This window comes from Bos grunniens, chromosome 1 (genome assembly GCF_055505025.1).
Source record: "Bos grunniens cultivar Pamir isolate PY7600 chromosome 1, Bosgru_T2T1.0, whole genome shotgun sequence".
Lineage (NCBI taxonomy): Eukaryota > Metazoa > Chordata > Mammalia > Artiodactyla > Bovidae > Bos > Bos grunniens.
Window position 1 is genome coordinate 150,184,698 of NC_141165.1, and position 121,896 is coordinate 150,306,593.

Below are 121,896 nucleotides of genomic sequence, written 5' to 3' on the forward strand. Positions count from 1 at the left end.
ATTCATCTGATTACATGTTCTGTTGTCATCCAGATACATTTGTGTTAGTGAATCCAGAAGTTTTAGATTTTTTCTAATGGCTTCGATTGAATGATTTCATCCAGGCATGCTGCCTCTTCTTTTTATTTTATTTTTTTTTCCAGTTAATTTTTTTTAATTTAATTTTATTTTTAAACTTTACATAATTGTATTAGTTTTGCCAAATATCAAAATGAATCCATCACAGGTATACATGTGCTCCTCTTCTTTTTAATTCTAAGGCTTTACTGTGAGTATTCTGATACCAGGGGAAAAAAATATGTTTTTTTAATCTTACCCTAAAAATTACTTAAAGTTAAGATTTTCATAGTAACAGTGTCTTAGTAGTTATAGACCACCTTTCCTTTCTTGGAAATAAAGCAACAAAACACATGTAAAGAGCATGTTCACCCACTGCAGAAAGCACCACCTTTCTCCCTGCAAAAATGCCACCGTTAAGCTGCCAAGAGTATTCCCCACAATCCCTTTGGCTTTTCCTCCAGATCTTCTTTCAAACTCTTACCACAGTTGAACTTGACATTATGGAGATCAGGCTCTAGGAGGATGTGACTATAAAAAATGGAGATATTAATTTTAAAAAATATTAAATGTATATAGATAAAACTGCTAACTTTTCTTGACTGCATTTGCATATTCATTACTCACTAGTATATTAACTGGCATGTAAATAATCTATATTTTGTTAATTGCATCATTAATAGCATTATCTATTTAGAGCAGCACTATCCAATACGAACATAATGTGACCTACTGACATCTGTAAGTTAAATGTTTTCATTTCACATTCAAAAAGTGAAAATAAATAGAAATTTAATACTATTTTGTTTTACCCAGTATGTCCAAAACAGTAACATTTCAACATGTGATCAATATTTTAAAATTATTAATGAGATATTTTATGGTCTTCTTTACAATTCACAGTATATTTTACACTTGCGGCATATCTCATTTCATAGATACTGAATTTTCAGGCCTCAGGAGCCCCAGGTGGGTGGATGGTGCAGGTCTAAAGGATGCTGGATTTTAAAAGAGCTGCACAAGCCCTGTATGCCCACTACCAGCTCCCTCAGCTTTCCACTGGGGGCCAGTACAAGTTAGCACTTCAAATTAGCCCACCTTTTACATCCACCATGCTGTGCCTTTAAGAGATTTGAAATTAGCATCCAAAGTTTAAATCGCTTTTCATTGGTATTAGTTGTACCACGTTAAGAAAATAAACTCAGTGATGATTAATGTATTATTCCCCTATTGCTACTTTAACAAATTACCACAAACTTAGTGGCTTAAAACAACATAAATCTACTCTCTTACAATTCAGGAGATCAGAATTCTAAAATGGGTTGGCAGGGCTGCATTCCTTCTGGAATCTCCAGGGGAGAATCCATTTGCATTTCCAGCTTCTAGGGCTCACCTGTGTTCCTTGACTTGTTGACATCCTCCATTTAAATTTTATTTATTTATTTTTTTTTGCCCCACTGCTGGGCATGTAGAATCTTAGTTCCCCAACCAAGGATTGAACCTGCCCTTCCTGCATTGGAAGCATGGAGTCTTAACCACTGGGCTACCAGGGAAGTCCCTGTCCTCCATTTTCAAAACCAGCATCTTCAAATCTTTCTCTCAATCTACTGCATCCATCACGACATTTCCTTTGCCTACTCTGACTCTGACCCCTCCCTCTTATAAAGAACTTTTTGACTATTTTGAACGCACTTGGATAATGTAAGATAATCTCCTAGTAGGAAAAACACTAATTTAATCACCTATGTAAAGAATTGATGCTTTTGAACTGTGGTGTTGAAGAAGATTCCTGAGAGTCCCTTGGAATGCAAGGAGATCCAACCTGTCCATCCTAAAGGAAATCAGTCCTAAATATTCATTGGAAGGACTGATGCCGAAGCTGAATCTCCAATACTTTGGCCACCTGATGCAAAGAACTGACTCATTGGAAAAGACCCTGATGCTGGGAAAGATTGAAGGCAGGAAGAGATGGTTGGATGGCATCACAGACACAATGGACATGAGTTTGAGTAGGCTCCGGAAGTTGGTGAGGGACCAGGAAGCCCGGCATTTTGCAGTCCATGGGGTCACAAAGAGTCAGACATGACTGCATTGAACTGAAAGTCCCCTTTTGCCAGGTAAGTCCCCTTTTTCACAGATTCTGGAAAGTAGAATGTGAAAGGGCTTCCCTTGTAGCTCAGTTGGTAAAGAATCTGCCTGTAATGCAGGAATCTGCCTTCAATGCACAAGACCCGGGTTTGATTTGTGGGTTGGGAGGATCCCCTGGAGCAGGAAATGGCAACCCACTCCAGTATTCTTGCCTGGAAAATCCCATGGGCAGAGGAGCCTGGCGGGCTACAGTCCAAGAGGTTGTAAGAGTCAGACATGACTTAGAGACTAAATCACCAACCACAGAATGTGGACATCTTTGGGGAACCGTTATCCTGTCCACCATGATTAAATATGTGCAACTTAGGTCTACAGGTAAAATTCTATCACAACACATTTAGTTATGACATCCATCTACATGGGCTTCCTGGGTGGCTCAGCAGTAAAGAATCTTCATGGAATGCAAGAGATACAGGAAACAAGGGTTCAGTCCCTGGGTCAGGAAGATCCCCTGGAGGAGGAAAAAGCAACCCACTCGAGTATTCTTGCCTGGAGAATCCCATGGACTGAGGAGCCTTGTGGTGAGCCCACCACATATAGTCCGCAGAGTCTCAAAGATTTGGGCATGACAGAAGCGACTCATAGATCTATATGCGACAAAAACTAGGTCCTAGATGAATCCTTACTGTTTCAAGCAATATTTCAAAAGCATAAATACATAGTACAATAAATGTTAGACATGAGCTCAGCATTTGTTTTTAATAAGGATTTGGCAGTCTAGAAGTAATATAAGCTGGAAGCTTGTACTTTTTGATCACCTTCACCCAATTTAAAAGGTACAAAAGGTCAAAAGGTGCAAACTTCCACTTTAAATTACCTCTAAAACCTGCCAAATCCTACTTATTAAAAACATTATACAGAGTGAAGTAAGTCAGAAAGAGAAAGATACGTATGGTATATGAACACATATACATGGAATCTAGAAAGATGGTACCAATGCGTTTATTTGCAGGGCAGCAGTGGAGAAACAGACATAGAGAACAGACATGGACATGGGGAGAGGGGAGGAGAGGGTGAGATGCATGCAGAGAGTAACATGGAAACTTACATTACCGTATGTAAAATAGATAGCCAGGGGAATTTGCTGTGTGATTCAAGGAATAGGGGCTCTGTTACAACCTAGAGGAATTGGGTGGGGAGGGAGATGGGAGGGAGGTTCAAAAGGGAGGGGCTATCTGTATACTTATGGCTGACTCATGTTGAGGTTTGACAGAAAACAACAAAATTCTGTAAAGCAATTATCCTTCAATTAAAAAATAAATTAATAGCAACCCACGCCAGTATTCTTGCCTAAGCAATCCCATGGACAGAGGAGCCTGCTGCGCTACAGTCTATGGGATCGCAAAGAGTCTGACACGACCAAGCAACTAACACTTTGACTTTTGAATGATTTTCACAAAACAGCGGGGTCCCAGATCCTTCTAGTGACAACAAGGTAGTCACGTCCAAAAAACATTTTCTCTCTTTCTTTTGTTTTTTTTTTTTTTTTTGGCTGCACCATGCAGCTTTTGGAGTCTTAGTTTCCTGACCAGGTACTGAACCCAGACCCTAGGCAATGAAAGCACAGAATCCCAGCCACTGGACCGCCACAGAATTCCTCCAGTGAGCATTTTCATGGTGTGGATTCAATTATATGGACACTCAGCAAAAAAAAGAACGTTAACAATTTTAATAGTGCATACCATCTTGCTTTCTGTTTTTCAGTTGTTTAGGCATACGTTCTGTGTGTATTAGGTAAGTGGTACAGGAAAGTTTGTGTTTCTGCATCCTCTTTTCAGTTCCCGTGTGCCCATCATGGTGTGCGCATCTCATCTTCCTGCATGTGATTCTAGTGTCTGAAGATAAGTGTTATCCATACAAGTGGCCCTTTCAAAGCCAGTCACAGAATTCATCTGGTGTTTAACTGGAAAAAAACAAACCAACCCTCCAGTCTCTTTCACTGCTTCTGGAAAAACTGCCTCTGTTAGACTTACTGACAGATGATGTCTGGGTCTCGGTCACAACCCATGGCTGATGGAATCTGAAAGGTAATTTTAACATTGGGCTAGTCCATCAATTGGGAAAGCAAACCACTCTAGATATTTCAGAGGATTTAAAATGGGGATTTAGGTTATGAAATTGTTCATAGGATGAAGGGGCAAATGGGAGAGGCTGAACTGCCCAGCGATGGGGAACTGAGGGGAAGCATTACAGCCCCCCGCAGTGGCTCAGATGCACACGCCCTGGTGCTGACTTGGCAGACTCTGGGCTGTCTGCTCCTGCAGGAGCCTGTGCACATGTGTCTGCTTAGAACACAACAGCTTCCACCTCGCTCCTACTGCCTTGCCTCCCACAAGTGCCTCTCATGGGTGGCCCCTTAGCAGAACCCTGCTGGCAAGGAAAATCAAGTCCCCAGGCTTCTAGCCTCTTCTGTACAGGGGGGAGCATAGAAAAGGAGGTGTGGGTGAACAACATTCCATGCCGTGATGTCCCCCTCTGGGCCGAGATGCAACACCCCCTCTCCTGAGTATTCTCTGATGTTGTTCATGTACCACCATGATGTGCGATGTTGGTTAATTCATCCACAAAGCTAGACATCCTCCCAAACTTGCCATCATGGGAGAAGGAAGAATACAGAGAACGAGTTTTAGGAGTCCTTGGTCACCAGTATATCCCCAGACCTATCACAGTGTTGTGCACATAATAGACACTCAATAAATATTCAGGAGACAAATGAGGATTTTCTTTTCAACAAGTGTTTTGCCCTAGTCACCTCCTTCTGTCTATCAGACATACCAATCTTCATGCTGATGGGAATATGAATTACATGTTCCTTCTGGGAGACAAGGGCTTCCCTTGTGGCGCATCTGGTAAAGAATCCACCTGCAATGTGGGAAACCTGGGTTCAATCCCTGGGTTGGGAAGATCCCCTGGAGAAGGGAAAGGCTACCAACTCAAGTATTCTGGCCTAGAGAATTCCATGGATTGTATGGTCCATGGGGTTGCAGAGTCGGACACACTGAGAGACTTTCACTTCTGGAGGACAACCTGATAGAATACATCAGAGCCTTCAGAATGTATATATTCTGAGTGTCTAAATAGGTCCTCTGGGGGCAGGATGCCTTCAAGGAGACCAAGAAAAGCCAGGCCGGATGTCCACTGTGCAGCAGACAAAGAATGTGAACTAATTGGAGGGCCAAGGCAAGTTCTGCTGTGTCCTCCAGAAACTGCAACGCCAGGTCATGGTGGGGCTGGAACCTTATAGACCAAAGAAGGACAAGGAGGCACCTCTCTGACTCCTTCCTGGTGCAGGCGTCTGAAGCAACCCAGGAAGTCACAGAGGGTCAGAGGAAGAGAAAGGATGAAGGAAGCAGAGTCAGAATGGAGGAACACCAGAAGGTCAGGGGCTGCAGTTGTCTTTGAAGATGAAGAGGCCACCAGCCAAGAAATACAGGAGGCCTTTAGGAACCAGGAAAGGTGAGGAAGTGAATTCTTCCCCAGAATGCCAAGGAGGAACACAGCCTTGATGACACCTTGATTTTAGAGACCCATGTCAGACTGCCGACCTGCAGAACTGTAGCATAATAATTTGTGCCTTTTAAAGCCACTAAGCTCGCAGCAATCTGTGATGGCATCAACAGGAAACTCCTGCCCTGCCAGCTCTCTCCCCTGTCCCGGAAACCCCAGTGGACTCAGAGGCACAGGCTCTCCATGCCAGGCTTCAAGACCACCAGTGCTCCCTGTGCTGACCCTGCCCCTCTGTGGGTAATTGGGAAGAGGTTCCAGTCAGCCCATGGGGAGTTCAGAGTTCTACCCCGGGCCCCAGGGGGGAACAGGCCTGCCAGCTGCTGGGTGTGGAAAAGAGCACTTGTGCTTTGGAGTCTGAAGGGCCTGAATCCAAATCCTGAATTTTCCCTTTACTAAGTGCGTGACTGTGGACAAGACACATAACCTCTTGGTGCCTCAGTTTCCTTCTGTGTAAACTGGGGAGAGTGGTACACGCCTTAGAAGACTGTTCAATTAAACAAGTTCACACAGGTAAAGTGCTTAGAAGAGTGCCTGGCAAAATATGCCCAAAAATGTGAAAAAATAAAATAATTAAAAATAAAGAGATAAAAATAAATGCCAGGCATTTAGGTTCTGGATGTAATGTACAACACAATGACTATAGACAATCACACCATAGTGAATATTTGAAAGTCACTAAGAGAGTAGATCTTAAAATTTCTCAATACAAGAAAAAAAGTGTGTAGAGACTGTGAAGTGATCGACGTTAACTAGACTGTTGGTGGTGATCATTTCCCAATACACACATATATCAAATCATTAAGTCATTCATCTTAAACTTATACAATGTTATATGGCAATTATGTCTCAACAAAACTGGGAAAAAAGAAATAACTTGTATTTATGCTCCTGTAACACAAGGAGAAAGCAATGACACCCCACTCCAGTACTCTTGCCTGGAAAATCCCATGGACAGAGGAGCCTGGTAGGCTGCAGTCCATGGGTTCGCTAAAAGTCAGACATGACTGAGTGACTTCACTTTCACTTTTCACTTTCATGCATTGGAGAAAGAAATGGCAACCCACTCCAGTGTTATTGCCTGGAGAATCCCAGGGACGGGGGAGCCTGGTGGGCTGCCGTCTATGGGGTTGCACAGAGTCAGACACGACTGAAGCGATGCAGCACCAGCAGTAGCAGCAGCAACACAAGGAAAGTCAAGATAATAGGTACCTGAATCAAGGCTAGAGAGAAAAATCCTGCACATCTGTATTACCTATTTTTAAGCTGCTTTTCCAAATTTGCCAGGGCAAATCTTCACTCACACTCTCAATTAATTAGTGCCACTTCTAGCATAAGTGAGCCATAAAAGTATATTTGCTCACAAGAATGTAATAAAGTTTCTGATTGGCATCCTGTTCTTTGATAAATTTATGCCACAAAGGAGAAAAAACATTTAAAATCAAATCAACAAATAGTTGAGAATAATATGAGGAAGGCATAGAGTCCAGCTGAGAATACTTCATAACTTAAACTATAATTTCAACTTTCTTAAGAATAACAGCTACTTGAAGAATTTCATTAGCAATTATACAGGCAAATGATTTTACTTACAAACTGTTCATTGATCCTGCTGGAATGCAGTTCTTTGAAGGCTGCCTTTTCAGCTTAACCATCTTCTGAGATTCTATTAATACACTAAAAGAGGCAGTAATTGAAATTGTAAAACATGTGCTCCTGAATGGCCTGGAACACCATCTGAACAATCTAGTCCTTGGGGGATATATTGGTAAGCTAAGGCTACCGTAACAAAATACCAGTGACTGAATGGCTTAAACATTTATTTCTCATAGTTCCAGAGAATGAAAGCCTGAGATCAGGGTGCCAGCCTGGTTAAGTTCTGGTGAGAGCTTTCTTCCTGACTTATGGATGGCTGGCTTCTCAGGAGGCTTCCAGGTGGCACTAGTGATAAACAACCTTCCTGCCAATGCAGGAGATGGCAAGAGATGTGGCTCAGTCCCCAGATTGGGAAGATCCCCTGGAGGAGGGCATGGCAACCCACTCCAGTATTCTTGCCTGGAGGATCCCACGGACAGAGGAGCCTGGCAGGGCTACAGTCCATAGGGTTGCACAGAGTCGGACACGACTGAAGTGACTTAGCACGCATAACTAAAAACAAATCAAAATAGGGCTATTTCGAAACTATGACTTTACAGCTTGCTTATGCTCCCCTTTCTGGAGGAGGGCATGGCAATCCACTCCAGTGTTCTTGCCTGGAGAATTCCATGGACGTAAGAGCTTGGTGGGCTATGGTCCATAGGGTCGCAAAGAGTTGGACATGACAGAAGTGACTTGGCATGCACACACATCTTCTCAGGATATACTCACATGACAGGGGGAGAGTGGAAGACAGCAAACTCTCTGATGTCTCTTCTTGTTGTGTTTAGTTGCTAAGTTGTGTCTGACTCTTTTATGACCCCATGGACTTCAGCCCACCAGGCTCCTCTGTCCATGGGATTTTCCAGGCAAGAATACTGGAGTGGGTTGCCATTTCCTTTTCCAGGGAATCTTCCTTACCCAGGGATCGAACCCACGTCTCTTATGTCACCTGCATTGGCAGGCGGGTTCTTTACCACTGAACCACCTAGGAAGCTGATGTCTCTTCTTATAAGGACGTTAATCCTATCATGAAGGCCTGCCCTCTCTAGACCTCCTCTGAACCTGATTACCTCCCAAAGGCCTCACTTCCAAATACCATCACATCGAGGGTTATGGTTTCTTCGTGAGAACTGTGGGGAGGTGAGGACGCCACACTTTGGTCCACAGGCGGGCATACACAAGATGCAGGCAAAGAAGAGTATTGGAGTGGCAGTGTATGTTTCGGCAACACCAAAGTCAGCCCTTTAGTCGTCCTCGACGTCTTCCAGACCGGGATGAAGTAAAAGTGATTACTGCTGAAAGCTCGTATGTCTAGATCTCTAAACATGGTTTCAATGTGCTACCTCCAAAGGGTGTTTTCTACCCAAAAGGGCAGCTTTGTAGTTAAACAATTACATCTTGAAATGATGTAACAGAGAAGAACAAACCTGACTCCATATTACGTCTATTCCTTTAGCTCCAATCTTTGTGCTCTGTTGCCCGTGCTTAGTCCTGCTGGTTCTGCACCTTTAGCAAAAAGAAAAAAAAAAAGGTTGCCTATAGCCTGAAATGTGCTGCCCAGCTGGTGCTAGTGGTTAAGAACCTGCCTGTCAATGCAGGACACTTAAGAGATGCAGGTTTGATCCCTGGGTCAGGAAAATCCCCTGCAGGAGGAAAAGGCAACCCACTCCAGTATTCTTGCCTGGAGAAGTCCATGGACAGAGGAGCCTGGTGGGGTACAGTCCATAGAGTTGCAAAAAGTCAGTCACAAATGAAGCAACTTAGCATACAGGCTCCCATATCCTGAATTATACAGAACAGTCCATTCTCAAGGCTCTGACCTTTAAAGGTGTAACACTTTCCCATTCACATAGAGATAAAATGCTGCAGAACAGAAAATAACATTTGTCTTGTTTATAGGAACATTGTGACCAGACCTTCCTGTGGACAGCTGCAAAAGCAAAGAATTCTAGCACCTAAGAGTTTGCAACTTTATAAAAGAGGCCTGAATTCTAATTCAGATAAGATGGTTCTTGGGTTCTAGTCCACCACCTTCTCAGATGGATGGCTTTCTGAGGAAAGTTGCTATTCCTTGAACTTGTCTTTAGATTTTTTTGGCTTGTTTTGCAGGAAGTGAAGGAGATGGGAATACCAGACCACCTGACATGCTTCTTGAGAAATCTGAATGCAGGTCAGGAAGCAACAGTTAGAACTAGACATGGAACAACAGACTAGTTCCAAATAGGAAAAGAAGTATGTCAAGACTGTATATTGTCACCCTGCTTATTTAACTTATATGCAGAGTACATCATGAGAAATGCTGGGCTGGAGGAAGCACAAGCTGGAAGCAAGATTGCCGGGAGAAATATAAACAACCTCAGATACACAGATGACACCAGAAGAAAGTGAAGAAGTGGCAGAAAGTGAAGAAGAACTAAAGAGCCTCTTGATGAAAGAGAAAGAGAAGGGTGAAAGAGTTGGCTTAAAGCTCAACATTCAGAAAACTAAGATCATGGCATCCGGTCCCATCACTTCATGGCAAATAGATGGGGAAACAGTGGAAACAGTGGCTGACTTTATTTTGGGGGGCTCTAAAATCACTGCAAATGGTGATTGCAGCCATGAAATTAAAAGACGCTTACTCCTTGGAAGGAACGTTATGACCAACCCAGACAGCATATTAAAAAGCAGAGACATTACTTTGCCAACAAAGGTCCATCTAGTCAAGCCTATGGTTTTTCCAGTAGTCATATATGAATGTGAAAGTTGGACTATAAAGAAAGCTGAGTGCCAAAGAATTGATGCTTTTGAACTGTGGTGTTGGAGAAGACTCTTGAGAGTCCCTTGGACTGCAAGGAGATCCAACCAGTCCATCCTAAAGGAGATCAGTCCTGGGTGTTCATTGGAAGGACTGATGCTGAAGCTGAAACTCCAATACTTTGGCCACCTGATGCAAAGAGCTGACTCATTTGAAAAGACCCTGATGCTGGGAAAGATTGAGGGCAGGAGGAGAAGGGGATGAGAGAGGATGAGATGGTTGGATGGCATCACTGACTCAATAGACATGGATTTGGGTAAACTCTGGGAGTTGGTGATGGACAGGGAGGCTTGGTGTGCTGCGGTTCATGGGATCACAAAGAGTCGGACACGACTGAGAGACTGAATTGAACTGATACAAGCTTGCTGTGTGCTAAACTGTCCATAGGATTCTCCAGGCAAGAATACTGGAGTGTATTGCCATACCCTCTTCCAGGGGATCTTCCCGATCCAGGGATAGAACCCTTGTCTATTAGGTCTCCTGCACTGGCAGGTGGGTTCTTTACCACTAGAGCCACCTGGGAAGCCCTGTGTGAGCTTGGGACTTGGTTGAAAATGTCTGTAGAGATTGAGCTTTCTTGAATTGATATCTGTACAGAGAAGCCAAAAGCTAGGTAGGAATATGACTTTCTTACCAAACCTCACTTTTTAAAATATTCTTATTTTTCTTGAAATGGAAAAGGATAGGATAAAGTTTCATAAGCCAGGAAAAGGATGCAGTTTATGATACCTGAACTAAAATATCACTGTGCAGAAAAGAAAAAGTCAATGATGAATATCCACGATGATCATTTTTATGAAAACTTAGTTTCAAGAAGATACTGAATTTTATTCAGGATTAGTCTTTAAAAAAAAAAAAGGTAGTTATTAACCACAGAGATTAACTGGAAAGGTTTATTTCTGTGCTTTATTCTGCATAAACACAATGTGATTACGCTTTCTGTTGTGAATTTCAGTAAAACATGATTTAAGACTACAGCAAGGGTGCCATTAAAATGTGAATATTAACTTTCCAATAATTTCTAGAAATTGAAATGGAATCTGTTTGGCACTAACATGACATTTTGACACCAATGAAAATATTTTATGTAGTTATGTAAGCGATAAAAATAAATGTTTTATAAAAACTTATCCAGAAGGACTTACAACTAGGAAAAACAATCATAATTAACAAGATTTCATAAAGTACGCAGCAGCCAAAGATAACTTTTAGACCAGCTGAAGGTGATGAGGTCATTGCTTGTCCTAAGTTCATAAGATCTGAGCACCTGTAGAGATTCTTTTTAAAAGCACTTAAAAGAATTAATTTTCCAACCATGGACAGGCTGATGGTCTCCCTCTTTTATGTGACTCTGTATTGTGCCAAAGTAATGGAACTAAATGCATGCTTCAACTTTGCTAGCAGCCGTTCCTATGGTACAGAAGTAAACGTGTAAACCCTACCCGAAGCAGCTGGAAAAAAAGACATGAATCTACTATTTTTGAATTTATTATGGAGCCTAGATTTTGTTTCCAGGATAGAATGTGTCCAAAGCAACCAAATTTAAGAAGAGAGTTGTGAAATCATCCAGTAGATGAGTAACCATCTTGACAATTCAACTGGCTAACGCAAACAGAACTGTATTGGCAGGTAACCCACTGCTTACTGCGCTGGCTGTGCAGTATTGAATTTTTTTTTAAACATTTTTAACCAAGATTATTATAGCATGAGAATATTAACAACAGCAATGTCAGAAGGACAAAAACCAGTTTTGTCAAGCATACACATGCTCAGTCATGTCTGAGTCTTTGTGACCCCATGGACTGTAGCTCACCAGGCTCCTTTGTCCATGGGATTTTCCAGGCAAGAATACTGGAGTGGGTTGCCAATTCCTAAATTTACAAGGTATACTGAGGATTATTAAATCAATAATAATTATGATAATAGTAATATAACAGAAAGCATTTCATTAACATGCTTATCTTCTGATTCTACATTTAACTGTCATTTTCATAAAAATATTTAAAATTACACTTTTAAACCAAATACATACACACACACACACACTATATATATATATATAGTTTCACATTTTGCTTTTTTTTAAAAAGCGGTTTTAGATTCAGAGAAAATTGAATAGAAAGTACACAGTTTAAATATATGTAATGTATGAAACTGAAACTGAAGCTCCAATACTTTGGCCACCTGATGCCAAGAACTGACTTGTTGGAAAAGACCCTGATGCTGGGAAAGACTGAAGGCAAGAGGAGAAGGGGATGACAGAGGATGAGATAGTTGGATGGCATCACCAACTCAACGGACATGAGTTTGAGCAAGCTCTGGGAGATGGTGAAGGACAGGGGAGCCTGGCATCCTGCAGTCAGTGGGGTCCCAAAGAGTTGGACACGACTGAGCTACTGAACAAAAACCAAATGTATGTGTATACATTACAACCCTGCTGATCCAGTCTGGGTTGAATCCCAGGAACTTTCTGTAAAAGATCAGAAAAAGCTATGTGTAAGAAAATTAATTACAGTGGTGTTCATAATAGTGAAAACCTGGAGAAAACTAAATGTTTACCAATTGATATTTATCCATTCCAAATAGAAATTGTTTTATATTTTCAAAGAATAAAAAAAAACTATATTGCAATTAAGAGGAATAAACTAAATTTATATATCTAAATTAAAATCTTAGTTAATGTTGAGTGAGAAAGAAATTTGAAGAAAAATATGTTCAACCTGTTACCAGTTATACAAATACAAAAAAACATAAACTAGATGTTGTCTATGAATGCATGAATAAAAGCTTAAAAAACGGGTTAGATGAATACTGAATCCATGAAAAGAAGTTACTTTGGGTTGAGGATTACAAAATGGAACTGAAGATACAGAAAGAACACCCAATTCACTTGTAATATTTTAATTGTCATATTTTAAAACTATTTTAAGGAAACATGCGCAAATACTATTATTTGTCAATTCTGGGTGGTGGATATTCAAGGTTTTTTAAAAACATTATCCAGGTACTTCGTATTTTTATTTCTCAAATTTAAAACATTAGATGTCAATGTTTTATTGAGAAAGAAATTTCCAAAAGTTGACTCAAAAAGACTGCAAATACCTGAATAGTTTAAAATCTATAGAAGATTCCCCCAAAACACCAGAGAATACCCACTGAAAAAGGCACCAAGCCCAACTGGTCCTATGCTGCTGCTGCATCACTTCAGTCGTGTCCAACTCTGTGTGACCCCAGAGACAGCAGCCCACCAGGCTTCCCCGTCCCTGAGATTCTCCAGGCAAGAACACTGGAGTGGGTTGCCATTTCCTTCTCCAAACACATATGCTACTTCTACCCATTTTTGTTATTCCTTACAGAACCAGTCTAATTGTAGAACAGTATTATACTTAAGAGACCCTCCAACTGGCCACCGTTCGCTGTCTTCCAATGGATACCATGGCCATGCAGTATCACATAGGAAGACCAGGTGTGTCTTCTTTAAGCCGTGGGGATCAAATCTATCCCAGTTTTTCAGGATACAGTTCAAAGGAGTGAGGCTGGAATTGTTAGCTCCCATCTGTAAGAGAGAAAAAAAGCCACCAAGACCATTTTTCTACCAGAGGCGTCCCTCCCTGCTCTAGATGGGGGTGTAGACAGACGTTACACCAAAAGCTTTTCCTTCCTGGTCAGACTTAGTCTGTCCCTTACCAACACAGGTGCAGTCCACGTCCCTCCCAGTTCTACCACCGAGATGGGGTGAGGATGTACCAGGGGTAGACCTGATAGCATCCCTACTTGACGTTCAGCTCTTCACCTTTAACCTTGCTTGCCTCTGATGTCACCCGGGGTGAACAGAGTAACCTTCCGGAATGCCTCCCAAGCTAAGACTACTGGGGGAAACATTCGTCACCTGAGTGCCTGTGCACGACCCTGAGTATTTCCTGACTACAATAAGACTGACACGAACATAAAACTGAGGTGTTCTTTCCAAGCATCACCACACCAGTATAACAGCCTCCTCTGATCTACTAAGAGCTGGCGTTACCAAAGAAAAACATCCATTGCAGTCCCAATCTGAGTACCCTTTAACCTCAGTCCTATAGGTAAGTTTTATATACTTCAGAAATAATGTCCTATGGAAACCTAACCCTGATACAAAACAGAACTAGTTCATTAGCACTCCAATTCAGCTGTGCATTTTAAAAATACTTTTATTTATTTATTTGCTTCTGACTGCACTAGGTCTTCATTGCAGTGTCTTCGCTTTCTGTGTAGTTGCAAGCAGTGGCTAATTTCTAGCTGTGGTGCAAGGGGCTTCTCATTTCCCTGGCTTCTCTTGTTGCAGATCAACCACTCTAGAGCTCAGGCTCAGCAATTGTGGTGCTTGGTAGGGAGGGTGGGTTGTAGTCGTCACACACGTGGAATTGTCCCAGAGCAGGGATTCAATACAAGGAAGTCTCAGCAGTGTATTAAATGAAAGAAAAATGCAAGGGGCGGTCCTAAGATGGCGGAGGAATAGGACTCCAGCACAAATTCATCAAAAGAACATTTAAACGCTGAGTAAATTTCACAAAACAACCTCTGAATGCTGGCAGAGGACATCAGGCACCCAGAAAAGCAGCCCATTGTCTTCAAAAGGAGGGCACTTCATTGCACTCCAGAGAGAAGAAATCCAGCTCCACCCACCAGAACACCAACACAAGCTTCCCTAACCAAGAAACCTTGACAAGTCACCCATACAACCCCACCCACAGTGAGAAAACTCCACAATAAAGAGAACTCCACAAACTGCCAGAATACAGAAAGGCCACCCCAAACTCAGCAACATAAACAAGATGAATAGACAGAGGAATATCCAGCAGATAAAGGAACAGGATGAATGCCCACCAAACCAAACAAAAGAGGAAGAGATAGGGAATCTACCTGATAAAGAATTCCAAATAATGACAATGAAAATTATCCAAAATCTTGAAATCAACATGGAATCACAGATAAATAACCTGGAGACAAGGACTGAGAAGATGCAAGAAAGGTTTAACAAGGACCTAGAAGAAATAGAAAAGAGTTAATATATAATGAATAATGCAATGAATGAGATAAAAAACAGTCTGAGGCAACAAATAGTAGACTAATGGAGGCAGAAGATAGGATTAGTGAAGTAGAAGGTAGAATGGTAGAAATAAATGAATAAGAGAGGAAAAAAGAAAAACGAATTAAAATAAACGAGGACAATCTCAGAGACCTCCAGGACAATATTAAATGCTCCAACATTCAAATCATAGGAGTCTCAGAAAAAGACAAAAAGAAAGACCATGAGAAAATACTTGAGGAGATAATAGTTGAAAACTTACCTAAAATGGGGAAGGAAATAATCACCCAAGTCCAAGAAACCCAGAGAGTCCCAAACAGGATAAACCCAAGGTGAAACATCCCAAGACACATATTAATCAAATTAACAAAGATCAAACACAAAGAATAAATATTAAAAGCAGCAAGGGAAAAAGAACAAATACACACAAGGGGATTCCCATAGAACCTTCTACCGAATAGATCACATCCTGGGCCATAAATCTAGCCTTGGTAAATGCAAAAAAATTTGAAATCATTCCAAGCATCTTTTCTGACCACAATGCAGCAAGATTAGATCTCAATTACAGGAGAAAAACTATTAAAAATTCCAACATATGGAGGCTGAACAACACGCTGCTGAATAACCAACAAATCACAGAAGAAATAAAAAAAGAAATCAAAATATGCATAGAAATGAATGAAAAAGAAAACACAACAACCTAAAACCTGTGGGACACTGTAAAAGCAGTGCTACGGGGAAAGTTCATAGCAATACAGGCATACCTCAAGAAACAAGAAAAAAGTCAAATGAATAACCTAACTCTACACCTAAAGCAACTAGAAAAGGAAGAAATGAAGAACCCCAGGGTTAGTAGAAGGAAAGAAATCTTAAAAATTAGGGCAGAAATAAATGCAAAAGAAACAAAAGAGACCATAGCAAAAATCAACAAAGCCAAAAGCTGGTTCTTTGAAAGGATAAATAAAATTGACAAACCATTAGCCAGACTCATCAAGAAACAAAGAGAGAAAAATCAAATCAATAAAATTAGAAATGAAAATGGAGAGATCACAACAGACAACACAGAAATACAAAGGATCATAAGAGACTACTATCAACAATTATATGCCAATAAAATGGACAACGTGGAAGAAATGGACAAATTCTTAGAAAAGTACAACTTTCCAAAACTGGACCAGGAAGAAATAGAAAATCTTAACAGACCAATCACAAGCACGGAAATTGAAACTGTAATCAGAAATGTTCCAGCAAACAAAAGCCCAGGTCCAGACGACTTCGCAGCTGAATTCTACCACAAATTTAGAGAAGAGCTAACACCTATCCTACTCAAACTCTTCCAGAAAATTGCAGAGGAAGGTAAACTTCCAAACTCATTCTATGAGGTCACCATCACCCTAATACCAAAACCTGACAAAGATGCCACACACACAAAAAAGAAAACTACAGGCCAATATCACTGATGAACACAGATGCAAAAACTCTTAACAAAATTCTAGCAATCACAATCCAATAACACATTAAAAAGATCATACACTATGACCAAGTGGGCTTTATCCCAGGGCTGCAAGGATTCGTCAATATCTGCAAATCAATCAATTTGATACACCACATTAACAAATTGAAAAATAAAAGCCATATGATTATTTCAATAGATGCCGAGAAAGCCGTTGACAAAATTCAACATCCATTTATGATAAAAACTCTCCAGAAAGCAGGAATAGAAGGAACATATCTCAACATAATAAAGGCTATATATGACAAACCCACAGCAAACATTATCCTCAATGGTTAAAAATTGAAAGCATTTCCCCTAAAGTCAGGAACAAGACAAGGGTGCTCACTTTCACCACTACTATTCAACACAGTTTTGGAAGTTTTGGCCACAGCAATCAGAGCACAAAAAGAAATAAAATGAATCCAAACTGGAAAAGAAGAAGTAAAACTCTCACTGTTTGCAGATGACATGATCCTCTACATAGAAAACCCTAAAGACTCCACCAGAAAATTGCTAGAGCTAATCAATGAATATAGTAAAGTTGCAGGATATAAACTCAACAGACAGAAATCCCTTGCATTCCTATACACTAATAATGAGAAAATAGAAAGAGAAATTAAGGAAACAATTACATTCACCATTGCAACGAAAAGAATAAAATACTTAGGAATATATCTACCTAAAGAAACTAAAGATCTATATATAGAAAACTATAAAACACTGGTTAAAGAAATCAAAGAGGACACTAATAGATGGAGAAATATACCATGTTCATGGATTGGAAGAATCAATATAGTGAAAATGAGTATACTACCCAAAGCAATCTATAGATTCATTGCAATCCATATCAAGCTACCAACGGTATTTTTCACAACTTTCACAATGTATATGGAAATACAAAAAAACCTTGAATAGCCAAAGCAATCTTGAGAAAGAAGAATGGAACTGGAGGAATCAACCTGCCTGACTTCAGGCTCTACTACAACGCCACAGTCATCAAGACAGTATGGTACTGGCACAAAGACAGAAATATAGATCAATGGAACAAAATAGGAAACCCAGAGATATATCCACGCACCTATGGACACTTTATCTTTGACAAAGGAGGCAAGAATATACAATGGATTAAAGACAATCTCTTTAACAAGTGGTGCTGGGAAAACTGGTCAACCACCTGTAAAAGAATGAAACTAGAACACTTTCTAACACCACACACAAAAATAAACTCAAAATGGATTAAAGGTCTAAAGGTAAGACCAGAAACTATAAAACTGCTAGAGGAGAACATAGGCAAAACACTCTCCGACATACATCACAGCAGGATCCTCTATGACTCACCTCCCAGAATACTGGAAATAAAATCAAAAATAAACAAATGGGACCTAATTAAAATTAAAAGCTTCTGCACATCAAAGGAAACTATAAGCAAGGTGAAAAGACAGCCTTCAGAATGGGAGAAAATAATAGCAAATGCAGCAACTGAAAAACAACTAATCTCAAAAATATACAAGCAACTCTTGCAGCTCAATTCCAGAAAAATAAACGACCCAATCAAAAAATGGGCCAAAGAACTAAATAGATATTTCTCCAAAGAAGACATACAGATGGCTAACAAACACATTAAAAGATGCTCAACATCATTCATTATCAGATCAGATCAGATCAGTCGCTCAGTCGTGTCCGACTCTTTGCAACCCCAATGAACTGCAGCACGCCAGGCCTCCCTGTCCATCACCAACTCCCGGAGTTCACTCAGACTCACGTCCATCGAGTCAGTGATGCCATCCAGCCATCTCATCCTCTGTCGTCCCCTTCTCCTCCTGCCCCCAATCCCTCCCAGCATCAGAGTCTTTTCCAATAAGTCAACTCTTCACATGAGCTGGCCAAAGTACTGGAGTTTCAGCTTTAGCATCATTCCTTCCAAAGAACTCCCAGGGCTGATCTCCTTGCAGTCCAAGGGACTCTCAAGAGTCTTCTCCATCACCACAGTTCAAAAGCATCAATTCTTTGGCTCTCAGCCTTCTTCACAGTCCAACTCTCACATCCATACATGACCACAGGAAAAACCATAGCCTTGACTAGACAGACCTTTGTTGGCAAAGTAATGTCTCTGCTTTTGAATATGCTATCTAGGTTGGTCATAACTTTCCTTCCAAGGAGTAAGCGTCTTTTAATTTCATGGCTGCAGTCACCATCTGCAGTGATTTTGGAGCCCAGAAAAATAAAGTCTGACACTGTTTCCACTGTTTCCCCATCTATTTCCCATGAAGTGGTGGGACTGGATGCCATGATCTTCGTTTTCTGAATGTTGAGCTTTAAGCCAACTTTTTCACTCTCCACTTTCACTTTCATCAAGAGGCTTTTGAGTTCCTCTTCACTTTCTGCCATAAGGGTGGTGTCATCTGCATATCTGAGGTTATTGATATTTCTCCCGGCTATCTCGATTCCAGTTTGTGTTTCTTCCAGTCCAGCGTTTCTCATGATGTACTCTGCATATAAGTTAAATAAGCTGGGTGACAATATACAGCCTTGAAGAACTCCTTTTCCTATTTGGAACCAGTCTGTTGTTCCATGTCCAGTTCTAACTGTTACTTCCTGACCTGCATACAAATTTCTCAAGAGGCAGATCAGGTGGTCTGGTATTCCCATCCCTTTCAGAATTTTCCACAGTTTATTGTGATCCACACTGTCAAAGGCTTTGGCATAGTCAATAAAGCAGAAATAGATGTTTTTCTGGAACTCTCGTGCTTTTTCCATGATCCAGTGGATGTTGGCAATTTGATCTCTGGTTCCTCTGCCTTTTCTAAAACCACCTTGAACATCAGGAAGTTCACGGTTCACATATTGCTGAAGCCTGGCTTGGAGAATTTTGAGAATTGCTTTACTAGCGTGTGAGATGAGTGCAACTGTGCGGTAGTTTGAGCATTCTTTGGCATTGCCTTTCTTTGGATTGGAATGAAAACTGACCTTTTTCAGTTCTGTGGCCACTGCTGAGTTTTCCAAATTTGCTGGCATATTGAGTGCAACACTTTCACAGCATCATCTTTCAGGATTTGGAATAGCTCAACTGGAATTCCATCACCTCCACTAGCTTTGTTCGTAGTGATGCTTTCTAAGGCCCACTTGACTTCACATTCCAGGATGTCTGGCTCTAGGTCAGTGATCACACCATCGTGATTATCTGGGTCGTGAAGATCTTTTTTGTACAGTTCTTCTGTGTATTCTTGCCATCTCTTCTTAATATCTTCTGCTTCTGTTAGGTCCATACCATTTCTGTCCTTTATCGAGCTCATTTTTGCATGAAATGTTCCTTTGGTATCTCTGATTTTCTTGAAGAGATCCCTAGTCTTTCCCATTCTGTTGTTTTCCTCTGTTTCTTTGCATTGATCGCTGAAGAAGGCTTTCTTATCTCTCCTTGCTATTCTTTGGAACTCTGCATTCAGATGTTTATGTTGTTCCTTTTCTCCTTTGCTTTTCACTTCTCTTCTTTTCACAGCTATTTGTAAGGCCTCCCCAGACAGCCATTTTGCTTTTTTGCATTTCTTTTCCATGGGGATGATCTTAATCCCTGTCTCCTGTACTATGTCACGGACCTCATTCCATAGTTCATCAGGCACTCTATCTATCAGATCTAGGCCCTTAAATCTATTTCTCACTTCCACTGTATAATCATAAGGGATTTGATTTAGGTCATACCTGAATGGTCTAGTGGTTTCCCTACTTTCTTCAATTTAAGTCTGAATTTGGCAATAAGGAGTTCATGGTCTGAGCCACAGTCAGCTCCTGGTCTTGTTTTTGCTGACTATATAGACCGTCTCCATCTTTGGCTGCAAAGAATATAATCAGTCTGATTTCAGTGTTGACCATCTGATGATGTCCATGTATAGAGTCTTCTCTTGTGTTGTTGGAAGAGGGTGTTTGTTATGACCAGTGCATTTTCTTGGCAAAACTCTATTAGTCTTTGCCCTGCTTCATTCCGTATTCCAAGGCCAAATATGCCTGTTACTCCAGGTGTTCTTTGACTTCCTACTTTTGCATTCCAGTCCCCTATAATGAAAAGGACATCTTCTTTGGGTGTTAGTTCTAAAAGGTCTTGTAGGTCTTCATAGAACCGTTCAACCTCAGCTTCTTCAATGTTACTGGTTGGGGCATAGACTTGGATTACTGCGATATTGAATGGTTTGCCTTGGAAACGAACAGAGATCATTCTGTCGTTTTTGAGATTGCATCCAAGTGCTGCATTTTGGACTCTTTTGTTGACCATGATGGCCACTCCATTTCTTCTGAGGGATTCCTGCCCACAGTAGTAGATATAATGGTCATCTGAGTTAAATTCACCCATTCCAGTCCATTTTAGTTGGCTGATTCCTAGAATGTTGACATTCACTCTTGCCATCTCTTGTTTGATCACTTCCAATTTGCCTTGATTCATGGACCTGACATTCTAGGTTCCTATGCAATATTGCTCTTTACAGCATCGGACCTTGCTTCTATCACCAGTCACATCCACAGCTGGGTATTGTTTTTGCTTTGGCTCCATCCCTTCATTCTTTCTGGAGTTATTATCAGAGAAATGCAAATCAAAACAACAAGGTACCATTTCACGCCAGTCAGAATGGCTGCGATCCAAAAGTCTACAATCAATAAATGCTGGAGAGGGTTTGGAGAAAAGGGAACCCTCTTACACTGTTGGTAGGAATGCAAACTAGTACAGCCACTATGGAGAACAGTGTGGAGATTCCTTTAAAAACTGGAAACAGAACTGCCTTATGATCCAGCAATCCCACTGCTGGGCATACACACCGAGGAAACCAGAATTGAAAGAGACATGTGTACCCCAATGTTCATCGCAGCACTGTTTATTATAATAGCCAGGACATGGAAGCAACCTAGATGTCCATCAGCAGATGAATGGATAAGAAAGCTGTGATACATATACACAATGGAGTATTACTCAGTCATTAAAAAGAATACATTTGAATCAGTTCTAATGAAGTGGATGAAACTGGAGCCTATTATACAGAGTGAAGTAAGCCAGAAGGAAAAACACCAATACAGTATACTAACGCATATATATGGAATTTAGAAAGACGGTAACAATAACCCTGTATGCGAGAGAGCAAAAGAGACACAGATGCATAGGACAGTCTTTTGGACTCTGTGGGAGAGGGAGAGGGTGGGATGATTTGGGAGAATGGCATTGAAACATGTATAATATCATATAAGAAAGTAATCACCAGCCCAGGTTCGATGCGTGATACAGGATGCTTGGGGCTGGTGCACTGGGATGACCCAGAGGGATGGTATGGGGAGGGAGGTGGGAAGGGGGGTTCAGGATGGGGAACACGTGTACACCGGGGCCAGATTCATGTTGATGTATGGCAAAACCAATACAATGCTGCTGCTGCTAAGTCGCTTGTCGTGTCTGACTCTGCGCGACCCCATAGACAGCAGCCCACCAGGCCCCACCGTCCCTGGGATTCTCCAGGCAAGAACACTGGAGTGGGTTGCCATTTCCTCCTCCAATGCATGAAAGTGAAAAGTGAAAGTGAAGTCGCTCAATCATGTCTGACTCTTAGCAATCCCATGGACTACAGCCTACCACGCTCCTCCGTCATGGGATTTTCCAGGCATGAGTACTGGAGTGGGTTGCCATTGCCTTCTCCGAAACCAATACAATATTGTAAAGTAATTAGCCTCCAATTAAAATAAATAAATTTAGATTAAAAAAAAATAATAGCAAAAAAAAAGAAAAATATGCATCCTCTTGCATGAGGTTTATAAAAAGAGAGCATTCATGATATAGCATTAAGAAGGCAATTTTTGTAATATTACTAAAAAACTAAATAAGGGGAAAAAATCTTAATCTAAAGCCTCAAGCCTGAACGTTCAACTGATGGAAAGAAAAAAAAATCATTAAATTTGGTAACCATTCTATTATGGATTTTTTCGAATCCTTGCAAACTAGAAATAGAAGAAAACTTCTAAATATAAAAAGAGAAAACATTCTCCTTAGTCAAAAACAACAAAGGCTGCCTCTACCCAGCGCTAGTCCATAAACTAAAATAAAATTTAATATTCGAAAGAAGGAAACAAACGTGAGTAGTTGCAGATTATACAGCTGTCCAATTAGCAATGGAAAGACACCCGCAGACCAGCCCTAGGCCCCACCCCGACGGCCAAGCCCGCGCCCTTGCACGTACGCATGCGCAACTTTGGCGCACGCGCGCCAGCCCGAGGAGGGAAAAGATGGCGGCGCCCAGCTTCCCAACGCCGCTGCATGGGCATGTGGGCCGCGGAGACTTCAGCGATGTGTACGAGCCCGCAGAGGACACTTTTCTGCTGCTGGACGCACTCGAAGCGGCGGCGGCCGAACTCACGGGGTGCGAGGAGGGCGAGGGTTCCCGCGGGAGAGGGTTCGGGAGTCCTGGAGAGGCGGCGGCGCAGGACCAAGGCAAGGACTGTCGCCGCCCTCCCCGCGAGGAGGCAGTGTCGGCCCGCTTGGGAACAGCTGACACCAGAACACTGTAACTGAAGGTTTTCCCGTGGATGCACACAATCCTTGCGGCAGGGAGCTGTCCGCTTTCTTCCCAAGGTGGTGTTTTGGTTTCAGGGGCTCCGTGCTTCCTCACCACTTCAGGATGTATCGTTTCCTATCAGCTGTTAATCTGAAGAGCCTAAAGAGTAGCGATATTATAACACGTTCAAAAAACAAAACGTCCTGAGAACGCTGCCTCTCAATATTACCGTTTTTAGTAAATATCAGTGCCCCATAGCATTATTGAATCTACGCAGTACATAAAAGCATCCTCCAGCAATGGAAGGGCACCAAAAAGAAATGAGGTTGTAAAATATTGGAGTAGGGCAGTGTGTTTAAACCCACTGGATAGCATACTCAGCTACCCAGCAAAAACCTGACCACGTGTGGTTACTGAGCACTTGAAATGTGACTAGCACTGAATTTTTAATTTATTGTAAAAAATTTAAAGTTACATGCAGCTAGCTGCCTACAGAATATACCCTAGCTTATAATAAGTTTTAAAATTGATCTGTTGAAGCGCTTGTATAGATTTTAATTCAATATTATAAAAAGCGAATACTTACAGTGTCATTTTTTAGATGAAAGCAATTTGGGTAGTTAGATTTAATTAATTTGGGCTTCCCGGGTAGCTCAGCTGGTAAAGAATCCGCCTGCAGTGCAAGATACCCCCTGCCTCAATTCCTGGGTTGGGAAGTTCCCCTGGAGAAGGGATTGGTTACCCACTGCAGTATTCTTGGGCTTCCCTGGTGGTTCAGATGGTAAAGAATCCCCCTGCAAAGCTTGCCTGGAGGATTGCCATGGGGCTACAGTCCATGGGGTCCCAAAAAGTCCACGCGACTAAGCACACAACACACACAGATTTAGTTAAAGATCAAAAGTTGAAATGGGGTTTTTCAGGGTGAAACAAACAGCTGTCAGGCTTAGAAGGTCCAAATTGTATTTGTTTCTCTCTCTTGGTCAGATTTTTCTGTGTATAAATTGCTCCAACTCTTAATAAACCAATTTTTCATTGTAAGTATTGAAACTTTTGGATCTACTGGAATACAGAATACAACGGTACTGTTTTATAACATATCTTTTATTATCAAGATATCCCAGAAAGATTTTAAAGCACAAATTGCCTTGCTGTAAAAGGAACTGTTTTTATTTTAAAGTCTTGGGTATTTCTGGTCATGGAATTCTAATTATTTATGAGGCCACGATAGTTATTTTCAAATAGAAGCCTCCTGTTAAGATTCAACAGACCTTCCTACAGCACAGTAAAAGCTTGTCAGATGTACAGAGTGGTTCCAGAAGTTAGAAACCCCTAGAGTCTGTTGTTTTTGAATAGTTCATTTGGGAAGTTAGGTGCTAGTGAAGTTGCTCAGTTGTGTCCAACTTTTTGCTACCCCGTGGAGTATAGCCCACCAGGCTCCTCTATCTGTGGGATTTTCCAGGCAAGAATACTGGAGTGGATTGCCATTTTCTTCTCTAGGGGATCTTCCCAACCCAGGGATCAAACCCTCATCTCCTTAGGTGCTAGAGTGCCCCTTAAATACCATCAAACCTGTTTCTGGAATGGGGATGATTTGCACTTTTACCGTATATACAAGATTATGTTGTTGTTGTTTAGTCACCAAGTCATGTCCAACTCTTTGCAATCCCCCTGGACTGTAGCCCGCCAGACTCCTCCGTCCATGGGATTTCCCAGGCAAGAATACTGGCGTGGATTGCCATTTTCTTCTCTAGGGGATCTTCCCAACCCAGGGATCAAACCCTTATCTCCTGCATTGGCAGGTGGATTCTTTACCACTGGGTCACCAGGGACGCCCATATACCAGATTATAGGGAAGGATAAGTATGGTAGAATCAAGAATTTGTGTATTTAATTGCATTCTTAAGAGTATTATTAATATTCTAAGGTCAGATTACTTGGCTGTTTTCCCAATTCAGTGTAGAGATGTATAAATACAGGATTTCTCTGCTGCTCTAAATCTATTATTAGTAGAAGTGGGGGTTGGTTCTTGTCTTCCCCTGGGATATGCTGATGAATTCATGAGTTACTTCAAAATGAGAGAAAACATCTTTTATTTTTTATTTTTTTAATATAAATTTATCTATTTTAATTGGAGGCTAATTGCTTTACAATATTGTATTGGTTTTGCCATACATCAACATGAATCTGCCACGGTTGTACACGTGTTCCCCATCCTGAACCCCCCTCCCACCTCTCTCCCCATACCATCCCTCTACGTCATCCCAGTGCACCAGCCCCAAGCATCCTGTATCATGCATCAAACCTGAGCTGGCAATTTGTTTCATATATGATATTATACAAAAAACATCTTTTATAAATAAATGTTGTAATAATACCTTTTCATTTTTAGGAAACACCAAACTAGGAGCTCCTTCTGGGAAAAGCTGATGTCTTCCATATTAATATTTCTAACTCTAAATTAACATTCCATTGTTTATGTAATGTTCTGTGAAAATCAAAAACTATTATTTTGCAGACTTCAATCACACACCCAAAATTTCAACAGTTTTGAACAGTAAATGAGCACTAAGTGATTGTTGGGAATTAGCTTATTTATCGGAGAAGGCAATGGCACCCCACTCCAGTACTCTTGCCTGGAAAATCCCATGGATGGAGGAGCTTGGTAGGCTGCACTCCATGGGGTCTCAAAGAGTCTGGTCAGGACTGAGCAACTTCACTTTCACTTTTCACTTTCATGCATTGGAGAAGGAAATGGCAACCCACTCCAGTGTTCTTTCCTGGAGAATCCCAGGGACGGGGGAGCCTGGTGGGCTGCCGTCTATGGGGTCGCACAGAGTCGGACACGACTGAAGCAGCTTAGCAGCAGCAGCAGCAGCAGCTTATTTATAAATTTCTTTTATATTTCCATGTATTTTCAGGTGAGGGATGATTCTGGGAAATAGACATTAGAGTAGCATGAGTTATATTCAATGATGTGTACTTTAATACCACTATGCTAATATTTATTTTATTTTGTTTTTTTAGAGTGGAAATATGCCTCGAGGTTGGCTCAGGGTCTGGAGTGGTATCTGCATTCCTAGCCTCTGTGATTGGTCCTCAGGCTTTGTATATGTAAGTATAAGTGTACACATTCATCCACACCTTGGTCTAAGAGATTCATGGTGACTATGACTGCTTGAATGAAACATTTTTGTTAGTGGATAATATGTATCTGATAGTGTCTATTTTAAGTGTGCTTAGGACTCTGATTACAAATTATGCCTCCTTAAAAGTGACAAATGCGTGTTCAAAATTGTCCCATTATACTACGTAATTATAGAAGCCACATAATAATTTTAAGTCATCTCTAAATTTGAATCATTTTTAGATAAATAATTTATCAGAAAAAATTGGAACATAATAAAATTTCTTTATAGAAGATTTGAGAATATATAAAATATAAACAAGAAAATAATATCACCCATAAATTTTACCACACGTGGCCCAATTGTTTTCCTCTATTTCTTTTTTCACTTCCTGTGTTTTTCATTTAATACTGTATCATGAGCATTTTCCTTTTATATTTCATTTTTGGTAGCTGCATAGTATTTCTCCATTGGATTCATAATTTAATAAATTCCTTCAGATATGTTTGCATGTAGCTATATTCTACTCTTGGTCTTTACATCAATATAACAATTTTTTTCATCAGTATGACAAATCTGAATTGCTTTTTTATTCACCATTATTAAAGTATTTCAATTTTTTTCTAAATCTACTTTATATAAAAGGAGTGGAACATTCTTTGCATTTTTATCCATAGACATAGGATATAGTTTTTTCTTTTCTGTTTATAGGTGCACCGATGTCAACCCTGAGGCAGCAGCGTGTACCCTGGAGACTGCACGCTGTAACAAAGTCCACATTCAACCAATAATTACAGATTTGGTAAGCTGTTACTCTCTGCTCAGTAGTGTAATAATTAATTTTCTTTTCAGTTAAGTTAAGGTCAAGATGATTTACATCAAAGAAACTTGAGTGATTAATTAAGTAACTTTTAACCCAGTACAGTACAGTGCAGTTCATTCAGTCGTGTCCGACTCTTTTAACCCACTAGACAAAGTAAATTCTTTTTTTTTTAATTTATTTATTTTAATTAGAGTCTAATTACTTTACAATATTGTATTGGTTTTGCCATTCTTCTTAACTGATCAGTTCAGTTCAGTTCTGTTGCTCAGTCATGTTTGACTCTGCGATCATGAACTGCAGCACGGCGGGCTTCCCTGTCCGTCACCAACTCCCGGAGTTTACTCAAACTCATGTCCATTGAGTCGGTGATGCCATCCAACCATCTCATTCTCTGTTGTCCCCTTCTCCTCCTGCCTTCAATCTTTCCCAGCATCAGTGTCTTTTCCAGTGAGTCAGCTCTTCGCATCAGGTGGCCAAAGTATTGGAGTTTCCGCTTCAACATCAGTCCTTCCAATGAATATTCAGGACTGATTCCCCTTAGGATGGACTGGTTGGATCTCCTTGCAGTCCAAGGGACTCTCAAGCATCTTCTCCAACAACACAGTTCAAAAGCATCAATTCTTCGGCACTCAGCTTTCTTTATAGTCCAACTCTCACATCCATACGTGACTACTGGAAAAACCATAGCCTTAACTAGACAGACTGGTCATAACTTTTCTTCCAAGGAGTAAGCGTCTTTTTATTTTATGGCTGCAGTCACCATCTGCAGTGATTTTGGGCTCTTAAGCTAATACAATCCACCTTTCCCACAATCCAAAGGAAACTTCTGTTGGCTTGTACAGATCAGGTATCTTTTGGTCAGAAGTGAAGAGAATCCATCAAACCGGCTTAAATAAAAAGAGTGGATGGCTTCAGGCACAGCTGGCTTCAGGAACTCAAATGATGTTACAGGCATCTTTTTCTTAGCTCTAAACTTCTTTCTAGTAGCTCTGTTCCTCTGCAGTCTTTGGCTGCGTGGTAGCAAGATGCTTGCATGTCCATATCTTATTTCTCAGCAACCCCACAGGGAAAGAAACACTTTCTATTTTCAGTTACTCTAGCAGAAACCCCAGACTGAGTACCATTTGTATCAACTTTGGTCATATGCCCATCTCTCAGTCTGTTACTGTGATCCAGGGGAATTGGATATGCACAGGATTGACTTGAGCCTGAGTGGTAGTCCCACTCCCGCAGCTGGGTTGAAATAAACCCTACCCATACCACTCCTATTGAGAAGGAGCGGAGGTAGAGTTTCTTCAATGAAAGTCAAGGACACATCATCAGAAGAAAGGCAGAACGGGTCCAAGGCAGGTAAAAAGAACAGATGACAACTCTAGAACCATTATTTTAAGTTACAATCATACATTTCTCAATTCCAGTTTTCAGAATATTTTCGATTATACGAGTAAGATTTGGATAATTTTGAACCTTTTTTTACTTATAAATGTTAATGACTTTTTATAAGCAAAAATCATGATAGTATGTACAAGGTGGGCCTAAGACATACAATATGCTTTCATGCTGTTTGGCCTATATTACTCTTATACTGATAAGGTTTTGAGGTTTTTCTTCTTTTTTAAACTCACAAATGATTTAAGGAATCAAGCCAAAGATCTAAGAAATTTTGTATCACTAGAAGTTGTTAGTGCTATTATTAAAAATTAGACTATCAAGAAAGGTACTCAGTTGATCTACATGAAATCAGTATGGTGATTTTGCTCTTGAAATTTTTTAATATGTCCATAATTAGTATTAAATATATGTTTTCTTGGTATAATAATAAAACTTTAGAGATAGAAGAAATTTGGAATATCTATTTTTGTTAACAGGTAAGGGATATTTTTGAAAGTCATTAAATTAATACAGTGATAAATCCAGAGTTTATGCCCAGATTTTCTGAATCAGAATCTAGAGGTCTCACAGCTTTTTAAAGGTGGAAGTCAGTTCTAAAGCTGTCAGAATCCATTTTGTCAATAGTGAAAGTTGACCATGATACTCAGTGCTGACTTGTGGCAAAGAAAATAGAAAGATGTAGGTATGAAGTGAAGTGAAAGTTGCTGTCATGTCCGACTCTTTGTGACCCCATGGACTATACAGTCCATGGAATTCTATAGGCCAGAATACTGGAGTGGGCCAGAATACTGGAGTGGGTAGCCATTCTCTTCTCCAGGGGATCTTCCCAACCCAGGGATCGAACCCAGGTCTCCCGCTTTGTAGGCGGATTCTTTACCAGCTGAGTCACAAGGGAAGCCCACTTTGCAAAACTTTACGTTTGCTTGTATTCAGAACACTAGACATAGATTATCAGAACTATCAAAAACTATTGTTTTGGATAATTGAGTTTGTTTACAAAGTTTGTATTTCGTTTTTAGTTTTAGAAGGAAGTCTTCTTCAAATGTGTCTTGTGTACTTCCTTACATTCTTAAACTGAACATAATTTTACCTTTTAGTGATTCAAGGTCATTAATATGAATATCAGTCATCATTCTGTACTGTATGTGATGATGACAAGGCTTATTAGAGTCTAAGTTTTTATTTTCTGCAGTGATTCTGACGTTTTATTTTCTCTCCTCTTTGTCTTTCACTTGCTTTATGTTGTTATATTTTACTGCTCCCCATAGATAGCACTTCCTCTCTCTTTTCATATGCTTTGTGCTAGAAATGCATGGATGTGTGCTAAGTCAGTTCAGTCATGTCCAACCCTGCGACCCTGTGGACTGTAGCCTGCCAGGCTCTGCTCTCCATGGGATTCTCCAGACAAGAATACTGGATTGGGTTGCCATGCCCTCCTCCAGGGGATCTTCCTGACCCAAGGCTTGAACCCATGTCTCCTACGTTGCAGGTGGATTCTTTTACTGCTGAGCCACCAGGGAAGCCCTTGTGCTAGAATATCAAGCAATTAATTTAGTTCAAATTGTATTTAAACTAAGAGTTTAACAGTTCTGAATAATTCTATAGAAAGTTATATCAGTTCAAAGATTTATAAGATGCCAAACAACTTATGTTTTTAGTGTCTCTTCCCACTATTCTTAGTTCTTTTTTTCTTTGATATATAATTGTTTCAGCCAGTCCATTTACAAGTTACTAAAGAAGTACAAAGAAAAGTACAGCCCTATCATCTGGTATTTTTGTCATTAATATATGTTTTCTGTCATCTTATAAAACATTTCCCTTAGTTGTAGAAAATAAGTATTTAAGTTAGCAGCTATAAATTTAAAGTTGTGTATAAATCTATGTAGAATATATGAGAGCTTGCCTTCTTATTTTATCTTCTAAAAGTGAGCCCAGAGCGTAGCTGTTGAAGCTATTGAAGAGCAGAGTGTTCATTCTGATAAATAGCTTATTTTCCTTGTTTATAGGTGGAAACATGTTTTTTTTTAATCTGAATCAAAATACAAAAATATTTATCTCCATTTCTGTCTTAAATATGGCCTCTAACACACTTTTGTCTAAAAACGTGGGAGAATATATTTAAAAATTGATTGATTGATCCATCTATTCAACCATCTACTTATTTATTTATTTCTGGGTCCAGCTTAAAATTCTGACTCTCTTGAACATTTTTTAGGTCAAAGGCTTGCTACCAAGATTGAAGGAAAGTGTTGATCTTCTTGTGTTTAATCCTCCTTATGTTGTGACTCCACCTGAAGAGGTAAGACGTACAGCAAAATTTAATTACTAATATTTTCAGCTGTTTTCTGTCTCAGATCAAATGTACTTCATCATATGACATCAGTCAGCTGCTAATAACAGACTGCTATGATTTTACTCGTGTGGAAGTGAAAGTCGCTCAGTTGTGTCTGACTCTTTGTGACTACATAGACTATACAGTCTGTGGAATTCTCTAGGCCAGAATACTGGAGTGGGTAGCCTTTCCCTTCTCCAGGGGATCTTCCCAACCCAGGGATCAAACCCAGGTCTCCCACACTGCAGGCAGATTCTTTACCAGCTGAGCCACAAGGGAAGCCTAAGAATACTGGAGTGGGTAGCCTGTCCCTTCTCCAGCAGATCTTCCCAACCCAGGAATTGAACCAGGATCTCCTGCATTGCATGCAGATTCTTTACCAACTGAGCTATCAGGGAAGCCTGATTTTACTCATAATTGTCAATTATTGAATACTATTGGTAGACATAGGAAAGGAGCCTGAAATTAATGGAAATTCAAACTGTGATCCATATCTAGTCTTTAAAATCCCATCCATATCAGGCCATGGTATTTAAATCGTATGTGTGTGTGTACCTTTGTCATGAATAACAAATCTGCAAAACAAAATATTTTAATCAGCCTTAAATTCACATAGGAATTATCTCTGAAAGGCTCAGGTTTCCTCCTTTCACAAGTATTTGGAAGTGGGGGAGGAGGAGAACCAATTCTCACTTCAGATAGGAAAAGGTATAACCTTGAAATACATAATTATAAAGTTTTCAGTCATGAAGAGGTAAACCATATTAGAAGTGTTAGAAAGAAAAAGAAAAAAAAAAAGAAGTGTTAGGCACTCAGTCATGTCTGACTCTTTGTGACCCCACGGACTGTAGCCTGCCAGGCTCCTCTGTCCATGGAATTTCCCAGGCAAGAATACTGGAGTGGGTTGCCATTTTCTTCTCCAGGGGATCTTCCTGATCCAGGGATCAAACCCCCGTCTCCTGTGCTTCCTGGATTCTTTACCCTCTGTGCCACCAAGGAAACCAACCATGTTAACCACTTCCCAATTTAAAGAAGTAATGGACAAAGCAGACAGAAGTGTAATAGTGGACTAAGGCTTGCTTTCCTTTGAATTATTATACCTATTTTAGTCTTTGATTATCAGCAAGGCTGATAAATATTGCATTCATCTCCACCAAGAAGGGAGAGGTCTGCATTGCTGCTGCCGCTCCTGCTGAGAAGTTGTTGCTCCCCTGACATATGAAATCATTTGAGAAGGAAAGTCATTGTTATAAGGTGAGCAGCAGTTGAGGGAAATGCAGCTAAATAAAATACATGCAGCTCAGGAAAGCACTATGGAAATAAATATCAAGAGTAACAAAAATGGTTTAGTCCAGTAATCTCAGTCTTTTGGATGTAATTTAGGAAAATCATTAACAACAGAATAAAAGTTGTAATTTACAAAAATATGTTTATTGCAGCTTTATATATGATGGCAAATAATATGAACCTAAGTATGTAACAGAAAGAAACAAGTAAATCATGGTTTATCAGGCCCACAAACTACTGGCAAGCCTAGTGAATGAAGAGGAGATTCTGGGAACATGCTAATACAATTGGGCTTCCTTTCTGCCACATTCCTACTGCTAAGCTATGCGTGTAATTGTACAGATAATTGAGTGTGGGCAATGTCTTGGGCTTTGTCACTGTTCCAACAGAGAAAGCTAGTGTCTTCCGTTAGCAGAGCAGTTAGCAGGGTTAAAAGGCAGCATAACAAAGATTTCCTGGAGCTTAAAAACATGTTTTACAATGTAAAACATTAGGAAACAAATTGAAAGACTGTAGTCTCTGTCATGACCTGAATCAGTGGTCTGGAAACCAAATAAAATATTTTGGCTTATGAAGATAAAAAGAATGAAATCATGAAGGTAAAAGTAAGGAAACTTAGAGGTTAGATCCAGGAGATGTAACATACAAATACCAGGAGTTTGCGCATATAAAAAGTTGTGTCTATACTTACTATTCCATCTAAAAACGTGAGGTTAGATATTGTGGTTTGAACCTGTGACCTGTCAAGGATTAGGAGCAGGCAGTCAGCAGGCCACCAAAGGTGACCCTCCTTCCGAAGATGACCCCTCTGTGGCCTGTGAGATTGTGGTTGGTGCCAGGCCATCCTCCTGAAGGGCCGTCTCCAGTGCAAGCAGACAGAGCTGGCCGAGCATCCCCAGAAGGCAAGTAGAGAGGGTTCAGCACCGAGGGCTCCTAGTCCATGCTAAACAGGGCCATCACCATGCACGCTTTCCACAGAGCACTGTACCCTGTGAAACATTCAGAGAGTGGGCTCCTCCGAAACAAGGGAGGAAGCCAAGGAGGAGGAAGACATGAGCCCCAGAAAAAGGGAGTGCTGGGAATGCTAGGAAAGGAAGTCTCCAGGAGGAAAGTCTTGATTAAAACAGAGGAACTGATAAAGGCCCTTCTGTGATTAACTTTGTGGGAAAGTATATGGAGAAGCTTATGACACATATGAGAATAATTTAAATACAAAAAAATTAAGCAAATGGACATGCTGAATGTCCAGCAACAGCTAAATAAGAGATGATACTTTTATACCATAAAATATTATGTAGCCATTAAAAAGGAAATTGAACTATACCTGATCACACAAAGAGATTTCTATAAGGTATTGTTGAGTGAGAAAAGTAAGACACAAGTAAGAATGTAGATACAATCTTATCTTTGTAGAACATGGACAAAAAAGAAAACGTGTGTGTGTGTGTGTGTGTGTGTGTGTATAGAAGATGGGAGGGGAGCAGATGAACAAAAGAGTAAAAGGGGAAAAGTACAGTTTTTTTGTTTTTTTTTTTAAGGTTTATGAACATACTTGTTTTAATTATACATGAACATGGTTATAAGTATAAAGAAACTACTTTTATGCCTTGACAAATGAATAAAAGTAGAGTGTACAGCTGTACATAGATAATTTAAACTGAAATATGAACAAAAACCATTAAAGGGATTAGAAAGAAAATAATTATATTAGAGTTTAAGTAGTTTTTGAGTGATTTCTTCAATATATTCCTTAGTTTTAGAAACAATATACAGTGGTAAGGCTCTAAAGATTTTTAATGCTATATAAACTCTCAAGGTTTTGTTTCTATAATAAGATTGTTATAGGAAAAAGTGCTTCCTTGTACCTTTATGTAATAAATGGGTTCCTAAGAAAGGGCTGTGATACTCTGAGTATCTAAGAGAGCCGGCTGCTGTGGGATGTTGTCAAGCTTTGTTGCTGTGAAGTAGATCTCTCATAATACCAGTTCTCCCGTCCAGTTTCTTTCTGATTGTTCTGTTTTAAATAGAGGAATTTAAACATGTTGATGGTAACAGCTATTACTAAGCCACATTATTAAGTGCAGGGCATTGTTCTCAAACTTTAAATATACTTCCTCATTTGTTCCTAATAGATAAAAAGATTTTTTTTTTTCCTAACTGTACAGATAAAAGTGTTACTTTCCTAATGTTACAGATGAGAAAGGAAACTAGTTCATCAAGATTAGAGACTTATATATAAGGTTACACATGCTAGGAAATAGTGGGTCACAGATTCAACTTTACCGCCACCTCCTCATCAGCCGTAAAATACAAAATACATACCTGTTTGGTCATCGTAGCTTGTCAAAAAGATTGTGTTTTTGTGTGTGTAACTTAGAACAGTCTTTCTAACAGGTCGGGAGTCGCGGGATACAGGCAGCTTGGGCTGGTGGCAGAAACGGTCGTGAAGTCATAGACAGATTCTTACCACTGGCTCCAGATCTTCTTTCACCAAGAGGATTGTTCTATTTAGTCACCATTAAAGAAAACAATCCAGGTAATACAGACCATTTTATCTTTTAACCATTTCCTTAGCTGAAATCAAGGTTAATTGTGTCAAAGACTGTAATTAAGTAACCCAGAATGTTAATGAATGTAGTTGCTGACAACTGCTAATACAGACATAGCATTCATGTTGAAAGAGGAGAGAAATTTTTAAGAGGTAGATTTTTCTGATTTTAAAGAGTATTGTGTTTTTGAGGGGTTTTCCCCTAATTTATAAACCAGTACCCAAATACAGAGTCTGTAATTTCTTCTAACACCTGACCTTCAATACTGTGAATTTTCTAGTCTTTATGTCATTGGCAGTTCTGCTGTATATTCTTTAGTTCATCTGAAGTTTTATCATGAAAGCTATCTCCTGATACTGATTTTTATATCCTGGCTTTCAGATTAGTTGGTAACTAAATTGACTGTAATCTTTCTTCTCTTTTCTGTACATCTCAGGTTTGGTTTTTATGTGGTATGTTATATTCTCAGTCCCTCAGATCACATCATAATTACTAGTGTTGTAGGTTTGAGGGGGAGGTGAGTTGTGTGTGTGTGTTTTTTTTTGTTTGTTTGTTTTTGGTAACTCCAGTTTCCCGGTTTTGTCTTTGTAGTGTTAAATATTAACAAAGGGAAGGTTTTACTTTTTCAGTACTCCTGAAAAAAATAAGCTACTTCGTTTACTGCCACTTTTCGACTTCACCGTATGATTTGCCCATACCCTTGTTGGCGTTTTTCATCCAGAAGGAGGAACGTAGGGCAGAGATTAGAGCCAGGCAACTCAAAAATGAATCATTTATTGTAATAGCAAGTATAACTCCTGTTTCTGTTGAGTCCAGAGCAGGCTACCACCGCACAGTAGTCATTCAGTCTTGACTAGAAGTTCTCAGCAACACCCTGAAAATACAGAGTGCGCTCATCTATCTGAAGTCCAAGTTCACTTTAATAGAAATTGCATGGTGTTCACTGTTCTCTCAGATGAGTGGAGCTTGTAAATAATCTGTTACTAAATAAACTGTGTAGTGATTGTACACACTTCACCAAATGATTTAATTGGATTTTATCTTTTAATTTTCATTTTAGAAGAAATTTTGAAAATAATGAAGACAAAAGGTTTACAAGGGACAACTGTCCTTTCCAGGCAAGCAGGCCAAGAAATGCTTTCAGTCCTCAAGTTCACCAAGTCCTGATCCACAGTGTGTGCTACTTAAAGCTGAATGCTTTTGGCATATTTTGAAACTGAAAGTTTTTTCTCTGTTAACAAGTAAAATTGTCTGAAATTTGTTATCTAGAAAAAGGCAGGCAGGTAGGGCATTTCCTTTTACCCAGCAGTCACCTACAGGAATATTTGCACAAATGCAAGTAAATATATATATATTGAATTTCACATATTTATATGTATTATATGTGGAGAATATATAATGAAAAAGTTACACTTAATTATACATGAAGAGGATGTTCATTTCAGCATTACTTGTAACGGCAGAACAATGAAGTTAACTGTCCATCAGCAAAGGGATTGGTAAGATAAAGTACAGTATATTCATGTTACTAAACATCTCCAGCCATTAAACATGAGTCACGTTTGTATATACTGAACCAGAAGGGGTTCGTTATGTACTACTGATCAGTGAAAAAAAGCAAGTTGTAAAATAATGTTAGCCTATATGTATATTTTTTAAAAACTAACCAAGAAGGTTTGTGTGTATGTGTATATAAGAAATTCTCAAAAGGTACATGCTGCTGCTGTTGCTAAGTCGCTTCAGTCATGTCCGATTCTGTGCGACCTCATAGACGGCAGCCCACCAGGCTCCCCCATCCCTGGGACTCTCCAGGCAAGAACACTGGAGTGGGTTGCCGTTTCCTTCTCCAATGCGTGACAGGTGGGAATAGAGGAACCTTCATCCTTTTGTGTTGGCATTTGTACAGTGATAATCTATTCTATAATGGAAGTTTTTTATATAAAAATTTTCAAGTTTACACGCGTATTGTCTCCATTCTCTTCTATTATTTAGAGTGGCTTCTGCTTCCATTCTTCTCTCTAGTCACATTTCTCCCACTTTTTATCCTCTATCATATATTTCTATTTTCTTCTCATATATTGCAAACTGATCTAATTTTTTTCTTAGATTAGGGAGAGTTGTATGTAAATAAACTCAACACTCAGACCATTCACATATTTAAGAGCCTAGGGACTTCCTTAGTGGACCAGTGGTTCAGAATCTGCCTTCCAGCGCAGGGGACACAGGTTCGATCTCTGGTCAGGGAGTTGAGGTCCCACATGTCATGGGGCAACCAAGCCTGCGCACTGCAGCAAAAGAAGCCTGCAGGCCACAACTCGAGAAGCCCGTGCGCCGCTAGAAGCTGCCAGTGTGCCTGCCGCAGCAGGAGAAGCCCACGAACTGCGCCAGAGACCCAGTGCCGCCAACATGTAAATAATTAATAGATAAAAAGGTTTTTTTCTTTTAAAGAGTCCTCATGTATCTTTCAAGAAATGTCAAATTACCTTAACTAAGTTTAGGAACCTCTTCTGTAGTTGCCCCCCAAACCCCCATTTAAAATATGCAGTTGACCCTTGAACAACATGTGTTTGAGCTGTACAGGTCCACTTGCTTGTGCACAGATTTGTTTCAGTAAAGACACTGCAGCACTTCACAATCTGTGGTTGGTTGAATCCGTGGAGGCCATGGAGGGTCTGGCTATAAAGTTACATGTGAATTATTGGTGTGCAGAAGGGATCAGTGCCCTAACCCCTGTGTTGTTCAAGGGTCAACTGTATTTATGAAAGTCAATTAGAAGGACTGTAGGACCAGAGTGAGAGGAATCTAGAATTTATTTTTAGTTTGGTTACGTTCAGAATCACCCGAGGACGTTTCAGTTTAGTTCAGTTGCTCAGTCGTGTCGAACTCTTTGCAACCCCATGAACCGCAGCACGCCAGGCTTCCCTGTCCATCACCAACTCCCGGAGTTTACCCAAACTCATGTCCATTGAGTTGGTGATGCCATCCAACTATCTCATCCTGTCGTCCTCTTCTCCTCCTGCCCTCAATCTTTGCCAGCATCAGGGTCTTTTCAAATGAGTCAGCTGTTTGCATCAGGTGGCCAAAGTACTGGAGTTTCAGCTTCAACATCAGTCCTTCCAATGAGCACCCAGGACTGATCTGCTTTAGGATGGACTGGTTGGATCTCCTTGCAGTCCAAGGGACTCTCAAGAGTCTTCTCTAACACCACAGTTCAAAAGCATCAAGTCTTCGGCACTCAGCTTTCTTTATAGTCCAACTCTCAACATCCATACATGGCTACTGGAAAAACCATAGCCTTGACTAGATGGACCTTTGTTGGCAAAGTAACATCTCTGCTTTTTAATATGCTGTCTAGGTTGGTCATAACTTTCTTTCCAAAGAGTAAGCGTCTTTTAATTTCATGGCTGCGATCACCATCTTCAGTGATCTTTAGCCCAGAAAAATAAAGTCAGCCACTGTTTCCACTGTTTCCCCATCTATTTGCCATGAAGTGATGGGACCGGATGCCATGATCTTAGTTTTCTGAATGTTGAGCTTTAAGCCAGCTTTTTCACTTTCAACAAGAGGCTCTTTAGTTCTTCTTCACTTTCTGCCATAAGGGTGGTGTCATCTGCATATCTGAGGTTATTGGTAAAGACAGTACTTAATACGTCTGTGTGGTAAGCTGAATAATAGCCCCCAAAGATATCCATGTTCTAATCCCTGCTGCTGCTGCTGCGTCACTTTAGTCGTGTCCGACTCTGTGTGACCCCAGAGACGGCAGCCCACCAGGCTCCTCTGTCCCTGGGGTTCTCCAGGCAAGAACAGTGGAGTGGGTTGCCATTTCCTTCTCCAATGCATGAAAGTGAAAAGTGAAAGTGAAGTCACTCAGTTGTGTCCGACTCTTAGCGACCCCATGGACTGCAGCCCACCAGGCTCCTCCGCCCATGGGATTTTCCAGGCAAGAGTACTGGAGTGGGGTGCCGCTGCCTTCTCCGTCTAATCCCTAGAACTCTGTAAATATTACTTTATATGGCAAAAGGGACTTGGCAGAAGCTACTAAGAATTTTGAGATGGGAAGATGATCCTGGATTTTCCAGGTTGCCTCTCAGTGTAATCACAAGTGTATTATGAGACAGAGGCAGAGGGAGATTTTACTACAAAAGAGGTGGTATTATGATGACACTGCTGTCTTTGAAGATGGAACAAGGGACTGTCAGCCAAGGAGTGCAAGCGACGAGCCCTGGAATCTAGAAAAGGAAAGCAAATGATTCTCTCCTAGAGCCTTTGAAGGGCTTGAAGCCCTGCTGTCAGCTTGATTTTGGTCCAGAAAACCGCATTTCAGACTTGTGGCCACCACAGCTGCAACAGAATAAATTCCTGCTGTTCTAAGCCACTAAGGTTGTGGTAATTTGTTCCAGCAGCCATGGGAGACTAAAACATTATGGGCAAAGTTCAAGGGTAACTACCCAAATAGTAGAAACAGGAGAGGAAAACAGCAAATTATAAAGCAAAAGCCTCAATTAATGCTCTAAGACATCACCTTTTGGTCTTTCTGAGCTCTTAGTGAAGGTTTACCTTTAGTAATACTTTTAACTTCATCTGTAGGCCCTGAATTTGATTTTTGCTTAAGACAGCAAAATGAAAACAATTGAGGCTGAGTCTCACTGTCATTCTCACAGATCTTTAAACTCCAAGTACATTGGCTTAACTCATCGGCATAGGCAATAGAATTGGCAGGAAGGACCTCACGATTTAAGGGAAGAGTGGGAAAGCAGTGTGAAGTGTGGGTCACCAGGGAGACTTGCTTCATCCTGTAGCCCCTGGCGGTGGGTCCTACAGAAACACTTTTGCACATGGGCCCTACAGCGTTTGGGGTGTGGACTATCGCTGAAGACCCATTGGCTCCAGTAAGCCAGCACTAATGGAGGTTCTGCAGGGAATATTGCAGGACTCAGCACTGCCCAGAAGTGTAGAAGGATTGGAACGTTTACCCTACTTGAAACCTAACAGGTTAACCTGACACAGTTTCACTGCTGGCAGATGAAGGCAGGCTTCCTGGATCAGAGACAACGAACTTCATTACTCACCACAGCAATTAATATGAACGTCAGCATATTTTCATCAGCTTCCTCGTGCCCCTGAGCCCCATGGGAGCACCATGGAGGGGCCCAGATGCGTACCTACATACACAGTGGGTTGCATTATAGGAGAGAAAGCCTGGACTTGGGAAAGCTCAATTCTTCTCTGCGGGCATCAAGCATGCCTTCCTTTTGCTGTGGAGACACACTGTTTATCAGACTGGAGGATAAGAGTACCTGTTCTTTAGTTGGAAAATGTCTTCTCTCTGCTTTGAGAGACACTATCCCTCTTTGTATAGTGACCACAGGACGGTCACTATACAAGTATTCTTGAAGAGGTAATCCAGAGCAGAGGAAAGTTAGTGCCTTGATTTCAAGACATGAAGAAAGCCAAGAGACCCTTGAAGAATTATCTTCCAACACAAATCTTCAATCAAGTAGGGGAGACAAGGGACTAGGAACAGTGACTGCGTGTCCACAGGGCCTTCTGCGGAGACACTGCAGTGACTGTAACAGCTCATGTGATAAGAGTCTCAGAGCCTGGGTCATCTGAGAGGTGGTTTCCCTGCATGACTGCCTCAGTAGGGTGATGGTAGAGATTCTGGTGAAAGGTTTGGTCCTCCAGGCCCAATCCTATTCAAGTTGCCACAACTTGGGCTATGCTAACCAACTGATTTCAAATAGGTGACAACTAGGGAAATGTAACCATTTATCATTGCCAGAATTCGGAATACATGAGTGAGATACCCAAAGTTTGGTGGCACCACCAGAGGCTTCCGCTACAGCTTTGGAGTGCTATTCATGTTGTGTTGATCTAGTTCAAGGGCTGGCAAAGCATAGCCCACAGGCCGCATCTGGCCCACTACATGTTTTGGTGAATAAAGTTTTATTGGACCACAGCTCTTCATTCATTTGATTCTGTGATACACCGGCAGAGTTGAATAGCTGCCTATAAAACATAAAATATTTACTACCTGGCCCTTGGGCTTCCCTGGTGGCTCAGATGGTAAGGAATCCACCTGCAATGTGGGAGACCTGGGTTCAATCCCTGGATCAGGAAGATCCTCTGGAGGATCTTACTGTCTTGGATCACTCACTCTGGGGGAATCCAGATGCTATGTTTGCTGGAAAACTCAACCCCCTGAAGACATCCAAGTGGTGAGGGGCCACAGTCTCCTGCCCACAGCCATGTGAGTGAATCATTTGGAAGAATATTCTCCAACTTCAATCAAGTCGTCAGATGATGACAACAGCCACAACCAACATCTCAACCTCAACTTCATGACAGACCCAAGATAGAACCACCCAGTTAGACCAGCCTCAAATTCCTGACCCATAAAGAAAATGTACCAGAAAATAAATGTTTTTTAAAATGGAAGGCTTGGGATGATTTGCCACATAGTAATAATTAATAAAACCATCAAATAGCTTTCTACTCAAGAGCTTCTTAATTTGTAACATGCACTTTGTTGTCAGATGTTGGTTGTATCTTCAATGGAATGAATATTCAAGAGGTTCATTCACTGTCATGAATTGAATTTTAAAGATTTTTAATCAATTTTGGCACTGATTTAACTGATTTGTTTTGATGTGTCTAATGACACGGGTATAAGAACTGACATTTAACTACAAAGTTCTGCCAATGGGCTTCCCACGTGGCCCTAGTGGTAAGAACCTGCCTGCCAAAATGAAAGACGCAGGTTCGATCCCTGGGTTGGGAAGATCCCCTGGAGAAGGAAATGGCAACCCACTCCAGTGTTCTTGTCTGGAAAATCCCATGGACAGAGGAACCTGGCGGGCTATAGTCCATAGGGTCACAAAAAGTTGGACACAACTGAAGCAACTTAACACATATTCTGCTAATGAAACACATCAATTATGATAGTTTTGCTTTTCATGTGTGCAGTTAAAATTGGAATAGAAAATAATGAAATTGAGAAAAATCACTTGATTTAAAATGAAGTCATGCTTCACAGAGTGATACGTAAATGCACTTTTTGCAGTAGCTTATAATAAAGCCTTTATTTTTGAGCAATCACCATGAAATAATTAAATTCAAATTCACTTCTGCTTCAGAGCTTTCTTAAATTAGAACACTTTTTTCTAACACAATACTGTACTCCACCCAAATCTCCACTGTGCAGATTTTAAAGTACGTCCACAAATTCTTTGAAACTCCTCCCTTCAAAACATGGAGCCTACTTTTCAACCTCTTGGGTGTAATTTGGACTTAGTGATTCACTTCTGAGGATCAGAGTATGCAAAGAGAAAAACAGTAACCACAACAAAGTAGAAATAATAACCACAATGAAGAAATTTATTTTATTTTCACTATAAAATAAAAAGGCCAAAATGCTTCCTGTATTTTTTAAACAAAATCAAATTATCAGTCATATTTAAAACTATGAAATGAAAAAGTACCACATATCAGTACTTGTGGAAAATGGTTCAACTAATAGAGAGAACTACACCTCTCAAATACATCTACTAGAAAACAAAAAAATATAGGAAGTCAATGAAAAATGTACATTACAAAAAAATAAACCATTACAAGTATAAAGAAATAATAGAAAAAAAGTAATGAAACAAAGTAAATCTGAATGGTTAAGCAAAATAAAACCTGCAAAGATTAATTAGACAAATCTTTAGTTAGGTTGATTGAGAAAAAGGAGAAATAAATATTAGGGATGAAAAGATCATACTTACAAATAGTGTACAGATACTAAAATTCTTAAGAAAATATCACAACTTTACACCAAGCCATTTGAAAACCGATGAATAATTTCTTAAGAAAATAAAACTAACTTGTGAAAAAAAAAATCTTAAAGAGTCTATGACCATTAAAGAAAGTGAGTTAGTATAGTCTGTCCATTCTATTTTACATAATAAAAGCAGGCTTCCCAGATGGCTCAGATGGTAAGGAAGCTCCCCGAAATGCAGGATACCTGCATTTGATCCCTGGGTCGAGAAGATTCCCTGGAGAAGGGAATGGCTACTCACTCCAGTAATCTTGCCTGGAGAATCCCCACGGGCAGAGGAGCCTGGTGGGCTATATAGTCCACAGGGTCACAAAGAGTCGGACACGACTGAACTGACAAATACACATGTGATTCTACAAATGAGTTTTACCAAACATTCAAGAATACTAACATTTTTTTATATGAATTAGTATATCATTGATATGCTAGTATATCAGTGATACCAAAACCAAACAGAAACAATATAAGAAAATTTTAGGTTAATCTCACTTGTGACTATACAGTACAAGAAAGATTATCATAGGGTGGTTTGTGAACAAAGATTCAAACTTCGAAAAAATATCTTTAAAATCCACAAATCTATTATTAATAACAGTATTGATCATGACCAAGTAGGATTAATACCAAGCATGCCAGGATAGTTCAACATTAGAAAATCTATTTAGGAAATCACCACAAGGATAATGGGAAGGAAAAAAGAAAACCTTGCCATTTAATTAGATGTAGAAAAAGCATTTGTTTAAACTCACCATCCATTCAGGCCTTAAGAAAACAAGATGTGAGATTCTATAGAACTTTTCCCAGAACTACTGTCAAGCAGATTATGATAAAACTTGAGTTACGTAGCCATGTAAGGGTTTTAAATTAAGAGAAATGCTATCCAAAAAAAAAAAAAATCTAACTACTTAATTGTAATCTTGTGACAACTGAAAACTCATTTCTAGTAACACATGTCAAAATGTATATTCTTTTGTTGACAGAAAATGTAACCTCTACATACCTGTGCGGGCCTAGTTTTTAAAAAATATACTTCAGTCAACAGATGGCAGGCAACTGAAAGCAGAAGCAGACGTGAGAATCCAGCTGTCTTCCATCAAGTCAGACATTAAAGAAATCTACAAAATTATCAACTATGTTGCTTTCCCCCTAAACATTTTGGAAAATATAAATGTTTGTCATAAAAAATAAGCCAGTTCTGTATGAACAGGTGATGGATTTCTTACTGTCATTTAAAATAAATTAATGTTTTAAGGAAAATACAATCTTTTCACTTTGTCAGAGCTGTCAATTCTAATAGGGAAGAATTAGGGCTTCCTTGGTGGCTCCGCACTAAAGAATTCACCTGAAATGTAGGAACCACAGGAGATGGGATTCGATCCCTAGGTTGGGAAGATTCCCTGGAGGAGGGCATGGCAACCCACTCCAGTAATTCTTGCCTGGAGAATCCCATGGACAGAGGAGCCTGGCGGGCTACAGTCCATGGGGTCGCAAAGATTCAGACACAACTGAAGTGACTTAGCCCAGCACACACAGGCTTTGACTACAAACAGTTCTGTTTAACTTCTCTCTTTTCTGGCAATGACTAGGATCCTAGCAACAGGGCCTTTGGAAGACCTGGCCCAAGCAATACAGCAGTTTCTTCAACATTCCTAGCACCATGACTTGACTGGCTCACCTGGAAGATAAAGTGACCTGCTATTTGTAACAGATGCTCGAACACCAAATCTAAAGTTAAGAAACACCTTTAACTCTCTAAAACTTTCAACAAAAAGCTGTTTGTGTGGTTCTGTCAAACTTGTATGGTAACTTGCTGCCAACCTTTCACTTACCATTTGTCAGAAAACAATTTCCCACATTTTAGCTAAGTGTGTACTGCTTCGCATATTTGAATAAAATCAAGTTTAAACAAGTGTAAATAAGATAATTTTCAGGGACATACTGTGAATACATTTTTATAAACAGAAATTGCTACATCATTCTTTTAAACATATCTAATAGAACCTAAATACTATAGCAATTTGATTCCCACCATTATCAATAAAATACAAGAAAGTTCAATAGTCAGACACTTAACATCATTCACTGGATCTGTATTTTTACTCCATTTCCCTTACAGAATTATAGTATATTTGGGGTGCTGAAAATAACTTATTTTATTCCCCCTACAATGTATGTGTGTGCGTGTGTGTGTGTGTGTGTGTGTACACACCAAGTCACTCAGTTGTATCCAACTCTTTGTGACCCCATGGACTACAGCCTACCAGGCTCCTGTGTCTCCAGAATTTTCCTCATCCAGGGGATCTTCCTGACCAATGATCGAACCCATGTCTCTTGCATCTCTTGCATTGCAGGCAGATTCTTTACCACTGAACCACCAGGGAAGCCCTATAATACTGCTGTGTAATAAAAATATGAATATAAGTTTTAAAAATTTTTAATTAATTTCCTGTGAATAAGCTGTAGGTATTAAAAATACTTTTCTAGATTGTTACTAAATAAAAATTAGAACAAGAATGTTAAAGATAGAAACATTAAAAATATAGGTAATTAAGAATAAAATATTTTAAATCATACTGAAAATTCATCTGTTAGAGTGTTGAGAGTAGTATGTAGTTTTTTTTTAGTTCATAGTTTCATAAATATATATTACTTATAACTATATATATATTACTATTTCTATAACATATTTATATATAACTAAAATAAGACAGCAGTTGACATAAATTCTACTACTTTTCCTGTTTATAGATGAAATCACTGAAAAAACTTTTCATGTAAATATGTAGATAATGGAGTTTTATAGTAACTCAATCTTATTACTTGATGTCACTACATTCACTAAATTTTTCTGAGTAATATGCTAAACATAAAATAGTTTCTAATGATTTATTGCCTGAGAGCTCTATTAGGACTTTCCTTTTTTTGGCCATGTGGCATGTGAGATCTTAGTTCCCTGGCCAGGGATTGAACCCGTGCCCCCTGCAGTGGAAGTGTGGAGTCTTAACCACTGGACTGCCAGGGAAGTCCCTCTGCTAAGCTTTTAAGCAACTGAAAACCACTGAGTTGCAAACAAGTATTTGTTAGCCATTACAACCGTCTTTCTCAATATATTTCAAATTACCTCTCTAGATTCCCAGGGTTTCTTTTTTGTTTTCCTCACCATGGCCACTGTAAAATTAGAGCTACACGAGCCAGAATCGTGTCTTAATTCTGTACACAAAGGGACAAATGTGCAAGAGACGGTAGGAAAGAGAACCAATCTGAGGCGAGTATATTAACAGGAAGATTGATTTTTGGAGAGTACATGGGAGTTGAGAAAATAACAGATTCACTTAAAATTTCCATGCACAACAAGCATCGCTTGAAAAGTCTTGTGTTCTATTTGCTAAACTCTGATTTAGGTAAAATAAGGGTATTGGATCATGGAAAAAGCAAGAGAGTTCCAGAAAAACACCTATTTCTGCTCTATTGACTATGCCAAAGCCTTTGATTGTGTGGATCACAATAAACTGTGGAAAATTCTGAAAGAGATGGGAATACCAGACCACCTGACCTGCCTCTTGAGAAATCTATGCGGGTCAGGAAGCAACAGTTAGAACTGGACATGGAACAACAGACTGGTTCCAAATAGGAAAAGGAGTACGTCAAGGCTGTATATTGTCACCCTGATTATTTAACTTATATGCAGAGTACATCATGAGAAATGCTGGACTGGAAGAAACACAAGCTGGAATCAAGATTGCCGGGAGAAATATCAATAACCTCAGATATGCAGATGACACCACCCTTATGGCAGAAAGTGAAGAGGAACTCAAAAGCCTCTTGATGAAAGTGAAAGAGGAGAGTGAAAAAGTTGGCTTAAAGCTCAACATTCAGAAAACAAAGATCATGGCATCCGGTCCCATCACTTCATGGGAAATAGATGGGGAAACAGTGGAAACAGTGTCAGACTTCATTTTTCTGGGCTCCAAAATCACTGCAGATGGTGACTGCAGCCATGAAATGAAAAGACGCTTACTCCTTGGAAGAAAAGTTATGACCAACCTAGATAGCATATTCAAAAGTAGAGACATTACTTTGCCAACAAATGTCCATCTAGTCAAGGCTATGGTTTTTCCTGTGGTCATGTATGGATGTGAGAGTTGGACTGTGAAGAAGGCTGAGTGCTGAAGAATTGATGCTTTTGAACTGTGGTGTTGGAGAAGACTCTTGAGAGTCCCTTGGACTGCAAGGAGATCCAATCAGTCCATTCTGAAGGAGATCAGCCCTGGGATTTCTTTGGAGGGAATGATGCTGAAGCTGAAACTCCAGTACTTTGGCCACCTTATGCGAAGAGTTGACTCATTGGAAAAGACTCTGATGCTGGGAGGGATTGGGGGCAGGAGGAGAAGGGGACAACAGAGGATGAGATGGCTGGATAGCATCACTGACTCGATGGACGTGAGTCTGAGTGAACTCCAGGAGTTGGTGATGGACAGGGAGGCCTGGCGTGCTGCGATTCATGGGGTCGCACAGAGTCGGACACGACTGAGTGACTGAACTGAACTGAAGGGTATTTACTGTCTCACATTTAGGAGTAAATATAGTATCAATGAGGGGCTCTGCTTATGAATTAAAATGCAGCCACTTCTGCATACTGTCCAAAGTTATATTGATGAATTTATCTGAAAGAGAGTTGGAGAGTGTGGACAGTGAAAGTCACCTATCATTCAGAAAGCCTTCACACTGGTGAGCATTTGTGAGAAGAAAAGAAATAAACAAGGTTTAACTCAAGGATTGACTTGGTATATGTGTGTGTTCTTACCCTGCAAAAGTCTGAATATTATATAGTCTCTTAATGTGAGTCACTTTGTAGACACAGAATCTACAAAGTATCCAGATGAAAAGACGAACTTAAATTCAAACTAAAACACACAGTGAAAGTTCCTGAACCAAGACAGATCAGATTCTAGTTTGAGATCAAATAAAAAGGGACAGTATGATCTATAGCTGGCTTCACCAGTGCTTCTACCACACAGCCTCTCTCCATCCAAGCGTGAGATGGTGAAAGCGTGTGAAAGCTCTACATAGACCGAGACATGACAGAGCGATAAAGCGTCCTGAAAAGTGCTCAAGCAGAGATACCAAAATGTTACATGTGTATATAGTATTGCTTTGAAAGTTATAAAGTTTCTAAAAGAAGAGAGGAGAAAATGAACAGAACTGATATTCTAGGAATAATCTAGGTAACTGCTTTCCTCTAGTGGGAGCTTTGGTCATGCAACAGATTGTGAGGACATCTGATTTTGGCTATTGTAGACTAACATTTTATCAGGCCAACTGCCCTGGCCAAATATTAGATGTAGTTATAGATACAAAATCCACCTGCAATGCAGGAGACCCAGCTTCAGTCCTTGGGTTCGCAAGATCCCCTGGAGAAGGAAATGGCAACTCACTCCAGAATTCTTGCTGGGGAAATCCCAAGGACAAAGGAGGCTGGCGAGCTACAATCCATGCAGTCGCAAGAGTCGGACATGACTTAGCAACTAAACCAGCACCATAGATACCAATATAAAGATGGAGAGATCTTTATAGTCTACTTGAAAAGACCAGGGCCACCGAAGCAGTAAGGACTGAAGGCTCAAGACCATGTCCAGAAGGGAAGTACAGAAATGAGGCTATTTAGCATTTGTTTTCCCCTTATGGTAACTGCCAATTCATAAGCAGTGGCCCAAGACTGAAAAGTATGAAAAGGCAAAAAGATATGACACTGAAAGATGAACTCCCCAGGTCAGTAGGTCCCAATATGCTACTGGAGAAGAGTGCAGAAATAGCTCCAGAAAGAATGAAGGGGCTCTGAGCCAAAGTGAAAACAATGCCCAGTTGTGGATGTGACAGGTGATGGAAGTAAAGTCTGATGCTGTAAAGAACAATACTGCATAGGAGCCTGGAACGTTAGGTCCATAAATCAAGGTAAATTGGAAGTGGTCAAACAGGAAATGGCAAGAGGGAATATTGACATTTTAGGAATCAGTGAATTAAAATGGACTAGAATGGGTGAATTTAATTCAGATGACCATTACTTCTGCTACTGTGGGCAAGAATCCCTTAGAGGAAATTGAGTAGCCCTCATAGTCAACAAAAGAGTCCAAAATGCGGTGCTTGGATGCAATCTCAAAAGCGACAGAATGATCTCTGTTCATTTCCAAGGCAAACCATTCAATATCATACTATGCCCCAACCACAAAGCTGAAGTTCAACGGTTCTACGAAGACCTACAAGACCTTCTAGAACTAACACCCAAAAAAGATGTCCTTTTCATCATAGGGGACTGGAATGCAAAAGTAGGAAGTCAAGAGAAACCTCGTGTAACAGAAAAATTTGGCCTTGGAGTACAAAATTAAGCAGGGCAAAGGCTAACAGTTTTGCCAAGGAACACACTGGTCATACCAAACACTCTTTTCTAACAACATAAAGAACAACTCTACACATGGACATCACCAGATGGTCAACACCAAAATCAAACTGATTATATTCTTTGCAGCCAAAGATGGAGAAGCTCTATACAGTGAGCAAAAACAAGACTGTGAGCTGACTGTGGCTTAGACCATGAATTCCTTATTGCAAAAGTCAGACTTAAATTGAAGAAAGGAAAACCACTAGATCATTCAGGTATGACCTAAATCAAATCTCTTACGATTATACAGTGGCAGTGAGAAATAGACTCAAGGGATTAGATCTGATAGGCAGAGTGCCTGATGAACTATGGACAGAGGTTCATAACACTGTACAAGAGGCAGTGATCAAAACCATTCCCAAGAAGAAGAAATGCAAAATGGCAAAATGGTTGTCTAAGGAGGCCTCACAAATAGCTCAGAAAAGAGAAGCAACACGCAAAGGAGAAAAGGAAAGATATACCCATCTGAATACAGAGTTCCAAAGAATAGCAAGGAAAAATAAGAAAGCCTTCCTAAGTGATCAATGCAAAGAAACAGAGGAAAAACAATAGAATGGGAAAGACTAGAGATCTCTTCAAGAAAATAAGAGGTACCAAGGGAACATTTCATACAAAGATGGGCACAATAAAGGGTAGAAATGGTATGGACCTAACAGAAGCAGAAGATATTAGGAAGAGGTGGCAAGAATACACAGAACTATACAAAAAAGATCTTAATGACCCAAATAACCACGATGGTGTGATCACTCACCTAGAGTCAGACATCCTGAAGTGCGAAGTCAAGTGAGCTTTAAGAAGCATCACTACAAACAAAGCTAGTGGAGATGACAGAATTCCAGCTGAGGTATTTCAAATCCTAAAAGATGATGCTGTGAAAGTGCTATACTCAATATGCCCATAAACTTGGAAAACTCAGCAGTGGCCACAGGACTGGAAAAGGTCAGTTTTCATTCCAATTCCAAAGAAAGGCAATGCCAAAGAATGTTCCAACTACTACATGATTGCACTCATCTCACACGCTAGCAAAGTAATGGTCAAAATTCTCCAAGCCAGGCTTCAACAGTACGTGAACTGTGAACTTCCAGATGTTCAAGCTGGATTAAGAAAAGGCAGAGGAACCAGACTTCCAATTGCCAACATCCGTTGGATCACAGAAACAGTAAAAGAGTTCCAGAAAAACATCTATTTCTGCTTTATTGATTATGCCAAAGCCTTTGACTCTGTGGATCACAATAAACTGTGGAAAATTCTGAAAGAGATGAGAATACCAGACTACCTTACCTGCCTCCTGAGATATCTGTATGCAGGTCAAGAAGCAACAGTTAGAACTGGACATGGAACAACGTACTGGTTTCAAATTGGGAAAGGAGTATGTCAATGCAGCATATTGCCAGTCTGCTTATTTAACTTATATGCAGAGTACATCATGAGAAACGCTGGGCTGGATGAACCACAAGCTAGAATCAAGATTGCCGGGAGACATATCAGTAACCTCAGATATGCAGATGACACCGCCCTTATGGCAGAAAGTGAAGACTAAAGAGCCTCTTGATGAAAGTGAAAGTAGAGAGTGAAAAAGTTGGCTTAAAACTCAACATTCGGAAAACTAAGATCATTGGTACTGGGTCCCATCACTTCATGGCAAATAGATGGGGAAATGATGGAAATAGTGACAGACTTTATTTTCTTGGGCTCCAAAATCACTGAAGATGGTGACTAGAGCCATGAAATTAAAAGATGCTTGCTCCTTGGAAGAAAAGCTATGACCAACCTAGACAGCATATTCAAAAGCAGAGACATTACTTTGCCAACAAAGGTCCGTCTAGTCAAAGCTATCGTTTTTTCAGTAGTCATGTATGGATGTGAGAGTTGAACCATAAAGAAAGTTGAGCACCAAAGAGTTGATGCTTTTGAATTGTGGTGTTGGAGAAGACTCTTGAGAGTCCCTTGGACTGCAAGAAGACCCAACCAGTCCATCCTAAAGGAGATCAGTCCTGAGTGTTCATTGGAAGGACTGATGTTGAAGCCGAAGCTCCAATACTTTGGCCACCAGATGCGAAGAACTGACTCATTGGAAAAGACCCTGATGCTGGGAAAGATTGAAGGCAGGAGGAGAAGGGGATGACAGAGGATGAGACAGTTGGATGGTATCACTGACTCGATGGACATGAGTTTGAGCAAGCTCCAGGAGTTGGTGATGGACAGGGAAGCCTGGCATGCTGCAGTCCATGAGGTCTCAAACAGTCTGATATGACTGAGCAACTGAATTGAATGGAACTGAAGACTGAAAAGCTAAAGGTGGGAAAAGCTGAGCAGAAAATGGTAGTCCAGAGGTTGATAAGGTAAATAGAGTTGAACGCAGTCTTATAGGTGTGGGGATAAACCAAAACTGAAGTTCAAGATCAGCTGAGGTGAAAGAACACTGGATGAAATGTAACTATACCAACCCTCAAAAGGACTGAAGATCAGTCATGAACCAGTTAATTCTCCCAGTGATCTGTTTTTATGCAAACTACCTGCTGCTGGGGTCAAAAAGTAAGTCCTTTCTGGACTTCCCTGGTGGCACAGAGGATAAGAATCCTTCTGCCAAAGCAGGGGACATGGGTTCAATCTCTGGTCCAGGAACATTCCACATGCCACAGAGCAACAAAGCCTGTGTGCCACAACTACTGAGCCCATGTGCTGGAGCCCATGGTCTGCAGCAAGAGAAGCCGCCGCAGTGAGAAGCCCGTGCACTGCAACGAAGAGCTGTCCCTGGCTCACCGCAACTAGAGAAAGCCCTCACAAAGCAAGGAGACTTGGTGCTGAGTGTAAAGTACCCAAAATGGCTGGAGCCTGAGCAGGCACCTTGGACCATGGAGTGGAGTCACACGTTGAGGATAGTGGAGCAACGACATAAGAAACCTAGGTCTTTAACTTCTATGCAGAGCACATCATGAGAAACGCTGGACTGGAAGAAACACAAGCTGGAATCAAGATTGCCGGGAGAAATATCAATAACCTCAGATATGCAGATGACACCACCCTCATGGCAGAAAGTGAAGAGGAACTCAAAAGCCTCTTGATGAAAGTGAAAGTGGAGAGTGAAAAAGTTGGCTTAAAGCTCAACATTCAGAAAACGAAGATCATGGCATCTGGTCCCATCACTTCATGGGAAATAGATGGGGAAACAGTGGAAACAGTGTCAGACTTCATTTTTCTGGGCTCCAAAATCACTATAGATGGTGACTGCAGCCATGAAATTAAAAGACGCTTACTCCTTGGAAGCAAAGTTATGACCAACTTGGATAGCATATTCAAAAGCAGAGACATTACTTTGCCAACAAAGGTCCATCTAGTCAAGGCTATGGTTTTTCCTGTGGTCATGTATGGATGTGAGAGTTGGACTATGAAGAAGGCTGAGCGCCGAAGAATTGATGCTTTTGAACTGTGGTGTTGGAGAAGACTCTTGAGAGTCCCTTGGACTGCAAGGAGATCCAACCAGTCCATTCTGAAGGAGATCAGCCCTGGGATTGCTTTGGAAGGAATGATGCTAAAGCTGAAACTCCAGTATTTTGGCCACCTTATGCGAAGAGTTGACTCATTGGAAAAGACTCTGATGCTGGGAGGAATTGGAGGCAGGAGGAGAAGGGGACAACAGAGGATGAGATGGCTGGATGGCATCACTGACTCGATGGACTTGAGTCTGAGTGAACTCTGGGAGTTGGTGATGGACAGGGAGGCCTGGACTGCTGTGATTCATGGGGTCGCAAAGAGTCGGACACGACTGAGTGACTGATCTGATCTGATCTGATACACATACATAGGAAACCTAGGTCCATCTTCATACACAAGAAACCTAGGGCCCCAAACTGCTTATATCTAGACTTCATTTACAAAAGAGAGAAATTTCTTTCTTGTGTAAACCACATTTATTTTGGATTTTCTGTCACACAGAACCAAACCTAATTAATACTGAATTCACGAGAACTTCTCCTAAAACTGAGGAATATTAATATCCTTCTAATACTAGACTAGATCTTGTCTAGTATCCAGAAAATAATTTAAAAAAAAAATGTTAACAGCAACAACAAAGTTTTATCCCAATTTAAAAATGAGCAGGGCTCCCTGGTGGTCCAGTGGTTAAGAATCCGCCTTGAAATGCAGGGGACACTGGTTCGATCCCTGGTCCGGGAAGATCCCACATGCCACAGGGCTAAGCCCGTGTGCCACAACTGCTGAGCCTGCACTCTGTAGAGTCCGCGAGCTGCAACCACTGAGCGCACACGCCACGCCTGCTGAGCCTGCGCCCTAGAGCCCATGCTCTGCAGCGAGAAGCCACCGCAAAAAGAAGCCCTCACACTGCAACTAGAGTCGTCCCTGTGCACAACTACAGAAAGCCCGCGTGCAGCAACGAAGACCCAACCGAGCACAGGCAAAAATGAATAAATTTGAAAAAAGGCTAGACAAGGGTTTAAATGAAATAAAAATGAATAAGATATTTCTCCAAAGAAGTTACACAATCAACAAGTATATGAAAAGATGCTCAACATCATTAGTCATGAGAGAAATTCTATTCAAAACCACGAAATAATACTATTTACCCACTAGGACGGCTATAATTTTTAAAAATGCAAAATAACAAGTATTGGAGAGACTGTGAAGAGAGTGGATCCCTCAATGACCTTGCTGAAGTGGAATGTAAAATTTGGCAGCTGCTGTGGAAAACCGTTTGGTATTTCCTTAAAAAGTTAAATACAGAATTACCAGCAATTCTACTTCTATGTATGGACTTCCCTGGTGGCTCAGAGGTAAAGAATCTGACCACAATGCAGGAGACCTGGGCTTGATCCCTGGGTCAGGAAGATCCCCTAGAGAAGGAAATGGCAACCCACTCCAGTATTCTTGCCTGGAAAATCCCATGGACAGAGGAGCCTGGCGGGCTATAGTTCATGGGGTCACTAGGAGTCAGACATGACTGAGCAACAAACACTTTACTTCACTTTCCTACTCCTATGTACATACCCCAAAGAACTGAAAACAGGTAATCATAAAAATAATTGAGCACAAGTGTCCATAGAAGAAGCACTATTCACAACAGTGAAAAAGTAGAAACAACCCAAGTGTCCATCAAAGAAGACTGATAATCAAGTTGTGGTATACACATGCCATGGAATGCTATTCAGCCATAAAAAAAATGAAGTACTGATACATGGTACAACCTCAAAAGCACGCTAAGTCAAAGAAGACAGGCATAAAAGGTCAAGTGTTGTACAATGCCATTTACATGAAATGCCCAGAATAGATAAATCCATAGAGACAGACAGCACGTTGGTAGTCACCAGGGGCAGCATGGGAGGTTGGGGAGTAATTGTTTAATGTACCAAATGCTACTAAACTGTTCATTTAAAATAGTTAATTTTATGTTACATGCATTTTGCTTTATTAAAAAAAGAAGTAAATTCAGCAAAAGCTATTTAACTAACAAATTCAGTAAGAATAAAAAAGCCTCTCTCCACAGTCCTGATAAAAGACTGATTGTTCTACAGCCAGTAAAAAGTGAATTAGAACCAACTCATAATCTATTTAATCAACAATAACTTGATCAAAGTAACCTTGCCTCTGGAAGCCAATCATTCAGTGAGTCTCACACTTTTGAAGGTCAACCAGTCGACAGAATTTTCACTAAATCTTCTGACAGCCAGCTGGCCAATGTGTCTTGCCAGAATAACCATGTTTGTAAGGGTGACGTCAACCCACTCCACCTCTATAACCAACATAACACGAAAACAATACCCAAATCAAAAACCTTATGTAAAATTAGCAGTTGGATTTACTCAAAATGACAGGCCTAACCAGCATAACTTTCCCTTAAATAATACAGATTTTGTTTCAGATATCAAGTGGTAATCTTGATCTCTCCCTTGGACAACCCTCAAATCAAGATTTTTTTATAAGACCTCACTGACAGTATCCCAGGGGACCCTTGGACCAACAAGGAAGACCAGTGGCCTCTTGAGTCCCAAACTCCAATAGTTCTCACATCTGTTGCCAGGTGAGTCCCTCAAAAACAATCTGAACTTTGACGAAGTTCTTCAAGATCCAATTGCTGAATTTATCTAAGAGTTCTAAACAAATAACAGATCTTCGTATAACGTTACTGAGTACGTTTAGATATGAATTTCTGATGACCAGACCCACTGCTTGGTTTGGTTTCACTTTCTTGTTGATCTATTTACATACATTCTTATCTTATATATTCTTATTTTGTCCCTTACTGTCTTGTGTCCGTTGAACATATAAGGAAGTGCTTCAGAGGGAACAGATGGAGGCGTAAGCTAGGTCTCCAAGTCAACACAAGTTGGCCGTAAAGACTAATGGTTCATTAGTTGGATGAAAACAGGCTGCTAAAATGACTGGGTCAAACTTTGCTTTGAGTCCCTGATGAGATCCCCTTAAGAGTACTCTGCAAGGCCTGGCAATTTGTGAAAGAAGTTCATTTTGTTTACTCTGTATTTCAGGACCAATTGCTGGGGTCCCTAATCATGTGGCTCCTTCCTATCCTCTGCTTCATTGAATTAACAGCACTGTTAATTGGCAAACACACTTCGCTGTCATTAACAAACACACTTGACTTACATAGTGCCTCTTCCTTGTTGTCACTGATTAGTCTATGTCAAAGGCATGACGTTCTCCTGGCAGAATTCTCACAATAATCCAAGCCCTTGTGCTTACCTTGATAAAGGGAGATTTTTGCTAAAACTGTCTTAGAATTACAATAACCATTATAGGGAACTTCTGATAGGTCAAAGTTTATATATTTCAAAGGAGCTCTAGAAAAATCAGGGGGAAAAAGGCTAAAGCATTCAACAGTCAACTGCTGAGGCCTCAAAATGAAACAAAGACTCTTAGAAAGCCTCTCTGAAAGAAATACCAGTTAATTCCTATTTTAACCTGAAACCCACCCTGCTTGCACCTCTCTACCCAGCTGTATCTCTACCATCTGCTAAAATCCCTTCTCTCCTTCTGCACTTTCTTTTACCTCCCAAACAAGTAATCGTTTCCTGTAAGTTTTTCTCAACACAGATCATTTACATTATACATATCCCTTCAAAACTAATACACCAGAATACAAATTTAAAGAAACTGATCTTTGAACCTTGATCTAGAATCAAGTTGAGAGCTTTCATCAAGGATTTTTCTTAAGCTTAGGAAGACAGGTTTATCCAGAGTTCAGATTTTGTACAATTTTTATTGTCCTGGACTACTAAGTTTGTACCAGCCAGTTCACTTAATTATCAGCCAGCCCCTAAGATGAGGGCAAAAGAGTCAAAACCAGCAAAAACAATGACAACAAAAACAACACAAAAAGCTAGGAAATGGCTTAAATATTCAGCTCTTCATAATTCAAGGAATGACCTGGAAGGAGAAAGCAAACAGGAAATGTATGATTAAGGCATTTCAGATGCCTTTCCTTTAGGAAAAGTCTTAATGAAAATCAAAACTATAAACAAACAAACATAAAAAGATGAGGTAAGTAAGTAGTAGATTCCAAAACAAATCCAGAAAAAATTTCAAACAACATTCTAGAGTATCCTCAAAAGCAAACGTGAAGACGGGCTTGCCTAATTTTTTGAAAATGGACTCCAGAAGTACCAACTGAGATGATCTTCAACATGTCACTAACACTTCAAAAATCTAGAAATCAAAACAAACTTCTGCCCTTCAAGATAAAGCAGATGATATACAAAACAAAAATAAGACCAAAAGGTTCTCTGTTCTATGAGAAATGGGCAGCTGTGTTAATAATACCATAAGCAGGAAGGCCAGGGGAAAAATTCACATCCTGTAATGACTAAAAAACAGGACAACTAGCCAAAATCTCCCCAGTAACTTACTCCAGGAAACATTAGTTAGTGTTAATCGCCCAGTCGTGTCCGATTCTTTGCGACCCCATGGACTGTAGCCCACCAGGCTCCTCTGTCCATGGAATTCTCCAGGCAAGAATACTGGAGTGGGTTGCCATTCCCTTCTCCAGGGCCCTGGCCTTTTAAATATAGATCAACAACAATATACAGATATGGGTAACTTTACATACTAATAATTCTAGAACCACAGAACATCAGATCCCTCGGAGTACTAAAACCACTCAATAGTGGAAATGCCCAACAATCTGTAATGATTATTTTGGGACCATTATCAGAATTTAGTACTTTCCTCATGATATAACAATTTAATAGGTAAGGTTTTATTTCATAAATGAAACTGCCACGTAAAATTTACCACAGAATTATTTTTCAAAATTCTGGAAAATGCTACGTATGACCAAAGTATAGCTGATTTTGATACACAACTACACTATGCATGATTCAAAAATTAACCAAAGGATAAGCTACAATCCCAGAATTTTATGGGCAAAAGGCTCTCAAGACACAGGTAAAGTATTTGGAGGTGAATTTAAGGGTCTAGGCTGATTCTTTCTAGAGTATCATAAGCTGTTCTTTTTGTGCAGACATGTAAGCTTAAGCCTGTACTGTCCAATGCAATAGCCACTAGCAACATGTGGTTAGTGATCTCTTGAAATGTGGCAAATGTGATTGAAAAACAAAATTTCAAATTTTTATTTAATTAATGAAAATTTCAAAAGGAACACCAGATCCAGTTATTGGAAGACCTTCAAGTGCATTTGGGAAAAACCTGGGCACGTGAATTTATTTTTTAACAGTAAATTTTCTGAAATCAAATAAAGTATTTCTGATGAAAATTTCCTATCTAAATTGGAATGTGCTATAAATTTAAAATACATTGAATTTTAAAGACAATGTGAGAAAAGAATATAAAGTACCTAATTCTTATTGATTAAATATTGAAATAGTACTATAGATAGCAAGTTAAACAAAATGTGTTTTTAAAATTTCACCTATTCTTAAATTTTAGGCTACAAGAGAACTGAAAATAGCATATGTGGCTCACACTGTATTTCTATCGAATGGTGCCTGCTTAGTCCATGTTGTAAGGCAATGACTGTCACCGAGGGACAATTTTCCCACCTGGAGAGCATTTAGCAATGCCTGGACATTTTTGGTTCTCACAAGAATGGTGCTCTGGCATTGAACAAATATAGCGGCCAGGGATGCAGATAAACATCCTACAATGCCCAGGACAGTCCCCAAAGCAAAGAATTCTGCAGCCCAAAATGCTAACAGTAGTGAGGCTGAGAATTTCTGCTCTAATGGTTTTTCAAGAGCATGACAAAAACAAAAAATCTGTTGTCTCCTACAGCCCATCCTTTGAGCCACTAGCTTATTTTCTCTTGCACCAAGAAACTGCAGCCTAGATTAATTAGTTGAAGTATCTTCAGAACTTGTACTCAGGTCACCTTTAAATTTGACTGTATCAACCACAGCTTAACATCATAATGCTGAAAGACTGAACGCTTACCCTCTAAGATCAGGAACAAAACAAGTATTATCTGTTCTCCCCACTGCTATTCAATACTGGAGTTTCTAGTCAGATGTCTAATAAAAGGCATCCAGACTGGAGAAGAAAGAAAACCATCACTATTGCCAATGTTAAGACCTTATATATAGAAAATTCTAAGTTATAAACACACACACACACACACACACTATTACAACTAGTAAACAAGTTCAGCAAGGTTGCAGGGTACAAGATCAATGTGCAAAAGTAAATCTGATGATACTATATAATGTATATCTTCACTTTCTCCTTCTCATTTTACTATCAACTATACACTAGAAATGTATGCCTTCTCATACTGAGAAATTCTCTTAACTTTAGCTGATAAAATAAATTCCCATGGTTATACGTACACAGTTAAAGAAACCCACACTCAGAATAGACGTGTTGAACACTCCACTCCTAAGTTCTTATAGATAACCAATTGTTAATGGGTCTTAAAGAATGAAAAGGAGCAATACTCTCTGGCTATACAATAACTACACTAGAGTGTTTTAGTATCCAATACTTAACTAGGGAGATAGACTCCAGTGGTCAAACTTACGGTCTTCTATAGGGTACATAATATTCCTAAATACAAAAGAGTAAATTGTATGTTGCAGCCAGTATTTTTGAGATAACACATCAATTTGGAATGCCATGGAAACTGAGGTTTCTTAATCTCCTCAGGTACCTCCATAAAATCTGGACAACAAATATACAAATTATTCATGCTTTTGTGCTACCCAAAGAAGTTGCTCTCTTTAAAAAGAAAATCAGTTAAAAAAAAAAAAAAGACACTGATGTATAGAACAGTCTTATGGACTCTGTGGGAGAGGGAGAGGGTGGGAAGATTTGGGAGAATGGCATTGAAACATGTAAAATATCATGTAGGAAACGAGTTGCCAGTCCAGGTTCGATGCACGATGCTGGATGCTTGGGGCTGGTGCACTGGGACGGCCCAGAGGGATGGTATGGGGAGGGAGGAGGGAGGAGGGTTCGGGATGGGGAACACATGTATACCTGTGGCGGATTCATTTTGATATTTGGCAAAACTAATACAATTATGTAAAGTTTAAAAATAAAATAAAATTAGAAAAAAAAAAAAAAAGACATTGTCAAAGCTACTGGAACTAGCTGACCCTCATGCTAAACATTCTCCTTGGCCCAAAAGTCCTTTTGCAGAAATTTGTGTAAAACAGGTATCAACCCACTCCAGTATTCTTGTCTGGGAAATCCCATGGACAGAAGAGCCTGGAGGGCTACGGTCCATGGCATTGCAAAGAGTCAGACACAAACAAGTGACTAAAACTTTCTTCTTATAAAACAGAAACAAAAATTCATGGCGAGGTTCAAGGATTTCATTCATAAACATACAAAAATTTTGCCTAATTTTAAAAACCATACAGAGAATAACTGGACTGTAAAACCTTAAGTATAAAATTTGGCAAAGCCAAAAGAGCCTCCTGGTCCCACCAGTTAAAGCCTAGGGTGGACACCTACCAGATTCTTCCATAAGATGACTCACTATAGTAAGGGCAAATTGGCCATGAGAGAACACAGCAGGGGAAAAGGGAGTTAAGAGAGTTCTTGGACAGTAGAGGACATGTCTATCTAAGAAAAGTCTTAAAGAAGAATAAGACTAGACTACTCGCCTACTCTGCAAGATTAACTGTAAAGCTATTTTTTAAAGAAAAAATATATATACATAGAATTAATACAGATAAATAGACCAATGGAATAGAACAGAGACTGGAAACCAATACACATACAAGATTTGGTACTGTAAATGAGGAGGCACTGTGAAGTCAAAGGGTAATGGATAGACTATTTAATAAATAATATTATGAAAACTGGCTACCAATATGGGATAGGATTTCTAGCTAACAGTCACAAAATTGCGTTTCAGGTAAATTAGGTATATGTTGAAATTCGTAACTTTTAGAACAAAATATGTAATATATACATATATATTTTTAAACCTCAGGGAAGGAACCAGTTTTTAAAACTAACACAGAAAAGCCTCAGTCATAAAGGAAAAGAATGATCAATCTGACTAAATTTAACTGAAAAATTCTGTATAATTACAGACAGCCAAAGACCATGTTAATGTCAAGTCCCCTGCCAGAAGAATCCCTGTAAGAGATAAAACATTAGGATCCATAACGTGCAATCTGCAAGGAAAACAGGCATACAGATGATATATTCACAAAATAAGGACCAATAAACATATGGAATAAAGCTAAGGTTCATGGTAGCCAGGGAAATACAAATGAAAACAAAGAGCTACTATCTCACAGCTCTGACTAGAAAACTTTAAAAGTGATAAGACTAAGTGTTTTGGTGATGACCTGGGAAAACCAGAATCCTCTTGTACCGCCTTTGAGAGCACAAACTTACAGGCCACTTTGGAGAGCAATCTGTCAACATGTAAGAGTCAGACACAACTTAGCGACTAAACAACAACAAAGTCACAGAGCACATATCTAAAATCAGAGTATCTATTACCTGAAATTCCATTTGGGGGCGTGTGTTCAGAATACCTAGCACGTTTCATCTGCATAAGAAAATATTATCAAGAGTGTACACTGGCAGCGCTGTTCAAAATGGCAAAGAGTAACACTGAAATGACCATTAGTGAGCGAAATGATAAGCAAACTGACATAGTGATACAAAATAGCAGTAATGTTGAACGAAAAGGGAAACTACAAAAGAACACATCACAAAATTTTGAAAAACTGCTGTATTATGTATGGACAGAAACATGTGGTAAAATATAAAATCTTAAGCAGGAAGGAGTCATACCAACTTCAGGAGGGTGGGTGAGCTCCAATGAGGGAAGGAGGAGATGGTCTCAGGGAAGAGTACAAAAGAGTAACATTTTATTTCTTTAAAAATCAGAAGCAAATATGGCAAAATAGTTTATGAAGAGTACAAGGGCATTTATATTATTATTAGTTATGTATATTTGAAATATTTTGCAATTAAAAAGAATTTTAATGGGCACATATGGTATTAACAATCAAATAATTATTCACACCACACAAACTCAAGTAATGACATTGCTTTAAGCCACAGAAACTTATATACATACATTACAGCATGTGATAAATAAGAGTTAAAAATAAATTCTAAAATTTGCAATTTACATCAGGGCTTTAAATTAACAATTTTACTAATGGGCTCTGAATCTCATGCAATTTTAAAATGTCCTTAATGCTAGAATTTTAAGGGATGCTCTCGAGTTGTCAAAGCTATATAAACAAACTTTAATTATAATGTGATATTCTGAATTTCAGTTTTATTTTGGAAAGCTTCTTCTTTAGTGTATAAACAATAACAAGCTTTACATTTGTATTTACAAGTCTAAAAGAAATGTGCCAAGTGTCCTAAGTATGACGAGTAGGCATCTCACTTAATTATACTCTTTCACCGGAGAACCTGATACCCTGAAGAATAATGTGGAAAAACAATGCTCCATTATTCCCTTTTCTTTTCTACTTGGGGTATGGGTCAGAAGCAAGACGTACCAATACTGGAAAAGTTATAAACAAAGCCTTACTATAAAACAATTTTAAAGGAAAAGTGTGTAATTTTCACAGAGGAGTAACACAATCTTTTGGGTTTACTATGTCAGAGACAGACATAGGAAAAAGAGAGAATATTTTAAGAAAGGGGTTAAGAAGAGGTAGTAGAATTTTGCTATCTGTATTCCTTGAGCCTAAGGCTATAAGGTAATAAATACTACAGAGAAAATTTCAGGAGACAGATAAAACTGGGCAGGACACTGCATCTACAATACAACTCAAGATCTTTAACTCACACGGAATACTTCAGTCTCCACTACAATGCTCTGACCACATTCATACTATTTCAATAATAACCATTTTACCCAGCTGATAGTATACAGTACTTTTATTTAACACGAGTTGCTTTTTGCCAATTAAACATTTGCAACAGAGATGATTAGCTGAGTCTTCACGTAACCATGCTATGAGATAGGCTAATTATTTCCCGTGTGATGGAAGACTGCAATAAAATTATTCCAAGTTCCAAACTTTCACACTTTTATATTTTGGGCACAGTTTTTAAGGGCAGTAATGCTGTAGCAAAACTCAGGTCTTCACCTACCTCATTTCAGCCTGTTATACTGAATTATACTTAGTATTAAAATGTCTAACTCACACTTATGAAGGCTAGAAAAAATTAGCTCCCCTCAACTCTCTCTAATTTAGTGTAATTCTGACCAGTAAGAATAGCAAAATTTGCTTACAAAATTTAAAGCCTCCTACAATGTTTTTATATTTTTTGCTTTTTCCACCACTCTTAAGTTTCAGAAATAACTATTTCTTTGTTCTTGACAGAAGAATAGAAACCACTCTACTTCATGAATAAAATAAGGTGACTTCTGTTTCTCTCAAATTCTCACCCTCTGGAGACTCACTGCAACTGAGTAATAAATTCACCGACACGTCTGCAATCCAAATTTCACTAGCACGAGGAAATTCTTTTACAGTAAAAAGGTCAGTGTTCTGAATTTAATTTTCTGAATTTCAAAACCCTTACTAAATGGAGGCACCTTAAAGTTCAGTTTATACTCTTTTACATAGGCTTTCAGAGCATGCTTTAAATAGCTTAAGATAAGCTATATTAATAGCTTAATGTCATTTTATCATTAAAATAATCTGCAAATACCAGAATACTAATTAATTTTGTTGTTGTAACTAATAAATAAGTCTCAAAATATCTGTGGATGTAAATCAACCCTCTCAATTCATTACCTCACTCGGACTGTTCTAAACATAGATAAACTAACTGAATGAGTTTATCAGTATAATACACTTGTGCAATGCTTTCACCAATTCCCACTCTGTACTTTAGGGTTTTTCCACATTTATTTTTAAATGTACAAAGCGATTAAACTATTTATATAAATATTTTTCTCTCCAATATGTAATATTTTCATGTAAAAGAAAAGGTTTCCAAACATTTACAAAGCAATCTAAAGATAAGTAAACCTGATTTTAGGATCATTACATGAACCAAAATAATTTTCCAGAGAAGGCCCTATTTGAAGGTAATGCTCAGCGGCCTCCTCACATCAGCGCTCCAAGATGAATCAAATCCACTGCCTTTGCTCGAATTTCTTCAGGGATCAATTCCATTGAGGGGAAAAAAAATCTCAGAAAAAGGTCTCGCGACAGAGTGGACAAGTGGATTTGTTGCTGGATGTAAACCATTTGTACTGAAAAAGAAAAATCTAAGTGTTAAAAACTTTTTACACTGCCATTTTACATATACGTCTAAAGTAACAATTTTTTAATATAAAAATTTACTTTAGTAATTACACAAAATGGAAATTAAAGCAAATGTTTCTTATCAAACTGGCCAAGTTGAAAAGATAATATTATCTTTTTTTTAAAATAAAACAAGATGAATACAGCAATCCTTTATTGAACAATGATGTTCAGCTTTGCATATTCCATTTAAATAGTGGTAGGTTTTACATAAATCTTCTTTTAATCCTTTCAACAGCCTTTAGAAAAGTATTATTATCTCCATTTTACAGATGAGAAAACTGGAACTCAGGTCAGCAAGCTGGTGCTTTGCAGACTAAAGTAACTTTAAAATGATTAAACTAAGAAAAGGGAGACTACTGAAATGTCTGTTCTTTACATTCATCTCCAAATCAACACGGTTCAGTGGTCCTTCCAAAGGCCAGTGGTTCTCTGCACTCAGGCTCACGCTCACAAAAACGGAGGTGTGTAAAGAAACCTGCTGTGATGGAACTGAGCATAGTGAGATTTGCTTTATGATGTCTGAAAAGAGCAAAAAGCTCTGATGCCAGACGGCTCTCAGTTCCAATTTGTTCAGTCTCCTTTACGGTATACATCTTACAGAGCCATCCATTTTTTAAGTGCCAAGAGCTATTTTAGAAACTTCCATTTATTAAAGTGCTTTGATGCCACCAGTCTCAGTAAATTACTAATTTTCTTTTACAGATTTTGAAAAATCATTTTTAATATGTCTCCCATTAACCACAATTAAAGAGTTGAACATCCACAGTTTTCTAAGGTTAGATATCATCCATATATAATATTAATATATGTAAGATATAAATAAGCTAGTTTCTCTTTAGACTTACCAAACAAGCTGAATGGAACTTTTTTTTGCATGTTCTACAGGCTTTTTTGGGAAGAGAATAGTTGAAACCGTGAATGACTGAGAAACAAATCATGCAATCTTCAACACCCTCAAAACGTTTGTCTACATTATTTTTCCACAATGCTAAGCCTTCCATAATACTTCCATTCTGTTAACAAGGAAAAAAAAAAACAATAAATACACACTTTAAATCACCAATATTATATTTATTCAATTTCACAAATTTTAAAATTGTATTATAATCTGGAGAGAAGAGAATCAATCTGCTTGGCTATATCACAATTCTAAGTTTTATGAATACTGGTTTTCAAAATGACCTCCCACGTTTTAGGAACCAGGTATGTTTCTTCCTTAAATATCGACTTGAAAGAAAGGCTTCTGACCCAATTTTCAATTTTTATAGTCTTAGCTTATTATTTGATGAAACTTTTTAAATAATTAAGTTGTTTGGATCAGTTCTCCTAACTTTTAACTAAAAATGAGGAAATTAACTATCTCACCTACTCAAATGCTGATTTGTTCCAGTTCTACAATACTAGTGAATAGACTTGTTTTAACATACTTTTCATCTACTATAGAATGCCTGACAAACAAAAACTAGAGAAGGTGCAAACAAAACTAGAGAAGACTTAACAATTTGTTTAAAATGCAAAAAGGTCTTTGAAAGTACTGAGATTTCTCTAACCACAGGAGAGGTGAAATGTTAAAAGTCAAAGTAGCTCAGAAGACATTCAGCTGTCCGAGACTTACAAAAAGATTCCCTCTCAACTTTAATACCAGGTATTGTTCTATAACATCTACAGGGTCAATGAAGAAGAGTTGATTCTTTTCAAACACCAGGGAAAAACGCTACAGAGCCTTAAAAATTAAAATAAGCTTGGCAGGGTCAAATAATTTAGACATATATCTGTTTCAGTTTCTGTTCAGTCACTCAGTCGTATCTGACTCTGTTAAACCGTGGACGGGAGCATGCCAGGCTTCCCTGTCCATCACCAACTCCTGGAGCTTGCTCAAACTCATGTCCATCGAGTCGGTGATGCCATCCAACCATCTCATCCTCTGTCGTCCCCTTCTCCTCCTGCCCTCAATCTTTCCCAGCATCAGGGTCTATTCAAATGAGTTGGTTCTTCGCATCAGGTGGCCAAAGTATGGGAGCGTCAGCTTCAGCATCAGTCCTTCCAATGAATATTCAGGACTGATTTCCTTTAGGATTGATTAATTTGATCTCCTTGCAGTCCAAGGGAGTCTCAATAGTCTTCTCCAGGACCACAGTTCAAAAGCATCAATTCTTCAGTTCTCAACCTTTCTTTTTGGTCCAACTCTCACATCCATAATGACTACTGGAAAAACCATAGCTTTGACTATATGGACCTTTGTCAGATTCAACAAAATATAGTATCCATTTCTACTTAAGCAGAAGAGAGAAAGTTTTACTGCCCTTTCACACAGTAAAGCAGTGACTTCTCTCTAGTTCAGAAAGCCTAACAAGCATGTATGTGGACACTTACTTGATGGGTGAGATAAGTGCTCAGCTGAAGCATCCAGTTTCGCCACTGCTGCACGGCCACTCCAACTCTTTTCCCACTTTCCACTGTTATTGAGCCCAATGGATAATTTGAAGGCAGCTGTATTATAAGTTCAATCACTATATCCTCAATACTGTAAGTGGCCATGACTTCTCGAGTAGTAGCTCGAGCTTTAACCTGCAACACATGAAAAGTAATTTTTTTTTGCCAATTTTCTTTTCTTCCCTTTTATTCAAAAACCATCTTGACAGGTTGACAGATAGCAGCCAGTCTATTCACTTATCTAATGTGAGATATTTAAGAAATAGATTCAAATAGCTGACATGTTTCATAGTGATGTTATGACAAAGATGTTTTAAAAAGAAATGCACTGAAAAAGTATGTTTTTATTATACTAGGCTTACCATATTGTAGTTTTTGAATAGAAGTGTATAGAATAGGTTATTATTAATTATCCCTTCTCTGCCAAAGTCAGTGTATCAAATATCACTTCTATTTAGATGTCTCCCAAGTCTTTCCCTACCACAGAATTCCCCTGAGCTTTAGAACCAACCATCAACTGCCAGAATATTTATACCTGATCCTGATTTTCTTCCTAGCACTGCAAACTCAACAGAGAATACAAATCACCATCCTTTAAAAATTTGTTCTTCTGACTTTCGTATTCTATGCTATAAAGTGTAGCATAATCTTAAATTTCTCTTTCAGATATTAATTAGCTGTAAGTTTGGTTAAATCACCACAGAATTTCTCACATCCGTCCCCTTTTAAGGACTAGTCTCACTGTTTCCCGCAGGCCCTCCTCATGTCTACACATTATGAGCCTCCCTAACTACTTACGTGAACCCATGCCCCGTGCCAGCAGCCCATGCTGTAAGACTTCAGTCAGAGCAATTTCACTGTTTAACTCTGACACCGTCACTGCCTCAGAAGAAAAAATTCAGTGGCTACACAGCACTAAAAATTTTAGAATGTTAGTTGATGCCTTTTCCAGTATGGACTCAATTCATCACAGAAGCCGTCTGTTCTCTATTTACCTTCATGAAAACTACTCTATATGAATACTGGGCTACTCATTATTTCTTAAGCAATCACAGAAATTATTAATACATTCTCATCTTCAAACTTTTTGCTTTTGCTGTGCTGTTTTCTCTACATTAAATGCTGTAACCCACAGCGGCATCCTGCCAACCTCAAAATAACCCCCCCTCCATCAAGTCTTACCTAGGCCCCCAAGCCGGATGACCTTTTCCCACCCTGACTGCAGAACACTCTTCCTCTTAATGTGCCACTTTCCAGTCTCCAATGCAAAATACATTACCAATATCACCCTCTTTCCTTTATCGGACTGTGTGTTATTACACGACAGGAATGAGACCCTTCTAAGCTGTCTATTTTGCAGGTGACTGGCACAAAGCACCTGGCATCTATAGGTATTCCAATATATATTTTGAATTAACTAGTGAATGTTCAAAAACTATTTAGCATAGGTAAATGAAATTATAACATCACTTCAATCGATGCATTAATTTGAGATCTGATGTCCAAGAATCAGAAAATAGACAATTTCTTTAATTTCTGAACCAAGAGCTACAATTGTGATCATACTCACTACAACGGATAGGCGTAACCAATACTGAGACAACTTTTCTAGAAAAAAATTCAAGATAATACTAACCGTCATGCCATTAAACAGCTGTGTACTTGTTTGCACAGAAGATATTTCTTGAGAAGAAAGAACACTGCTAACATACTTGCTGGTGAATCTATCTACGATATTGAACACACGCTTCTCACTACTGTTCCACCACAGCCTGACCATGGCTGGCAAGTCTTTTAATGTCATGTGATAGACTGAACAAGCCAAGTGTGGAATATGGTAGGGAAGAGCTGAGGTATCTGAGGAAAAAACAAATTCTTAGTTAGTAACACGTACCTCTTACACAGAACACACTGATATGAGTACTTTCCTCAGAAAATCATTTTCAGTTCCTTGACACTAGCACTAGAGCTCATAGAACAGACATACCAAGGAAACCAGAACTCTGTAGAATAGTAGCTTTTTCTCCCACATTCAAAATGAACAATTAGAATGGTAGAAAGAAGATCCTGAAGGATATGGAAAAATCTGCCCCCAAATAGCACTATTTTGCAGGGAAGATCACAAATAAAATGAAGCACACACACTTCAAAGAGGAGGAAAAATTAAAGATTCTTTTTCTTATGAAAGTGAAAGTGAAGTCGCTCAGTCATGTCCGACTCTTTGAGACCACATGCACTGCAGCCTACCAGGCTCTTCCATCCATGGGATTTTCCAGGCAAGAGTACTGGAGTGGGGTGCCATTCCCTTCTCCAGGGGATCTTCCCAACCCAGGGATCGAACCTGGGTCTCCTGCATTGCAGGCAGAGGCTTTACCGTCTGGACTACCAGGGAAGCCCCAAATCATGAAAAAAAAAAAAAAAAAAACTGGCGGCCTTTACTTTCCCCAGAGCTCACTGACGTGTTATGCAGAAGTTCTAGAGTCCTACTGTACTACCCACAAGACAAAGCTCCAACCTCAGATCTCCAAGGCATTTAAAACAATTCCTATTCTCAGGAAATCCTTTTTAACACTGAGGCGTAGCTAGATGTATGCACGTCTACCCCTTCAGCTAAAATGTGAGCTCCCAGAGTGAAAAAATAATACATTTTACTCATCTTCGTTTCCCCAACAAAAGACCATCCATGGGCCTACAAAACATTATTGTCTACAGAGTAAAAGATAACAGTAATCTAGAAACTAAGCTTCAAAAATGAATTAAATTCCTAAAAACTTCAACCATAAGATCTAATTATTTATTCTATGTTGAGAAATAGGGAAAATCTGGCACTTCAACAATGTCATAGAGGGGACCCACATTTGGGGTTACTCTCCACGTCCTCATGGTAAAGAGTCATACAAGCTGACTTGAGCCTCGTCCCCAGGAAGAAACACACACACACATCATACTGACCTCTAATACCCAAATGGAGCTCTTCTGTAAAGAAAGTTCGAGGGTCCTTATTGGAGAGCTCAACAGCTGTCTCTGCAAAGGCTGGATTTTCTGGCATAAGCCTGAACAGGTGATAAAGCAATTTATTCAAACTTTTTGTTCTTCGAAGGTACATTGAATACAGAGCTCGAAGCTGGTGGAAATGAGAGAATTTTTGTTAGTAAACCCAATTAAATAGGACATTCAGCAGACTTGGAACGAATTAAAGTATAAACAGATTGGGACTTCCCTGGGAGTGGTCCAGCGGCTGAGACTCCGTCCTCCCTATGCAGGGGGCCCAGGTGCGATCCCTGGTGGGGGAAACTAGATCCCACATGCTGCAACTAAGATCCAGCACAGCCAAATAAATAAACAAATATTTAAAAAAATATATATATATTACCTATATATATAGTACAATGTATATGTGTGTGTGTGTGTGTATACATATATAGTACAAGAACACAATGAATGGAGAAGGAAATGGCAACCCACTCCAGTGTTCTTGCCTGGAGAATCCCAGGGACAGGGGAGCCTGGTGGGCTGCCGTCTATGGGGTTGCACAGAGTCGGACACGACTGAAGTGACTTAGCAGCAGCAACACAATGAAAAAATGCATTTATCTGAACACTGAGAATGACATGGAAGAGTCCTACAAAATACATCACACAGTGTTACTTTCCAGTCGGGTCGTCTGATGACACTGCTCCCCCTTCTCATACACTAGCAGAAGTTCTCACTACCCCTTCGTTACTAGACATATGCCTCTAACATCTTTCCCAAACTGTCTCCTGTTGATAAGTTCACCGCCACTTGGGAGACTGAGCTGAGAAAAATCTATTTGCCACTGCCCACAGATGCTTCACTCATTCTCCTCCCAAATCTTCCACACCACAATCTCTAATCTTTCAAAATTCTGCTCAAAACTAATCCCATTGCTATGGCTGCCCTCACCCTATACCAAACATTCCAGCATCCCTTTATGACAGAACCATCTGGTAGCTCAAAATGTCCTGGAGTTGTTTTATAAATCAAGAAATTTCACATAATAATATGGCTTTTTTTTCTGCTTTCTTTCTTAAAAATAGGAAAAATCTGGCACCACTGGGTATACTACAGGTATCTACATGAGACATGTGCTTTAAAAACTCGTTCCTCAATAATGTAGTTTTCATTTGTTCACATTTACCTTGCGTTCTTTGGTATTTGTACCTGTTTTAAAATTACTTTTTCCACTATGCCATATTGTCCCCTCAGAGTACACAGACACCATTTTCTGGACACAATGAATGCTCAAATACAAAGATCAAGCCATAGGATTTGGCATTTGGGATTCTTAAAAAATCGACCACGAAGAAATCTGGAAGACACTACCTTTACCAAGTAACCAAACTTAACATCACCAAATAAAGAGGACACACGATATTTTGTGCTCCTAAGGTGACCGTGAAAACAGAGCACCACTGTGCAATAAATCCCCTTGCTGAAAAATAACTAGAATATAACTACGAGAAAACTATCAGACAAATCCCAACTGGAAGACAGTTTACAAAATAACTGACTTGGTGAATGACAAGCAAGAAAAGTAGAGGAATTATAAGCTAAGGAAATATGATAGACAAATACAAACATAATCCTTGACTGAATCTTCAATAGAAAAGGAAATAAAATTATAAAGGACATTACTGGGAAAACTGGGAAATTTTTATTTTTTTAGGGGGCAAATTTTAAATACAAATTAGATAATATTATTGCATCAAAATTAAAGTGTAATATCTGTATTACATTTATGATAAACATGTTCTTATCTTAGGAGTTTATGTGTATGTAAATGTGTGCTCGGTTATGTCTGACTCTTTGTGACCCCATGGACTGTAGCTGGCCAGGCTCCTCTGTCCATGAGATTTCCCAGGTAAGAATACTGGAATGGGCTGCCATTTCCTACTCCAGTAGATCTTCCTGACCCAGGGATCAAACCCGAGTCTCTTGTGCCTCCTGTGTTGGCAGGCAGATTCTTTACCACTGTACCATCTGGGAAAGCCATTTCTAGGATATACATGTTTAAATACTTTTGGCAAAGCATCATGATGTCTGCTGTCTACCATCTCTGTAAATCTGAATATTTTTCAAAATAAAAAGTTGGAAGGAAAGTAGAATTTTTTAAAAAATTTATTGCATATATCAATGGACTTTTAAAAAACACATGTCTACTAGCCAGCAGTCCCACTCATAGGTATACAACACAAGAAAAATGAAAATAAACGTACACACAAAAACTAAGGCATAAGCCTTCACAGCAGCTTTTTTCACAATAGGCAAAAAGTATAAGCACCTAAACGCCCATTGGATGACCTGATAAGCAAAATGTGTTACAGTCATACAATGAACTATTTTTCGGACATAAAAAACAATGCCATACTAACACACGCTACATTATGAACAAACCTTGAAACCATTGTGCTATAAGAAATAAGCCAGACACAAAAGGCCATATATGTGAAAAGTCCACAGTAGGCAAATCATAGAGACCGAAAATAGACTAGTGGTTGCCAGTGGCCAGGGGGTTTGAAAGGAAAAGGGACAGCAGGTGGGTAAGGGTGTTTTTTTTTTTTGCGGGGTGGGGGGGGTTTGGGAGGAGGGCTGGGTGTTGATGTGTGTAGATACTGAAAATGTTCTAAAATTAGATGGCAGTGATGGTGTACAATTCTGTAAATACACTAGAAACACCAAACTGTACTCTTTATCTTTTTTTTTTGGCCACACTGGGATCTGAAGTTCCCTGACCAGGGATCAAACCTGCACCTCCTGCAGCAGAGGCACAGAGCCTTAACCGCTGGACCACCAGAGGAGTCCCCAAAGCTGCATCCTGTAATTAAGCAAATTTGATGATACGTGAAATACATCTCAGCAAAACTATAAGACACACACACACACACACACACACACACACTTATTTTCAATTCAATTTAATTCACTAATTCTTTTGAGACGAATGTTAAAAACAACCCAGATTAAGGACCAAAAATTTATTTAAAAAACGGTCTGCTTTAGGATTCTTCTAATTACTGTTATTTACTGAGTTATGGTGGTTTACTTGTTGACAGTTCAGTTCAACTTCTAGGCTCAATAAATGCTGATCTAATTGTGCCCCTCTCTGACCCTGGCTTAATGAAAAAGATGATGTACTCATAATTTCTGCATATAAGAATTATATAATTATTCCTAATATCTGAGTATAACAAGAACAAAATTCTTAGATATAAGGCCTCAATATGCTGCAATTTTTTAGAGATCAACAATATTCTAAGAAACAAATGCAGAAGCCTAACAAGTAGTTCTTGAAATATATAATCAGTGAATTAAGACAAGCTCAAAACACAAACCTAAGTGGTAAGACTGAAAATAAATAAAACAATCTGAACATCTCAGTGTTGCCTCTGTGATTTCATTTTCTCCTTAGATAAACAAATGCAAAAATGTATATGTTGATATATTTGTACCAAGAAATAGATTATTGAGCTTCCCTGGTGGCTCCAGGGCAAAGAACCCGCCTGCCATCGCAGGATACATGGGTTTGATCCCAGTCCGGGAAGATCTCCTGGAGAAGGAAAGCAAAACCCACTCCAGTATTCTTGCCTGGAGAATCCCATGGGGTCCATGGGGTCGCAAAGAGTCAGGACTAAGTGACTAAACAACTACAAGGGTTATTAGCAACAACATAAGTTATAACTTAAGGATTCTGAAAAATCACATTGAAAATGAATGCCATGATATTTAGTCACACTTTAAATATGTAGCGATTTAAGTCTTGTTGTATTAACCTGACAAAGAAGTGACCTACTTTATTAAACTGATTCAATGTTTGGAACTTTTTTTAAAAGCAGGCATCTGTCTAAAAGAATTTTTTAAACTGGAGCGGAGCTTTCCAGTTTCCTTGTTAAACGTGAGACAACAGAGACATCTAGTGGCTGCTAAAATAATTTGGGCAAAATAATTACTATAGGATATTTTCATTATTTAGTAATAACAGCTTGAATTACATATGGTAATATTTCATAGATCTTTCTCTAAAAACTGATTTTCAAATAAAGTGAATTTCCATTGATATTCCCACAAGAGTCAGAAGTTGACCAAAGGGAAAAAGAAAATAGCAAGATCCAGTTCTTTAGAAACTGTTACTATGATAACACAAAAGTAAATTATAGAAACCTGGTTTCCTGCAATAAACAGACTTGGTGGATACATTCAGTTAGAAAAAAACTGATCCAAGCATAAAACTGTGGGAGGGTGACAAAGTAAAGACAGAAATAAATTTAGCAGAATGTCTGTAATGAGCCAGATAAGAGCAGACTAAAATGTGAGGCATGTCCTCATTTTTCTCCAAAAGGAGGGGAAGGAAAGGTTTAAGATAGTAAGACAGAAATACTTTTTTGACAGAACTTTTTTTTTGTCTCATTTTATTTACCTGAGATGAAGCAGCTTTGAAGAAAGTAAGTATTAATTTCCAAGTGAGGAGGTACCCCAGAACATAACAGAAGTCTTCACTCAGTGGCTTGATAGTAACTATCTGTCCAACAGGAATACATCCCAAAACATTTTCTAGTAAGTCCTCTTGAGTGCTAAGAAGAGACATCAGTGCAGCCGGTGGCGACCTAAGAATCAATGATTAAACAGCACAGTTTTCTTCATAATTTGTCTCTTAACAAACTGACAGCGTGTATAAATTTGAAGCATTTTAGAAAAATCTTCCTCTTCCTCTATTTTCCAAAAACCATTTTAAAAGTTCCCCTTTATAGGTTCAATTTTGACCCTTAATTTTATATAAAGGCAATTATAGAATCTGAAAGGCATAAAATGATATAGAAATATATACATGTTTTCATATTTATAAATATGTAAGATATGCTATAAAATTTACTCTAGAAATTAGTACTTAAAGGAAAAACTTTTCAGTTCAGTGCAGTCGCTCAGTCATGTTCAACTCTTTGCAACCCCATGGACCATGGCACACCAGGCCTCCCTGTCCATCACCAACTCCTGGAGTTTACCCAAACTCATGTCCATTAAGTCAGTGCCATCCAACCATCTCATCGTCTGTCATCCCCTTCTCCTCACGCCTTCAATCTTGCCCAGCATCATGGTCTTTTCAAATGAGTCAGCTCTTCACATCAGGTGGCCAAAGTGTAGGAGTTGCAGCTTCAACATCAGTCCTTCCAATGAATACTCAGGACTGATCTCCTTTAGGATGGACTGGTTGGATCTCCTTGCAGTCCAAGGGAATCTTGAGAGTCTTCTCCAGTATCACAGTTCAAAGGCATCAATTCTTCTGCGCTCAACTTTCTTTATAGTCCAACTCTCACATCCACACATGACAAATGGAAAAATCATAGCCTTGACTAGACAGACCTCTGCTTTTTAATATGCTGTCTAGGTTGGTCATAACTTTCCTTCCAAGGAGTAAGCGTCTTTTAATTTCATGGCTGCAGTCACCATCTGCAGTGATTTTAGAGCCCCCCAAAATAAAGTCAGCCACTGTTTCCACTGTTTCCCCATCTATTTCCCATGAAGTGATGGGACCGGATGCCATGATCTTCGTTTTCTGAATGTTGAGCTTTAAGCCAACTTTTTCACTCTCCTCCTTCATCAAGAGGCTCTTCAGTTCTTCTCTTTCTGCCATAAGGGTGGTGTCATCTGCGTATCTGAGGTTACTGATATTTCTCCCGGCAATCTTGATTCCAGGTTGTGCTTCATCCAGCCCAGCATTTCTCATGATGTACTGTGCATATAAGTTAAATAAGCAGGATGACAATATACAGCTTTGATGTACTCCTTTTCCTATTTGGAACCAGTCTGTTGTTCCATGTCCAGTTCTAACTGTTGCTTCCTGACCTGCATACAGATTTCTCAAGAGGCAGGTCAGGTGGTCTGGTATTCCCATCTCTTTCAGAATTTTCCACAGTTTATTGTGATCCACACAGTCAAAGGCTTTGGCATAGTCAATAAAGCAGAAATAGATGTTTTTCTGGAACTCTCTTGCCTTTTCAATGATCCAGCAGAAAATGTATATTTCTACCTTTCATTTTATAGATGAAAAAAAATCATACACCCAGAGAGGCTAACTGATTAGTCTGAAGTCCCTGCCTAGCCAGGGGAACAATTAGGGCTAACAAATCCTATCAGGTCCTTTATCAACCAACAAAGGGTTAGAAGATCATAAGACTGTAGTGTCTTTCAATACAGTTAAAGGAATGTTAAAGGAAATTTAACATTCATATTAACTCATGGCAATGTAAGGTAATTTTCTTCTTTATGGAAGCAGTGTACTTATTAACACTTTTAGACAAGCTTGTAAGAGTCTCAGGAAGTGAAATACTCGTGTGTGTTGTTGCTGTTCAGTTGCCAAGTCATGTCTGACTCCTGGACCCCATGAACTGCAGCACACCAGGCTTCCCTGTCCCTCATCATCTCCTGGAGTTTGCCCAAGTTCACATCCACTGAATCAGTGATGCTGTCCAACCATCTCATCCTCTGTCACCCTCTTCTCTTGCCTTCAATCTCACCCAGCATCAGGGTCTTTTCCAAAGACTTGTGTGTATCTCCAGTCAAATTCTCTCTGACATTCTGACTTCAGTCTCTTCTTTTACCTCTGTGATCTTTCTTTCCTTGTGGTTTCCTACTACCAGCCCATAAGTAAAAGTTCTCTCCAACTTCTGCCCTTAAGTTTTTACCTTCAGCACCACCATCTCATGTACCAACCCTTCTCCATTCCATACCAACCATCAGCAGATTTTACAAAGAACAACTCTCCACTTTACACACTGACCTCCATGCACTTTGGAACTTCTAGAATGGCCTCCAGCTCTGCTTGCTACTTCTATGTCTGAAGCTACTTATGCTTCAGACTTCTGCCAGAATCAGCTGATGGTATCCCACCTTCTACCAAACAATGCCCCGATCTCTAGAAAATGTCATTTTGAAGGCCCTTCATTACCCTCCAGCTTTATCTTTCACTCTACCCTCCCTGCCTACTCTGCACATGCTCATTTATTTGGCTGCATTGGGTCATAGTTGCGGCACATGGAAACGTCACTGCCTCTGGTGGATCGTTCATTGTGGCACAGGGACTCTCTAGTTGTGGCACGTGGGCTCAGCTGTTTCAGCATGTAGGTTTAGTTGCTCCCTGGAATGTGGGATCTTAGTTCCCAAACCAGGGATCAAACTCACATCTCCTGCATTGCAAGGCAAATTCTTAACCACTGGATCACCAGGGGACTCCCTCATTTATTCTTTTACTCAACAAATGAGGATTATTTATAACTATTTAAGGCCAAACAACTGGGTGCTGGGGAACAAAAAGTCAGAAATAAAAGACTGAAAGCCTCACAGAGCTTATATTCCACTGGAAGAAGACCTAGAAAATTAAAAAATATGTCACATGGCAACAACTCGATATTCCCCAAGCACATCATGAGCAGTCATGCCTCAATGCCTGTGCACATGGTGTTCCTGTAACTTTCCCCTGCCTGCTGAAATGCTCCCTAATCTGAAAAGTCTGCCCTTTCATCAATGTCTTCCCTTCTTGGCACAGTAGTTGTCTCACTAACATCATCCTTTTTCTTAGCACTTGTCACACACTGTCTTCTATTATAGGGTGGTTGTTTAGTCACTTAATCGTGTCCAACTCTTTTGTGACCCTATGGACCATAGCCCACCAGGCGCCTCTGTCCATGAAATTTCCCAGACAAGAATACCGGAGCAAGCTGCCATTTCCTTCTCCAAGGGATCTTCCCAACGTGGAGATCAAACCTACATCTCCTACATTGGCAGGTGGATTCTCTACTGCTGAGCCACCAGAGAAGCCCACTCAGTTTTAGGGCAATACATCTAAATTAGATTATAAGTTCCTTAAGAAAACAGCTTACTTAACACTATATTCTCCCCTCACCATTTAATTAACACTTGCACAAAGGGGTGCTCAATACATTTTTGAAGGGGTATACTCTTTCCCCAGTTACTATGTGGCCAAAGAAAGTTTTACTAAACAGTAGCAAACTGAAAATGACTTAGAAACAATTAGAAGAGAGAGTAACTTTCTCTTCAAGTGAGCTCTAAAATTCATTTATATCTTACAGATAAACGTACAAGATTTGTGGAATGAGTGTATTCACTAAATTTAGAGCTTTTGCATTGCCTCAGTCTTCTAAAGTCATCATGATGGATTATGACAATTTAATGAAGCAGTCCGAACTTATGATGGTTTGACTTTTAATTTTTCAACACTACAACAGTGTCAAAGCAATGAGTGTTCAGTAGAAACTATACTACACATTGTGACCTTTCCCCAGACTGGCTATAATGCGGAACGGTCCTCTCTCACAACGCTGGGCAGTGCTGGTGAACTGCAGCTCCCAGGCGGCCACGCAATCACAAAGGGTTAACAACCAAGCCACTCACAACCATTCTTATCCAGACAACCATTCTGCTTTTCACATTTGGTACAGTACTCAATAAATTACAGGAGATAGCTAACACTTTATCAATACAAATAGCTGTAAAAAGAAGAGAAGCAAAAAGCAAAGGAGAAAAGGAAAGATATAAGCATCTGAATGCAGAGTTCCAAAGAATAGCAAGAAGAGATAAGAAAGCCTTCCTCAGCGATCAATGCAAAGAAATAGAGGAAAACAACAGAATGGGAAAGACTAGGGATCTCTTCAAGAAAATTAGAGATACCAAGGGAATATTTCATGCAAAGATGGGCTTGATAAAGGACAGAAATGGTATGGACCTAACAGAAGTAGAATATATTAAGAAGAGATGGCAAGAATACACAGAACTATACAAAAAAGATCTTCACAACCCAGATAATCATGATGGTGTGATCACTGACTCACCTAGAGCCAGACATCCTGGAATCTGAAGTCAAGTGGGCCTTAGAAAGCATTACCACAAACAAAGCTAGTGGAGGTGATGGGATTCCAGTTGAGCTGAAAGATGATGCTGTGAAAGTGTTGCACTCAATATGCCAGCAAATTTGGAAAACTCAGCAGTGGCCACAGGACTGGAAAAGGTCAGTTTTCATTCCAATCCCAAAGAAAGGCAATGCCAAAGAATGCTCAAACTACCGCACAATTGCACTCATCTCACATGCTAGTAAAGTAATGCTCAAAGTTCTCCAAGCCAGTCTTCAGCAATATGTGAACCGTGAACTTCCTGATGTTCAAGCTGGTTTTAGAAAAGGCAGAGGAACCAGAGATCAAATTGCCAACATCCACTAGATCATCAAAAAAGCAAGAGAGTTCCAGAAAAACATCTATTTCTGCTTTAGTGACTATGCCAAACCCTTTGACTGTGTGGATCATAATAAACTGTGGAAAATTCTGAAAGAGATGAGAATACCAGATCACCTGACCTGCCTCTTGAGAAACCTATATGCAGGTCAGGAAGCAGCAGTTAGAACAGGACATGGAACAACAGACTGGTTCCAAATAGGAAAGGGAGTACATCAAGGCTGTATATTATCACCCTGCTTATTTAACTTATATGCAGAGTACATCATGAGAAATGCTGTGCTGGAAGAAGCACAAGCTGGAATCAAGATTGCCGGGAGAAATATCAATAACCTCAGATATGCAGATGACACCACCCTTATGGCAGAAAGTGAAGAGGAACTCAAAAGCCTCTTGATGAAAGTGAAAGTAGAGAGTGAAAAAGTTGGCTTAAAGCTCAACATTCAGAAAACGAAGATCATGGCATCTGGTCCCATCACTTCATGGGAAATAGATGGGGAAACAGTGGAAACAGTGTCAGACTTTATTTTTCTGGGCTCCAAAATCACTGCAGATGGTGACTGCAGCCATGAAATTAAAAGATGCTTACTCCTTGGAAGGAAAGTTATGACCAACCTAGATAGCATATTCAAAAGCAGAGACATTACTTTGCAACAAAGGTCCGTCTAGTCAAGGCTATGGATTTTCCTGTGGTCATGTATGGATGTGAGAGTTGGACTGTGAGGAAAGCTGAGCACTGAAGAATTGATGCTTTTGAACTGTGGTGTTGGAGAAGACTCTTGAGAGTCCCTTGGACTGCAAGGAGATCCAACCAGTCCATTCTGAAGATCAGCCCTGGGATTTCTTTGGAAGGAATGATGCTAAAGCTGAAACTCCAGAACTTTGGCCACCTCATGCGAAGAGTTGACTCAGTGGAAAAGACTCTGATGCTGGGAGGGATTGGGGGCAAGAGGAGAAGAGGACGACAGAGGATGAGATGGCTGGATGGCATCACTGACTCGATGGACGTGAGTCTGAGTGAACTCCGGGAGTTGGTGATGGACAGGGAGGCCTGGCACGCTGCGATTCTTGGGGTCCCAAAGAGTCGGACATGACTGAGTGACTGAACTGAAGTGAACTGAACACTTTATCATAAAACAGACTTTGAGTTGGATGACTTTGCCCAACTGTAGGCTGATGGAAATGTTCTGAACATGCTTCAGTAGGCTAGGATAAACTGATATTCAGCAGGTTACGTGTATCAAATGTATCTTTGACTCAACATGTATTCAACTTACAAATAGGATGTAACCCTGTAAATTGAGGAAGACTTGTATTAAAAATAACTTACAAGGCTGGTTCTTCTTCTTCATCTCCATATGACTTTAGATTATCTTGATCATATTGTGGGAATTCAGGCATCAATCTGAAAGTCAGAATATTAAGTTACATGAAATGGTTCACTGTTAAGTCATGCTTAGCAATAGAAAGTCCAATACTGATTTTGTAATGAGTATATCCTTTTACTGAGCTTATTCTGAAATAATCCACTATGGCCAGGACTATATAAATATAAACTGTGCATGGAGAACCATGACCATTCCTGTTACTGAAACATTTAGTCAAGCTTACTCTGTTGCTGTTTTTACTTTGACTTTTTTTTTTTTTTAATTTTTGGTAACTTCTTTCTTTTTGACTTTTTTTTAATGACCAAAAATTAAAACTACATATGTGAAAGTCAAAGTCACTCAGTCTTGTCCAATTCTTTGTGACCATATGGACTATACAGTCCATGGAATTCCCCAGGCTAGAATACTGGAGTGCACAGTCTTTCCCTTCTCCAGGAGATCTTCCCAACCCAGGGATTGAACCCAAGTCTCCATCATCGCAGGCAGATTCTTTACCAACTTAGCTATCAGGGAAGGCCAAAACTATATTTCATTTTTTAAAAAATCACCACAATACTGATTCAACTGAAAGAATTCTTACTTGTATAGCATATGATAGACAGCAATTTGCACAGGCCGAGCTCTATAAAGGAGTAATGGGGCTAATGTATTTAACAAAGTCTGGAGGTATTCTGGCAAGTTTGTTTTCTGACCAGCAATCAATCTTGCAGGGAGTTTCTGACTCAATAGCTGATCCTTTGGGATATAAGTTAATGTTTCACACATGGGCTTCAGCATTGCATTCTGAAATGATGTTTCAGATGTATCTCTGTTTTCTCCTGATGACAAAAAGGAAAAAAAGAGTCATACCCCAAACAAAGTGAGTAATACAACTTGACCGATTCACAGACAACCAAATGTTATTTAAGAAAATGAAATAAAAACTTGACAAACATTAAAGCAGTCCAAACTAGAAGCATGAACTGAATATATATTTCAGATAATCTCAACTATTTAATGACTTCTATTATCTTATCCTTTTAAAAAAAAGAAGTTTGAGTTAAAATAATTTATTCATATTCTCTGAATTAGTATGATTCCAATTTTCAGTGGTCTTTAGGTATCTTGTGATGTTTCAATTCTTGTCTGTAAAGCAGAAGAATATACGATGATTCTGAGATGCTAAACTTTCTCTCTGGCTCTTTCACTATTTTGTGTTGTGTGACCTAAACATCCAAAGTTGATTTTGGGGTGTTTTGTGTTTTGTTTTGTTTTTTAATTTTTCAAAACAAGTTACTTTCAATGACTCTCACTACTACTCCCTTTTTCACTTGCCTGTAGCAGTCACCAAAAGAGGTAAAAGCAAACTGTGGATGCCAGGAGAAAAAAATTCTTTCCATTCACTGATCAGATTTACAGGAAGGCTGCCAGTGGTGACCAGAGTTGTAGAATCAAAAAACGCGCTGAGTTCACAGGCCAAATCACAGCTGACATAGGCAAACAGTTGTACAAGTGGAACAGAATACAGTGCCTGATTCTCATTTGTTGTCTGAGGAAACAAAAATTAAATAGGTAAGCAGACCTCCTGTAGAATACTACAAGTCAAGGCAATAAAGAGAAGTCCCTTTCATTTCTCTAAATTTGAAAATAAGAAACAGTTTGAATGTATAGTCTCAGGAGACATTTATATACCAAAATAACTTATTTTTAGAATTAACTGTTAGGAATTAGAATTAACCCACTTATTGTGAACTGTTCTTTTTTATTTCTGCAACCATGAAGGAAAATAATATCAATTACCATTTACCAAGTTAAATACATTAAAAGCACATTTATAATCTTCTCAGGAGCCCTATTAATTGGGCATTATTAAGTTATTTTAAAATGAGGGAACTGAGGCTCAATTAGGTAAGCTTTAATACCCTAAGCCACACAGTAAACAGCAGGCAGAGTAGAGCTTCAGACCAATTCAACACTGACTGACTTGCTGCATGACTTGCTACCTAATACCCAGAGGTATTACACAGCTGGTTGCTTGGGGTCATAAAAAGAACTCTAATTCCCTCTGAATTTGTTTAATCTTTACTGCACTAGTCTGGCAATAATGAAACAGCACATTGTAAGAATAGAAGCAAAAGACCAAAAACCTTGTCATGAAAAGATAAAACCTTAAAGGACTATGCTACAAATATTACATTAAAATGAGCTAACAGAGAGACCATTTTAAAAGCAGTTAGCAGAATGGCTGCTGAATGATATCAGCAAACATTAAACCTCAATCATTTTACTGATCTGTCAAGCAGCAGTCGGCAAGGAATATATCTATAAAGAGTTCAAATGTTTGCAAAGGGGCTAACTACAATCATTACTTAAAGAGGATGAGAAAATACTTCTGTCACACAGATATGCACAAAAACCCAACATCAGTGACGATGCAGAAGGTTAATTTACCTCCAACCAAGCCAACATGGAACACATGATGAAGTCCCATTCGCTCTCTGCCAAAGGAGATGAGCAGTATTTCAGAAACAGGGAAAGGAAACGGATTATTTCTATATTTACAGCCAGTATCTCTGGACTTACTTCTGACAGATTACTGTGATAAAGACAAAAATAAAACATTGATGAATTATACAGACATTCAATGAGAAAAATTTAAATCTTATATACTTATAACAGACTGACTTAAATGCCTACCATCCTATTACTCTATGAAACAGTGACTGTAAGATACATAATCTGAGACCACATCATACACAGAGGGAAAAATATAAAGTATTACCTACCAACTGAAAAGAAAAATATCTTCGTGATCTTTTTTCCACGTTATCAGAACTTTTAATAGACCATGTAATAGCTCTCCATCATCTATGCTTTTGGTCTGCAGACAAGAATTGAAAATGGCAAGATGTCCAAAACCTCCTACAGCAAAATTAAAACATTTTTAAATTGTATTGCTACTATAAAAAAAGAAAGCCTATGCTGAGATAGGTTAAAAACTTTCTTCAAAAGTGTCCAGGGTGATGATTCTAAAATTAGGGCTTATAAGAAAGAGTCAACAAATGAGCCTATAAACTCTATAGGCAGGGACCTGCCAACATACTCAGCACCCAGCACAGAGAAGAAAGTGTGGCAGGGCAGGCAGAGGGAAGCAAGTGAATGACACTATGCATTAAACCAGCCTATGCCATTATTTTCTTTGTTTCCTTACGGATAGGACATATTCAGCATACTCACCTCTCAAAAAACAGACAAATCTCTAGCTAGAGTACAAAGTTAAATAAAGTTGGAAAATAGAGCATACTGTTTTATAATTCATACATTCACTCAGTAAGCATCTATGTTGGGAAAGCTCCTGTGGGTTCCCTACTCTTTAGACTCCCTGATTCCTCCTTATTCTTCAATTCTCAGCTTAAATACTGCCTCCACTCTGCAATTCCCAAGCACATAAAGTACGCCCCTCCTCATTCATCTAGTATCACTTGTTTGTTGCCTTTACAGCACTAATGTTTGTTATTATCTCATCAGGAAGTAAGCTCCATGAAGGCAGGAACCTTGTCAGTTTTACTCATCGCTGTATATGGCCCCCTAACACAGTGCCCGAGATACATTTATTTTGACTGACTAAATAAAGAACGAATAAATGAATGCATACAAGGTACACTGCTAGACAGATACTAGGGAGAAAGCTGGACAAAATCCAGTCCCTGAAGGGTCTTATTCAGCAGTACTGGCAGACTTGAAAACAAATTAGAATAATATGGACAAAAACTGAGAACCCAGAGCAGGAAACTACACTAAGTTAGAAAAGGCTTCCCAAAGTTGGTGTGTGAACGGGGATTTATCAAAAGATGAAAGTCTGCAAGACTAGAAAAGGGATGCTCCAAGGAGTGCTAAGGCACAAAACTGTAAGAAAGTATGGACTGATCAAAATTCATGACAATTTAGCATGGTCAGGGTCCAGAGTGGAAGCAAAAGAGGTGAAACTGGAGAAACTGGTTGCAATAAGATTTTAAAACATCTTACAGGACAAACTAAGGACTTAGGTTTTTATCCTGTAGGCAAAAGAGAACCAACAAAGAAAGCAAAAATTAATTAATTAGTAACAATTTAGTCTTCCTTTAAAGGCAGAGGAAGAATTTTTTTTAAATCTTCCTTACAAAATATCAATAGAAGAGGCTTCAAGTTTAATCAGAAACAACTCATGTTCTAATAACTGAAAAGTATTCGTTAGCTAATTCTGCTTCATCACTTGGGCTAGAAGAGAAAAACCGATTGTAAAACCTTAAAAACACTCCTCTTCCTGGGCCTCCGCACAGCTGGGTACCTTGTGACCTGTGTGAACACAGGCCTGTCTTCAGCCACCCTTCAGCTGTAACCTGTGCTGCAGATACCACCTGCTCTCCCATTAGGTAATCCTCTCTTCCATGAACAATCCGTTCAACTGCATCCCTTTCCTGCAAATCCCATTCCAAGCCCACGATTTAACTATGCAAGTGAACTCAACAGTAAAGCTTAATGCCACAAAAATTTATTTTGATATCATACTATCAAGGCAATTGTTTCACTGTGTTTGCTAATGGCATATTCTTCTTCCACTATCTCAAACTTTTACTACCTTTCTTAAAAAACACAATCCCATTGCCACTCATCAGACAACCTAAAGAGACATGATGCCATGAAGTTCCCAACCCCTTCTACACTCTCTGTATCTACATCTGCATCCGCCCAACAGCTCTCCTTACCTAAGCTCCACTTATACATGGTTGATATCTTCTTTTTTCCCTTTATTTATTTATTTATTTTATGTCCCATTGGACTACAGTTGATTAACAACGCTGTGTGAGTTTCGGGTGTACAGCAAAGTGCTTTAGTTATACATGTTACATACGTCTATTCTTTTTCACATCCTTTTCCCTTCTAGGTTGCTACGTAATACTGAGCAGAGTCCCCTGTGCTATACAGTAGGTCCTTGATGGTTATCCATTTTACATACAGTGGTGTGTTTATGTCAGCCCCAAACTCTCTTCCTCCCCACCTTTCCCCCTGGTAGCCATAAGTTTGCTCTCTAAATCTGTTTCTGTCATGGTGATTTTTTTCTAACTGCTCTCGATCCAATCCTACACGCCCTCCTCTCTCTTCTTCTCAGTGGGAACTACCATACATTATTCTGTCTTCTATTCCTCCCTCTCCCCCTTTGACTCTGTATTCATGTCCAGCTTTCACTTCTTTCCACTTCCCCTCCTTTTTTTTTTTTCCAAATTTTATTTGTGGTTGTGCTGGGTCTTCATTTGGCACAGGCTTTTCTCTAGTTGCGGTGACTGAAGGCTTCTAATTGCTGTGTGTAGGCTTCTCAGTGGGTTGGCTCCTCTTGTTGTGGAGCAGGGGCTCTAGGGCACGCAAGCTTCAGCAGTTGCAGCTCCCGGCTCGAGAGCACAGGCTCAACAGCTGTGGCGCATGGCCTTAGTTGCTCCGCAGCATGTGGGATCTTCCGGGATCAGGGATTGAACCCGTGTCTCCTGCATTGGCAGGCGGATTCTTTACCACTGAGCCACCAGGGAAGCCCCGTATGTCCCTTTCTACCAAACCCTTAAGAACAGACTATCTGGCCCTACTTTTTCACCACTGTTCATTCCACATTTCAGTCTCTAATTTCATCTGAGCTGTGGCATTTAACAGGTGATGAATATTACCTAAACTCTTGCTTCCTTTTTTTTTAACCTTCAGTCCTTATTCTCAAGTGTCCCTTTACCTACATACCCCTTAAATCTACATACTGGTGTTCCCTTGATATTCTTTTCACGCTTCACTCTCCCCAACAAGCTCATCTTCATTTACAGATTATACTACCACCTACCTGGCATGGACTCTGAAAGCAGTATTTCCATCTAGCCAACAGCCTACTGCTTACTGACAATCCCCATTTGAGTACTTATTCCATAGCCACCTTAATCGTAATCTCATGCGTCCAAACCTTAACATCAGCTCCCTGTACACTCCTTCGCCACTCTGTGTCCAGCCCTGAAGTCTCCTGGCAGGGTTTCCTATAAGGCCTCATGGTACTCCCATCTGCCCAATCCAGAAACATAACCACAGAGCCCCAACAAGTCTACTTCCTACCTCTCTCAATTCCATCTCCACTCTTCCCTCTGTGCCTTGACTCAAGAGCTCTTTCCTCTCATTTTGATTATTCGAATGGCTCTCTATCTATCTAGTCTTCTACCCCCAATTTCTCTCTTCTCCCATATCCACCCTTCACACAGCTGTCAAGATAATCTTTCTAATGTGAATAAGACAGTCTGACTACTTTCCTACCTATTTGGGCCAACAGTTCCTTACCTCCTATCGCTTAAAGTCCAAACTCCTTAACTGACAAAATGAGGCCTTTATGATCTGTGCCCTACCATTCTCAAGATCTATATTCTTGTGCACCCTAATACTCTTTGTCCCAACTTTCTACCTTAAATCCAACCAAAATGAAGCTACCTGCACTCTTCTAGTTTCTGTGAACCTGGAATGTCTTTCTCTAACTCTAAGGAAAAGTCCTTTTACCATTACTAAAATATTTCTTTTTGTGAAATAGCCACTGCTATCTCAAAGCAAAGTGGAAAATCCTTTTCTGCACTTCTGCACATAAGATAAATTTTTGCTATATCAGTTATCATATAACTTTACATCTATCTTCTTCTCTACAAAAGAGACTGCCACATAGTCAGGGCTCAATAAGTGCTTGTTAAATTAGCAAGTAAAGGAACTAACAAGAGTACAGAATGTCCGAAAAGTTTAAAACACAACAAAAGCTGTTTCCTCTTTTGCTTTTGTAAGTTGACTCATCGGTTGACTAGGGGGAAATGACGTATAGCTAAGAAGAGCTACACACAGTACAGAAATGATTAGAGGGTACCTGTGGTTACACACCTTCCCTTAGGCTGCAGCATTTCGATACTGCAAAGTAACAGTCACTCTCCAATGAACGACACTTACCCTATTGAGTCAACTTGTTATGTAGCAAGAATATTAACTAGGAAAAAAATAAGCTATAATTTATCTCTGTCAGATTTGGATTTAGATGTTAAGAAACACTTCTTTCATCTCAAGCAATAATTAAATTAATGAAATATTTATTACCAAGTAACTAACCATTAATATGGCAAACATCTTCCTTGGTCCAGGCCAAAAGGGCAGGTATACACTGAGCAATGAATTCTTTCTTGTCTTCTTTTGACAAAAATGGACAGAGACTTTGAATAGTATGCATATTGCCTTCTGTTAGTGGAAAAAAACTGTTTAAAGAGGGGAAAAAAAAGGTGTGAATTATATTTATCCTAAATATTTAGTTATTTCAGAAAATTCCTCTTATTCATACAATTTAAAAAGACTAAAATTTCCACTATATAAAATAACTGAATAGAAAAAGAATAAAAGAAACTATGAAAGAGGTTGACTCTTGCTGATTCTGTTTGATGAAACTGTGGACAATTATTTTTTTCTGCTTCTCTTTTTCACGTTTCTGATTTTCAAAAAATAAGCATATATAACTTTCCCCAAAGATGATTTTTTAAAATTATACAAACAGTACATGATTATGCTGTCATTAAGAGCCAACTGACTCAATTTAAAGAGGACCAGTTACATATTGCTCATATGAAATGATACTTATATATGAAATGATACTCATATATATGCATATATATCCTTGGGTTTTATGTATCTAAATTTTATATTACCTGATACTTATATACTTTCTAGACCACTTTACAGCAGAACATATAGGTACAAAGTATTCTATTTTAAAACTACATATCTAAATAAAAAACAAAACCAAAATATTTCATACAATCATAATTTAACTATTTTTCTATTAGTGAACATTTAGGATTTTTCCATCAAATTTTTGCTCTTACAAATAACACTATAATAACTGTCCTTGAACAAGTACTATTCTGTATATGTGCAAACACCTCTTTAGGCTAGATTCCTGGAGGTAGAACTTCAAAATCAAAGGATCTGCATGTATTATATTTTGATAATCTCAAGTTTTTCTTCAAAGAAGAATAAATTCACATTTTCACCAAAAATGTACAAGTTTGACTTTTCTGCTGCACACCTAATAATCCTTTTTAATTCCTGGCAATAAGGTAGATAAACTATATACTCCTTTGTATTTGTCATTATTAACAAAGCAAATCCTTTCCTATTCCACATTTCATAAATGAATTACCTTTGACTATTTCATCTATGAATTACCTGTTCAAGTCCTTGACACATTCTTCAGTTTGACTAGTTTAATTACTAGAAACTATTTATATTATGAACATTAATTCTTTATTAATTAACAAGTATTTTCCTCTATTTTTCCACCTATCCTTTATACTGTATTTTTATCATACAGAAGTTTTCTTTTTTAACTGTGGTAAAATATGTAACATTATGTAAAATTTACCATACTATTTTAATTAAAAAAAAAATTTTTTTTGGTCATGCTGTGCAGCATGAGGGATCAGTTCCCCGACCAGGGGTAGAACACATGCCTCCTGCATTGGAAGCATGGAGTCTTAACCACTGGACCATCAGGGAAGTCCCCCAGATTAACTATTTTTAAGTCTACAGTTCAGTGATGTTAAGTTCATTCACACTGTTGTGCAACAAACCTCCAGAACTTTTTCATTTTACAAAACTGAAACTCTGTCCATTAAATAAGAACTCCCCATCTTCCTTCCATTCAGCCCCTGACAACCACCATTTGACTTTCCGTCTCTATGAATATGCCTAAGTACCTCATATAAGTGGAATCACACAGTATTTGTCTTTTCGTGACTGCTTTATTTCACTTAGCATAATGTCCTCAAGGTTCACCTACATTTCAGTATGTCAAAATTTCCTTCCTTTTTAAGGCAGAATAATACTTCATTATAACGCATACATTTTTGTTTATCCATTCATCTGTTGATGGACACAAAGGTTTTTGTTTTACAAAGTCAGGTACCTACTATTTCTTCTATGGATTCTGGATTTGTGCTATGCTTAAGATCTTCCCTGTGCCAAGGCTATACAGTTTCTTATTTTCCCAAAAACTTTTATAAGATTTAATTTTCATCTGGACCTTACTTTAATGTATAATGTAAGGGAGTGGGTCTCACTTTTTTTTTCAAACATAGGTCCAATTTTCCTATCTCATTCATCTGAAAGACCACCTGTATCAAAAACTAAATTTTCATTTATGCATGCATTGGTTTTTGGACTCCATACTTTGATCCAAGGATATATTTATTCACCAATTTCATACTGCTTAATCACTGTGTTGGTAGGGCAAGTCCTTTTCACTTTTCTCTTTCATAAATTTCCTAGCTATTCTTGAGCATTTTTTCCTTTAAATGCATACCATGTTTAGAAGACTTTGTAAAGTTTTTCAAAAATTGCTGCTGAAATTTTGACTAACATTACACTGAAATTAGATACAACAATTTTTACAATTTATCTCCCCACTTTGTTTTGTGATCTTTAAGTTTTACAATTGTAATTTTTCGTTAAATTTATTTCTAAATATTTACAGTTTTGTTGTCAATGTGAAAAGAATCTTTTTTCCTATGGCATTTTTAAATTGATTATAACTGGTGAATAAGAAAGATACTGACTTTTGTATGTCAAGTATATATCCATCTCACTTGTAATTAGTTCCAGCAGTTCTTTAGTTAATTCCCTATGACTCATGTAAACAGAAAAAAATTTTTAATTATGCTGAATAAAAAAAGCTAAATATCAAAAGATCATATGCTGTATGACTCCATTTATATAACATTCCTAAAATGGTAAAAATTATAGAAAGAATAGATTACTGGTTGCCAGAGAGGAAGAGAATGGCAGGAGGGCAGGTGGCTGTGGCAAGAAAAGGTACCACAAGGGATCATTATGATACAACTATTCTGTGTCTTGGAATGTGGTGGTAACACATGTGTGCTCTGATCTACAGAGCACACACGTGGGTGCAAGTTAACCCAGTCAATGAACTATATCAATGTCATTTCTTGGTTGTGAAATTGCACCAAAGTTATTCAAAATGGCACCGTTTGGAAGAAACTAAGTGAAAGGTACACAGAATCTCTTTGTGTTTCTTATAATTGCATGTAAACCTATAATCCACATTAACTGAACTCAAAACAGTAAATTTCAAAAAGTTAAGACTTAAAAATCAAAATTTAGCTTACAATTTTACTGTGCCAGAACATATATATATATATATATATATATATACACACACATATACGTATATGTGTATATATACACACACACACGTATAAACATATATATAGTTTCCAAATTCTTTTTGATAAATCTGTAAATTCAAAATGCCTCTTGGTAAATTTCAGGTAAGTGTTTAATCTGAATGCTCAGCTTCTCTAATATAATCAACTCTAGTAAATCTCTAGTATGTCCAACCTCACTATTTCTTTGCCTTAGGAATATATTTATTGTCTTTTTAGAATTCACTTCAGTGGGATGATCGTCCTTTTGAAGAGTAAGTAACTTTCCTTATCACTTCCCTTTAGCTAAATAAAGGGATAGAAGGATGTGAGAGAGAGGGAAAAAGATTCTACCCGATAGATTTCTGAGTAAAAGAGAATAAGCTATCAAATGGTAATTATTTAAAGCACATATTAAATTCTTCAACAAAATGTTTTAAGGTTAAAAGCACCTATTAAAAAAGTATGGGTCCTCAACGTAAAATGATTGGAACTGTTTTATACTCTTTAAGTCTCATATTTTTTCATTTAATTTCCTCATGTCCTAAAATTTGTTTTCCTGATTCATTACACACTGTTTGTTAGTCAAGGGTTGGCAGAGTGACCAATCATAATAAATTTCAAAGTAAAAGTATTTAAAATAAAAATACCCTTCTTTTCTCCTATAATGCTGTTTTACTTCATCAGATGAAACACTTCGGGAAAGGATCAACTTAGCAATAATAAGAGACCAAAGGGTGCCGTTTTTCCTGGATCTAAAAAAGAAAACAAACATTCTGTTTTGAAAGTATACTTAATGTTTTGACACAGTTGCTTACCTGGAGTCCTTTTACAGAACTAAATAAAACACCTTGTCAGGGTATCAATTCACACAGTACTTTTGCACGTAAATAACTGCCGTTACCAAAAGGACTGGCAACTTAGGCTTCTGAAACTCCTTTACTGAGCTCTCACCAAGGCAATCCCAAAGCCCCTTCATCCCAAAAGGGGAAAGGACCTTAAGGATTAAGCTGGAGCATCAGAAGCTGCAGCCGGAAAGAGGACAGAGAAGACCCAGAGGAGACCAAGGATTGCTGAAGCTGAGGAACCAAGGAGGGCATTAACATCCACTGAGGAAAGTTCTGCGAGTCAAGTAAGGGTAGGGGGACTGGAGAGGAAGACCTGTTCAGTCTGAGGCCTCTGATACTGCAAAGCATACGAAAAATACTACAGGCAAATGTAAAACTCTTCAGGAGAAAGCAGTTCAACAGGATAATTTCAACCAACTAAACATCAGACCACTATAACCTCTACGACAATTCTTCATACCTATTTCCTCATCGAGGGGCAAGGGTTTTGTGGTTATGATATTAAGCCAAACCTGCAGGAAATAACATACAAGATAAAAGGCTAAATTTTACCTTGGAAATTTTAAGTGGAAGGATGGGTCACATATGACAAATTAAAACAACTTCTACAGGACTCTCTCTCTTTCACTGTCATCTGCCCCTTGCATCATATTCATGGATTTAATAACACAGGCAAAGTACAAATATCTCCCAGAGGAAGAAATCAAGTACTTAGTACCCATGAAGTATTTATCATTAACAACTGGGATTAATTTACAACAACCCTCTGATTCAAAGATTAGCATGAAGTGGGCTTACATTTTACAGACACAAAACCATAAACTAGCAAAATACTCATGAAATAGAAATTGAAAAGAGGTTCCCACCTGTCAAATAACAGCTGCAGAAGGCCGGAAGTATTACCAAGTCCACGTAAGTTATCATACGTGATACTCATTTTCTGAAGCATTTCACAAAATCCAGTTAGGAAAATAGGTGGATTGTCTAATTCTTCATACCACTGCAATGAATAGAGCAGTTCTGCAACTAACAGAATGGACAGCACATTATCGGGTGCACTTTGTGAACGGCACTTCCAGTTCCCCTCACTTGTCTCCTGTTCTCTAACACCGCTGTGCCCACCAATTCTAAAACATCCATGAACTGATTTCCAGCTCCTTGATATACAATTATAATGAAAACTGACCGTATCGGATACAAAACACCACTCCTCTCCCAAACCTTACTTGGTCCCTTTTCTGGCGAGTTAAGAAAGTGACAGGAACCGAAGTTATCAGAGATGCTACTAGAATCTCCCTACTGTTTTTGCCACAAATGGTAGAAGCTGCATCCAGGATAAACAACTACAGGACCCAAGACCTGAGAAGTTCAAGTCAATGTGTTAAGGAAGAGAGCATGACGCAGCACACAGGGAAGGGCCTCGGTGACAGGCCAGTCTGGATTCAGAAGAGCTGCATACACTGTTATCAACCAGGATACGATAAATCTACCTCAGGGGACTGCTGCAAGAATGGCTGAGTCTCACGAAATCTGGCCATACCACAGGTTCTTAATACACAATCAGTCACAACTCTCCAGGTATGGATTTTGGAGTCGAGAGACTTGAAACCTGGTTCAAAATCTAACCCCGTCCCTTGAAAGCTCCAGATTAAGAAAAACAACAAAAATTATTACCCTAATTCCCAGTGTTGTTTTTGGACAAATTCACTGAGTAAACAGCAGGCTAAGCTCCTTGACCTTAACTGCAGGTGGAGCTGGCTCACCGTAAAAGGTGTTTCCAGCTTTCTTTCATAGGCATATATTCTCTTCTGCTAGCAACCATACTCCACTGAGGGCTTACAACCAAGCCCGACACAAGAATTATTCAAGTCCTCCACCTTTCAAATTATTTTGTACAGGTCACATGGCTACCTACAATGCTATACCATTTCCTAGAATGGGGGGGATTTTCCAAATCCTTTTGAAATTCAACATCTGAATGACCACTTGCTGGGGAAAAAATTATAGCCCTATACAAAAGGACTGATCCAAAAATTAACTGAAAATTCAGAATCCCTGATGAAACACAAGACTTGTTTAACCATTTTCCTCAGGGTTATGTGCTACAGGGTCTGCTTTTATTGATGTCATGCCAGCTAAAGTAACTGTGGTGGTGGTTTACTCGCTCAGTCATGTCCGACTCTTTGCAACCCCATGGGCTGCAGCCTGCCAGGCTCCTCTGTCCATGGGATTTTCCAGGAAGAATACTGGAGTGAGTTGCCATTTCCTTCTCTAGGGGATCTTCCCCACCCACAGATCGAACCTGGGTCTCCCATATTGCAGGCAGATTCTGTACCGACTGAGCCACCAAATTCTGCTCTACTGATAACAAGACTATAGCAAGATTTTTTGGTATGAGTCTATCTGATTTGCAATTTAACATTCATCTCTTGAAAGGCCTCAATTTCTCATCACTAAAATAATTAAAAGGAGCTGAAGATTTTTCATTCTTTAAAAATTTAAAGTATAATCAAAATTATTTCAAAATTTTAATTAATTTTAATTAAATTCAAGATTTTAATTAATTTTAACTTATTCAAGACTTACATGTATTTATCTGAATGTTCATATATACTTACTTATTTTGTCAAGTTCATTATTTTCTAGGACTGTTTCCTTTTTCAGTGCAACTACTATCATTTTACTCAATAATGCTGAAGTACACAAATGGCTGGGAAGTTTCTTTGTATCTTGCTCTTTAAAATCTGTTTTGAAACCCTCATAATTCAAACTCAATCTTCCTTCTAAAAGAGGCCTATGCAACCACTGTAAAAAAAAAAAAACAAAAACCTTAAATTATATACAAAATCATTCAACAGTCTAAATTATTTACTACCTACACAATTAAGGCAGGGAACAACGATGAAGTTAGTAGACTATCTTCAAAATGTTCTTAGAATAATTTCAAAAAGGAAGCTATTGCTAGTTTACTAGTAAAAGCACAGAAGCCTAGAAATTCAGTTTCTACTAGCAGAAATTATCAACGTGTGTATTTTAGGGTACCTTCAGGACAGAACTATATCCTATTCGCTGTCAACTGTCGTGTCAACTGCTGTCTTGTAAAGATCAAATATCCAATATATGAGCATTCAAAGGCAGAAAGGGAAAGTAAGATACACATTTCATTTACATTTTCTCTTTCCCAGAATAAAATTAAAATATTTAAGCCTGCATGAAATACAAACTTCAGGAATGATATGAGCACTCTCCAATATCAAACATACCTGTACGGGAAGAGACTGTCTCATTTTTTCCCATTCACTGTTGTCTGGCATTACGCTTCCAATATAAGTTCCCAGGAGATTAGCATCTTTACTCTCTAGAAGCGCATTTAGCAAATCATCAACAGCAGACAAAAGCACCTGAAGACTGAAAATAAAGCAAGGAACTTAACTGCTGTAGTTATGCTACAACCAATCTGAACACCCGGGTAAACATTAAATACCCTATCAGATAACAGTTTACCTGAGCAAAAAGACAAATAAAAATAAAGGTAAGTGACACCTCCACCCTCCTCTCGTGAATGACACACAAGCGAATAGGGGATTTCATCCAACATTCATAATTTGAAATTAAGTGCTGTTTCTATTTCAGAATGAAGGAGACCTATTTCAGGTCAGGTATTTCTGAAATACAGATATTTCATTTCATGAAAAGAGCATGATACTCAGAGAAAGATTTAACCCAACCATGGCAGCTCTGGACGTGTTCTCTTAATTTTCATTTTTTTATATATTTGTGGATTTAAGTACGAGATGTGAAAAACACCTGCAATTTCAATTACTTACAACAGTGTCTATCAGACCCCCCCAAGAAACCAACAATGAAGGACAATCAGTGTCTGTGGTGGCCACGAGAAGTTACAGAGTCACAGTCCACACCAGTGCAAGCCCAGGACAGAAAGCTATCACATCAGTGACCATAAGCCAGGAGTTCAGCAGGTAAGCGAAAACAAATCATTCTTCAATTACCTGAGTTCAAAAGGATGTTCATTAGAACAAATCCTTTTGGAAAAACCTATTTGGATCTTCTCTTAGAATCCTGTAGGTTTCTTATGTAACAAGTCATTTTTCACAGGCACTCACACTAATGATGAAAACTTATTTAAGGACAATGATCAGTTATTAAAGAGATATTCTGCAAATGACCATCAAAAAAAGGTTACCTTGTGACATCCAAAGTCGAAGACTGAACTTGGTTCTTCAGCCACAGAGCAGATAAACGTAGGAAGGTGCTCTGTTTAAATGTGTCACCAGTTCGATGAACCAATAAATTCACACCAGAGAGCCAAGTATTTTTCAGTTTACTGATGATAAAGTCTAAAATCAAGATGTCAACAGTAATTTGTTGTCCCTCTAAACTAACTATAAGCAATATAAAATGCTTTAAAGCACTCACTGCAGATCTGAGATTTTTAAGGTACCATTAAGAAAGCATAAAACTATTATTTGCTTGTCAAAACAAAATAACTATGTCATAAATATGTGATGATACAAGCTAGTTCATGCCATACAAATGTAAAAACGGTAAGAACCTCAATTTCATTTTAATATATACCAAGATTGAATGTTTCTAACTATGAAGAGAATGAGATATTAATATATCCCTTTATGAATATGGAAACTGAGGCATCAAGAAATTAAAAACTTGCCAGAGATACTGAGTGAAGGGCTAAGGACTAATTCATCTATCACAGCTGCTTCTAAACGGTTCCCTCAACATCAAGTCAGAACTTGAGAGAAAAGGTCTACATTCATCTTGGTTTAGAAACTTGGGTTTCTAAAGCTCAAAATGTTTTAAGATTTGTAGCCCTTTACTTGAAATGCTTTCAACTCGCAAACACATTATTATTCAATTAATAAAGCCTGGGCACTTACACTATGAAGGTCAGAGCCGGAGAATCCCAACAAAACATTTGAGCAGTAGGCTATTACCTGGCAAATGTGTTTTTTCTTTGCTCTCAGCACATAACTGAAAGAGAGTTAATAATAAATCTTCAGATGATGGCATTAGCAAGCATCCTTTTGCTGAGCTGAAATAGTTATAGGCCACATCACAGATAAAAGACACTGATGAGTCATTATTTTCAGCTTCTGACAATTTCTTTGCTTTGGATAAAGTTTCATGAAGTTTAACAATAATTCTTTCAACATAAACTTCTCCAATCAAGTAATCTAGAGAAAAAAATTCAGACAGACAAAATAAATAATATGAACAGTGAATTTTCTTTTTTTCAACTTTCGTTTTTCATTTTTCAATCGGTGTATTTTAATACTTTACTTTGGGTTAACATTCCACCTTGTCTTTCCATGTGTTTTTTAAAAAACACATCGTTGTTTTAAAAAACAAGGTGTTTATGTATTAGATAGAATAAAATTACATCAATAAATCAATCTGTTCCATCACACATAAAAGCCTTCACATAAAAGTTTTAATTAAGGCAAAAAGACAAAATTAGAGTGAACGGTTAAATTCAAATCCCTTTAAAATATAAAAGTAAAAACATTAAACATCTCAAATCATGTTACAAAGGAGAAAGGGACGTCAGAGGACAGATGGTTGGATGGCATCCCTGACTCAACGGACATGAGCTTGAGCAAACTCCTGCAGATGGGGAAGGACAGGGAAGTCTGGCGTGCTGCAGTCCACAGGGTGCAAAGAGCCGGGCACAACTGAGCGACTGAACAACAACAGGGTGTTTACAAGATTAAGGTATCTGAATGAACTAAATCCTGCTGTTCTCAACTAATACTATGCTAACTAAAAACATGGAATCCCCCAAAAAAGGTGAAAAAGAATGACTCCCTTCCTACTGAAAAAACAAGCCATACTTTTACCTACCGTTTTTAACATGTTGGGATAACACCATGCTTAAAAGAGTCCATCTTTCTGAGAAGTAAGGTTCAGAAGATACTGTGGATTCCAGGTCTTTGTTACAAAGATGCTCTGCCAAGGTTACCAATTTCTCTCCAAGGATATCTCCTTTGAGCCAAGGTGTTACTAAAGCATGATTATCTGAACTAGAGCATGCCTAAAACCATAAAAATTGTACCAAAGATTAGGATAAAGATTAAAAAAACAAAGTGTACCTGCCCAAAATATTACCTGCAACTTAGTACCTCCCTTCATCAGCATGGCCCCAACTTTATCCCCCACTCCTCCTCCTCAAGTGCTTAACAAAGCTGGTATCTTCCCTACTCCCCACTAAGTCTCGCTTATGTACACTTCCATGCTTTGTTCATGCTAGCTTCTCAACCATAAATATTCCCTCTCTCTTTTATTTATCAAAATTACATCCATTACTATATTCAGTATAAATCCCACCTGCTTTGTGAAGTCTCCCATAACAGCCCATACTCATCATTGCTTTTCTCTGAATTTCTAGAGCAAATAATGTTTCATCTGTGTATGTCTTGTTTCCAATGAAACTGTAAGTTCCTTGAGAGCAGAGACTGTCTTAAACTTCTTTGATACCTGCTATCAACACTGTAGATATGTTCAACGAATAGTGAATGGATGAACTTTAAAGACAGATTTTAAAATGCTTTACAAATATTAAACTGTTGTTCATTAATTTTGTTAAAATTAAAGAATAATTAACATATAATAGCGGCAAATTACTTCAATATGAACAATGGGACTTATTATTTGCCCAAATTTTATGAAATAGTTACTGAGGCCAGATATCTGACAGCAACTGGTTTATTTTCAGGGGGTGAGGAAGGCAAGGAAAAAAACTGTAAATCCACCCCCAAAAGCATGGTGATCCATGTTCCCAGAGCTTCTTTTGGTATAAGGGCTGAGAAGAAAGGAATTTGCAACCTGGTTCATTTCAAAGCAATCTGGAAAAAAAAAATCCAAATGCAGATTGGGTAGTGTCTGAAAAATTATTTTATCTCCTTATTTAAAATATTGTAGGTAACGAGAGCTTTTATTTTAGCCCAAGCTTTATCACTATTCTGGCTTTATGACCTTATACAAAGCTCTTGACCTATTTCTTAATTTAAAGCCGGACCTATTTCTTAATTTAAAAAATAAACATTAACTTAGAAAATCTCTAAGGTCCTTTCCAGTTACAAAATTCAGGTTTGTTTTTAAAGAAGCTGGCTTTAGGATTCTGCTCATAACGTATGAGATTGCATAAAAACATAAGAAAAACTAGAATTTAGATGGGTATTAATATTGGCTTTCCTAAGATAGCTTACCAAATAAAACCAATCTATAGAATTCTATAGAATCCAGAAAGTAAAATCCTGAATAAAAAGTCTCTCAGGTTATCAAGACATGAAGTCCAACTTCTCAATGTTTTAACACTTTCACAGAAAGAATCTGACCAGAGGATAGGGAAGCTAGTCAGGCATGGAAGTACAGAGGCTAACACTGGCTATGAACTCCCAAACCCTGCCCAAGCCTTCCAAACAGAGACATCTGAACTATGTGGCAGGTACCTCCCTAAGTTGGAAACAGATGTATCAATCTTCTCTTATCAAATTATTAACTACTTTTGCTCTGATTTTAGACTTATCCAGAAGCTTTATCATAATTTGGCTTTTCATGTCGCCTACCTATAGGGAAAGAGGTAATGGATAAAGTAATTCAAATGGTGTGCCTAATAAATTAGATTTCTCATTGAAAAAGAGTAAATCAACACTCAGTGTTTATTTTGTACAAAATAAACTGTTGGAGGAAATGGGGAGTTTTTGCTTAATGGGTATAGAGTTTCAATGTTGCAAGGTGAAAAAGTACTAGAGATTAGTTGCACAATAACGTAAATATTAACACTTAACACTTCTAATATTCACTTAATATTAACACAACATTTCTAACACTACTAAACTGTACTTAGAAATGGTTAAAGATGATACAGTTTATGTGTTTTTTTACCGTAACTTTAAAAGACAGGAAAAAAGAAAAATTTTCATAAACTAGAGTTATGTATGTAAAATTTTAAAATAATGTAAAAATGCTTTTAAAAAAGGAAAACTTTTAGGTAACTCGTCATAATATTTCTTTGGTTGGAAACTGTTACATCATATAATTTACAACTTCATTAGGAAAGAATACTTAAGTCATTTAGAAAATTTTCTAAATTGTTATGTTCCTTGACTTCTTTTTATTATTCTCATCACTCATTTTCTTCCTTAGTCAAATGGCAATTAAATAAAAGTGGGAAGACTTTAGTTTGCCTGTATAGTACTCTAGGGCAAAACAAACTTAATTTATTGGTGCGTTCTACTTAAAGCTAGAAACACTCAATCCATCTCTACAGACGAAAAAATAACTAGGGTAACAGAGAAAACCTTAGCTTAAAATATAAACTAAGATAAAAGATAAAGCATTTAACTCTTCCTTTGTTACCCACTAGGGAAGAAACATTAGATTTTCAGGAATCTGTTCATTCTTCCCTAATATTCCTAACCAGAAAAATAATTCTATAGAAAGGTGAACACCGTTAAGTCTTCCCAAAATATGAGAAGAAAGTTACAATAATAAGCAAGTTCTTTAACAGAGACACCTGATCACATACTAGTACATGAATATGGCTGTAGTTTTTTTTTTTCCCCTACACCTATAAATACAGAAAAAGGAGAGTATTTCTAAGGTACCTTTTCAATGATCTGAAGAATAGAGTTCCATTTCAGCTCTACCTAAAAGAAGAAAAAGAGAAACAATCTGCTAGAACAAACAGTAACTGGTAAAACTTTTTACAAGTAGAGTTGAGTGTGGAATCACTACAAAACTAAAATGCTTTTTAGCTAGTCCAACTTTAAAGACTCCAAGAACCTACCCTTTCATTACCAAGTTTTTATCATCCTGTCTCACATACTTCGTAATCCCAATCAAGAGTACACTGTCCGCAAACTGACATTCATAGTCAAGAAACGATTCTAAATAACCCCCATCCGGGTCTCATTCTACTCACACGTTATCAGTGCGCCAGTGTAAACCACTACAGTTTTTAAAGAGAACAGGGCTTCCCAGGTGACTCGGTGGTAAAGAATCCACCTGCCAAAGCAGGAGACACGGGTTCCCTCCCATCTAGGAGGATTCCACACGCCGTGGAGCAACGAAGCCCTTGCACCACAACTACCGAGCCTGTGCTCTAGAGCCTGGGAGCCACAACTGTTGGGCCCGTGAGCCGCAGCTACTGAGGCCCGAGTGCCTAGAGCCTGTGCTCCTCAAGAGAAGCCGCTGCAGTGAGAAGCCCGCGCGCCACCAGAGAGTAGCCCCCACTCGCGGCAACTAGAGAGAAGTCCGCGCAGCAATGAAGACCCAGCGCAGCCAAAAATAAATAAATAGAATTATTTTTTTTTAAGGTACAGAGCAGTAATACCTCAATAAGATCATCCAGAATAGCTTTTCTTTCCACATTACTATCACAGCAACAGAGGGCACTGTACAGAATGTCCACCAAGAAACCGGCATCCTTCCTTTGATCTTCATTTAGCCAACCTGTTATTTTCTGGTATAGAAATTGTACCGCGGGATTTTTTTGTACAAGTTTGGCTATTTCAAGAGGCTTGCCTTTGACAGTGCTCTGTTTTTCATCACCTAGCAGCACTTTAAACACTTGGGTTGATGAGAACGAGTTGAGCAGGGTGGAAAGAAACCTGAGATGTTGCTCCGACTTTTGTTCATTGACGTAATTAATGCTCATCTCTGCCAGTTTACAGACTAAGTCTTCCAAAGGTTTTTTCCTCAGCGGGGATATAAGGTCGGAGCAACTCGGAGAGACAGAAGGTTCAGCCATTAACTCAGAGCCTTCACTGTTCTCTCCCTCTGAGGAGACACATTTTTCATTCTCCTTATTATTTTCAGGCATCTCATCAGCAAATCTAACCTTACCAACTTTTTTTTTATTCAATTTCAAGGAGCTCTTCGGCTTTTGAAGGACCTGCAATAGGTTAGAAACACCCAAAACTGACTTAACATCGGCTTCTGGCTCATTGATTTTCTCAACACAGATCTCTGATAGTTTTTCCCAGAAATTCAGCAGCACTTTCTCCAAGTTGCGAGCTGTTTTATCATCTTTTTCCAAATCGGCTCTGGCTTCCCAGGAACTTAAAGTTTCTGCCAAATGGTTAAATAGCTGCCCATCTTGCAACTTTGGGTCTTTGAGAACTGCATCAATAAAAGGAATCAACTGAAAGAGAGGGCAGAAATATAAAAGTTCACCTTTCAGGAGAAATAAAATGTGAACCTTATTTGTAAAGCATTATAAATTTTCTTATTTAATAACTGAAAAACATGATTTTCCCCCCAAACTCTGACAAGAGTTAAGTTGAACTGGAAAATAATTTTCACATCATTCAAAGAGCCTAATGATTTCACTGTTTCTCCTGTGAATTATTTTTTATAATATAACTGACCAAGATTATTAGTCATCAACAAGTAATACAGTTTTCTTTGTATCTTCTGAATTTACTCAAGTTTTTTGCTTTTTTCTAAACCAATATGAAAGAAATATAGGACCCACAGAATTCAGAATGCTTTCTCTTAAATTACAAAGGTAAGGAAAATTAAATATTTGAGATCAACTAGAACAGTAATCAATTTCCTGCCTTAAGGAACCTTATTCCAGAACCCGCTCTTATCACTAGTCCTAAAAGCTAAGCACAATTATTCACAAAAGGATAGATGTACTATATATTTTTGAAGGAACAAGATGATTATTATATAACTTAAAACACAAAAGACTGAAAATCAAATCTTCTAAATTGTTTTGCATTTCAACTCTCTAAAACAGGGTTTGCACAACCAGAGAATAACTAGCCCTTAGACATGATGGTATTATGCTAGTAACTAATAATACAGAAATTTTTATTTATCTGGTCAGTGATACACATTACTGTATAAAAATTTGCAAATCATAAAAATGAAATCTTTACAAGGAAGGCTAATTAATAAAAATGACAGAAACACATACAATGAGTTTGATTCTTTACACATAGTGTGCAAAGGCACTGATGAATTTCACAATATAAATACCTGATCATTGACGAGCATCTCTTCTATCTCTTCCTCCCCTAAGTTTTGTTGCATTATAAAACGTAAGCATTCAAAAAAAGCAGATATCACTGCTGAGCACTCTGAAAAGCTGGTTTTGGTTTTTTCTGTTGATAGCCTAAGAAATAATAAATACGTGTGGCTTATTCTTTCATGAAAAAGAAAATAAGCAATTCAAAAACACCAAACTAAAGACATGGAAAACAATTTCTAAAATTTCTAAAAAATAAAATTCTTAAATGAAAAACTAAGGCCAACCAACCAAAATATAGCCCAAGTAGAATATAAACTTGAACTGAAAAAAAGCATATTTTCAAAAATAGGTCAACAGAAGATAACATTTATTTTCTATTCATGAACCAACCCACCTGCAAATTTCAAAGAGAAGACTTAACCAAATAAAGATAGTAGTATTGTGGAAAAAAAAGTTTAATCATGAATAAAACTGGGTATCTTTTACTAATTTCAATAAATACACTGAAATGACATTTTAAGTGTGAGTTTAAAGAGCTATTATATTTAAGTTAATGGAAAACCCGTCACCAGTTGATTTTCTGCATTTGGGCATTTGTATTTACCAATATACAAAAAAACGGGTCATTGACAAAGAGCCTATTCCACCTAAAGGGTCTTACAATACTTTACCTCACTTTCTGCTATAGTCTATCACTGAAGACTTGAAAGCATCACAAAAAAGAATCCCAATTGTAACTGTCTGAAAACTTTAGAAGTGTTTAATGAACAGCAAACAGTTTGAGAAAATTTAAGTATGACAATAACTACGTCATTCTATCCATTTATAAAAATAAGAGAAAAAAATCTATTTGGCTTTAAAGGTCAAGAATTTAAATTCCTTGGGCTTCCCTGGTGGCTCAGTGGTAAAGAATCTACCTGTCAATGCAGGAGACACAAGTTCGATCCCTGATCCGGGAAGATCCCACATGTCGCAGAGCAATTAGCTTGTACGCCACAACTACTGAGCCTACGTGCTACAGCTGCTGAAGCTGGTGCTCCCGAGACCCACGCTCCGCAAGGAGCAAAGCCACTGCAACAGGAACCCATGCACCACGACTAGAGAGTAGCCCCCCAGCTAGAGCAAAACCCGAGCAGCAATGAAGACCCGGCACAGCCAAAACCAACTACATAAACACAGTTATTTAAAAAAAACAGACACACACACAAACTTAAATTTCTTACCCTGCAACTAGGGAGGTGAGAAAGTTCTTGAAGAAATCCAACTTTGGATCTGTAATGGACTGAGGGAGTTTGCTGATGAAGGGCAGAAGATAAGGATATATGACAGTAGCCAGACCCCGACCTCCTTCACGAACCACAGCTGACAGCTTGGGAAACACACTTTTTTTTGCATTTACATGAAGCCAACAGTCCTTACCAAATTAAAAAAAAAAAGATTATAATAGTAATTAGATATCATAAACAGAGAGAAAAGACAGAGAAACTCTCAAAAATAAAATTCAAGTATTTTACCTAAAGGGGGTAAATAAAATGTCACTACAAACTAAAAATTTGAAATTATAAGAAATTTAACAAAAAACAAAAAGAAATTTATTATATATGATAATGAGGTATCCAACATGCTTCCAGAACAATATGGATCAAAAATAATTATTTAACTTGAAAGATTCCTAAAAAAGCTGCTTTCTAAACAAAGTAAGAAAAAAAAAAGCTGCTTTCTAAAAGTGACAGCAATTGTTGTTGTTTAATCTCTAAGTTGTGTCCAACTCTTGCGACCCCATGGACTGTCGCACAACAGGCTGCCCCGTCCTTCACTATCTCCTAGAGTCTTAAATGTAAGATTCAGATATGTTGACGTCGTTAAACCGTATAAGAATTGATAATGACTAAACTAAAAGTAAAACAAAAACTCTATTTCATTTTATAGTCAAGATTTATACCAAGTTTTGGATTAAAGTATTTGATGTCCAAGAAAGCATTTTTCTAGCAAGTTTTAAAAATTATAACCTGATAGGCTCTCTTGCATGGTATGTAAGGCTTCTAAAACACAATTAAAGGAACTTCCCCAGTGGTCCAGCGGCTAAGGCTCCATGCTTCCGGATGCCAAGGACCCAGGGTCCCCTCCCTGGTCAGGGGACTAGATCCCACAAGAGGCAACTAAGAGTTCACGTGCCTCAACTCAAGATCCCAACTAAAAGACCTCACATGCTGCAGCTGAAGATCCTGAGTGCACAACAAAGGTCAAAGATCCTGCATGCTGCAACCAAGACCCAGCGCAGCCAAATAACTATATGAAAAAAAATACAGTTAAGAAGACAAGTATTCCCAGATATACTAAACGTACCTCTCCTACTTACCTCCACAGTTGTAAGTGTATAAAGTACAGCTTCCCAGAGAGCTGGGCATACAATGGGGTCACTGTCATCGATGCTAAGAAGAACGGACGGGCTCACTTTGGATGCTTCATCTTTCATCAACTGCGGAATACGCTGGCACAAAGCAGAAACCAACTCAAAATAGGCTGAGCGGATCTGAAAGAAAAAGTGGAAGCTGACTTAAAGTCTAGTAAAGGTATGACAAAAAATTTTTTTATTTATGGCCAAGGCAGGTAGGTTATTTATACTAACCTTCCATATATAAAACTAAAAGGGTTAGAAAAAACTTTTTAAGAATCTTAACATTAAAAAAAAAACCTTAAGGACACCACATGGCTGAAAAGACATTGGGATTTACCAAGCCAAAAGTGAAGGCACAAAGAATTCAACTTTCTTCTTCGTTGGCTCAAGCAAATAGAAATCTTCTCCAGTCTCAGAAGCCTTCATCTGGGGAATCATATCCTATGAATATACTAGTCAGCACAAAGTTGAATACAGCCAAACAAAAAATAAGATACTATGAGCCACTATGAGCAGAAACAAAAGATAATACAGAGACCTGAGACTTTAAAGTTTAGAATTATCTGTCAGTTATAAACTTCGTATCAATAACCTTTGTTACATTTAAAGAAACAAAAGTTTAAAGAAATTTGAAGGGAAAAGGATCTTAGAAAAAGCACAGCAGATCTGGAAAAGAACCAAGTACAATTTCTAAACTAAAAGTAAATACACAAATAAATAAGAGCACAATTCATAGTTTAAGAGCATCATGCCACCACCACTTCTATTCAACACAGTACTGAGAACATAATAAATACAGAGGAAAAAAGGGAGTGGGGGCAAGAACTGGAAAGTAACCCAAGTTACTATCTATAATCATAGCAAAATAACAGGCTATAAAAATATTTTAAAAAAGAATTTAAAGGCAAGAGTTGCTGGATACAAAATTAACAAAAGCACAGCATTCCTATACAACAGTACAAACAAAAAAGAATGTGGAATTAAAAAAAAATTCACAATAGTAACAAAAACCACATTCAGTATGCAGCGTATTATAAAATATTATTCCAGGATCCCAAGGACCTTATATAGCCTAAAGAATTCTGAAAAAGAAGAGCAAAGTTGGAGGGTTTCAAGACTTACCATAAAACAATAATAAGAGTATGGTACTGGTATAAAGACAGGCATAAGACGTAATGGGAGAAGAGCCCAAAATTAAAATCCCACACATATGTTCAATTTAGTTTTGACAAAGAAGTCAGGGCTGGGGTAGGGGGAAGCAGGGAGTTACTAGTCTTTCAACAAATAGATACCTATACACAAAAATAAATTTGACTCTCACCTTTATGCCTATATAAAAATTAACTCTAAATGGACCTAAACTATAAAACTTCTAGAATAAAATATTAAAAAATCTTTGTAACTTTCAAGTAGGCAAAGATTTCTTAGATAAGACATCAAAAGTATGAAGTGTAAAAGAAAAAAAATTGATAAAAGGACTTCAAAATCATCTACTCTACAAAAACCATGAAAAAAGTGAAAAGGCAAGCTATATACCAGAAGAAAACATTCATGATGTTTTATCTGACATAATACTTGCATACAGGATAAATAAAGCACATTCATAACTCAAAAATAAAGACCAAAAACCCAACCTACAAATAGGCAAAAGTGGAATAGTGAAATTGATACGTTGATCTTCCTGCAAAGAACAACTACAGACTGAACCAGACCCAAAAAACTATCTGAGGTCTCCGGAGACTGAAATACACATTTTGGAGGAGGTGACATGACTTGGAGGAAGCAGTCCACACATACTGAGTTCCCATTTTGTTCAGCTTTGCCCTGAAGGTGGTACAGTCACCAGCATAGAGGCACAGCTGCCTGAATCCTTCTGGGTGGAGGAACTGAAGGAACTAGGAAAAGGAGCCCAGGGCAAACAAGACGCCAAGAGAGTGGCAGGGAACTGCAGAGAGAAGACAACCCCCTCATTCTGTGTTTAAACAGCCTGAATCTACAGCTGACGCTTGAACCATGCCCAGTGCAGGCATGAGTTTGCTGTTGAGTCTGACCAAGTTGATTGCCCACTAACACAAACATATCAACACCCTTTGGAGCAATGTAAAATAATCCAGTCTCCAAAACATAATATTCAAGGCTATAATCTAAATATTTATATCCAAGATAAATCTAACATCACTCAACATACAAAAGCCCAGAAAATGTGATCCCATCTCAAAGCATAAGATAATTAACTGATGCCAATCCCAAGATGATCCCGATATTATTATCAGACAGGGACTTTAAAGCAGCTATTATAACTATACTCAGCAAGGTAAAGGAAACTCTAACAATGAACGGAAAAACACAAGATAAATGTCATTATACATCTGTCCAAACCTACAGAACATACAGCATCAACATGAACCTTAATGTAAATTATAGATTCTGGATAATAGGTTCATCAGTTGTGGGAAAAAAAAAACAAAGGTTTCACTCTGGTAAGGGGATGTTGATAACGGGAGAAACTATGTATGTGAGGGTCAGGAGGTATATTTGAAATATCTGCACTTTTCCCTCAAGTTTGCTGTGAACCTAAAACTGCACTTTAAAAAGTATAAAATTTCATCAAAGAAACAGAACATACAAAAATCAAGTAGAAATTTTAGGTATAAAAGATACAACATATTAAATTTAAAATGAGCAAAAGGGTTAAAGAGACACCTCAAAAAAAAAAAAAAAAAGGTGGGGGCGGGAATTCCCTGGCAGTCCAGTGGTAAGGACACAGCACTTTCACCGCAGGGGCCTGGGTTTGATCTCTGGTTATAGAACTAAGATTCTGCTTTCCCACCTGCCACATGATATGGCCAAAAAAAATTATATATATATATATACAATGGCCAATAAGCACATTAAAAGATGTTCAATATCATTAGCCCTGACGGGCAAATTAAAACCACAATGAAAAGTCTCTACTCCAGAGGTCAGCAAACATTTTCTTTAAAGAGCTAGAAAAGAAACATTTAAAACTGAGCAAACCATGTGGTCTCTGTTACTACTTTGCTCTGCCATGGTAGCATAAAGCAGCCACAAACAATACAAAAATGATTCACAAAAACAGGTCAGCTGTACCAGATTTTGATCCATGAGCTGTAAGTTGCTGATCCCCGATCCCACATCTGAGAGAATGACTTAAAATAATGGACAATATCAAAGTAAGGAGATAGAACTAAAAACCTCATACACTGCTGATTAGAGTGGAAACAGTACAACTACTTTGAAATACTGATACAAACAACAACAAAGAATCTTCAAAACATTATGCTGAGCAAAAGAAGCCAGATAGAGGGAACTCCCTGGTGGTACAGTGGTTAGGAACCAAGTGCTCACTGCCAAGGGCTCAGGTTCAATCCCTGGCCGGGGGAACTAAAATCCAACAAGCTGTGTGGCATGGTCAAAAAACCCCCAGCCAAATACAAAGTAATAAATAAATACTTAAAAAAAGTTTTTAAAGTGAGAAAGGACTTCATAAGGCAAAACCAGTGATTTTGATTACATCGAAATTAATATTTTTAAATAAAAGAGGATACATGAAAGGTAACAGAATGGGAGATAATTTACAATGCCTGAAAGTGACAAAAGGACCAATACTGAAAATATACAAGGAACTCCTGTAGAATAAGAAAAAGAGAATTACAGTAGAAAAAAGGGGAGAAAGATAGGAACAAACACAAATATTTAACAAATGTAAACAAAAAAAGTTTACAGAAGAACCACAAATATTTCAAAAGCTTATGAAGAGATGGTAAGTCACCAGTCAGCAGAGTAATTAAAGACAGCTTCATCTGAGACTGATAAAAGAAATAAGAAGTTGAATGATGCCTAGCCCTGGCTACAATATAAGATACATATTAATAGTATTCATCACGTATTGCTGGTTGAGCCTAGAGCAATGCAGCCCATTAGGTGAGCACTCTGGTGCTACTTCACAAAATTAAGTATGCACATACTCTCTGACTCAGCAATTCAAAAATTAAGAGGATTTCAGAAAAAGAAATTCTCACAGATCTGGGGATACATGAATGAAGATGCTAACTGCTGCCTTATTTGTGGGAGCAGGGAGTCCGAGGCAACCAGGGTGTCTATCACTGGGGAAGTGAACAGGTGTGAAATGGAACAAATGCAAACTTCTGAGTACTACCCATCAGTGAGAAGCCACGGACCAACTATACACATACAGGAATGTGAAACAGTTCAATACTTTAAAAAAAATTACTAAGTCAAAAGCAATAAACGAGATGAAATATAACACAGAAATCGTTCATGTGAATTAAAAACACTTAGGTTGGGACATGCCTAACAAAGAAGATTAGATAAACTTCATTCAGGCATGAATGCTGTGTGGGAGTTCAAAGTTAGCAAACTAACAATATATATTAATTAAGGTGTCTTTAAACAGACAAATATAAGGTAATGTACTGAACAATTACCAAAACTGTTGTGACCAGAGACTCACAGGAACCCTAAGACCCATACTTCAGTATTCAGGGTTTGTGCACTTCACAGAATGTAATTATCATAAACAATGAGACAACTACCCAAGCAAAAGCACACAGATTAATAACAGTTAAATGGTCAGCTGGTAGAGGCGGAGAATGGAGAAAGACAAAAAGGAAAAAACAAATACATTAAATGAAAAAGCCTTACACACACACATAAAAGTTTTAAGGTGCCATGAACAGAGGAAAATGATGATTCAACTCTGTATCTGAGGTCCAAATAACTAAGTAAAAAAATGAAAATACAATTAACATTTTTAGTAAGAGAGGCGATTCAGTCCCAGAACAAAAATGTGTTTGCAGAGTTTTAAACATAAACAATAAGCATAAATAAAAACAAACAAGATCAGGGGAGAAAAAGGAATCAGAGAAATGTCTTAAAACCAAAAGTTTAAGATACCTGAGGTATACTATGTTTTCCATACTTCCAAAACTTATTCTGTGATAAAAGAGACTTAAATTTCTCCTCCAGAGAGTCAAGCTCATTATCAGGTAACAGGCAAAGCAATTTCTTTAATGCCAATAAGGAACAAGTTACGACTCGATAGAATTTAGCGTCTCTCTCTTCCTCTGGAACAGTTCTTAATGTAAAAAGAAAATAAATATACATAAGGATTGAGGATAAGACAAGCTACGTATGCAGCACTTCTATTTTAAATGTTTTATCACTGAATATCTACCAAAGTTACTTTATTTCTATATTCATTCTCCCTGTGTCAAACCCCCACACAAAATACAAATACACATACAATTTTAATCACATATTTTTTGAATAATACCAGGTTAAAGTAGATGAAAAGGAGTGGCCTGATATAAGTGTATATGTATATATCACTCTCAGCAGAAGTTAACTGGATGTTTCTGGAGAATAAATAATACTGTATCTAAGGTTGCTTTCCCTTACAGACTCTTTAATAGCTTGATTAGAACACAAGAGTAAAAAGTAAATGGAACATCTTAGTATCCTTTCAATAGAACTATTCACAGTTCTTCAGTTATTTTCATCCAGACCTTAAAATGATTCCTTTTAAGGAAGACCTTAAAATGTCAAAAGGCAGATGTGGAAAAAAAAAAAAAAAAAAATCTAAAGACATCTCTTCGTAAAAGAACCAAACATGTGAGCTCCCAGATAATTCAAATTAAATAGAGGGACAACTTGCAAGTAAAAACACTTAAAATTGCACCTGGCAAATAGTACTGCATTAAGTATCTTCATCTCTACATTCCGAATCCTTTTTCTTTTTTTTAAAGAATCCCTTTTTTCAACTTCACATTGAAATTATCCTCTTGTTACCTATGAGTGCAACAGAGTTTCACTTAACCTGAGTCACACAGACACAATACAACTTACTGTGGGTCACTGAGGGTATCAGGTGTTTCTTTGATAAGATGATCCTGTAGCACCTACAGAGGGGGATTGAGATCTTATTGAACTGTCGATGGTGAAGAGACAAGAGTATAAACCACATCTTACATAAAAGTTCTTAATCCTCTTCCTCACAAAAGAAGCAAAACTAAAAGATCTGAATTTCACCAATTTTTTCCCCTTACTAATTTCCAAGGTTGGCAGCTATTAGGGTGAAGGATAGGGTACTTCTTTCAAACATCTCTAGTTTCTGCCAAGAGGACTTTCTCCCTAAATACTCTTGTCCTCTTGCGTTTTCATTCCTCTCTGCATGGAGCAGTGAAGTGAAAGGATGCCTGATGAGCAGGTCTGGGACAGAATCAGGCTCTGCTTCCCTTGCCCCGCTTTTGTGAGCACCTCCCTCCTCCCAGGGAAGAACACACATCGTGTCCTGCTCCGTCACAGAGGAAGGCCTAAGGTTCCATTTGAAATGCAGAGGAAGGCTGCTTATTTCTGGGGTGGAGTACAGGCAAGTCCACTGCTCCAGTATCAGTTTTATCAGCAATAACGATAGCCAGCTAAATTTACTGAGCTTTTCCACCCACCTTGTATCCCACACATTAACTAAACGAATCCTCACAGCAACTCAGAGAAGTACCAGTGAATTCCTACTTTAACAGGTGAGGAAATGGAGGCACAGACACTTGCTCGGGCCAAACACCCCAGCTAATGGCAGAGAGGGGCAGGGCCCAATGGTGTAAGCCAGAGCCCATGACCTCTGCCAGACACTATGACATTTTAATCTCATCTGTCTTACTCCTCTCTAATACACTGATTCTGAACTCAGAAAAGTTCAAACTAATATCTGTACAGCTGTGACACAACCAACTAAAGGTGGAAGAATACAGGAGCTAACCCACATACTCAACGAGCAGTTATCCAATCATAACAAAGCCAAGAAGGAAAAAACAACCATGAAGAGCCAAATTAATTGTCTCAAAACCCATTTTCTAAAACTCTTAAGTGTCCAAACTCATGACACTTCACTCATAACATTTATGCCTGATATTTTAAATAAACCAATGATTCCTAACTTACAGTTGGGTCAGAGAACTCCCTTTGAGAATATGATTAAAGCTACAAACCCTCATCCTAAAAAAAGAACTTTGGTACCCCAGAAAAATAAACAATGGAAGAACCAATAATTTACATAAGGAACTAGAATGCATATGTGTGCCTGTGTAGAGATATGCTGGGTGAAGAGATCAGACGTGTAATAAGAGATCATGCAGAATCCTGTAGGCCAAGAGAAGCAACTTCAATTTGTAAGGGTAATGGCAACCACAGAAAGGCTGATTAATTTAAAGAAGGCAGGAAGGGAAGGAGGGAGGGAGGTAAGGAGAGGGGGGATGTTTAAGTAGGATTATACACAGGGTGCTAAACAAGAGTACTAAATAGGGGAATGAACGAAAGCATGATTTTTTTTTAAACCTCATCTCCCCTCAATGGACTCACAGCTCATTCTTACTTCTTGCTATAAAACTAACAAGTCTGGAATTTACTTTTTCTAGTTCATATATTAGGAATGGCAAATGAGGGAAAAAAGGAAAAAAGGGACAGTATTACACACGAACTGGAAGTCACAAAAGCTATAGCCATTATCAATTTGGTAAAGGTGTTGGCCAAGTGTTGGAGAAATGTATACCTGTTAATGGGAGTATAAATTTGGATGGCCTTTTGAAGGGCAGTTTATCCATATCTATAAAAATTTTAAATGTTCTCATCCTTTGACCCAACATATTGAATTACTAGAAGTTCTGGTAACTCCCATCCCTACACGGTATGAAGAGATCTATTCGAAAATGTTCACTGAAGCAGTGTTCGTTACCATAAAAAACTGGGGAAAAAACCCCAAATGTATACTAACGTGAAAGATGTTAAATAAACTGTAGTATATTAATACAAAGGATTATCAGGATTAAATATATCTGTATACATGTATTGATTTGAAAATATGGGAGAAAAAAATTTAGATTTAGTTTTTAGATGGATTCTTTTTTAGTTTATATATTTACAAAGCACATACCTCAAGTTTTTTATACATGGTAAGTTAGATATTAAAATAAAGAATGAAAAACCTAAATCATATAAGAATGGTCCAATCTGAAAAGTTAATTAAGTTTAAAAAGCCAAAATGGTCAATTTTGTTATACACCATTTAAAAAAGGCAATATTCCACTGAAAATGTTTTCATTTCTCATTCCTTCACAATGCTAGGTGAAAGAGGTACCTTTATAATATGCCTCATATCCCTTAAATACTTTGAAAAATAGATATGGAATGGTTCCTAGGACTTACACTTGTGATTTCATCCTTACAAAATGCTATGGCTTCAGGTTGCTTGCTCGGAGGGAAAGCTGCTTCAAAGGCATCTTTTGCTGCAGAGGCAGCTGGTGTGTAAGTATCACACTGAGCCATCAGCCAATAACCCATTAAACTTTTTAAATAAGGAGCCAAGTGTTTCTTTACTTTAAGGATAAGTTTTTCAAAAGCTTGCTGTGTGGCTTCTCGAACCCGGCGGTCATGATCCTATTGAAAACACAGTAAGGTTTAAAACAGTTCTAACCCATAAAAACAAATACAGACATTTCTGGGTATGCTATGAAGACCATTAGTAAGAATTCAGCTATGTGCAGAGCTAAAGGAAAATCCATAATTATATAGAAAAACTGATTAATTCTTCCTTTTTCCCAATGAGATAAAAAGAACTACATTCAAGATGGAGTCAAGGCTATTCCCGGGATAATGAAGTAATTCATTCTCATTCTTCCGGAGCAAGTATACAAAGAGATTACATTGTCAAAATTTGTTGCTGTTTAGTCACTAAGTTGCCTCCAACTCTTTTGAACCCTGTGGACTGCAGCAGTCCACTACTCTCCTGTCCTTGGGACTTCCCAAGCATGAATACTGGAGAAGGTTGCCATTCTCCAGGGGATCTTTCAGACCCAGAGATCGAACCTGAGTCTCCTTCATTAGCAGGCGGATTCTTTACTGCTGAGCCACCAGGGAAGCCCTGTCAAAATTTACTATGACTTAAAAGTGTCTAGGGGGGCTTCCCTGATAGCTCAGTTGGTAAAGAATCCGCCTGCAATGCAGGATACCCCAGTTTGATGCCGGGGTTGGGAAGATCTGCTGGAGCAGGGTTAGGCTACCCACTCCAGTATTCTTGGGCTCCCCTTGTGGCTCAGTTGGTAAAGAATCCGCCTGGAATGCAGGAGACCTGGGCTCGACCCCTAGGTTGGGAAGATCCCCTGGAGAAGGGAAAGGCTACCCACTCTAGTATTCTGGCCTGGAGAATTCCATGGACTGTATAGTCCACGGGGTCTCAAAGATTTGGACATGACTTACATTTTCAAAAGTATCCAGGTAATTGTATAGCAACGATCTACTTTCCGAAAACACATATTCCTTTGCACAACCTACATAATCTGTTTAACCATACTGACATAACAATCCATAACCCTCAGCAAAAATGAATCATATAAATTTGACAGTCCTCGTAACTTCAAACAAAAACATCAACACAACAGAAATAAAATAGGAAAGTCTGAATACTTACAAGTGAAATTTTGCAGAAAATTCTTGGCCAGTATGGAAGAACTCCTTTTACAATTTCTGTGTCTCTCTCTGTACACATGGTTCCAAATTCCTGCATAGCCTAAAAGTAAATTATTAAAATCATTAGCCAATGAATTGACAGCCATAATATTAACTACTGATTATATTTCTGGTTTTTAAAATTGCAGAAATATTTTATGTAACATGAGAATACTTTGTTTGTGCTATATAATACTAATCTTAAGACTTCCATCACAGATTACTATGGGAGAAACTTCATTTTTTTTTTCCTCTTTTTAAAAAATATAAAACATATACAAACAAAAAAACCCATTTACAATTATAGGGTCAAAATTACATTATCTAACAGGAGAAAACGTAAAGCCAGAATTCCAAAGTGATTCTAAGTGCAGAACAAGAAACTAACTTATAATCCAGAAGACAAGTATAAAATGTGTCAGAAAAAAAGTACAATTGTAGAAGTATTTATTAGTGGTAAATGATTTCGCTGTTCTTTATATAACATATGCTAATGATGGGAACTCCCTGGCGGTTCAATGGTTAGGACTCCCCGCTTCCAATACAGGGGTCACAGGTTAGATCTCTGGTTGTGCAATTTGACCAGGGGGAAAAAAAAAAAAAAACCAATGCCATCTTAACAAAAAGATTTTCTTGATCATTTTAATGAAAACAAAACTTGCTTTTAGTTTTGTTGTGACATCTTTCTTAGAAAGTTTCCGCAGCACCATTCGGAAATCAGAATCCACAAGACTGTCTATTTCTTCAGCTCCTTGAATAGCAGGAACATAGCCTAGGTCACTGTGAAATGTTCCAAAACCAATAAATCCAGGCACTGTTCCCTGTTCCTTGGCAAGGAGTTCTGCAGCTCGGCCACTGTTTGAAGGCTGGTAAGAGAGTAGGGAGAAAAACAGTCAGAGTTCAGGAAGAGTTCAAAATTTAACTTTAAGTTCTTTAGAATAATTCCCTGACAATTCCCACAAGGAAGCAAAATCATTTGAGGACATTTTCCCCCTAGCCTATGCCTCTATTGTAATGTCCCCCAAAGATGAATACTTCTGTCCCAAGTACTTAATGATCCTAGGAGCTATTTCCCGGTTTCCTAAACATCAGAACAATGTTTTTTAAGTTATGACTACAAGCCATTAGGGGCTTCCCAGATGGCTCAGTGGGTAAAGGATCCGCCTGCAATGCAGGAGACATGGGCAGACATGAGTTTGATCCCTGGATTGGGAAGATCCCCTGGAGGAGGGCATAGCAACCCACTCCAGTATTCTTGTCTGAAGAATCGCATGGGCAGAGGAGTCTGGTGGGCTACAGTCCATAGGGTCGTAAAGAGTCGGAAACACTAAAGTGACTGAGCATGCACACATACACAAGTCATTAGAGGTTCCCGAAATCAACTTAACAGCCCATAGGTCATTTTAAAGAAATAGAACAAAATTTTAAAAATCAGAACACATCACATGTGGTAAGAATAAGTACTGTTTTTTTATAAATAGTATGTATACACATATAAGTGTGCTGTGTAGTGATGCAAAATTAACTCATAATTGGATTATATCTTTTCATTCATTCACTCATTCAAGAAATTACTAAGCCACTATCACAGGACAAGTCTAATGACAGCAACTTCTAGACCAGGAGTTCCCTGTGGGCAGACACACTCATTTCCACATACCAAAGCCTAGCCTAATGGGCTAAAATGGTTACAAACTACATTAGTTATGGACATAAAAATAAATACAATGGTCAGGATATAAGATACATTCTTTCATTCTGAGTGATAGTCAGTGGTTTGTTGGAAGCTACATAACATGGTAGCTTCCAGTAGGATTCTTTGTGACAGATACAGAAAACATCTAAACTGTTGAAAGAAAATAATATATTCACTGTCCTCTAATAAGAAAATGCCTCAGTTCAATGTCCAGGACGACATCACAACCCATCTAAACTCATCTGTTTATTTCTCTGTAAGAATGGCTGAAAATACAAATATGTGATTTAGTTTGCTGATACCCAGAAAAACTGTGTTTGGGAAACTCATTTATCAAGAAATTATCATCTGGACTACTTTCTGAACTGAGTGACCAGAAATGAAAAGGATGGAATTTTCCCCAAAAACAGAAGCTTTTTTTTTTCAATTTTTCCCCCCAAAACAGAAGCATTTAAGACTAATTTCAAAAAAGGTTCTCTATTTTGAGACTTTATTAAAATGAACTAACATTATTCAGTCCACCTTTCTCAATACTGATACATGAATACAGAGCTACAGAGAAGGACTTAAGCATCCACCTGCCAGTGCAGGGCACATGCGTTCAGGCCCTGGTCCAGCAAAAGCCCACATCCTGCAAGGCAAGCAAGCCTGAGCGCCACAACTGACACTGCGGTGGGAAGTCCACCCGGGAGAACTGGGAAAAGCCCATGTGTAGCAGCGAAGACCCAGCACAGCCAGAAAAGAAAACACAAGTAATTAATTTTTTAAAAGACCTACAAAGGAGGTCAGTGAAGTACAATTCTGAAAACCAACAGTGATGACACTAAGACACTGGAATTTTCTCTATTATCTCATGAGTGAAGTTTCATTGTGAAACACAATAATGAAATAGTATAAAAAGCTGAAGGAGTCAAGGCTGAACTGACCTTAAGATCAGAGCTGACAGTGCAGAAGAAAAGGTATCAGATTTCTAGTTTCAAAAATAACAAACTATTCTTAACTAATTATATCTTTTTCAAGGTCTACTTTGAATTTAAAATGTAGTTACTGTTTCTCATTACTTTCTCCATTGTGGATTAGCTACTTGTACCCACAGTTCAAAAATTAAGAACTTGGATTCTATTTCTGGCAGTTAATTTTCTTATACCACACCTACTTCATTCTTTTGTGCCGGCTTCTAGAGGCATTTGAGGTGGCAACCCGGAGTCTACTGTTTAAAGACCAAATTCAAGATGACTTTCAAGATTTTCACCATCTGGACTCAACCTCTCCAGTCACCTTCTTGCCACTCTTTTCTTCCCTCGTCCCACTTCCCTCCTCCCCTCTCCTAATTTTGTTCCCACCATGTGTGTTCCAGTCCCAAATTCAATAAAAAGGTCCCTGCATATGTCATGCCTTTTCACAATTTGATCTTTTTTTTTTCTTAACAGCAATCTTAAAAAAAAATTCTTTTTTATTGGAGTATAGTTGATTTACAATGTTTTGCTATTTTCAGGTATACAGCAAAGGGAATCAGTTATCCAGTTTACTCGCCCAGTCGTGTCCTACTCTTTGCGGCCCCAAGGACTGCAGCATGCCAGGCTTTCCTGTTCATCACCAACTCCTGGAGCTTGCTCAAACTCATGTCCATCAAGTCGGTGATGCCATCCATCTCATGCTCTGTTTTCCCCTTCTCCTCCTCCCTTCAATCTTTCCAGTGAGTCAGTTCTTCACATCAGGTAGCCAAAGTATAGGAGCTTCAGCTTCACCATCAGTCCTTCCAATAAATATTCAGGACTGATTTCCTTGAGGATTGACTGGTTTGATCTCCTTGCAGTCTAAGGGTCTCTCAAGAGTCTTCTCCAACACCACAGTTCAAAAGCATCAATTCTTTGGCGCTCAGCTTTCTTTATGGTCCAACTCTCACATCCATACATGACTACTAGAAAAACTATTAGCTTTGACTCAACTCTTTGCGACCCGATGGACTGTAGCCTGCCAGGTTCCTCCATCCATGGGATTTTCCAGCCAAGCATACTGGAGTGGGTTGCCATTTCCTTCTTCAGGGGATCTTCCCAACTTAGGGATCAAACCGAGGTCATCTGAATTGCAGGCAGACTCTTTATCTTCTGAGCCACCAGGGAATGTGGCTTAAAATGAGGTAACAGTAACTAAATCATTACTTAGGGTGACCATGGACAGAGGAGCCTGGTAGGCTGCAGTCCATGGGGTTGCTAAGAGTTGGACACGACTGAGCGACTTCACTTCACGATTAAACATAAAGTTTTCAAACTACCATAATAATAATTGATTCCAGCAAGAATCACCACAGGATGCTCAAAACCATTAAGTGAAATTCTGTAAGAGGTTAGTCCTAATCTCAAACTACCATTCCACAGATTATTTGATAGTCAGTGGAAAGAGAAACCTATACAATGAACATCAGCTTAATCAAGTGACTAAACATACACCACCCATAATGGGACAGGCAGGCACCATGTGTCTCCATAGTGTGAGAGGCACTAAGAAAGACACATCACCAAGGAAGTATTTCTGTCAAAAACTGTTTAACCTGAATCTAATTATGAGGAACAATTAGACAAATCTAAGTTAAACAAGTCAATTGCCTACATTCTGCCAAACTGTTCAGGCTATGAAAGAATGCTCCTCCAAAAAAACAAACCAAAAAAAGGCACTAAGAAAATGCCTAGATCTAAATGGAATGAATGATCCTTCAATGGATCTCCAATGTTTTTAAAAGTGTTGTATCTAAAATAAAAGTTATAGAGAACAATACTGAGATGACTACATAAACGTGAATATATTATTGTATATTATTAGATAATACTATTATATTGAAATTAAATTTTCTGCATGTGATAATTTCTCATGGCTATGAAGAAGAATGTTGCTGTTTTTAGAATGTACATGCTGAAGTATTTAGGAATTAAGGGTCATGATTTCTGCCCCTAATTATCATATGGTTAGGCAAAATACATATATTTAGAAAGAGAAAGCAAACATGACCAGATTACCAACTGGTTCGTGTGTGTGTCTTAAGCTGCTTCAGTTGTGTCCGACTCTGCAACCCTATGGACTGCAGTCCACCAGGCTCCTCTGTTCATGGGATTACAGGCCAGAATAATGGAGTAGGTTGCCATGCCCTCCTCCAGGGGATCTTCCCTACCCAGAAATCGAACCCGTATCTCTTGTGGCTCCTGCATTGGCAGGCCGGTTCTTTACCACCAGTGCCACCTGGGAAGCCCTACCAATTGGTATTTCTAGGTAAGGAATTTATGAGTTGTTGCTCCAATATTCTTGCAACTTTTCCTTATATTTGGAATACTTCAAAACTAAACATTGAGAAAAAATTTTAAATAAAAAATTAAAATTAAATGAGAATGCAAGTAAAGTATATAAGAGTACTGACACAGGCTAGTTACTGTTATTATTGTTGATATTATTAACCACGAAAGAAAACTGACTGCTACTAAAGAAACCGTGGTACTGAAATCACTAGAACTGGATCAGAAAGAAGCATCTTCATGAAATTAGGCTGCGCCATTAAAAACCTAAAGTACCATAAAAAATATCTTTATAAAAAATACACCATTATGACATTCTCAGTCTTGTATCTTTAGTCCACTCTGGAGTTTAAACAAGTATTTAGTGAACTTCTGCTATATGCCAGTCCTTGTTCTAGGTTCCAAAGATAATAAATAGCAGCAGATAAAAACACCTACCTGCATAAAATACTTATGTCCTATACTAATATTCTAACCAAGCAAGACAGTAAATGAAGCAGGACAATCAACAAATAGTATGTGAGAAGTCAGATATGCAATGGGATAAAATAAAGCAGGAAAAGAGAACAGGGAGCGGTGGAGGGGGTGGGGGTGGAGAGGAAGGCTACAGCTGAAAATAGGGTGATCATGGGAGACCTCACTAAGCTGTCTCGGGCAAAGAGCATCGGGAGCCTGCCATGCAAGGTCAAGGTTCTGGAAGAGATCAGTGTGGCCTGATGGAGTGAGAGACAAGGAAGCTGAAGATGGGGTCGGAGATGGAAAGGGGCCGGAGCAGACCCCATATCCCGTATATATATCATCGTAAGAGCTTTGCCTATACCCTGATGGATGTGGGGAGCCACAGCAGATTTTTGAGCGAAGAAGCGACGTGATCCGAGACTCCGTGCACTCCAGGCTCACCTTAACTATCTCCCACTCCACTCCCTTGTTCACGATGCTACCCCCTGCTACCCTGGCCAGGTAACCTTCCAGGGGAAGCTGACACTGAACCAATTCTTAATGAAAACGGGGGGGGGGGGGGGGGGGGAGTGGGGGGTGGCTAGAAGTGTGCTCAGCTAGGGACAGCTGGGCACGGTAACATCTTACCTCTCTGCTCAACATCCCCATTCTGCTCAGAGATATCCCACCCCGCCCGCAGGGACGCACACACAACAGAGAGGTCACACTGGACACGCAAACACATGCCACTCCACAGTCGCGCTCCACACAACCTCCGGCCACGCGCCGGGTAGACAGAGCCAGCTGCGGCGATGAGAGGATTCCCGCGCCGACTGGGTCACCCTGCACTCACCCTCAGATTCCCCTTGGTCCTCTGCTTGTTCTTCCCGCCCATGGTCGCGGTCTCAGCCGCACTCCCAGCCCGCAGCCCCCGGGTTGACACAGCCGGGCCACAACTTCCGGCCCCTGGCACCGGAAAAGGGCTCACAGGAACAACCTCCCCCGGCCCGCCCCTTCCGCCACCCACCCCGCCCATCTCCCGCCCCACTCCACCCCCCGCCACCTCCAGCCGCTTCCGGGACCATCCGCTGCGAGATACGTCACACTTGGAGCCACGCCCATCTGAGTGACGTAATTCCTGCTCAGTAGGAAGCCACGCCTCGGAGACCCAAGGGTCCAAATGCTGCTTTTCTCGCTTTGCTAAGACAAGATTTGTTCCCTCCTTAGCGGTAGGAGAATTTCTAAAATTCCTGCATGTCCCCAACTCCTCTGATTCTAGCCAGTTCTGCATTTAATTTTGCTTTCTCTTATCCCCACCAGCTTCCTGCTTATTTAGAACTTGAAAACACGTGTTTCATACCAGTAGTCATGTATGGATGTGAGAGTTGGACCATAAAGAAAGCTGAGCGCTGAAGAATTGATGCTTTTGAACTGTGGTGTTTGGAGAAGACTCTTGAGAGTCCCTTGGACTACAAGGAGATCCAGCTAGTCCATCCTAAAGGAGATCAGTCTAGGGTGTTCATTGGAAGTACTGATGTAGAAGCTGAAGCTCCAATCCTTATGGCCACCTGATGCGAAGAGCTGACACATTTGAAAAGAACCTGATGCTGGGAAAGATTGAAGACGGGAGGAGAAGGGGACGACAGAGGATGAGATGGTTGGATGACATCACTGACTGGATGGACCTGAGTTTGAGTAAATTCTGGGAGTTGGTGATGGACAGGGAGGCCATGGGGTCACAAAGAGTCGAACACGACTGAGCGACTGAACTGAACTGAACACTAAAGCTAGGTACCATTTATTGAAGGCCTGCTGAGTGCCGTGTGTGTACAGTTTTAGGACATTTGCAAACGTCTCATTTAATCTTTCCAGCGTCCTTTGAGTTAGGCACGTTCCCATCCATGTTTATAAACGGAGCAAGGGTCAGCAGAGTAAAGCCTCTTGCCCTGGCTCCTGCTGCCAATGCACAGTGTAGACAGGACTCGAATGCAGCTTTTCTGACTCTGCTCCTAGATGTTAACTACCTGCGCCCTGTCCCAAGCAACGCAGGGCTGAGAGCCACTCGGGCTTACTTGTATTTACAAGTGGCCTCACATCACAGTGGCGGAGTTCACTCTGGTGACCTCCACTCTGTAAGGATGTGTTCCTTCCCTTTTCCCCTTTTGCTTAAGCAAAGGAAGCTGCTAGAGTGGAGTCTGAGCCCTTGATCCTCCGTAACTGCTCGCTTATAAGTAAAATGAGGGCTTCCCTCGTGGTTCAGCTGGTAAAGAATCTGCCTGTAATGCGGGAGACCTGGGTTCGATCCTTGGGTTGGGAAGGTCCCCTGGAGAAGGTAATGGCTACCCATTCCAGTATTCTGACCTGGAGAATTTCATGGACTGAATAGTCCCTGGGGTTGCAAAGAGTTGGACATGACTAAGCAACTTTTCACCAGCAGAAGGAGCCAAACGGGAGGTATTTGCATACAAGGGTAGCAATAGAATGACATGGTAGTGGCTGAAGGAAGATGGGAAAATGTTCCGTTCAGTTCAGTCGCTCAGTTGTGTCCGATTTTGAGACCCCATGGACTGCAGCACACCAAGCTTCCCTGTCCATCACCAACTCCCAGAACTTGCTCAAACTCATGTCCATCAAGTCGGTGATGCCAT

General features: G+C 38.9%; 2 protein-coding genes and 1 long non-coding RNA gene across 6 annotated transcripts; 2 read left to right on the top strand and 1 right to left on the bottom strand.

Annotated features, from left to right (window-relative positions):
* Positions 1-22,939: 22,939 nt before the first annotated feature.
* HEMK2 (HemK methyltransferase 2, ETF1 glutamine and histone H4 lysine) lies at positions 22,940-43,809 on the top strand. 3 transcript variants are annotated; one of them, XM_086412876.1, is made up of 7 exons: positions 22,940-23,090; positions 26,250-26,336; positions 27,062-27,152; positions 30,781-30,864; positions 34,579-34,720; positions 35,170-35,250; positions 35,794-36,690. In XM_086412876.1, exons 1-6 carry the CDS (start codon positions 22,957-22,959, stop codon positions 35,220-35,222), a joined length of 591 nt encoding a protein of 196 aa, XP_086269002.1. In that variant the 5' UTR covers positions 22,940-22,956; the 3' UTR covers positions 35,223-35,250; positions 35,794-36,690. The 3 variants fall into 3 exon arrangements, with proteins under 3 accessions (XP_086269002.1, XP_086269008.1, XP_086268992.1); XM_086412882.1 differs by lacking the exons at positions 35,170-35,250; positions 35,794-36,690 and adding an exon at positions 43,533-43,809; XM_086412866.1 differs by lacking the exon at positions 35,170-35,250.
* Positions 43,810-61,151: 17,342 nt separating this feature from the next.
* On the bottom strand, positions 61,152-120,299 carry LTN1 (listerin E3 ubiquitin protein ligase 1). Of its 2 annotated transcripts, XM_086412686.1 has the most exons (30): positions 120,102-120,299; positions 114,493-114,696; positions 113,793-113,891; positions 112,532-112,762; positions 110,180-110,232; positions 109,229-109,409; positions 104,252-104,425; positions 103,116-103,306; positions 101,901-102,036; positions 100,246-101,055; positions 99,518-99,559; positions 96,753-96,942; positions 95,846-96,085; positions 95,077-95,230; positions 94,136-94,280; positions 93,491-93,677; positions 91,739-91,898; positions 90,675-90,779; positions 86,924-87,066; positions 82,570-82,705; positions 82,235-82,379; positions 81,119-81,332; positions 80,385-80,622; positions 79,747-79,821; positions 73,595-73,781; positions 69,112-69,283; positions 67,796-68,016; positions 66,100-66,294; positions 64,572-64,739; positions 61,152-63,671 (listed from the first exon to the last, which is right to left on the bottom strand). In XM_086412686.1, the coding sequence occupies exons 1-30, from the start codon at positions 120,282-120,284 to the stop codon at positions 63,609-63,611; spliced, it is 5,442 nt and encodes a 1,813-aa protein (XP_086268812.1). In that variant the 5' UTR covers positions 120,285-120,299; the 3' UTR covers positions 61,152-63,608. The 2 variants fall into 2 exon arrangements, with proteins under 2 accessions (XP_086268812.1, XP_086268821.1); XM_086412695.1 differs by lacking the exons at positions 61,152-63,671; positions 64,572-64,739; positions 66,100-66,294; positions 67,796-68,016; positions 69,112-69,283 and adding an exon at positions 70,814-71,995.
* Positions 120,274-121,054, top strand: LOC147380292 (uncharacterized). Its single transcript, XR_015168105.1, has 2 exons — positions 120,274-120,477; positions 120,569-121,054. It is a non-coding gene; the product is annotated as an uncharacterized LOC147380292 (long non-coding RNA).
* Positions 121,055-121,896: the final 842 nt, after the last annotated feature.

Coding starts and splice junctions, on each gene's coding strand:
- HEMK2 (XM_086412866.1), top strand. CDS start 22,957: ATGGCGGCGCCCAGCTTCCCAACGCCGCTGCATGGGCATGTGGGCCGC. Junction 27,153..30,780: donor AACCAATAATTACAGATTTG/GTAAGCTGTTAC, acceptor AACATTTTTTAG/GTCAAAGGCTTGCTACCAAG. Junction 34,721..35,793: donor CATTAAAGAAAACAATCCAG/GTAATACAGACC, acceptor TTTTCATTTTAG/AAGAAATTTTGAAAATAATG.
- LTN1 (XM_086412686.1), bottom strand. CDS start 120,284: ATGGGCGGGGTGGGTGGCGGAAGGGGCGGGCCGGGGGAGGTTGTTCCT. Junction 104,426..109,228: donor GAAAACATAGTATACCTCAG/GTATCTTAAACT, acceptor TTTTTCTTTCAG/ATCCGCTCAGCCTATTTTGA. Junction 94,281..95,076: donor TCGACTTTGGATGTCACAAG/GTAACCTTTTTT, acceptor CTTTATTTTCAG/TCTTCAGGTGCTTTTGTCTG.